Here is a 144,179-nt window from a genome sequence, read left to right on the forward strand (position 1 = left end):
CCCTGACTCTGGAGTCTGATGGAGGCTTCCCACCGGCTGGATGCCAAGAATTCCAACCCAGTTAAATGACACTTGTTGTGAACATTCTATGCATAGAGATAATATTTTCTTATATAGACTGTTAAAATAAAAAAAAAGAATGTTAAAATAGTAACGATCCATGCTTGAGTTCTGAGCAAATATGGTCTTTCTTCTTTCCTGGCTGTAGACTTGTAATTTCTGGGACTCCCATGAGAAAAAGCTCCATTTCCAGTATGTTCCATTAAAGTATGTCCTGATCCCTTGTGCAGCCCTTGTGGCTCCTGGCTTTATGTTATCAGTTTGTAATCCTATCCGAAGCATCCTGATGCAACTCTGTGATGTCATTTACCGAACAAGAGGGGAAAATATTCCCTAACAACACAATCTCAGGTATGTCTTCATCTTTCCCTGAGCACCGTTTTTCTAACCTTTATGCTTAAATCCATTGAACTAACATTCTAATAAATTGTGATTTTTTTTTCCTGCAGAGCTATCAAGGATCCCACTCTATCCGGGTGGAAGTCCCTAGAGGATATGGGTCTCCTCAGACTGTGGGCAGCTGTTTTGAGCAGTGTCTCTTGTTGACTTCCACTGATAAGCTGAAATTTGCTGTGTAGCCGAGGTTTAACAAAATTTGTCTAGCAACCCTACTTTAGATGGAACTCTGGGACAGTTGTGGGGCTGACTTCAATTTTCTGTCCAGAATAAAAATCTTGAGTGTGCTGTGGCCATACTGTTGCAACAGTACTATCTTGCATGCTAAATTTCCTAGCATTTTTACAATGGGAGGGGAATAGCACATGATCACTCGTTGGTTAAAAATAGAAGTCCATAGTGCATCCGAAAGCAGCTGGGTGTGGCGGCACATACCTACAATTTTAACACTCAGAAGGGAGAAGTAGGATTGGCTGTTCTTGGCTGGCTTTGGCTACATAGCAAGACCTCTTCCCAAAACCAAACAAGTAGTACTGACCCTTCTAGAATTCTCTAAAGGAATTTAACACAAGTAGATGAGGCTGGGTGTGGTAGCTCTAATTTCTGCACTTTAGGGGCAGAGGCAGGAGGATTACTTCAAGTTCAAGGCTCGTTTGGTTTGCATATCTAGATTCTATCAGTGTATCCCATCAAGTGAGTAAATTAGTGTGTGTCTTCTCATGCTGACTTTGAGGTGTCTGTGAGAATGAGCTAAGTTATTATTCAGAGACTCTGACTGACAGTCGGTGTTAATATAAAAATAAATAATAAGAATGTCTTCAAGACAGCTTCTATATGTAGTCCAGGGTATCTTCAAATTTGTACTTCTGTCTGTGTTCTTGTTTGCCAATATAAGAATAATTTTTCCCATGCTTTTTGGTTGCCATAGGATCTCACTTGTCATCAGTTTCAGCTGGTCTGAAGAATGCCTTCCTTCTGTCCCTCCCCCATCTCCTTCCTTCCTATCTTTCCTTCCCCTCCTTTATTTTCTTCCTCTTCTACTCTTTCTTTATTTCCTTCCTTCCTTCCTTCCTTCCTTTCTTTTTTTTTCAAGACAGGGTTTCTCTGTGTAACATCCCTAAGTGTCCTGGAACTAGCTCTGTAGACCAGGGTGGTCTTGAACTCACAGAGATGAACCTGTCTCTGCCTCCCTACTTTGCTGTGGGACAATGGTCTTTTATCTTGTCTTTGCATTTTTTTTTTAGTTATAAATGTATTGGCCTAGTGGCTCAGACTTCTTATTAACTCTTATAACTTATATTAGCCTATTATTCTTGTCTATGTTAGCCATGTGACTCGGTACCTTTTTTGGCAAGGCAGTCACATCTTGCTTCCTCTGAGGCTGGGTCATGTCTGCAGACTGCTTTCGTCTTCCCAGAATTCTCCTGTTCTCATCACCCTGCCTCTACTTTCTTCCCACCTATATTTCCTGTCTGGATACTGGCCAATCAGCATGTTATTAAACATGTACAAGAAGCAAATGTTTACAAGGTAAAACCATTGTCCCACGCAATCCCCCCCCCCCTTTTTTTTTAAAGAACAAGAACTCTGAATCTAATATCCTTTGTTTAGCCTTTTCCCTGACCATTATCCATAATAACTTGCAACCAACCTTCTAAACAAAGAAAAATATCCATAGTCTGTTTTTTGGGAATGTGGTTGTAGTTTTTCTGGCTACTTCCTGCTGAACTGGGGTGCTGATAATCTTACGGGGACCTAAAGAAAATTTCGAATTATGATCAAGTCGTGACTGGAGTATCCTATGAGGCTTGATCATCTCAGCCAGTAGCACTTTTCCACTTTTCTTATTTTTAATAAAATGCTGATTGGCCAGTAGCCAGGCAGGAATAATAGGAGAGGCGTGGCAATGAGAACTCTGAGAAGAGGAAAGATGCAGTCTGTCGTTGTGACCCCGCTGCTGAGGAAGCAAGATAGCAAGATGTGATTGCCTCACCGAAAAAGGTATCAAGCCACGTGGCTAACACAAAGAAGTATTATGGGCTAATATAAGTAATAAAAGTTAATAAGAAGCCTGAGATAATAGGTCAATCAGTTTATGATTAATGTTGACCTCTTTGTGATATGGGAGTGATTTCTTATTAATAAAGAAACTGCCTAGACCCATTTGATAGGCCAACCCTTAGGTAGGTGGAGAAAACAGAACAGAAGGCTGGGAGAAAGAAGCTGAATCAGGAGTTGCCATGATTCTCCCACTCCAGGCAGACGCAGGTTAAGATCATTCCTGGTAAGCCAGCTCGTGGGCTACAGCAGATTATTAGAAATGGGCTAGTCCAGGTGCGAGAGCTAGCCGAGAAAAGGCTAGATATAATGGGCCAAGCGGTGATTAAAAGAATACAGTGTCCATGTAATTATTTCGGGTAAAGCTAGCCTGGTGGTGGGACACAGACCGCCGCCGTATTTCAACATCTTTGTATTTCTTTGGGACTGAATGACTGCAGGACTGAGTGGGACAGAAACCTCAGTCAATACTTTTTCTTTATTCTTTGGGAAGATTCCATTAAAAAAAAAAATCAGGCTCTATTCACAATGGAAAGGAAATGGAGCCAGCCTAGATGCTCATCAGCAGATGAACGGATAATGAAAGTGTGGCACCTATACACAATGGACATTTCCCAGAGGTAAAGAAAAATGCAATTATGAAATTTGCAGGAAAATAAACGTAGCTTGAAAGTCTCACGCGGAGCTAGGGAAAAGACACCAAACAGAAAGACAACCACCATCTGCTTGTGTTTTTCTTTCTTTCTTTCTTCTTTCATATGCGGTCCTCAAGTGTATGTGAATAGGTATAAATAAGGATCAACAAGTAAAAAAGGAGCCAAGAAAAGATAAAAAGGAGGTGTCAAGGAAGTGGGAGAGGCAAAAGGACACATGGGAACTGAAAGGATAGAAGAGACAGCAGGGCGTGGGCAATAGGAAGATGAGAGGGGAGAACCAACTATGTCTTAGGGTTTCTATTGCTGTGACAAAACACCATGATCAAACAGCGATTTGGGGAGGTGTCAAGACACAGACAGCCGTGAGCCTGATTCACCTTGTCTGAAAGTCAGAGAGTTCGATCTTATTTTTGTTCTTTCACAGTTGTTGACAAGTGTGGCTACAAAACAAGATATCCTGACCTAGGATGTGGTTGGTTACTTGGTGTTTTGGACATTAAGATAGTGGATCGAGGTGGATCCACTCCACCCTGACCAAAGGTCAGAGAATTCAAACATACTCCTGTGTGACTTCATTTAAAATAGGTTTGACATCGGGAGTGGCTGCCTACAGGATACTTGGTCTAGGGTGTGTTTCGCTGCATATTCTGCCCCAAACATGAAATAGTTTACTCAGGAAATAATGGTTTGATGTCTCAAGTATTGAAGCAAATAACTGTTCTGGTTGTCCTTTGTGTTATGTTAAAACAGTCTTTTGCCTTCTTCTCCCCTTTTATATTGGGGTATAAAAGCATATGAAAATCAAACACGGGTGAATTCAGCATCCAATATTTGCTGAGTTGCCCTCCTGGTACCATTCTGTGTCTCTGTGTTTCTTTCTTATCTCTATTCTTCCCACCTAACATTTCTAATCCTCATGCCCCTACCATGCTGGAACGTACAAACCTGCTGTGGCTAGTAGGATCACAGCAGAAGTTACCCCTAGAGGTAGCTCCAACAAGGAGGAAAGGGTTTGTTGGGCATGCACTTCAGCACTGCTATTCATCACTGAAGGAAGTCAGATTAGGAAACCAAACAGGTCAGGATCCTGGAGGCAGGAGCTGACGCAGAGGTCATAAAGGGATGCTGCTTACTGACTTGCTTTCTATTTTTTAAATTTTATTTATTGTTTTTAATTGAGCTACACATTTTTCCCCACCGTGCTTCCAATTTTCTCAAGCGATTTTGTCTTTTTCTCCTTCCTTGGTGGATCCATGTATGTCTCTTTTAGGGTCTTCTATGTTGTCTAGATTCTCTGGGGTTGTTGACTGTAGGCTAGTTATTCTTTGCTTTTTATGTCTAAAAACCATTTATGAGTAAGTACATATTTTATTTGTCTTTCTAGGTCTGGGTTACCTCACTTAGGATGTTTTCCTAGTTCTATTCATTTGTGTGCAAATTTCGAGATGTCATTATTTTTTATTGCCGAGTAGGACTCCATTGTGTAAATGTAGCACATTTTCCTTATCCATTCTTCAGTTGAGGGATGTCTAGGTTGTTTCAGGTTCTGGCTATTACAAATAATGCTGCTATGAACATAGTTGAGTAAATGTTCTTGTGGTATGTTCTAGCATCCTTTGGGTATATGTTCAAGAGGGGTATTGTTAGGTCTTGAGGTAGATTGATTCCTAATTTTCTGAGAAATCACCATACTGATTTCAAAAGTGACTGTCTAAGTTTGCACTTCCACCAGCAATCGGGAGTGTTTTCCTTACTCTACACCCTTTCCAGCATAAGCTGTCAATCAGTGTTTTTGGTCCTGGCCATTCTGACAGGTGTGAGATGGTTTCTCAGTTGTTTGATTGGTATTTTTCTGATGGCTAAGGATGTTGAGCATTTCCTTAAGTTTCTTTTGGTTACTTGAGACTCCTCTGTTGAGAGATCATGCTGTTTAGGTCTGTACCCCATTTTTTTATTGCATTATTTGTTCTTTTGATGCCTAGTTTCATGCTACGAACTTTCCTCTTCTTTAAGTGTAGGCAGAGGAAAGTCTTTGGAGTTTGTTCCCCCAGGTGCCTACAGGCCCAAGGCTCTGAAGGTTGTTCTTCCTGGTGTTGCTGAGGCCGAGGCTCTGATTGTCAGATCATTTCTGGAGGCTACTGCTGGCGTTGCAGTCCACCGCGGCTGCTGTTCCTACTTCTCCTCCTGGTGGTCTGGGCTCAGCATGCTTTCTTATTGAACCCAGGACCAGTAGCCTAGGGATGGCACCACCCACCATGAGACGGTCCCTCCCCGACTGATCACTAAATGAGAAAATGTTTTACAGATGGATCTCATGGAGGCATTTCCTCAGCCGAGGCTCCATCCTCTGATGACTCAAGCTTGTGTCAAGTTGACACACAAAGCCAGCCAGAACAAAGTATAACTCTTTGTTTGAGAATACCATTAGGATACCTAACTAACTTTGTATGGTAATTTAAAAAGAGAGAGGTGGTAGGTATGGTGGGTCCTGTGACCTTTGCACTCAGGAGGGTGAGGTAGGAGGATCTAGAGTTTCTTGGTCAGCACTGGCTAGTGCGTTTGAGACACGCCTCTCCAAAAAGCGTGGTGGTGGTGGAGGAGGAGACGGAAGGCAAAGTGAGATACACTATTGTACACACTTAAAAGATGAGACTGGGAGGTTCAGAAACATTGTGTAAAGCTCATGGTGTCAGGACCAGAGTTACAAACCAGTCATTTCTTGCAGGAAGCCTCTCTCTTTCCATCCTACTGCTTTCTCGGGTCCTCCTACACAGACCAGAGTGTTCTGATGTGATACTTCCTTTAACACAGTGCCTTTCAAGATGTCCCACAGATAGAGCGTGAGACAAATATTTGGGAGCCAACAGCTTCTTTGAGAAGGTAAAGAGAAAGCTCTCTCTTTGCTCACCCTTGGGAAGGGCAGCAAGGTCTGGCCTGGACCTGGCAAAGGGAAGTCATCAGAGAAAGCAATGCAAAGTGCTGGTAGTTGGCAGGTGGGCTTGACTGGACACTGAAGTGGCAGAGGAGCGCTCCAGCGAGATGGCACTGTACTGGTGTGCCCAATGACAGGGCTGGCACAGTTGTCATCAATAGAACCTGAGGTCATTAGAGTGGATTCGCTTTAAATCGTCAAGAGCCCTTCACTCGTAGCATCTTGTAGGGCCATTTATAAAGGCAGTGTCAGAAAAACTGGTATACCTCTTAGGACACATGCACCTGATCTCTTCTATGAAGTTTGTTTTTTTTTTTTTTTTTTTTTTTTTTTTTTTGGTTTTTCGAGACAGGGTTTCTCTGTGGTTTTGGAGCTTGTCCTAGAACTAGCTCTTGTAGACCAGGCTGGTCTCGAACTCACAGAGATCCGCCTGCCTCTGCTTCCCGAGTGCTGGGATTAAAGGCGTGCGCCACCACCGCCCGGCTTCTTCTATGAAGTTTGTGAACATCTGTTAGGGCATATGCACCCGATCTCTTCCATGGAGTCTGTGAACACCTGTTAGAATATATGCATCTGATCTCGTCCATGGAATCTGTGAACTTCAAAGTTTTCCTTTGTTTAGTCAAAGTTCCAGTCATCCTTATTCTGGAAACTCACGGATCTCATTGTGGTGGGACAAGCATGGGAGTGGGGACATTTAGATGTGGTTCTAGAGTATTCTGGGATCTCACTCTAAAAACCTCTTCTCCAGAAACATACAAGTTTGGGTAGCATCTTAGAACCCCACCAAGGATGCACTAGTGGAATCAGCAAATACAAACCTCTGAAACTATATATGGGTGGTTTAAGACAAACAATTAAATGCATTCATTAACAGGCATTTAAAAATTTATTAGTGAATGAAAAAAAAACCAAATAGACAGGAAAGGGCAAGACTGCTCTTGGGTGTGGTAGAGGAGAAAGTTTACTGTAGATAAAAGCGAGAGAGTAGCTAGAGACAGGGACACCAGGGAAAGTCCTGAGTCATGTGAGAGAGGGGGGGAGGGGAAGGGAGACAGAAAGAACAAGGTGCTACAGCCAAGGGGGCAAAAGGTAAAAGAGGGGTAGGAAGCCAAAATGGCTAGATTATATAGACAAGAGCAGCCCAGCTGCCTGGGCTGGAGAGTTCAGAGTAGGGGCAGTGAATGCAATCCAGGAGAACCCTGTAACAGATAGGGACTGAGGGATGCTGGGAGAACCTGGCAACCAGGTCCTCTTTGATATGTTAACTAGGCATTTCAGCCATTTGTCCCAGGGTTTGAGATTCAACAAACAGTCAGGAGTACACATACATGTGGGGAAGTTTCATGTGTCCCTGTGGTAGTTTGAAGGTAACTGGCCTCCAATATTCCATAATCCCATAACCTCACAGGGAGTGGCACTATTTGGAGTAGGTATGGTCTTGTTGGAGGAAGTGTGTCACTGTGGGGGCAGGCTTTGAGGTCTCTTTTCCTCAAGCTTCCCTCAGTGTGACAGTGAGTTGACTCCCTGTGGCCTGCAAGAGGTAGGACTCTCAGCTCCAGTGCCACGTCTGCAGGCACGCTACCATGCTCCCCTTCATGATCATAATGGACTGTAAGCGAGCCACCCTCAGTTAAATGCTTTCCTTTATAAGAGGTGTCGTGGTTATGGTGTCTCCTCACAGCAATAGTAAGCCCTCACTAGGAAAGCACCTGTGAGCGCAGGTTCCTGAGTTATCTAGAAGAGCTGGTGAACCACCCGATGAGGGAGCTGAGAACCGAACCTGGGTCTCTGTAAGAGCAGTAAGTGTTCTTAACCACTAAGCTATCTCTCTGGCTCACATACATTTTTCATCACATTATATAGCAAGGGGAATGTGTTCTGGGTGATGTGATTTAATCAGTGTTCCTTCCTCCTTCTCCAAGATCAGGGGAAATGTGCCCATTCCTATGCAGCTGCCTGAGCCAAGTCCCGAGCAAGATCCTGGGGTCAGAGTAGAGGATTTGGTGCTTCTCAGCCTGTGTTTCAGGGCAGCTGAGTGAACAGTATCTCTCTGAGAACGGCTTTCGGAGCTCCTCCCTCAGGAGCAGAACTGCTCATTTTAAAAACTGCCTTCTGTCAGCCTGGCAGTGGCGGAAGGTCTTTAATCTCAGGTGGTGGATCTCTGGCTCTGCGGAGTGTGAGGCCAGCCTGATCTACAGAGTGAGTTCCAGGACTGCCGAAGATATGCAGAGAAACCCTGTCTCAAAAAATCAAGAAAAGAAAGAAGAAAAACTAAAACCAAACCAACCAAACAAACAAACAAAAACCCCCAAATAAAACTTCCCTCACATTAAACCCTCGATCTGGGTTAAGGCAAAGCAGGCACCTCACTATCAGCACAGCAGAATGAGAAGCTGGGACTGACAGAAGCCAAGAATCTGAGCTGGGGAGGAGCACATTTGAAGGGGGAAGACGATGTAATCCTATTTCAATTAAAGCAAAATAAAAGCATGTCATCAAGTCCAGCTAGAGATGCTTGTTCATTGTATTTCTGTGCCATTTTAATGAAAATCTAATATTAGAGTAAATAAATTATTTACATTTACATTTTCCTTACAACATATTAAACCTTTATTTGCACGCTAATAGTTAAGTCTTTAACACCCAAACCCTCTCAAATAAAATTTGAATCGTTATGCGGGTAGAGAAGCACGGAGGTAGACTAGACAGGAATTTTTCTTAAGGAAGAATGAGCATGATGATTTGCTACTGCAGAGGAACTCTCCTGAAACCAGGGATTTTCATTCCATGTTCCAGGCTGTCTTGCCTCTAGCCTCTCTAATTTAACAAGCAAAGCTACGAAGACAAAGGCAGCATGTTTGGGGACAATAGATACAGGTGGAGACAAAGAGTCACCACAGAAGGGCAGGATTGGACAGGACAAAAGGTACCTTTGCTCTCATCTGCTCGATCCTCCAGCCTTGGCATTGTCTTAGTGAAACACCATTGTATGGTTGCTTTAGGCTGTGTCATATCAGGTATGCGATGGTAATGTCTACGATGTATATGGGATTTCCCTCTGTATGCTGTGATTACCATTGATAAATAAAGGAACTGCTTCGGGCTAGGTGGGAAAAATTAAGCTGAATGCTGGGAGAAAAAAGGGCAGTCAGAGAAGCCATGACGTCCTACTGGAGCCGGAAGGAACTTTATCGGGTAAGCCACAGCCATGTGGCATAGAAATGGGTTAAATTCAGATGTAAGAGTTAGCCAATAAGAAGCTAGAGCTAATGGGCCAAGCAGTGATTTAATTAATACAGTTTCTGAGTGATTATTTCAGGGCTAAGTGGCCAGGAACCAACAAGCGGCTTCCTCCCTACTACACACACACACACACACACACACACACACACACACACACACAGCCGAAAGCATCACCAGGACAGCTTCTTGATGGCTAGTACTGACTGTGGACTTGAGGGAGTGTGGAAGAGGGCCTCTGGGTAATTTTCTTGATGCCATCAATGGAAGTGAGGATGGAATGTTCAGGAAGAGAGAGGGCTGGAACTAGCAAGCAAACATTTCTCATTGATCACTGCTCCAACCTTGACTTGCCCACTATGGTAGATTGTCCTCTTAATTGCAAACTGAAAGAAACCCTTTCTCCTTTAAGTTGCTCTTGCTGGGGTATTTTATCACGATAGGAAAAGACTCTAAGACAGATTTCAGTTAGACTTCCAGGAACTCAGTGCCTTTTCTGTAATTCCAACGGTAAACCAGCACATTCTGAAGAAATCACTACAATTATTTGTGGCCTTATTCTCTTTACTCCACATTTAAATACACATCGCCGGGCACTTTGCAGAGAATTTCCTAGAATGAGCAGACTTGAGAGGGATGCCTCTGACTCTCATCACCTCTTGGAATGAGGACTTGAGCAACTCACTTCTGGGAGACACTGGTAAGGAAGACAAACAGGGAACAGCTTAGCAACCTGGGACTCTACTCGACTTGGGCTGACCCCTTATTTTAATTAAAACACAATTACTTCATTTCCTCTCTTCTCTTGCACTTGGCAGCCTGATCCCTTTACCTGCATGTACTGTGCACACCCTTCTCTGAATAATGCACCTAGCAACTTTGGACTCCCACTGAACACAAGCACACACACCCCTCTCCGGCTTCTTTTATCTTGACAACCACCAAATTTAGATTCTATTCTAGTCTATGTTCCTTCTATCTGGGTAGAATGGAAAGGCTGACAGCCCTGAACTGGCTTTGGATGCTTGATTAATAAGACAAAAATGTGGCAAATTAAATTTTAGGGACAATATTGCAACCTACCGTCTTACACCTTGGCCTAATTGGGTATGCATCATGGGAAGGGACATGCACTCTAAATGACTGTGACCTAATCTATCAAAATAGATAATGACACAAATTAAACCCCAGTAATCAACCAAATTCCTTCATCTCTTTAACCACATGTAAGGGACCCCGGAGCAGCAATTGGATCCCTCCTCGACGTTCTCATCTGGCCTGCTGCTTGCTATCTTGCAATGTATTTTCTGACCTTGATGTTTGCTTTAGTTTGTTTGTGACCTGTGTAATTTGAGTGGGCTTTTACTTTAGTTCTTTGAATAAGAGACCAGGGACCCAGAAGCTCCGGGTCCTAAGCCAAGCTCTGGTCACACTGGGAAGGATGGGAAAGACTGGTGCAGCCGCCACAACCTTTGCTCTCAAGTCCATTTAGGTTCTTTTTGCCATTAAGCTCTGCTAATTCTCTTTGATACTCTGGCTTCTCCGGATGTACATCAGCAGTACAGATGTGGCCTCAACATGGATACAAACAGTGCCAAGAGACTGATTTCTGGTCAGCCCCCATCAATGCAGCATTTTAACCACTTAAGTTTCATTACAGTTTGAATCTGAAATGTCCCCCGTCTGATGTTGCTGTTTGAGGGGAGGCAAGCCTGGCTGGGAGAGGATGGTCACTATGGGTGGGCCATGGAAAGTCTAGCCAGCTCCTTGGTTCCAGAGTGGCTCTGTCCCTGCCGTGCTGACATGTTCACAGCTGCCACCCCAACCTCTCTCCACTACGAGTCACCACCCAGGATGGACTGAGACATTCTCAAAAGAGACCCTCTCTGAAGCTGTTTTCCTCAGGCATTTTGTCATAGCCTCACCAAAGTAACTAATACAAGTTCCAATTTTATTCTATCACCCCAACCCCGCCTTTATTTGTGGGAGACAACTTTTCACTTCATAGCCCCACCTGACCTGGAACTGTGTAGAACAGGCTGGCCTCAAACTCACAGAGATTTGCTTGTCTCTGTCTCCAGGGTGTCAGGATCAAAGGCATATGGATACATATTCATGCTTAAATTATTCAGATTTTTTTTGTTTTGTTTTTTGAGATAGGTTTCCCTGTGTGGCCCTGGAACTCACTCTGTAGACCATGCTGGCCTTGAACTCAGACCCACCTGTCTCTGCCTCTCAGGTGCTGGGATTAAAGGTGTGCACCATTGCCTGGCCTGATTTTTTTTTGAGTTAGGGTCACTCTCTGTAACCCAGACTGCTGTTGGACTCAGTATCCTGCTGCCATAATACCTCAAGGGCTAGGATTGCAGATGTGCACATCTACATCTAATTTTCAAGGAGACAACATCTGGAATCAACTAAAACCTAAGCAGTTGCATACACTTTTTCTTGATTGTTCAAGATGGGAAAACACACCAAACCTGGGCCACACTTTCTGGTAGCAGCCTATATAAAGGACATGGAAAAGGAAGTTTCTGCTTTTTGCCTGTTTTCCCTCACCTCTTACCCACCCTACATGCAGACAGTTTCTCTGAGTAGTCCTGACCGTCCTGTAACTTGCTTTGTAGACCACGATAGCTTTGAACTCAGAGATTCTCCTGCGTCTGCCTCCCAAGTGCTGAGACTAAAGGCATGCGCCACCACTGAATGGCCTTACTTCTTACTCTTGCTGGTGGGTTCATCTGTTTCAGACTTTGGACAGTTTGGAGACAGTTGTTAGATTAGCCAGACCACAGCCTGTAAGCCACTCTAATAAATTCCCTTTATTTATATACGTATCAGGAGTGTCCCTCTACAGGACCCCAATTCACACTGCAGTAGTGGGGTAGGTCTTCTGACTTCAAACACCCAATCAAGGAAATAGGTGTGCCCAGCTGCTTGGGTTTTGGTTGATTTGAGATGTAGTCGAGGTGACACCAAGAACTGCCACTACACAAGGTGTCACTGTACAGCTTACGATGATCCTTCTGCCTCAGAGCTCCAGGAACCCAGGTGTGAGCCACATGTCCAGCTTCCTTTCTGACAATGTCGTATTCAGAGTTTCCTATCAGCAGCAAATGCATACTTACGTGAATTTTCTCTGGGTTCTACTTCTGGTCACATCTATTAGACTTAAGATATATTATTACACTGTTTTCCCAGCCTGCTTCTTTTTGGTATTAACGAACTCATTCTTTTTTTTTTTAAATATTTATTTATTTATTATGTATACAACATTCTGTCTGTGTGTATGCCTGCAGGCCAGAAGAGGACACCAGACCTCATTACAGATGGTTGTGAGCCACCATGTGGTTGCTGGGAATTGAACTCAGGACCTTTGGAAGAGCAGGCAGTGCTCTTAACCTCTGAGCCATCTCTCCAGCCCACGAACTCATTCTTTTATGCTCAAAGTTAAATTCTTTTCCGTATATATATATTTTATTTTTGCAACTGCTCAACTTTTTGTCTTTGAGCTACAAGCAGTTTAAACCCGTCAGTCACTGGCTATTAAATTGTGTCAAACTAAATGGTGACATAGTACACCATACATTCCCCCAGAGTTTCCCAAATCTCTGTGTGCTAAGTCACTTACATATTTCTGGCAAACTTGGACAAAACATGTTGCTGTTTTCTCAAAAATTCATGGTTTTTATTTTTTATTTTCTGAATCAAGGTCTTGCTACGTACCTAGCCTTGTCTTACACTTATAACTGGGCACATGAGGCTGAACTCAGGACCCTGAGTTTGCTAAGTGCACATCCTATGATTGGCACACTGCTAGTACTAGACATAACTTAATGAATGCAGTTACCTGGTTTTCTAAACTACGAGAGCTGGACTATCACTGTGAAAGGACACCATGCAATCACAAGCCTGCCAAGCCAAGCAGCCTGGCTTCCACTACCGGAAGGGCACATGGAATCCACACAGGGTGGAGAGATGGGCCACTGGTCAAGAGCTGCCCTTCCAGAGTTCAGTTCCTGGCACCCAGACTGAGCAGCTCACAACCCCTTTAATTCAAGCCCCAGGGAATCTGATGTCCTTTCTGGCCTCCATGGGCACTTGCACACATGTGCACATACACATAAAAATACAGTAACTTAAGATATTTTGCTAAGGAAATAAAGGAAAATGCTCACTCATATAAAGCTCTTACCCCAACACAGTCATATCTGACTCCCCCCCCCCCCCATTGCATTTATCCCTTCTAGGAAAATCCCACTGCATTTGATGCTACTTCACACTTAGGCTTCTTTTCCTTCACTCCCTGTGATACTGGGTATTCAGGAATTTTAATTATCACACTTTTCTTGTGGAGCTGGACACCCAACCCCGGGCCACATTTAGCCAGCACAAACTTTACCACTTTGTGTCGACTCCAGTTTCTCAGGTTTGTTGTGATGGGGTTGCTTAGGATGCTCTACTGCAGATTGTCTCGTCCACTCAGACTTAGTGATAGCTCTTGGGAGTGCATATAGACTCAGCCATTGTTTCTATGTTCTCACGGTGGAGCCAGAAGGTTTAGAGGCCTGACTCTGACACTCAGAAGGGCTTGAAATACAGTCTAATGGCTTCTGATTTTACAAAAGAAACAATGTACATAAACACAAATGTTTTCCCTGACTAAATTTTGTAATATAGAATGCTAACTACAAATTTTGATCTCTAGTTTATGTATCCACTTTGTATGAAAGGAATAGTTCATCAAATATTTTTTGTTTTGTTCTTTTTGCTCTTGTTCTTATTGCTCTGTAGCCCAGCTGGCTTGGGACTCCTGCAATCCTGTCATTTAAGCCTCCTCAGAGGCTGGGATTACAGTGAGCTACCATGCCAAACTGATACAGATTGCCCTAGGCCCACAAATCTGCCTGCTAGCCTCCCCACACCAATCCAAAACCAACTTAAGGAGCTACTTGGGACTATATTAAATTTTAATTTGTGTGGTGCTAGGGATCGAATGAAGGACGTGTGCATGCATGGCAAGTAGTCTTCCAGGGAGCTTTCAGCTCACCAGTTATTTTCGGGAAAAAGTCGAACTCTGGAGTAAGCTTACAAAATAGCATTTCCCCCATTTTTTCCAGTGTAAAAATTTGCTGTTTTCTGCGACAGGGTCTATTCAGCTCCATCTGGCCTTGAACTTCAGTTTCTACTGCCTTTACCTCCCACGGGCTCAAATTACAGGTGGGTGCCTCACTTCCCGGCTGGGTTTTATTAAGTCATATTTATTAAAGCGTTTTTCCTGTCAGTGTTCTCATTGTATCATGCATGTTTAGTCATGGTGGCCAAGAGAAAACACAAAGAGTCCAAGTCCATCTGGATTCACACAAGCCAATCAAACAGCTGAACAACATTTGTAGACTCTACTCTTCCTGTTTTTAAAGCTCCAATGTCAAGCAGGTCACTTCCAGGCTAGTGGTGCTTCCTTCCTCAGCATTACTCATCCCCTGTTTAGTCAGAGGCAGCGTCTATTCAGAAACAGGATAAATGCTGCCTCTCAGTTCTGCAAACTATACCTCAGTCTAATTTCTAGTGTAAGAATAAACTGTTTTCAGTGTCATAATTTGTCATAGTAAATGTGATAGTCTTATTTATTCATGTGGCCATGCTTATTAGACATCTAAAAAGCTGTTGTTTCACCCAGTAAACAAATAAGTTAGCAGTAATTAGATACACACATCACTGAGAAATAGGAAAGGACCTGACTGATACTGAATGAAGAACCAGCTGATAATGAAGAACCAGTTATCTAAAATACAGAATTAAACATTGAAGAGCAAAGAAATTTATGCTAATATACTCAAGAGGGTCACTGGAACAATCCCAGCACTGAGGAGACCGAGGCAAGAGGACTTCAGGGTCAAGCCAGCCTTGGTTGTACAGCTAGAACCCAAAAGATCAGTTATATTACTTAGAAGATACTGGGATCTAGGAGTTTTATCACAACAGTGCTGACGAACTTAGCCCCAGCAAATACCTCCCTCATCTGGGTTTGTTTCTGCATTTCTACAATGCAGGGTCAGGCTGCACGATCACTAAGCTCCTTAAGATCTGAAGGTTTATCTGGCTTTCTATAATGTTAATACTTGTTCATGGAAAGTTGCTTTTCAGCTAAGGTTTGGTCATGCAGAATACATAAATGTGCCAAGAATATGTCAATTGCTGTCAGTTGCAATTTCAAAATTTTATATTCATTTACTTATTTAGAAACTTACTTCTTTTTAAAATTTTATGTGCATTGGTGTTTTTCTTGCATGTCTGTGTGAGGGTCTTGGATCTACTAAAACTGGACTTACGGACAGTTGTGTGTAGAACGAGTAATAAAAACCCAGAGACAGATATTGGGGTTCAAGGTGATCAGAAAAGCCAAGCAGCCAGGCCACTAGAGAGTTCTTTTTTTTTTAAATTTTTTTAAAAATATTTTTATGGTTTATTTAACTTTTATTTTATGTGCATTGGTGTGAATGTGTCAGATCCCTGCAACTGGATCTTCAGACAGTTGTGAGCTGCCATGTGGGTGCTGGGAATCGAACCTGGGTCCTCTGGAGGACAGTCAGTGCTCCCAACCACTGAGCCATATCTCCAGCCCCACTAGAGAGTTCTTATCTCTACCAAGGTTCAGAAAAACAAAGGGGCGATCTTCAGCATTACTGCAGACTGCAATGCTCTCCACCATATCTGTCTCTGGGTTTTTATTATTCATGCTACAGTTGTGAGCTGCCATGTGGGTGTTGGCAGTTGAATCCAAGTTCTCTGGAAGAGCAGCCAGTGCTCTTATTCACTGAGTCATCTTTCCAGCCTTCATTTTCATTTATTAAGCTCTTAAACTGAACACCTATGCATATAAGTCATTCAGAAAAAAAAAACTGACTACAATATATATGTACACACACTTACATAGGACAGAGAACTGGTAAAATCACCAAAGGTCCAGATTCAGAAAAGCCTAACACTGATAAATCACTTTGTTATAAATTTCAGATCTACCAAGAGGCAAGTTTATATAGTGAGTGTACATAAAAAACAACCAACCAAACCACAAAGATTTCAAATATACAACTTAACATTATCTCTTAAACCACAAACCAAATAAGAATTAGCAGGAAACAAGTAACAATTGAGATAAATGAAATAAGAGACCAAAGGAAAAACTAGAAACTATCAATGAAACAGTTGGCTATTTAAATTTGTTTGAGACAAGGTCTCATTATGTAGCCCAAGCTGACCTCAAACTCAGGACCATGTACTTAAGCCTCATGAGTACTAGGATTATAGGTATCGGTTGCCATACCTGGCCAGTTAGCTTTTTGAAAAGACCGACAAATCTTTACCTGGACCAACCAGGAAAAGAGGTGTGTATGTGACACAAATAAAAGAAGTGAAAAGAGAGACACAATAATCAACATTATACAAGGGCTCATTAGAGACGATTCTGAAGAATTATATGCTAATTGGAAAATCTTCTAGAACAAATTTCTCACCTGCAACCTACTGAAATAGATTCATAAGAACACAAAACCACCTGAACAGACCAATTAATAGGCACTGAATCCGTAGCTAAATCTCCCAACCAAAGTCCTTCATGGATGAATTGTTAAAATTAAGAGAATTAACATCAATTTCTTTCAAGCCATTCTAAAGGAATAAAGGGGAGGGAATATCTATTACAATTTAAATGGGACCCCTCTCCCCATATATGTGAACACTTGGCATGTAGCCAACATGCTGTTTTTGGAGATTGTGGGAGAGAGTGTGATTGAGCTGGAGAAGTGGGTCAAAAGCAATGAGCTTTCTGGGTTACCACCCAATCTGAGTCTGGGCTGGACTCACTGTGCTTGAGTGATGTGAGCAAGCAGCCACATTCTCCTGGTGCCACCAACTGTACCCTCAAATGGCAAGACAAAACAAATCTCCCTCCTTTAGGCTGCTTCTTGTCAGGTATTTTGGTCCAGTGACACACTTTCTAAACCCATTCTAAGCAGCTGGCACCATATAAAGACAAAATACAAAAAGAAAACATCTATTTCTCAGGAACACAAATGAAAAGTTTTGCACAAAAAGCTAGTAAGACGATCAGTGATGTACACAAACAGATATAGGATGGTGAGGGCTATGAAGGGATACATGGGTATATCTGCAAGTCAATCAGAGGCCTCATAACACAAATTAATCAATACCCTGCCTTGGACATCTGGTTTCCAAAAGTAAGAGATTATACAAGTTTGTTGTCAAAAACCAAAATGTTAGCAAGTTGAATTCAACATTACCCTTTTTATTTTTAACACCATTTCCAAGCTGGTTTAATCTTAGCATGCTTCAACTTATTCAAATCATTTGATTAGAATGAAAAATTAACGATCATATGATCATCTCAACAAGCAAAAAAAGGACTTGGTAAAGCTCAACAATGCATTGTGATAAAAACCCTAAACCAATTAAGTTCAGAAAAACCACCTTAACCTAACAAAGTACATATGGCAAACTCTTAGTCAGTGTCACAGTGAATAGTGAAAAGCTGAAAGTAGTATCAATAGCAACAAAAGGCATCCATGGACACTGTTCTTACTCAATACAGCACTAAAAGATTCAGTTAGAAAAATTATACAAGAGAACAATAAAAAAGCATACAAATAGGAAGGGACTCGAATTATTACTGTGTGTAGATGATGATTGTATATATGGGAAAGCCTAACATTCTACAAAAAGGCTGGAACTGATAAACAAATTCAATAAAGTAGGATACAAAATTAATAGCTTTTTCTATATACCAGTAAGAAATCCGCTAAAACAGCAGGCAGTGATGGAGCACATCTTTAATCTCAGTACTTGGGAGGCAAAGGCAGGTGGAGCTCTTAATTCTGGGTTATCCTGGTCTACAGAATGTGTTCCAGGACATCCAGGGCTATACAGAAAAACAGTCCTGAAAGACAAAAAACAGAAACAACAACAAGAGAAACTGTGCAAAAACTATGAAAGCAATTTCATTCACAACAGCTACAACAAAACAAAATGATATACAACTTAAATAAACTCAACCAAAGAAGTGAAAGTGTTCTATAACGATAACTACAAAACACTGACAGAAAAATCAAAGACACAAGCAAAATGCAAATGGTTGAAGAATCAATAAATATTAAAAAAATGTTTCAATATTTCAATGTAATCCTCATAATACCATCATTATTATCTGCGGAACTAAGATCTAGAAATAACAATTCTGAAATTCCTATGAAAGCACAAAGTCTCTGAATAGCAATCTTGGGCAAACGCACAAAGCAAGGGGCATCACGATATTCTGTAAGAGATACTAATGAGTCACAACAACAAAACCAACATGCTATTACCCTAAAAAAAGACCCCCATCAATGGAGACAGAGATCCTAGAATAAACATACACCTCACAGCTAGCATATTTGCAACAAAGGTACCAAACATGTACTGGAAAAGGGGCAGCCTCTACAGTGAACACTAGCAGGAAGCTGGATGGCAAAAGGCTCCTTTCTTCTACCCTATGCAAAAGCAACTCATGGTGGATTAACGATCTAAAACAAAGAGCCAGCACTCCCAAATTACTAGAGAAAACAGAAATGAACTATTTCAGAAATTGGTACAGCAATGGTTATCTGGATAGGACCCCAAAACATAGGAAACAACAGTAAGAATCCCATGTGTGACCACACTGAATAAATCTCCTACTGTTCACCTTTAATCTGGCTCTTTTAATGGGTTCATTGAGAATGTGTGCAAGCCTGACATGCTATGGCTACCAGGGAACAGGCTCTGATCTTAATTCTGCTAACAGTTTTAGAGAGCCAGGAAGGAGACTGGAGCTGAGACAGTGATGGGCTGGACAACTTAGCTGGCACTACTTACCTACTATGAATACTGCTAGCCTTCTTCAAATTTAAACCTAATGGCAGGACTTGAATAGTGGGCTTACTGGATCTCTTGCCTCTCCTCAGTGTGGCCACCCACATTGGTTACACCCCAGACTTACCTTTTACTACTGTTTAATTGGCTTATTTAAGACCTGGCTTATCGGGAGTGTCAGGGCGCAGGCTCTGACTCATTAAATAATACCTACAGTATCAAGCAGATTAGTGAACAAGTAAAATGTGTCACACACCCACAACAGTGTATTACTTAACCATAAGGAATGAAATCCTGCCTTATGTAGTAAAAAGGATGGAATTAAAGAACATGTTAAATAAATAGCCAGATATAGAATGATAAGTACAGGATTTTCCTTTCCTTTTTTTTTTTTTTTTTTTTTTTTTTTTCGAGACAGGGTTTCTCTGTGGTTTTGGAGCCTGTCCTGGAACTAGCTCTTGTAGACCAGGCTGGTCTTGAACTCACAGAGATCCGCCTGCCTCTGCCTCCCAAGTGCTGGGATTAAAGGCGTGCGCCACCACCGCCCGGCAGGATTTTCCTTTTCTATATGGATGCTAAAAAAAAAAAAAAGTGGTGGCGCATGCTTTTAATCCCAGCACTCGGGAGGCAGAGGCAGGCGGATCTCTGTGAGTTTGAGAACAGCCTAGCCTACAAGAGCTAGTTCCAGGACTGGCTCCAAAGCTGCAGAGAAACCCTGTCTCGAAAAACAAAACAAAACAACAACAAAAAAAAACTGACCCAAAAGTAGAATGCTGGAGCTAAGTGTGATAGTGAACACTTTTAGTCCCAGCACTTGGGAGAGGTGCAGAGGCAGGGGCATCTCTGTGAGTTTGAGGCCAACCTGGTCTACATAATGAATTCCAGGATAGTCAGAGTTACATATTGAATTCTCAAAAACCCAAAAATAAATAGATAATTAAATAAAAAAAGTATTGTGAGAGACCAGGAAGGTGGTGGAAAACAGAAGCCTGCACTTGATCAGTCCAGCAACTCAATTTGTGGGACTATCAAATTAACTGTCTTAAATGTGCAATCAGTATGTTACTACAATTTTTAAAAATATAGAAAACTTTAGAAATGTTCTATAAAGATGTTTGATTATTACTCTCTTAATGTGGGGATAAGGAGTTCAGAAGAAGGCAAACAAGCACAGCCGAGTGATACATTTGCTGTTTTACTGTTAATTTGACATATCGGAACCAAAGCATTCACAATACTTGATATACTTTGAAGAATCATATACTATAGTCTTAGACATAACCACAGAACAAGCAGAACAATTAAAACTACATAAGGCCTTAAAAACATATCCACAGTGTGTATTATTTCAATTCTCATTCATGACAAATTAGACTACATACCATTAGTTTAATTTTTATTTTACTTTCATTTATTCAGGCAAGATTCATTCAAGGAAAGGCAACTTAGTTTTTGTGTGTGAGCTTTATTTATTTATTTTTTACTCTACTTGTTAATATAAAATGTAAGACATGTTTTCTTATCCACTGTATTCAGGAGTGAACCCATGACATTCTCAAATAGTAACCCAAAAGAAAAGGCCCTACTCTTAAAAACAGTGAAGGTGGAAAGGGACCAAACAGCCAGTCTGTCTGTAGTCTTGAAGAATAACTAATGAAGTTTCAAGTATTCATATAAGGAAGACTACTACAATTCTAATTAGTCAAAATTTAAAACAACATTGCATACAAAATCATTCTTGAAGCCCTAAATGTCTTTTAAATAACTGAACGAAAATCTTAAGTAGTTGTCTCACAGTACCAAACATAAATCAAAACTAGCTAAAATTCAGCGCCATCAGGACTTCTCATTTACATGATGAACAGCTGGTAAGTTAACAGATGGCATAAAAATTAAGACTTCATTTTTTTTTAAAGGATCATGTACTATAATAGGAGACTACAGAAAAGTCAATGTATTTTTACAGTAAAATAACCACTTAAGCCTCTATCTCTGTACAACAGAGTATAGGTCAGGTCAACTCTAGTTAACTTGGGTGTTTTCATACAGTTTTAATTTTTACAATTTATTCTGAGTACTTGAATTACTTTAGATATACAGCTTTTTGAAAGAATATTACATTTGTATACCAGGATATTTAGTACATTTGAGATGTTTAAAAATATTTATAAACTTGCTTTTGATATGCAAAAGCATTTGGCAATACTTTTACAGCATTTGATTTTAAAGAATTAAAATTTCATACAGTACTCATCCTGATGTTTAAAAAAAATTCACAGAAAAAAATATAAATTACACAGCCTGACTGCATGATACTGCTATTTCCAGTTTCTAGTTCTGGTAATTAAAACCTTCATTAAGTCTGTTAACAAATCATTACCTGTACAGTTATGAAGGCAACATACATGATTTGTAAACAAAACCTTCAGGTTTTAAGTTATTTACCAAGGAGTGCAGTTCAGCAAGAAAAGAAAACCCAGTATGCAAATTTACAGAGTAGTTTACAAATTTACCAGTTCCTGTGACACAAACTGTTTTAACCTCTCAAGGTATTGTCCATAAAGCTCCACGTCATTGTGTCCTGCCCCTTCAACCCACAGAGGCTCCACAGGTCTTTGGCAACGCTCAAATAATGCGAGGCCATGCGAAAAGTCAATGACTTCATCTTCAGTCCCATGAATTATTAATACTGGAGAGGTTATCTTAGAGATTTTGTCAATACTGGAGAGAAAAAGAGAAAGGAAGTAAAAAAATCAATAAACTATATAAAAAGGAAAGCAAGTATCTTGTGTTTGAACATTACAAGCATACAGATCAGCATTAGGAATGGAAGCCACTTAGGGCTGAGTAGGACCCAGCCACCCACCCTTTCTATGCACTCCCAGGGGTGGAAGAGTCATCTCTGCACACCTTTTCTGCTTGAGTCACTCAGGGCCACCCTTACCCGGAAACACCTTCCTACAGTGCTGACTTTTCCCTAGCTTTCAAGAAACAAACCAAGGATGACACCTGACTGCTCTAATTTCATTCCCTGTTATCAGTTACTAAAATTCAAGCACAATGTTTTTGGTTTTGTTCTGGTTTAAGCTTAAAACTAACAAAAAACAGGAAGACTATTAATGTAAAAAGGCTTGAAGCTAGAAAGCAGATGAATGTGTAAAACAACTGATTAAAACGGCAGGCAAAACCACAATGTAAAGTAAACAGGAGGCAAAGTGAAGAAGCACGTTACAATGGAAATACCCCAGAGGGCCAAGGCATTGCCATGGAGATGGGGGGAGGGACTGAAACATGAAGGAATCCTTCAATGTCTGTTTAAAATACAATAAGGTCCCTCTTTCCCAGACTTCTTAGAAAAGCTGAGGAACTTTCTTCCTTCAACTTTGAAAGGTCTGTAGATGCAGTACTCCAGCTTAGGGGAGAGGTACCACAGTCACACAACACATAAAAGGCTGGCTCTGTGGAGCTTGTTTGGCTTCTGAGGATGCTGGCTGGCAGGCTTCCTCATCCAAGGCAGAGTTCCACAGTTTTCTTTGCACAAGTGTACCAGAGTAGCTCTTTGGTTCTCCTCTCTTACATAAGAGCACATAGCCAAGAATGATCAGATACTGAAGAGAACACTTCAAATGTATGACAGAGACCAAAGCAAACAGAATTTTAGAAAGGCAACTTGAGAGGAGAAACTATGCAGGGGAAATCTTACAAACATGTTTTCTGCAACCCTTCCCCCTCCAATCTGGACAACAGAGAAAAACAATTTAACTATCAAGTAAGATGGAATCTTATTACTCAGTGAAACTGCCAAGCAATCTCTGTACTCTCAAGGCTCCATTTCCCAATAAAACAATGCAGAAATGTCCACCATAGAGGAATTAACAGTGTATTTTCTTTTTCAACTAGCTTATTTCTGGTAAGTATCTAGGTATGCCAATCATGAAACAGACAGAAAAAGTGGGGTATGTGTCACCGACCAACTCTGTAATTCCCATCACTCAGCTAAACAGACTATGTTCAGTGGCCCAGGAGCCCCAGGAATTTCTATTCCGACCCTCACCAGCTCTGACACTAGCTCATTTACTTGCGAGCACCAGTTTCTTTTTGTTTGTGTTTTTAATTAAACATGGAATTTAGGGAAAGAACTCAGGTCCTCATGTTTGTAACATCTCTCTAGTCCAACACTGAATAAATACTGTTTTTTGAAATAACTTTTGCTCTTCTGCTAAAGAACCAAGTGATGACTTGGCTTCTGGCTTCCCATTCACAAAAATATCCTTTGTATTCCTGCCAACAGAGGAAAGAAGACCCAATGAAAAGTGCCAGCTTTCCAAATTCTTGCCTTCTCCCTGTCCTTGAGAAAAACAGGCCATTAACTTTTTTCCATAGATGAAGGCAGGTGGCAACCACTCTTTGCCTTGGAAAGCAGTCCTTTTTTCAAATCTATTCGATACTATGTAGTACAGCAGTACTTACTAAAGCCTGGGGCTTAGTCAAGTTGTTCTTTGTAGAATCTTACCTGCTGCTGACTGTTAATTTACATTTGGAAATTCGTTCTCTTTCCAGCATTCATGCTGCTGCTTAAGATCTAAGGCCACCATTTCATTCTCAAACATTTAACCTTTTTTTATAGGTCATGTGTTAATACTCTCTTCAAGCTAGCTTCCCATAATTTCTATGCAATCAATACATGAAGCAGAAGCTCAGTGATATACCTTATTATAAGGTGCTTGGAATGGAATGCTTGTGAATATTGAACTTACTTTGGGAACGCATCAAAACAGTAGGTCTTCTTGGTATCAGGGAAAGCAACTCGCATTCCTGAGGTCAAAGGAGAATGAAGAATAACAGCAGCACTCTCATACCGAGCAGCAAGATCCACAGATGGTACCGTTCCTATGCTCTGGCCATAAATAATCACATTTTCAGGGCGGATGCCATATCTAAGAAATTCGCAAGTTTGAAAGATATAGTTAGAAATATTCCATTATTCTAAAGATTTGCTACAGAAAGTCTCATAATGAGACAATGCCAATTTATATTTAAAAATTTAAATTTCTTAGCCATCATTTTCAATGTTATAACAAGCTCTATACTCTGGATCAATTCATGCTCAATTCTAATCTTTAGGGAAAGTAACTTCTAAGGTTTTTTAAAACTTCAATTTAATGAAAGAAAATTAAGTCATTTTTTGTATTTTAGTAATTTAAGGTTTGGAATATATTGTACCACTCATATTTCAATGGTCTAATGGTTAATATTTAGTGTTATTTAGTGTGAGATATTATTTTCTATCTAATAAACAGATGTTTTTGGTTTCTCTGTCCATCAAGAGCAGGTTGTGTGATTTTTCTAAACTGGCCATACTAATGAGATGCTGCATAAAGTTATAGTATGGAAAGAATACAGAACTTAAGACTTTTTTGTCAAGATCAACTTAGAGTATTTCTTGAAATCTCCCTATGGTTATTCACAGAGATAGACCAGAACGTACAAACATAATCTATTCCTAACTAAACAATGCCATAGAGTTCCAAATGGCATTGTTTAGTTAGGAATAGAATATGTGCGAAAACTCTTAAGAAAGTCAGTTTATTCCATTTGACAGCACTATAGATTTAAGTATGTGAACTCAATGACTCCATAAAAATTGGCTGGCTATCTAAGATGCTCCAGGAAGTGAGGTGTTACTTGTTTATAATGTAGTTGTTTCAACCATAAACTACTTCAGGTGTAGATGAGGTGCCACGGGAGCTGATGAATGGTAGGGCGAAAGGTTACAGAGACTTTTTCTATGCTGTTCCACTTAGAAGGCAGAGTGGTCATTTCTGGCAACTAGGAGTGATTTGGACAGCAGTGTCTAATCCTTTGGAGAGGTCAGGGGGATTTTTGAGAATCTGACCATTCACCAGGAGCTCTTCCTATGTCCTTTACTATTCAGGCAATGAGATACCTCTCCACAGCTTCTTCAATCTGTCCTCCACAGGTACAAAGGGTACCACCAGAGGTGGACCTACCTATTCCTGACTTGACATGCTACTTAAACCCAGAAAAGCTCCCAGTAGCCAAGAAGCTGGGAGGATGAGCATCTGCAACATCAGCACATCTTGAGACCATACCATAACTATTGTCATCAGCTGCCTAACAACACTGCACATAGCAATTGTAGGTCTGGGGTTAAAGTCAGCAATATCAAAACTCAAGACGAGCAAGAATCAAGAGCTTCTAGTTAGGCAGTAACAATTTGAGAATAACGAGTTAAAAAGAACTTTAGAGATCACTCAATCTACTTAAGCTGCTTAATGATCAGATAGTCAAAACCACAGTAAATTGATAGTAAACCTGTACTTAGCGCAGATATAATGACTTCCATTAGTCTTTCCATGAAATCACAGAGACTGAAGCTTGTGGGAGAAGATTGTATAGACGACCACAACCATTTTTGACCCTGCTGACCCACCCACCAGAAAGTCAGAATCTACTATTAGAGATTCTCAATTTTCTTAAAAAGATCATATTGTATTAAAAAGTTCATACTGTATTTCCATTTTCTTGGTTACTTAAATTATACTATATAAGAACAGAATAAAAAGTATTTTAACATACATGTATTGAACTACTTTAAGGATATACAAAAGATATGTTAAACTTGCAAAATGACAGAAGAAATACAAGGCAGGCCTATTCTAATTTGAGCGTCAATTTCTAGAACTGGACAGGATCTTGGGTGCCATTCACCACAACCTCTTCATTAAATAGACAAAGAAACAGGCTTAGAAGCCTGTCAATTTCCCAAGACTACTTACACTACTAGCAATTCCACTGTATTTTCAGTTTGTGGTGCTTTGAAAAGGTATGGTCCCCAAAGACTCATGTATTTGAATGCTTGGCCCATAGGGAGTGCCACTATTAGGAGGTATAGCCTTGTTAGAGAAAGTGTGTCACTATGGAGGCAGGTTTTGAGGTCTCATATATGCTCAAGCCATGCCCACTGGTACAGTTCACTTGCTCTTGCCTATAGATCAATATGTAGACCTCTCAGCTCCTTCTCCAGCACCATGCTTCTCTGCATGCTGCCTTCCATGATGATAATGGACTAAACCTCTGAAACTGTAAGCAGGCCCCAATTAAATGTTGCTGTGGTCATGGTGTTTACAGCAATAGAAACCCAACTAAGATACAGTTCAACATGACAGATAATACAAAAACTCTTTTAATACTTTTTAGTATGTGGAATTATTTAAGGGTTTAATTCAGTTCCTGTTCTTCACTAATACTGGAAATTAGATTTATTAAAAAGATTAAGCCAGACAGAGTAGTGCCTTCCTTTAATCCCAGCACTAAGGAGGCAGAGGAAGGCGATCTCTGTGAGTTTGAGTCCAATCTGATCTACACAGTGAGTTCCAGGACAGCCAGGGCTACACGGAGAAACCCTATCTTGAAAAACAAAAACAACAAAAAAACCCACAAACAAAAACAGCATACATTCACATAGGCACTGACATCCACATATAAATCAGCTATTTTAAAGACTGCTTTGGCTATTATACAAAATTTCAAACTGTTAGTTTAATACTTTATATGTATAGTTAGTTTGTATATTTAGTGTGTATATATATATTAGTTTATATAGGTATGTATAGTTAGTCTATATATACTGCAAATAGCCTCATATTGTAGTTCAAAGCACATATGTTAAAAATGCTTTCCATTCTGCTTAACTTAACCACTGTCGGGGTACAGTGATCCCCATAACGATTACCTTGTCCGAAGAGCCAGCCAGGCAGCTTCAACATCTGCATATAGGTTCTTCTCTGTTGGTTTTCCAGAACTAGCACCGTATCCAGAATAATCGTATGAGAATATATTACAGTTAATCCGGGACCCCAGACCTATGTAAAAGCTGCTCATCTGACCAAGATCAACAGCATTTCCATGTGAGAAGAGTAAGGTATATTTAGCACTGGGTGAACAACGCACAAACATACAAGCGATTCTATTGCCTTTACTGGTTCTCGTCATGAAACACTCAATAGCATCTTTTTCTCTGGAAGAGTATTGCCAGTCCGCTCTTTCTGACAGGTGTAAAGTCCAGCGGCTTCCACTTTCATCACACATCAGAGTGTATGTTGGGTCAGGTGGCAAAAATGCTAACTTTGAAGCAATTTTTCCTGGGCAAGGTGGACAACAGAAGAGGCAACATAGCTCGCTAAATGAAAGATTATTCATCTTCTGAAAAAGAAAAAGACAAGAAATATTTTAATAACTCAATGTGGACTCTGCACATGAGTAAGTATTATTGGTAGTCAATGTCTGTTAACTGTAATCAAGAACCCTCCCAAATATATTTGCTGACATTGTTCTAGAAATACTTTAAATTCTGGAGTGAGGCAAAACATTGCTGGAAATAGACAGACTTAAATACTGTACATTTCTAAAAGAGGTGATTATCTTACTTAACAAAAACATTTAAGTATTTCTCCAAACAAGATAGAAGGTGTGGTTAGGTTAGCTGGTAATTTCTAGTAACTTGACAAAAACTCTCAGAATCCCACTGGAAGGTCAATAAATAAAAGAGTATTTGGAGACACTATTGTTGGCAGTTTGTGTGACATGTGTATGTATTTATGTTTATATCTTCATACTCAAAAAAGAACCTTGTTGGTGTGGGAAGTCCTTCTGTCAATGTCTTGCTTTTATTGGTTAATGAATAAAGAATTTGCACTGGCCTGCACAGGGCAGAATAGAAGTAAAACTAAACTGAATGCTGGGAGAACGAAGGCGGCGTCAGGAGAAGCCACGGAGCTGCCAGAGGAGAAAGACACAAGCTGTCACCTGGAACCTTGCCAGTAAGCCACACCTTGTATATCAGTTTGAGAAAGGAGATGTGTACAAGTGAGCCAGGGTAAGACATTAGGCCCTGTTATATTCACTCAGAAACAGGGTTTTGAGTCCTTGAAGTAGCTCAACTAAGTGGTACAATCCTTTCACATCACAAACCTATTATTTCAGTTTATAATTTATGGTTCACATAAAATTCAAGGGAATTCAAATTACAATGACAAACACAGAGAAAAAAAGAAAACTTTAATGCAGATATTATTAAAATGGAGAATGAAAGAGAAACAGCTATACATTAAAAATTTCATCGTTAGCTATCAGGGAAGTGAAAATTAAAATTACTCTGAGATTACACTTCAACCTAGTCAGAATGGATATCATCAAGAAAACAAGCGACAGCAGATGTTGGTTAGAAGGTAGGGAAAGGGAAATGCGTATACACAAAATGTAAGTTGGTCTAGCCCCTATGGACATACTTGCGAAGGTTTTCCAGAAAGTTAAATACAAATATAATCAATTTATTCCTCTCCTGGACATCTACCTAATGGATTCAAATCCTCTTTGCACATCCATGCTCACTGCCACTCTATTTACAATAACTAGGGAAGGAAACTATTCTTTACGTCTGTAGGTTCATGAATGGGTAATGAAAATGTGGTACATACACACAATGGAATTCTAATCATCTCTAAAGAAAAATGAAATTATAAAATTTTCAGGAATTGGGATACAACTGGAGGACATCATATTAAGCGAAACAAATGAGGTTTGGCAAGACAAATGTCACACATTTCCTCTCATATAGCTCAAAGCTTTGAGGTTTTTATTTGTATGCTTAATATGGATTATCTGTAGAGGTCAAGAAGCTAGAAAGGGCCTATTGTGGGTAAGACGAAGCCTTAATGGGCAAGGGGACAGAATGCATATATTATGCATGTATGTGTGTGTGTTGATATTAGGGGCTAAAAGTTTAAGCAGAAGTAGTAGTGAAGGGACAGGGTGGAGGAAAGGTTACCCAAAACTAAAGATGCATGAAATTGTTCTCTGGAAATGCATTACCTTACTTGTAAGCTAATTTAAAAAATACAATTAAAATGAGTTTGAACAAAGGAACCCTGCATGTTGGACAATACTCCCTGCAGAAAGCATGGTTGTTATTAAATGAAAATCTCAGTGCCAGGCATGGGATAACTTCATATGAGCTATTGGTTGTTGTAGGACACAAAGAAATCAAGTATAACTGGCCTGAAAACTTCCTTCTTGCTACTGCTCATAAATTAGTGCTGTTCTGGATTTTGGCCAGATTCATAATGGCCAAAGTGCTAATACATGACTGTTGAGTGTTAGGTGAACAAAAAATAAGGAACTAAGAAGCGCTTATGCCATTAAAATAAACTTATATATGTCTGTGCTTAAGATACAATTTAAAAAGAGAGAAAATGAGCAAACCATAAAGTGCATGCAAGCCAGGAAGGAGTACTCCTCCATCAGTTCCTGCTTCTAGGCTCTTGCCCTGACTTCCCTGGGTGATGGACTAAAAGCTGTAAAATCAAATAAATCTTGCAAATTGCTTATGGTCGTGGTGTTTATACAGCAAGAGAAACCTTAACTAAGACAATCTAACATTGAGGTGACTTTGTCTTTTCAAGACACTTCCAATTTCCTCCTCCCTGGCAGACTGTCCTGTTTTCTATACCATCCTTATTTCCCTTTCTAGAGGCACACACTCTGATGAACACATCCTTAGATATCTTAAAATAGACCTGAGTTCAAGGCTAGCCTAGTCTATAGACAGTGAGACCCCAACTCAAATAAAATATAGTCTAACAATGCAGCCCAGGTTAGCCTACCTTAACCCATGCTATGCCTGCCTACCATTAGTTTTGATGCTTAATATTCTATTCGGATGCATAGGGAGTAAGCGCTCTACCAGCAAGCTAAACCAGAACACATGGACATTTTGGTTATAAAAATTAATGCCTGAGCTGGGGAGTTGGCTCAGTAAAGCACTTGCCATGACCTTAATTCCTTCTAGAGCTAGAAGTCAACTAAAAATGTGGGTGTGATGGTGTGGCATGCCCTTGTAATCCCAGTGCTGGGGAGGAGAGGAGGATTTTTGGGGTTTGCTGACCAGACCTGCCAGTGCCAAATCTGCACCCAGATGAGCATGCACCTCGTGTCATACCCACAAAAATACTAAAGTTTCATGACAGGAATGGGCAGATGAAGACACCAGAAAAAAGTGTTTGTGAATCCACATACTCCAGTACTGGACAAACGGAATGGATGTTTGTTAACAAGAGGTGAACAATATCTGAAATTTAAACTAAGCTGCCGCAGTAAGGAGTGTTAACTGAAGTTCTATCACCCAAATGATCTGTTTCTACAAAAGCTTGGAAACTGCTTGTACATGTTTAGCAGAGCTTGGGGAGAAGTGACAGTGGCACAGAAACCAACTTTGAAGCTGATCCAGCTTCCAGCCCTTGAGCCCATCTCACGGCCTTATCTCAGGACTCTACATTTTACTTTCTTTTGAACCTTCTTGCTCTAGTTTAACATTCCTGGATTCTGCTCAGCTGCTTTCCATCTGTCCTGCTGTCTTTCTCCAAGACATTACCTTTAGTTTTGGGGCCTGAAATTTTAAATAAATCTCAGATCCATGCTCAAAGTATACAAAAACTACTCTGTCCTGATTTTACACATAGGCAAGAGAGTAAGTAACAGAAGGCACTAGACCCAGAGCCAGACACACTGGTTGTCTGGTTACGTACACTAACTAGTTAGGTGAAAGGCTGGTCATCAGGGTAAAATCTCTGGATCCATTAGTACTGGTGTGCTTTGTAACTGAAAAAGGTATTTTCTTTTTTAATGATTAATGTTACAATTTCTACCTGGAAAAGAACTTCTGAACACTGTAGGCCATGGGCAGCTTATTCCCGAGCACCGGGGAGTTTTACAGAGTCAGTGCTGACGCAAGGGTGAGAGTGAGACATGGCCGTCCAAAAGCTACCATTAGTGAGAGCAAGTAGATACCACATACATGCTACACAGGAAATCTAGCCTGGAGGCGTGGGAGAGGCTTGAGCAGCATGTATTTATGTTCCTCCCTTTACTGTCTTTTGGTGAGTGCAGGGCTCTCTGTGTAGACATCAGTCCCATGATTACATCCTACTGCTTACAAGTTTGAACCTTTATCTACCCACAACTTCAACAGTATACTTAGGGGTTTCACAGGCTGCCATCAGGGAGGTATTCTTAGATCTGGACTTCAAGAAGTTATAACTTCAGTATAACTCACATGCCTAAGGCTCATGTCCCATCCAAATGAGTAAATGTATTATTGTACATCTCTCAGAAGTGAGCTATCATTCATTGAATCTTACTCTCAAAAGTCTGCGTTTTTATAAAAACAAGTATGGAGAACCTCCATCCACTGATCTTTCTTTTCTTTCCCTTTTTTGGTCAACAGCCATGTCATACCCGGGAGATAAGTGTTTCATAACACTCCCTAGCTGTGGAAGAAGATTGTATCGATGTTCCACTTAAGGTTGAGCATTCAACAGTCACTTATTTTCATCACTTTGACCAGTATGAGTATGTGCAGGGACTGCTGATCATTGCAAAAAGAAAAATGTCATGCCAGGCTTAGTTAGTGGGATACACCTTTAAACCCAGGACTTAGGAGGCAGATATCTGCGAGTCTGAGGTCAGGACAGCCAGTCCTACATAGTGAGACCCTGTTTTTGAAAACAAAAAAGCATCTCTGACAAAAGCTGTCACTCCACTAACTAATCTATAGGCACAAAATAAATGTTTGGAGGACATTTAAATAGATACAAAAATGTTCAATTACAAGAAAGAGAAGTAGTAGCTTGCCCCATAGGGCCACCTATGACCTCTCCAGCCATGAGCTTTACAGTACTAGATAGAATTTTAAGGTGAAACATACCTCAAATCAAATAGAAAGGATTTGGCTACCCCACCACAGACTTGTCAGCATTGCACTAGTAGGCACATTTTGCATAGCCAGAATTGGTTCTATATTTAAATATGGCATTACTTCAAGATTTAAGTAGAGCAACAACATGTAGACTCATGTAATGTTAATGTAATGTTAAATGTTACTGTAAATAACTTCACAACAAAATTTTAAGACTTAAATTTAAGACTTTGATTTATAGTCCCCCTTTAAAATAAGGCAAATAAGAACAAGCAGTGATAACACAGCAAATATACTGTTTTTATTTTTCTTTTTTTAAGAAATGACTACTAGTAAAGTTCTAAAAATTATTTAAGCTAGAGCTGACAGAGGCCAACAAAGTGTTCTAAACTGTTGGCCAAGTATGGCAACAAGGGTGGGGTGATTTGAATGAGATGTCCACCTTATCTTGAGGATTTAAATGCTTGGTTCTCATTGATGGCACGATTTGGGGAGGTCTGGGGAGGTGTGATATGATCAGAAGAAGTGTGCCACCGCAGGTAGGCATTGAGAGCTTAAAGACTTGACCCATTCTGAGTTTGCTCTTTCTGCTTTGTGCTTGTGATTCAAGATGTGAGCCCTAAGCATCCTGCTGCTATGCCCCCACTCCACCATCATGGGCTCTAACCCACTGGTACCTGTCAGCTCAAATAAATCTTGTTAAGTTGCATTAGTTATGTGTTTTATCACAGCAATGAACAAGTAACTAATACAGAAGTCGGTACCAGGGAGTGGGGTTACTGCTGTGACACTCTGGACAAGAAAAGTGGCCAAATGCTGTAAGAAGAGCCTAATGAGTCACCATAGTAGAAGCTCAGAAGACAGTAGTGCTAGGAGTTACCCAGACTGTGGAGGCCCAGCTTTTGCTGGCAATTGGACTAAAGACATTCTGTGATAGTTTAGTAAAATACGTTGTTACTTTCTGCCCATGTCTTAAGAATTGCCCAGGGTTATAGACTAATATTTCAGGGAAATTTCTAGACAGCTTAATATTGACTAGCTGCATGGTTATTTTGAAGAAGAAACAAATACTGCCAATCTTAATGTCATAGCCAAGGCATGTGCTGGAAAAGAGGCTGTAATTGTTAAGGAGAATACAGCCATTAAGGAAAGATCTGATTTGCACTGGTATTATCTTTTCTACTCTTCTGTAGTTTCTGGTTTTGACAAAAAGATTAAAAGATAAAAGAAGTAACAACTAAAAATATACGTAATAAATGAAAACCTTTTAGACAGTAAATGTGAATTTCTTCTCATAAGTCCTCTAAATCTGAACCTATACTTTCTTTTTTAGACAGCTTAAAAGTAATGAACTCTGCTTTAAAAACACTTTGAGTGGGGCCTTTAGAATCTTTGAGTTCATGGCCAGTCTGGTCTACAGAATAGCTAGTACCACACAAAGAAACCTTGTCTTGAAAAAAAAAAAAAACCCAACTTGATAGCTTCCCTCTATACTCCTAATAAAGCCGAACTCTGTACAGGTTCTCAAAGGTGTTCTATAAATTGGGCTTAGATCACCTCTTAACCCAACCTGACACTTTCAATTACTGTTGTAGTTTACAGGGTTCACATATGTTCTTATAGCTAAACACTGTGATTCCTGACATATATTTATCCATGGGCTTCACTAATATCTGTATATCTATAATTTGTTTGTCATTTTTAATTATGTGTTTGTGTATGAGCATATATATACAGAGGCCAGAGGCATCAAAATTCCCTGGACCTGAACTTAAAGACAGGTGTGAGACACCTGACACTGGTGCTCAGAACTAAACTCTGGTCTTCTGCAAGGACATTACGTACTCTTAATGGCTGAGCCATCTCTCCAGTCCAGTGTCTAGGCCTTTTAGATTGTGTTTATTCCATGAAGTCAGTTACCATATTACAAAGACTACACATAGTATAAGTTGGGATAATGCCAAGTAGGTTTTCAGGAAGGAGGTTATTTTGTTGTTTTGAATTAGAGTTCTGTTATATACATAAAATAGAATATATATATTATATACATATTTGTGGCTAAAATTTTTTATGAAAACTGGTACCACTGGATTTTGTTCTTATCTACATTGTACTCTATGTATTTCTGAATGTTTAAAATCAGGGAGGCAACCAAGTGAACAGACCACTGAGGTGAGAATTACTATTAGGATAATGTGTTTATTGCTAAATAGACATATATTACCTGATTAAATCCATTAACTACAGCATATAAATACCAATTCTATATCAATTCATCAATTATAGTCCTAACACTACTAACTATATATTTTATCCCTCAAACTGTGCCATATGTTTCTGCATAAGGTTGCAAAGTCCTTAAAAAGTTTCATTTGAGGTGCTGGAGAGATGGCTTAATAGTTATAGAGCTTGTACTGTTCTTGCAGAAAACCTGAGTTGAGTTCCCAGCACTTAGGTCAGGTGGCTTCCAGCTGCTTTTGACTCTAGTTTCATGGCATTCAATGTCTTTGACTTCCATGGGCACCTGCATTCACATGTATACACTCACAGATACTAACACATAAAAACACAACTTAAAATACAATAAAACTTATCAAGAGAGTGTCATGTGGATGAGGGACTGGAGAGATGGCTCAATGGTTTAACGGCACATAAGGCACTTAAAAGAGGACCTGAGTTCTAGTCCCAGAATTCTCATTGGATGGTTCACAATTGCCTGTAACTCCAGCTCCAGGGAGAACTGACATGTCTGGCTGGCCTACATGGGCACCTGACACTCACATGCACATATTCCCTTCACATTTACAGAGAACTTATAAAGATAATAAAAAAAATAAATCTTTAAATAAACAATGTGCTATTTATGGGGAGAAGACAATAAGATGGCTAAGTGGGTAAAGGGTTTGCTGTACAAGCTTGATGATCACAGTTCAATGCCTGCAACTCATATAAAGGTGGAAGGAAGAGAATCATCTCCACAAAGATGTCACCTGATCTCAATAAGCATGCTATGGTACCCCTCTCCTCAACATCAAACATATACACCTAAAAATAATAATGAAAATGTCATTTGGATGGTGGGGAAAAGTCAAGATTAAGGGTTCTAAGTGTGCCTGTAACTCAGCACTTGGAAAACAGAAACATGTGGATCTTGAGTTTCAGGTCATCTTGGGATATATATATATATATATATATTTCCAGACAAATCCTTTTCCTTCCAAGACAGGACATGCTTCCAGCTAATCAGGCGTGTGTGTGTGTGTGTGTGTGTGTGTGTGTGTGTGTTGCCATTTTGGTCAGCTTGGTCCTTGAAAAGATAATTTAAAGCTTCGAGTTGGCAAAAATTACACATTCCTCTATGTTTAAGAGTTTTTGAGATGATGTAATAACTTTGAAATGTGTGTTAACAGGCAAGATTGATCTCGCTGAAGTATTCATTTTTAAATAGCTGGGGGCACTTGAAAAAAACCGAGCAATTTGTTCATGCAACCCTAGGGATAGCACACGTCCCTTAGTTGATGCATTATTAGCTGATGCCCCGAATATCATGACAGCTGTAAATTTAACTTTAGAAGTGTCTTTCCTTGTCATTTACTCGTTGGTCAGTTTTAGCTACTAGAAACCTCAACCAGAGTAGCATAACTAAAAAAATGACTGTTGCCAAGAATCCAAGTTCTCCTCAAAGATGGAATGAGAAGGAACAGTTAAGAGTTGTTATTTTTTTTTCCTGCAGTTTAAGAAAGAACACAATTAACAGAAGAGTCAGGTGTGGTGGCATACACCTTTAGTCCCATTTAATCCCAGCACTCGGGAGGCAGAGGTAGGCATAACTCTGAGTCCAGGCTACCCTATACACAGTGAGTTCCAGAACAGCCTCCTCCCCTCAATCAAAAAATAGAATCAGAGCAATAGAACAGTTTTTATGAACACAATAAAATCTTCAGCCTTAATGTTTTTTTAAAAAAGATTATTTATCATATAGCGTTCTGCTTGCATGCCAGAAGAGGGGATGATCTCATTATAGATGGTTGTGAGCCACCATATGGTTACTGGGAATTGAACCCAGGTCCTCTGGAAGAGCACTCAGTGCTCTTAATCTCTAAGCCATCTCTCTAGCCCTGTATTTTATTTAGAAACAGTAATGTACTATGCTTTTGCATACAGAATTGCTATTTCATGATAGCATTTCCTATTTCTGGGCAGTGGTGGTTTGAAGATAGTGCTAGTTTGTGGTAAAGCTTTCACCATTCTTTGGCAAAACAGAAACAGTTACAGATAAATTAGATATGTCACATAAATTTAATATGAATATAAATTATTTACTTATTTCATCACAGGCAGAGTCTTGCTAATGTAGCCCAGGCTGACCTCAAGCTCAGGATCTTCGACCTAAGCCTTTTCAGTGCTGGGATTATGGGCACAGTTACCAATATTAGCTATTTTTTTTAAAGGCAGTCAGGTTTAGAAATGGGGAGTGTATATCAATTTTAAGGCAAATACATTTTTATTTAATTGGATGCTTTCTATTCTGAAGTTGCTTCTCCTACTTTTATAATGTTAAATTTTGAGAAAATCAAAACATTTTATAAAAAATTAAACAATGCTAATAGGTGCTGTTTTTATTTCTTTGAAGTGATTTTACTAGACAAAACGTAAACAGCCTCATCTTTTTTTCAATTAAAATTATTTTAAATTACACTCATTTATGTGTTCACATAGTTGTGTATTTATGTGAATATGCATGTGCCCCAGTATCCATATCGAGATTGGGACATGTGAGTTTTCAGAATGCAGCTCCCGTGATCAGGTTTGACACTTTTAGCAAAGAAACTGGTCTTAAAAGATAGTGATGGTGCATACCTTTAGTCCCAGCACTCAGGAGGGAGAGGCAGGTGGATTTTTGAGTTCGAGGCCAGCCTGGTCTATAAATCAGGTTCTAGGACAGCCAAAGCAACAAAACAAAACAAACAAAACAAAAAAAAAGAAAAAAGATGGTCCTAATACATCAGGTTTTAACCTGGGGCCTGGCCTCTGGAACTAGACACATACACATTCAAGTCATACCTTAGTGACTGTGTGTGTGTGTGTGTGTGTGTGTGTGTGAGAGAGAGAGAGAGAGAGAGAGAGAGAGAGAGAGAGAGAGAGAGAGGGGCAGACAGACTTCAGGCAATCAACTTCTTAGTGCCTCAAGTTTTCTCAACTGTGAACTGCAACTTTGCTGGGAAGATAAAAATCTAAATATCAGAAATTAATCAAACCATGACTGTCTTTTTTTCTCCTCAGGAAGTTTCACTCATAATGATCAGAGATCCCCACTAACCAGTCATAGAATCTGTACATCAATTTCTGCTGTCTTTCTTCTCCTGGTGTTTATTTCTTCTGTTTATAAACAAAGACTTTTTACACACAAAAATACAGGTGTGCCTAAAAAATATGATTTAATATTTCTTTTATTAACCTCTTACAGTACCAAAATACAGTGAGTTTTTACTTAACTTTAACATATCATTTTGGAGTATGTAACTATTGTTCTTTCCTTCCTTCTTAAAGCTAATCTTCAGCCTCAATTTCTGAAGTCATTGCAAGTTTTTATTTTTCAGACAGATTGGTCTTTTGTCTTCTATCTTTACATTTCATTCAGACTCTCGATTCCCTTCCCCACAAAAGCTATACCCAACCTGGCTAGCCTCAAACAATTCTGCTAGGGTTACAGGAATAAGTTCCATGCTTGGCTAAACTCAGGGCTCTCCTATCTAATCTTAAGATTTTTCTAATATTTCCATTAAACGCTGCACTCTAAATTTCAGTCTGTATTTGGCTCCTTGTACTTTCTGCCACATTAGGCCAACCCTTCTTTCCCTTGTATCCTCCATCAATCCTCAGCCATGTCTTAACTATTTTCCAGCAGGCATTATAAAAATACTGTGCAATTTCTACCACATATCTATCTAATCAATACTCTGCATTCTCACCAGGTGATGTCACTTTCCTATTTACATTTTTCAATAGGCCTGTAGGCCCTCATGAATAAGCCTAAATACTTTAGGATGCCCATAGGTCCCCCGCTACATTCTGGCCTCTACTCTTTTATTTTTCTACTCATTTATTCTCCCAATCATGCTGATCTTGGGAAACAGACATGCTTTTGCTTCTACGCATTTGCATATACTGTGCATAATCTACTGATAAAATCTTCCCTATCATTTCCCTCCAAATAAGAACTTTACTCCCCCCCACATCAAAGCTTATGTAAGGTTTATTTCTTTCTCAAGGGAAAATAAAAATCTCCCCCGAACTGTGCTATGCCCATGCTATGTGGTTTAGATCTTCTCTTCAGTTATAGCTTCACTTTGATTTTTGTATTTCCATTTTGTGAAACAAATATTTTTATGGTGCTTAATAGATAAAATGATGATGCTAATATCCTAGTGGTTTATTTTGAAATGCCCTTTAAGAACAAGAAGTTCTCACTAATACTACCTTCTTGCTCTAAACATTTAAGTAATAATAGACGTACTGAAGTCTCTTAAAAAGCTCTAAACAAAATGTAACTTTACTGTAAAATGGGTGAACAAAATGTAACCAGCTATTTGGGTATCTGAGAGAGGAAGAGTTAAGGCAAGCTTGAGATAGCCAGAGGTCCCCCCCACCTCCCTAAAGGTACACTGTATTATTTCAGATACAAACTATCAACTTTTTTTAAATACCTATGTGCACACACACAGTTATCTGTACACTGTATAAGTCATTAATCAGAAACAAAATCTAGGTCACGATCTGGGGACAGAATACTTTGGAGGTTATTACACAAACTGTGTCAAATTATCTCAGTTTTCAAAGCATACTGAAGGACACTCTAAACTCAGATGCCAAGTTTATTACAACTGACTGATAAACAGCCTTCCATTTTTTTTTTCGTTGTTCCTGGAGGCATATATTTTGTTTTGTCCTATAGCGACTGACTAGAACAAAAAAATGAGGCTGTCTCAATCCTTTAATTCTTTATCCTGAACTACAGTAAATGTGTGTCATACTCATTTCCCCCCTAGTACTGGGAATTGTATCTAGGGCCCCGTCATAACCAGTCAAGACCTTTCTTTTTCTTCTTTTTTTCTTTTGTGTTTCCATATAGCTATTTATTTTTTTAAATTTATTTATTTATTAAAGATTTCTGCCTCCTCCCGCCACCGCCTCCCATTTCCCTCCCCCTCCCCCATCAAGTCCCCCTCCCTCATCAGCCCAAAGAGCAATCAGGGTTCCATGCCCTATGGGAAGTCGAAGGACCACCCACCTCCATCCAGGTCTAGTAAGGTGAGCATCCAAACTGCCTAGGCTCCCACAAAGCCAGTACGTGCAGTAGGATCAAAAACCCATTGCCATTGATCTTGAGTTCTCAGTAGTCCTCATTGTCCTCTATGTTCAGCAAGTCCGGTTTTATCCCAGGCTTTTTCAGACCCAGGCCAGCTGGCCTTGGAGAGTTCCCAATAGAACATCCCCATTGTCTCAGTGTGTGGGTGCACTCCTCACGGTCCTGAGTTCCTTGCTTGTGCTCTCTCTCCTTCTGCTCCTGATTTAGACCTCGAGATTTCAGTCCGGTGCTCCAATGTAGGTCTCTGTCTCCTTTCCTCGCCTGATGAAGGTTAATATTCAGGAGGATGCCTATATGTTTTTCTTTGGGTTCACCTTCTTATTTAGCTTCTCTAGGATCGCGAATTATAGGCTCAATGTCCTTTATTTATGGCTAGAAACCAAATATGAGTGAGTACATCCCATGTTCCTCTTCTGGGGTCTGGCTTACCTCACTCAGAATAGTGTTTTCTATTTCCATCCATTTGTATGCAAACTTCAAGAAGTCATTGTTTTTTACTGCTGAGTAGTACTCTAATATGTATATATTCCATACTTTCTTCATCCATTCTTCCATTGAAGGGCATCTAGGTTGTTCCCAGGTTCTGGCTATTACAAACAATGCTGCTATAAACATAGTAGAGCATATACTTTTGTAAGGCCTCTCTTGGGTATATTCCCAAGAGTGGTATTGCTGGGTCCAGGAGTAGGTTGATCCCAAATTTCCTGAGAAACCGCCACACTGATTTCCAGAGTGGTTGCACAAGTTTGCATTCCCACCAGCAATGGATGAGTGTACCCCTTTCTCCACAACCTCTCCAGCAAAGGCTATCATTGATGTTTTTTATTTTAGCCATTCTGACAGGTGTAAGATGGTATCTTAAAGTTGTCTTGATTTGCATTTCCCTGATGGCTAAGGAAGTTGAGCATGACCTTAAGTGTGAAGACCTCTTTCAATGAGATACATCCCCATCTCTGTATTTTCTAATTCCTATCATTTCATGTGACTGTATATCCTCAAAATAAATCTGAAACTCCCCAACAAAGCCATACTAAAAAGAATTCTTTAGCCCTACATACAATATATTGCTACTCTATGATTATTTCTAATACTTCTCAAATATTTTGAGGAGCTCTATGAAAGAGAAATTGAAAATGAAATCATAACTAGAACATTAACTTCATGTTTTGATATTATTTCCAAAGGCTAAATCTAATGATTTATAGCTTATATAATTTTGCTTTTCTGTGAATTTTAGCAATATTGTAGAAAGCGGGGGGTGGGGGAAGGGGCTAGAAAAATGTCCCAATGTGATCCAAATTTGCTTTGCTTTTATGTCACTATGTGATTCAGCAGTATCTGAAGTTTTAAAGCGCAGGATGAAACAAGCCTACTGCTTTCATCACAGATGTGATGATTAGTGAGCTAGTGCCTGCAACTCAGTCTGAAGCTCTTATTCAAAAGACCGTATAAACACAAAACACTCTCAACAAATCTGTAAGAGGTAACTTCCAAATTCGCAAAAAGTTCTACAGGTTGTCTGTGATTATAAGTAGATGGAATAGTCAGTACTGCACAGACTGGTTCTTCCCATCAATATTTCAGAAGGGTGAGATAAACTTTATCAAACCATGATGCAGATAATTACAAGCTGTGACATATACTATGAAAACAAAGTACAGTTCTCCACATGAGAATAAAGTGAGGGGTGGGTCCTTTTACTTATCTCTTAATCTTAATAATACTTTTCTTATATTGCCATACTTTTATAGACGAGGAAAACGAGACTGTTTTTAAGTTAATTAATTTTTCTAGGCTCACACAATTTCAAAGTGGGAGAGCCAGGCACACAGGCCTATTACCAAGACTCTTCTGCCCACTCTTACTGGATTTGCTAATAACCTGCGTAGCTGATTCCTTCGCTGATGGCATGACTTGTCTCATTCTCCCCTGTTCAATGAAACCTAGCACGACCACCCTATTTATTAGGCCAAATTGCTTCCTATACTCTCCCCAACTGTCTTCTACTTGTTCTGCAATGTCTATCACCTTCGAACATTATGAGACATTTTATTTGTTATACATATTAACAATGATCCTCTCCAAGATATGCTAAGTTCTAGGAAAAAGTTAGGTAGCTTTATTTATTTTGCTCACGAGCCTCCCTCCACCACCAAAATCAATCCTACAACAGTGAACAGTGCAGTGGACACACTCTCACTTTTCCTTTTATGCTGCCCAGAAGAATTTGTTTAAACTTTTTTTTATAGTTCAAGGAAACAAAATAGGCCCCATATCTGAGCCAACTTACATTTAAATATTTTAATTTACTGTGACATTTTATTCTACTAGAGACTAGAATTGTTTTATTTAAAAAAAAAAAAACAAAAAAGCCCTAACCAAAATTTTAAAAAAAGATGAAAAAAATGTAAAGCTGATTGTGAAATGAGAAGGATCTGGATACTGATCAGTGACAAAAGTCCCTGCCATGTTCAATGCATCTAGAAGCTGAATGTCAGCCCAGATGGAACATAAGATTCCACGTAGCTTGAGCATACCATGTGAAGTGAGGAAGACAGAAACATATTTGAAATATTTTTCTTAGATTTTTACTAGCTGAGCATTCCTAACTTGAAAGTCAGACACCCTAAAATGCTCCAAAAATCTGAAATTTTTGACCATTATGCCAATACTCAAGAAAGTTGGGCATTTCAGAGTTTAAATTTTCACATTAGGGATGTTCAACCTGTACTCTAAAGGAATGGTTGCAGATTCCAAGAATTTCTCCCTCTTAAAAAAATTCTGCAATGACAACAGTCATCTAATTTTATTATTCTTTAAAGTTTTATTATCCTTGTGTTGATGTGTACATGTTTGTGTCCACGCACATACGGTGCCTGTGGAAACCAGAAAAAGGTGTCAGATTCCCTGGAGCTGGAGTTACAGGTAGTTGTTAGCCACACAATGTAGGTGCTTGGACCCAAACTCATGTCGTATCTCCTGTCTAAGAGTTGCCAAATTTTAATTTTCGATATAGGGATACTAACTAAATACAATGATCATCACTATAATGTCAACAGAGAACATTAACATTAAAATAGTCAATTCATTAAAAAGGCAGATTCTTTCAATGAATACATTTAATTCATAAGGAGAATTCAGAAATTTACAGAAAAAAAAAATTCACGTGACTTCCAGATCTTTTTTGTGATAAAAGTAATGTTGACAAAAGCAACTAAAGGGAGAAAGTGAATTCTGGCTCACAGTTCAGTGTACAGTTCATCCATCCATTTATCATGGTGGGGAGTCAAAATGTCAAGAGCTTAAAGCAGCTGGTTACACTGCATTCATTCATGAGCAGAAAGCAGAGGTAAACACACAGGTGCTTAGTTCCCTCGCTGTGACCCAAGGCCCTGCCCAGAGAATGGTCTCACTTGTGAGTGGGATGGGTGCTCCAGTATCAATTAACACAACCAAAACGCTCCCCACAGGCATGGCCGGAGTCTAGATTCTGATAAGCTGACAACACCAACCACCACAAGATCTAAGTGTGAAAACACGAAAGTATGATAAATTTGACATTAAAATAAATTCTCAATCAGACATGGAGCCAATCCCACCACTTGGTAGGCTAAATCAAAAGACTGCTACTGCTACTGATCTGAGGCCAGCCCAGGATTCAGAGTAAGACGCTGCTTCAAAACATTAAATAAATGAAATTATTAAATTAAAAATTATTAGTAAAATAATATTCAAAATGAAAACCACTATAAAGATGGAAGAAGGTACCTTTAAAACCCTTTAAAACCCCAATCTGTTATGCAGAAAATAAAGTAAAATTGAGCAAACAGAAAAAGAATACATAAGGCCAACAAATAAATCAAACTATTGCCAAAAATACAAATAACTGGAGATGCGAATGAAACTGAAATCAAAGTACCATTTCATCCTCCAAAAACTAGTAAATCTAAAGTATTAATTAAGATGGAAAAACCCATCACATCCATTACTGGCACAAGCAACCACTATCCTGTGGTTTAGCAATCTATTACTAAGATTTATGCACGAGGGTAATCTTTCTTACTGATGGCCTTCAAGTATAATGAATGAGGCACCATTTACCCAAGAGCCAGGGAGAACCCAGGTACTTTTCCTGTATGAAGATAATACTGTAGCGCTAGATTTTGTGAGAGGATCAGTAGTTCAAGGCTAGCAGAGGATACACAATGAGTCCCTGACTCTACATCTCTCCAATGAAACCAAATCCAAACAAACCAGAAAAAGATAATGCTGCTCCAAGTCCTGTGAGTTAATGGCTCTACTTCCAAGGTACTACCTGTATTTCTAAAAGTGTACTTACTGTCTAGTTATATTGTTTTAATACAGATGATGAAATTAAATAATTTATCTTGTGTAGAAAGGGAAGACTTTATTTGGTTTTCCTCAAACTTTAAGGTGAGTATGGTGGTTTGAAAGTAAATGGCCCTCACAAGCTCAGCAGTAGTGGCACTACTGAGTGGTGGGCTTTGGAGTAGATATGGCCTTGTTGGAGGAAGTGTGTTATTGTGGAGGCGGGCTTTGAGGTCTCATATATGCTTCAGCCATGCCCAGTATCTCCGTTCACTTTCCATTGTCTGTGTATCAAGATATAAATCTCTCAACTCTTTTTCCAGCACCATGTCTGCCTGCATGCCACCATGGCCCACCATGATGATAATGGTCTGAACCTCTGAACTGCAAGCACCCAATTAAATGTTTTCTTTTATAAGAGTCGCCATGGTCATGGTGTCTCTTCACAGCAACTGAAACCCTTGGGGCAGAGAGTTAAGTTTGTTATTTTATAAAAGTCACTTGTCTGCAACAGTGCTGCTTGTGGTATCTGAAGGCAACTCAGCAGAACAATCAGAATGGGCAGTGGAAGCAACTGTGCTGACAGCGATGCTACCAACTACTGGGGCAGAGTCCCTCAATCTAACAGTACTTCCTAGGCTTTAATGTGGACACTGCAATCCCATTAATCTTCTGCATCTGAGCCAGTGGAATAGGGCCTGAGGCACTGCAGACATAACAAACTCCTGGGGGGTTCTGATGCTGTCCATATGAGCAAAACCTGAGTGTAGCTGTTCTAGTATTGACCCATGAAATACGTTTCTTAAATTATTTTGGTATCTTACTAAGATCAGTTCTAAAAAACTTCAAGGAATTTTTTTAATAAAAGAGGGTACAGGGTCAAGAACTAACAGCTGGAGATGTCTTGGATACACACTTGAATACATATATAGGAAGATAAGCTGGTAGTGGTGGTACTAGCCTCCAGTCCCAGCACTGGGGAGACTGAGGATCTCAACTTGAAGGCCAACTTAAGGTCTCCCTGTCTTGGCTTTTTAAGGACAGGGAGACTGTTTCAGAAAACAGTGCTGAGCTATTTCCTTGTGCAAATGCCAGAGTATACATAAAGACACAAAGGACATCACTAAACAAAATAATTTTGAAACTGCTGTTGTACACATAGTTGGCCATAGAACATTTATATGATAAAGCAGTGAAAACAAAGCAGAAATACTTGGAAAAATATGGATGAATTTTGGTCAAATCAAGAAAACAAGCTACAGGAAGATATAAACATCATGCTTAAAGAAACTTAAGATCATCAAAATTATGTGTACACACACACGTTCAGAGATCTAGATGCTGTTTATATGAACACTGACAGCAAGGAGACATGACAATTTAAGGTGAATGGTTGAAGTGGGAGAAGGATAATAGGACTTGGGAAAATTTATAAGATATAGGGAAAGGATCCTTTTGATTTGCTGTTATGTTTCTTCAACTAGATGAACGGCACATGGATTTTCAGATTTTATGCCACCACCTGATACTGCTATATCGTCACTTTACAGAGTCTAAAGAAAAACTGCTGAGTACAGACATAGTATGGAAGACTGCTTCAACACACCAAGGATTGAGGAAAAGTCAAAAGATTGGAGTTCAAGTCTCAGTTCCTACTGTCTTACTTTAGGCAATTTAAGTAATTAATTTCTCTAGTCTTTACTAAATCTGTAAAAGCCAAAAAGCCATTTTCCCAACTCACAAGTCTGAGACAGACAAGGTAATGTAAATGAGAGATCCCTAACAGGGTAGGAAAAGGATATGTTATTTTGAGAATTACAAGAAAAATCAAAGTTAGTGTAGAAGTGAAATCTACTGGTAAATATACCAACGAAGTTCATAAACCCTAATTCCCTTGTTAACACTTGTTAGAATACCAATACAAACACAAAAGTCTATCAATTAGTAACTCTTCTCTTCTAAACTGAGCAGGTGGATCATTTTTAAATTAAAAAGAAATTTAGATTTTTTTTTTACGTGCATGGATGTTTTGTCTGCTTATATATGCACCAGGTCTGGTGTTCATGGAGATCAGGAGAGGGTGACACATTTCCTGAACCTGGAGTTAGCAATGGTTATGAGCCACCATGTGGGTCCTGGGAAGGGAACACAGGTCCTCTGCAGGAGCAACAAGTGCTCCACCTAAGCAGGTGGCACATTTTATTAGTTTTATATTACTAATGTAGACACTGATTCAGACTAGAACAGCATGCTTGGAGTTATAGACCAATCTGGTGACAGAACACGACACCAATGGCTTCATTCTACTGCATTTATTAAACTACTAAAATCATCATCATTTTGTCCTAGAACTTTGTGATGATTGTTATGTGTTGGGGATGGGGGAGACCATGCTTTTTCAGTGGCCATTTCACTCACATACAAAACAGGTGATGGTGCTTAAAAAATCAAGCCACATATCAACCAGGGTATTGTACACCAAGGGACAAATTTAAAGCTGCCTAGCTTGCTGAAAATCTATCTAATCCTATCTTTCCCATTAACCGTATTAATACTTGAGTAGAAGAAAAGAAAGGTCAAAGTATATGAGTGAGGGTGCTAGCTACTTCCTCCCAGGTCTGAAACAGTAATGAAGGCGCACAGAGATTTTATTCATTTTCAACTTAAACACGATGGCCTTCACCATTTTCCTTTCGTAATGCCCCTTCTCCCAAAACAAATTTCGGTAGCACACATGGACACCAACAATAATGGTGATGTCAAAATACTGCATTGGCTCCGTGTAAGTATATCACCCAACTGAATTCATGCGCCAATCTTACGGATATAAATTCTCTACAAAATAAATGTTCGTTTACCGAAAAATCCCCTCTAATATAAGCAAATGAATATCATCACAAAGAGCACCTGCTTCTACTCAAGACTTAATAGGTAGTTACAAATGCTGGTCCAAGATGTCCAAAATTCTTTTTATATACTGAAGGCTTGAAAAAATGTCAATGAATTATCTTAGGGATCAAACACTACATACCGCACAAAGAATACCTTTCATAAGCTCCTAGGTAAAATTTAAAGGTCACCCTTTCCGTGCCCCGTTATTCTAATCTTTTCTTACCAAATCTGCTTCATTTTGCCTTAAAGCAGAGCATCAATGACAGAACTAAATGTTCTGCTTTTGACAGCAATCTCACCTCGATTCAAACTCTGAACGTTTTCGGGTTTTTTTTTTGTTTTGTTTTAAACAAGAAGCCGGGGTTAAATCCTCCGAACGTCCTCCACACACTACAATCTAATTGAACACAACTTTTTTCCCCCCCGCGGCTCAATATTAAACAGAATTTCAAACAGGACTCCCTAACTTTCAATTCAAATCCAACCCCCGAGAGCTCTCAATCACGGATGATCGAAGTTCAAGCCACGAAAGCAGCGCCCGCGACAGCCGGAGCGGGCTTCCCCGCTCAAGCTCCCGGAGGACTCCATCTAAAATCGAGACCGGCCGGACCCGGACACCGAGCCGAGAGCGAGGGCCCACGAGCGGCCCAGATCCAGGGCAGGGGAGCGGCGCCCGACCCCATCCTGCGGTCCTCCCGGAGGGAGAGGAGGCCCGGGACGCGCCGGTCTCCGCTCGGCAGTCCCGCTCCCCCGGAGCCTCCCGGCCTGTTCCTCCCTCCCCGCCCCGCGCAGAAAGGCGACCCCCCGCCCCCGAGCCCCGGTGGCCCAGCAGCCCGGCCCCACGCACCTGCAGCTGGGCGGCCGCGGCCGCCGACGCGCTGTCCTCCGCGGGGCGCCGCCCGCCGCCGACTCTGCGCGCGGCCCGGCCCGGCCCGGCTCGGCGAGGACGCGAACGAGCGCTGCGGTGGCCGGGCGCGCTTCGTGTGAGCCCCCCTTCCACGCGCGTTCGCGTTCTGCTGACTAACGGCCCCGGCGCGAGGGGCGGCCGCCGCCGGGGCTCTCCGGCCTGAGGTGTCGCGCGGCCGTGGTCGCCGTCCGCACCGCAGGGCCGGCCTTGGCTTGTCCGCAGCCCGCCTTCCTCGGCGCTTCCGAAGCCCGCCAGGCGGCGGAGCGCGCAGCCGCGGCGGGAGCGGGAGGGACGCGGGGGGCGAGCGGCGCGCGGCCCGGCTGCAGCTGGTCACTGACTGGAGGAGGAGGGCGCCGAAGCTGACCCGGGCTCCGGGCTGCAGGCGGGCAGGCTCCCCGGCCTCGCCCACCCTCCACCAATCACAAACCGCGCAGCCGAGTCGCTACGCTCCCGAGCCGCGGACAGGCTGGGAGCGTTCGGTAGGAGGCGGGGACTGCGGAAAAGGAGAGCCAATAGGAACGGAGGGTGCCCGCCCCTCCGCCCTGATGGACAGCCGCGTGCGGGCCAATTGGGGGAGTCTAGATTCGAAGAAAAGCCGGACTTGCTCCACGGGTCTGGGGAAGGTTTTCCGCGAAAGGGGTGGGGGTGGTCGAAGATGCGTGACCGCCGTGATGAGTCACGTGAGCCGAGCCGAGGGATGGGACGGAAAGAGTAGAAGAACTTCTTCCGGGTCACTGTCGGTAGTCTCATACCGGGGCGGGAACTTCTTTCCTCTTCGGTGTAACTCAACGCTGCACCGGCTGAAGGTGCTTGGGATTTGGTGATGAGTTCCCAGAAAGGCAACGTGGCTCGCTCCAGGCCACAGAAGCACCAGAACACGTTCACCTTCAAAAATGACAAGTTTGATAAGAGTGTTCAGACCAAGGTAGGCTCCTGCCTGGCGTACTGACTGCGATTCCAGGAAAAAGTCCTTGGAAGGGGAGAGAGGAAATGAGAAGAGTTGGCGAGGGCGAGCGTGGATTGCAGCCCAGTTAGTCTTGGCTGCAGTGCAATCCTGTCTAAAATCCTCTTCCCACGCCCTCTCTTTGACTTGGCTGAGGTCCGTAAATACGTCCTGTGGTCAGCACATTTCACTAGTGGCACCAAGATTGGACCTAGGTACCGATGGGGCGGTTGAGCCCTTGGATGCTCCCATGGGGTTCACGCCCCTGCCGCAGGAAACTGAAGATTCCCACGCGAGTGTCTCTTTGCACTCCTCTATGCCTGTGCAGCGACTGGTTTTTCGAAAACTTCAAGCCCGTAGGTTTGTAGGGAGTACGGTCCTCACCAACAACGTGTTATTTCAGTTTTTGTTGAGCTTGTAAGAGCAAACTGTTCGGCTTGTGTAAAAATGATTGCTTGCTGTTTAGATAGTACCCTAATTTAGCAGGACTCGTGTAAACGGGGAGAAAATTCAGACTTGAGGTATGGAAACTAGTGATTTTCTATGGATGTGTACCCCCGTGCCCATAACTGATAGGTAATCGGCTTTCGTCATCCTGGAGGCCAGCTTTTTATGAGATAACTTAACATTTACATGAGTAAGAGTTCAAATGTCCTAAGTTTGTTTCTGGAGTAATTGAGTAATTTCTCTTGAGTCCCAAATGAGAAATCTGGTGGGATTATTTCGAAGCTAACAAAATAAAGACGTAGGTAGTCTGGGACATAGCAGGTGGTCAGCAGGTGATTAATTTTAAAATATTAAGAAAGCAATCTATTTATAGCAGCGTGTGCTCTCTTTTTCTTCTTTGATTCTCAAATGTTTAGTGAGCATCTCTCATGTATAGGGCTCTATACCCATGGGGCGGGGGTGGGGGGATGGGGGGGTGGGTGGAGGGTGGGGGGGGAGAGTGGGAGCCGGACAGTGCTCAGAAACACTGATGCTGTCTTTGTGGAGCTTGTAGTTCTCTGAGTGATCTGGACAGTAATTGAGCAGATTGATCCGTAATTACAAATTTTAATGTAAGTGGTTAAAGGGAAAGGGAGTTCAGTGAAGAAGAGTAAAGAAGGATATTTTCAGTTAGGCCCTCAGAGCACGTTGGGCCAGCAGGCACTGGGTCCCTCCATAAACCTACCACCTACTTGCCCCGTATTTTAGAAGAAATTATGGAGTAGACATCGGCAAAGAAAAATAAATTAATCCACAGTTTGGCCCACACAGCTGTGGGGTAGTGGAGCGTAATTTCCTCCCACTGACCCTGTAGCCAGCGTACAATCCATAGAGAGCCTTGAAAGGAAGACCAGACTGGACTAGAATAGAATTGCGTGATAAGCTAATCGGTCCTTTCCTGAGAGGAAGGAATCTGGGAGCCCAGGTTGTCTCAGCCCTCTATTATAGAGTTAGTTTTTTTATTTTATTTATTTATTTATTTTTTTTTTTTTTGGATTTTTGAGACAGGGTTTCTCCATAGCTTTTTGGTTCCTATCCTGGAACTAGCTCTTGTAGACCAGGCTGGCCTCGAACTCACAGAGATCCACCTGCCTCTGCCTCCCGAGTGCTGGGATTAAAGGTGTGCGCCACCATCGCCCGGCTATAGAGTTAGTTTTTAAATTCAAGACAGGCCAGCAGAAAATGGAGTGTTAGGAACCTTCCCTCTACTCCCATACCGCCTCTACTTGTTTTTAATCTTCTGAGACAGAGTCTCACTCTGTAGACCAGGCAAGCAGGACTTGAACTTGCAGTGACTCTCCTGCCTCCGTCTCCTGAGGTGTGTGCCACCATGCCTAGCTATGCTAGATGCTTATTGGGATGTTGATCTAGGCAAATATCTGCTTTCCTATTTGAATATGTTCTAGAAGAGACTAGAAGCTTGCTATAGTCTTCCTATGGCAAAGAGATCAGCATCCCGAGGACCCTTCAGTTCCATGTGAGGATTTTCTAACAGTAAAGCGGTGCGTACCAGGCTTGGTAACCTCCCATTTTCTGAGCTGATTTAAGAGGCTCGTTTTTATGGTCACTGATCGGCAATGCCACCAGGCTACTCACAGGCTTGGAAAAGGTGGAGATCAAAAGAGGTTTAAGTCTCACTAAATTGACTGCATCATTGATTGTGTCTAGATATCTTTGTTTCCTTTTCTGGAAGGAGATGGTGTGCAATGAAAATAACACTGGTGTTGTGGAACGTTGTCTTCCGGGAGTGACATGGCGAGTGACCTCTTGAACCCCAGGCACCTATGATTACCTGTGAGACACCTGCACGGGATTGGGCCCATTAATTGTCTGTCGTGGAGTGGGGAGGGACTTAGGAGGCATCGCCTCTCCCTGAGTGTATGTAAGCTGTCCATGGTTGGTTAATGGATGCTGAGGGACAGTTTCTTTGTGGGGTGGCCACACACCAGTTGTCCTTGTTCTTGTAAATAGCCTGTTTTTGTGAGACCGTACTTAAAATTAAACTCATTGGTTCACTAAGCTCAGTCCGGGGAAGAACTGTTTCTTTGGCCTGCTGTTGGTGCCCTGTTTCTTTATCTCCACAGATGAAGGCAGGTTTAGCAGAGAGACCTCACACTGGTTCTGCCATTTTTTACTCTATTATACTAGGTTAGTACTATGTCTGCTCTTAACTGTCCAGGTGTTGGTGCGGATCACTAAAGAAAAATGGTTTTAAGAAATAGAGATACAAAAGGCAGGCATGATGGCTTTTCTAGAGGGCACTGAGATACATGAGAAGGCGCGAGGAAATGGTTGAATGGAGAGTTCCAGAGATTTGGGGACTGTTAGATTTTCTTTTAACTAAAAGAATGGAAAGAATATGGATCAGTGAATAAATGGAACTTTTGAGCAGAACTGTGCAAATCAGACACCACGTCTTTCTGTCTTTCTAAGATGATAGTAGGAAGTGGGTGTGAAGAATTGCTAATGCCACTAGGCGTGGTGGCACACACCTTTAATCCCAGTACTCATGTGTGGCAAAGGCAGGTAGATCTCTGAGTTTGAGGCCAAACTGATCTATATACTGAGTTCCAGGACAGCCAGGGATATGTAGAGAGACCCTGCCTCAAAAAGAAAAGAAAAGAAAAAAAGACAAGAGAGAAGAGGCTAGAGAGAGAGAGAGAGAGAGAGAGAGAATGAGCTAAGCATAATTGTATGATAATCTATGCGGATTTGAAGTTGCTCAAAGCCTAATAAAAGAAGTGTATGCTTTTGAAAAGCATGGTAACAAGTTTATAGAGCATAAAGATTACTTTTCTCGGGTCAAGTGTGGCCACTGTCAACAGTTATATGTATGTTGTAGATATCTATGTGTGATATAGCATGCATGTAATAAAGTACAACTTACTTTTTAAAAATATGTTCTTTCAGGGCAATCTGTATGCTAGCCTAGAACCACTGGGTAATCTAGACTGTCTTGCTTCAACTTCTCAATTACTGGAATCACAGGCCTGGGTCACTACACTCAGCTAAGTTTATGTTTTTTAATTATTATAAAACATCGTCTAATACAAATGTAGAGTAACTTACTTAACCAGTTTCCTGTGAATAAACACTGAGTTCTTCACAGTTATTTAATGTGTATAAAAAATAAAAAACAAACAAACAAAAAGCTAAAACTATGAGTGGTGGTCCATACCTGTTACCCCAGCACTCTGTAGACTAGGGCAAGAAGATTGTGACTTTAACGCCAGCCTGAACTACATAACGAGACCACACTTAGTGCCACCAAACATTGTGCTGGATGCTGAGGGTTTGGGGTAAGAAGGGGCAATATATTACATTACAATATATTACATTACCTTAGATGCTGGGAGAAGTGACTGAAATTAATCAAAAGCCTTTTAAATTTGTCAGCACCTGTGCCTCTAAGGTTATTAAAGAGAAGTCTACAAAGGTCCAGAGTCTTTGCTGAAAGAAGGCTCCATAAAGATCTGATGGGTGGGTGGGAAGCTGACTGAATGCCATTCTCTAAAAACTGCTGTTTGTTTTATATGGATAATCAGCGTCGTTCTTGTTAGCATTTCCCAAAGTGTATATTTTTAGGTCTCCAGTGCCATTTTATGGTCAAGTTGCTTTGGAAGTGCTATGCACTGGATCTGACTTCGCGGTGGGGGCAAAGTGTAAATTTATCTCTCACTGAGATGAGCACTTCTGACCTCAATGAGGCAGGAGGATCGCCATGACTTCTAGGCTGTGCTGGACTATGTTGTGAGTGCTATATCATCCAGAGGTGTACGATAATATGATGTGAAACAAACAAAACCCAAAAAGCACTGGGATATTTTGCAACTTGAACAGGTAATTGCTTGATCAAAACTTCCTTGGAAATGTTTGGTTTATAAAATCTTCAGTGAGCTGATTGGTTATGGAAAACACTTGTAGAACCCGATTGTCATCTTGATATGGAGATGAAAAATGGAAGTCTGTAGCATTGCTGTCTGGGTAATTTTGGATATATATGTGTACTAATAATGGCTGGCTAGTTATATACTTTAATGTGTTATATGTTATGCCTTCTTGCTACACACTATCTAATCTTCAGAATGACTCTGGGATAAATGCTATAATTATTACATTTTACATACTGGGAAATTAGAGCTTAGGAGAGTGAATGGTGTCCCCAGAGTTGCATAATTAGCATATGGCTGTCCATCAATTAGAGAGCTGTGTGGTGAGACTCAGGCAAGGCATTGCTAAGCTCCTTTTCGGATGTGGAGCGTCCCCTCAGTGCTGGGGATTCTTATCTCCTCAGCTTGTTTTCTGAAATTTTGAGACAGAGTTTCCCAGATATATCCAAGTGATATAGAAGCGTGAACTTTGGGTCCTTCTGCCTCAGCCTGCTATGTAACCTGGATTACAGACCTGTGCCACCAGGACCAGCTTTTCTTTGGTGTTTTTGTTTGTACTAGAAGCAATGTGACCCCAAGATTGCCCAGAGCAGAGGTGCGGGAGCCCTTTTGTCATGGCCTGTGGCAGGCTAAGGTGTGCTTTGTCTCCCAGAGGTTCACAGGCAGCGAGGGTGAGAGATGGTGGGGATTTGAAAAGATGGGGCCACCAGGCCAGTGCTGTGCTTAGGAGAAAGAAGTCAGTGTTGGTTTCTCAGTGAGTTCTCTGTCTGCTTCTTACCTTTGACCTCTGCTGTAATCAGAAGGCCCTGAGCTTGTGTGTGATTTCTTTCCGCTGGCTCCGCCTTCATCACTGGGAAATCATCACATTTGGGTTGATTTGGTACACATCCAAAAGGCATGTGGTCCTCCAACCTTACAGTGCCCTCCCGTAGGCCTTCCCCTTTCCTTCTGGTATCAGTTAGTAGAGGTGGTGCTGAAATAAGCATTTCTTAAATTTCTTTCCTTGCCGACCTTCAGGGAGCACGGACCTCTCAAGTGAAGACATTTTTGGCCCGCATCTTCACCTCTCTCCCATTTGCCTCTTTAGTCAGTTCCTCCTCAGTCAAAAGTCCAGCTTTAGAAAAATACATTCAGTTGGACTTGCGTCCCTCCAGGGGCACCAACCTCCTACTTCCAGCTCTTCACCAGTGCCTGGCTTACACTCATCATACTTAGTAATCACTTGGTCACTGGGTCTCCCGGGTAATCTTCCAGCATCTGAGCCCACCCTTAGCAGTCTGCTCTCAGGGTCAGACTAGCCTTTACCATGCCTGCTAACTGCTCTACTCAGAAACTTTTTTTTTTTTTTTTTTTTGAGGCAGGGACTTTGTCCTGGAATTCATTAGGTAGCCCTAGGTTTCAGAGATCCACCTGCCTTTGTCTCCCAAGTGCTGGGATTAAAGGCGTGCCCTAACATGCCTGGCTTACTTAGAAACGTTAAGGAAAAAAAGGTGACTGCCACTTACTAACATGCTTCCTTTTCCCTCAAACACAGATTATTGTTGTTGTCTGTCTCAGTGGCTGTGTTCTAATCTCGTAATCCTTCACTTGTGACTGTACTTCACGTCCTCACATCTCTCCTTGCCAGTCTGTGAGTCAGGCTATAACTCTGCTCCCTTGTCCTTCTTCTCCCTGTGGCTCCTCCTTGACAGACTCCTAAACCCTTCTCCAGTCCAGCTTCCTTTTTCCACCACTACAGTTACCAAACTGATGGAGGTGGGTCTTGTATCTTATCTGTTGCTTTCATTGGTTAACTAATAAAAAAAAACTGCTTGGCCTGATAGGATAGAAAATTAGGTAGGCGGAGTAGACAGAACAGAATGCTGGGAGGAAAAAGCCGATTTAGGCAGTCACCATGATTCTCCCACTCCAGACAGACGCAGGTTAAGATCTTTCCTGGTAAGCCAGTTCGTGGTGCTACACAGAATATTAGAAATGGGTTAAATTAATATGTAAGAGCTAGCCAATAAGAGATTAAAACTAATGGGCCAAGCAATGTTTACAAGAATACAGTTTCTGTGTAATTATTTCGGATATAAAGCTAACCAGGTGGCAGAACCCAGCCCGCCGTTCATCAACAGAGTGGCCCCTGGCCGGGAGCTGAGCGGTGGAAAGTGGCCCGCAGCTCCCTCAACACCAAACTCCCTGTGTCCATCCCTGTGTAGTGTACTTCCTTATTACAAAGAATAAATGTCCGTCTCTCCTGGTTCTACTTTGATTTCTGTTGCTGTGATAAAGCAGTTTGGGGGTAGGGCAGTGACGGTGCACATCTTTAATCCCAGCACTCAGGAGGTAGAGGCAGGCGGATCTCTGTGAGTTTGAGGTTAGACTGGTCAATAGAGTGGATTCCAGGGCAGCCAGGCTACACAGATAAGCCCTGTCTCAACAACAACAAAAAGCAATTTAGGGACTGAAGGATTTATTTGGCTTCCAGGTCAGAGTTCATCATTGGAAGAAGTCAGGGCATGCACTGAACTAGGAACTTGAACCCGAAACCATGGAGGAATGCTGCTTTCCTGCTTGCTCACACGCGCAATGCTTAGCTAATAGCTTTCTTCTACAACACAGGACTACTTGCCCAAGGACTGGTACCAGTCACAGCGGATGAGGCTCGCCTACATCTATTAACAATCAAGTCAGCCCCTAACAGACATGTTCACAGACCAGTCTGTGCTTGGTAATCATAATTCCTCATATGAGACTACCTCCTCAGGTGACCTAAGCTATGCCAAGTAACAGTTTAAATTAATCAGGACATTCCCTAAGGCCACTCCCCTCCTTTTGTACCTCTCTTGCCTGTCTAGCAGTTTGAAGGCAGAAGACTCCTTAATTACCCATTCATCGTTACTAGTTTCACCCAATAATAGTTTCTCTGTTACCGATGGATTTTTATAGATTCTTTAAAGATCTCCCTGAGAGAGGCTGGAGATATGGCAGTTTGTAGAGTGCTTGCCAAGCACAAAGTCCTAGGTTTGGTCTCCAGCACCACATGAATAGTGTCTTGCATATATCAGTCATTCCAGCACTTGGGAGGCACAGGCAGAAGGATCTGCAGTTTAGGCTTATCCTTGACTGTATAGACTAGCTGGCAAAAACTACACTTGGCTGGGTCATTGGTCTTTGTGAAATTGTTGGTAAAAATAGTCATTTGGGTACTAGTGAAATGGTTCAGTGGGTGTTTGCTGTACAAATCCCATGACCTGAATTCAGTTCCTGGAATGCGTGGTGGAAGGAAAGAAGCAGCTCTCTAGAGTTGTTTTCTGACCTCTACATGTGCTTCTCGGAATGAGAGAGACACTATCACACACACACACAACGGCAATAAATGCCAAGCAAGCCTGTGTACTCCTCATATGTCAGCATAGGTTCATCAGTGGTAAAGAAATGCCAGTCTGAGGATGTTGGTAATGGAATGGGCGTGCATTGTGGGGTAGTGGGTGAGAGGGCTCTGTGCTCTCAGTTTTGCTCTGAACCCAAGACTGTCCAATATAAGAAGCCTCTTTACAAAAAGTAGCAGTATCCCGTCCTCAGGTTTATCACCCAGCAATAACTACTTCCTAAACAGTCTCCAAACCATTCTTAAAATGCATCTTCGTGTGTGTAACTCCGGGGCCTCAGCCTCCTGCTCAGCCTTTCTGCTGGACTGCAGGTTTAAGGGTTTAGTGACCTGCTTGTTCTTGAGTGAAGTGGTGGTAGCAAAGAAAGGACTGCTTTTGTCCCCTCTAGTGCTTCTGCCCAGCAACGTTCTCTAGGCGCATTAATGCCTCCACCATTATGCAGTTTCTAAAACCAGAACTAGAAGAATTATCTTTAACTCAGGCTTGTTCTAATGTCCTATGTTTGAGTTGACAACAACACTGAACTCTTTAATTTTCATAATTTCCAACTTAATACTTTTTTATTTATAGCTTACCTTAGGTAGGATACAATAGACACAAAAACAAGGGTGGGTGTGTTTTCTTGTGCATTGGTATGTTGCGAGTGCATATGTATAGAGTATTTTCATCTGTCATTATTTACAAACATTATTTTTTTTAATTTATTTACTTATTTTTACTTTATGAGCATTAGTGTTTTGCCTGCATGCATGTCTGTTCTGTGTAAGGGTGTCAGATCTTGGAGTTACAGCTGTGAGCTGCCATGTGGATGCTGGGAATTAAACCTGAGTCCTTTGGAAGAGCAGCCAGTGCTCTTAACCGCTGAGCCATCTCTTCAGTTCCCATATATTTTTAAAACAGTGTTTCTTACGAAGCCTAAAGCTCACATTTTGTTTAGACTTGTTGCCCGGCCTAGGAGTCCCCAGTGCTGGTTAACAGGCACACTCTGCCTCACCTGGATTTCACATGGGTGCAAGGATCAGAACTCAGTTTCTAAATGTTTTGTGACTGAGCCATCTTCCAGATCAGAAATTTTTTTTTGTCCTCAATACTGAAGCAATGAACATGTCCACAGATGGTATTCAGTAAATATCATATGTTTGACTGTGTTAAGTGCCTTAACAAAAAAGGCACCATTATAATTTAAAAATAAAATGGGAAAAAAGGAATAACTGATAAATTATAATCCTGAAAGATATTGGGGATTCAAGGGTTAAGAAATCGAGTAGAGCCAGGTGGAAGAATCTGTACTGTGTTAGTTACTTTTGCATTGTTGTGACAAAATTACCTGACAGAAACCTTTGACAGGATGAAGGACTTGCTTGGACTCTGCTTCACTGGAATGTCATTACACTGTAGCAGGGAAGTAATGACCGGAGCAGCTTGGTTCATGACAGCTGGAGTGTGTGGTGAGGCTCCTTGTGTAAGGGTAGACCAGGAGCAGAGAGAGTAGCCAGGAATAGGAATGGCCTCCATAGACTCATTCATGAGTTTGAATGCTTGGTCATAGGGAGTGGCACCATTAGGAGGTGTGGCCTTATTGGAGTAGGTGTAGCCTTGTTAAAGGAAGTTTGTCACTGGGGGTGGGCTTTGAGGTCTCAAATGCTCGAGCTAGTTCTAGTGTGACTATCTCTTCTCACTACTTGTAGATCAAGATGTAGAACTCTCAGCTACCTCTCCAGAATGTTGTCTGCCTGCATGTTACCATTGATTATAATGGATTAAACCTCTCAAACCGTAAGCCATCCCCAATTACATGTTTTCCTTTATAAGAATTGTGGTAGTCATGGTTTCTTTTCACAGCAATAGAAACCTTAACTAAGATACCAGGGAAGACTTTACCTTTGAAGCTCTTACTGCTAATGACTGCTTCACCATAGTCAGATTTTATGCCTATCTCCACAGCCTTCAAAACAGTGCCACAAGCTTGAGACCAAACATACAACATTAGTCTGTGGGGACATTTCAGATTCAAACCGTAAATGGCGAGGATGAGTTCTAGGTCAAGGAATGGAATGAGTTTCAGGTATGTCCAGACCACAAGGTCATATGTGGACAAGGAGATCTGTGAATGAATGTGGCCCAACACAAAATTGCAAACTTACTTGAAACATAATTCATTTTTTGTCTGATTTTTGTGTGTGTGACTCAATTGTATGGTTCCAGAGCATGAAGTTTGTAGATGACATCATGTTAAGGTTTCGACACTTCTTTTAGATTAATCTGAAAATGAAGCCAAATTAAAAGGATCAGTTAATATTATTACTCCATGCAGTCTTTTGAATACAGGACTATTATCTTTGAGGAAGAATTCCTGACTCAAAAATGCTCAAGTAAATGACTAAAGGTCAAAGAGTACACAATAGAGTTTATTCCTAGTCCAAAGCAAGAATACCAGCAGATATCTATGCTTATTGCCAGAGTGAAGACAGTCCATGGACTCTCATGGTCTTGGTGGACTCATCTGTACTGTAAGTGCTTGGTAGGGTTGTACAAATGCCCATCTCAAGCCTGACCTGGTCTTAAGCTTTTGTAAATGGTATTCCAGGCCTTCATCTTACTAAGATGTTTGCCATGGCCACTTGCTACTCACTCAGCTGTGCTTTTCCTGGCTCATCCTGCTTGCAATAGTTCTCCTTCCCTGTCACATGCATTGCCCTCACCATGCATATGATGCATGTCTTATTCGTTACTAGTGTGCATATCTTCTTCCTTTTTCTCACACGTATGCACAAATGCTATCTATTGCCCATGATGGAGGGTCCAGCGTTTAGAAAAAGCAGCTCAGGGCTGGAGAGGTGGCTCAGTGGTTAAGAGCACTGCCTGCTCTTCCAAAGGTCCTGAGTTCAACTCCCGGCAACTACATGGTGGCTCACAACCATCTGTAATAAGGTCTGGTGCCCTCTTCTGGCCTGCAGACATACAGACAGAATATTGTGTACATAATGAATAAATAAATAAATAAATAAATAAATATTTAAAAAAAAAAGAAAGAAAGAAAAAGCAGCTCATTGTATATAATATATACTGGTCTATGTGAATCCACTTTTGTGTTGAGCCTCTATTGTGTGCTAAACACTGATAATGAGTAAAATATGTATTCTCCATTCTAATCTCAGTCTAGTAACTAACATTGAAAGTAGAAAAATTACATGTGCAATGTTTTTTACTTAATAAACTTCTATTGAAGTATAACTTATATATAGAAAAGTATATACATCATAAAGCAGTTTAGTGAATTTTTACCGATGATGTCATGTAACTTTCTAGAATCCATTTCTCCTGTTCAACATCAATCCCCTTTCTCGAATGTATCTCTTAAGGAAGTATGACCTATTTTTTCAATGAACTTTGAGTCAGCTTGGAGCATACCATACACAAACAGTGTTTAGGGATGTGCAACAGCATCCTGATGGATCTTCACTGTTCATGTGTACATTAAAACTTCAAGTAATTCTCCTTTGGCCAAAAGGAATGCACGTGACTTGATTTTTCCAGCAGAGGCCAATTTATCCTTTTTAAAACCTGGACTTTCCCATAGCTTTGGAGATAATACATAACAAAATCCTAACTCGTGATTTACCTGTATCTTCAGGATGTAAAAGGGTAATTCAAAACCCTATAGTAGATCGTTCTTTAATATCTTATCAAGTTTCTTTAGTTGGAACAGTTAGGTTCACACTGTAAATTTAATGTAACTATTCAGCTTTTTGGGGGAACAAAGTTGTATGATATATTTTTTGTTTGTTTTATTTGGATAGAGTCATATGCTACTAACAGGAAGAACTCTTGTAGATGATGAAGCTGTTTGTGTATTTTAAATTATGGTTCATCACTGGAATTCTATTATACGTTTATATAACTCACACCCAATTTTGAAGGTCATTTGATATTGTAGGTCATTTACAACATCTTGGGTCTGAAATTCCAAGCTAAGCTAGGGATTACTTTAAATGTTTTGTTGTTCTGTGAAGATTTATATGTTATTAAATACTCAGCCCTTCTCTACCAGGTGGCTGATTTGTTTGTCTTGAGATTACTCATGTCACTGAAGTCATCAATTTGAGTAATTCAATTGGCATCAGGGTATATACTTGAGTAGTGAATGTTCAGTATGCCATCAGGCACCTCTGTCACAGGGTCTGTAGTAATATGATCTCAAGTTTCTTATAAACTGGATGACATGATGGCACTGTTTTTTTTTTTTACAAAGTTTTAAGAGCCATATGGGGTAAGTTATCAGTTATCTGTATAAAAGAGAACATTGTGGTTGTTTTTATGTATGGAATGTATGGGCAGTTATTTGATCCTCATATGGTCAGCTGTTCCCTGGGATGTTTAAACAAAGTCGTGGCTTACTGTGGTTTCTAACTCTAATTTAAGGTTTCCCTAGGGATGTGTTTATTAAGGCTTGCTTTTTGCTGTCCAGAAAAAAAATTATTGATGTTTCTAATTAAAAATGGTTGACTGAAAACACCCCTCTCCACCAACTCAAATTTCAGTGGAAACTGTGACCTTTGACAATTGAAAAAGATGCTTCTATCAGAGAGCATTATGGAGAGTGCGACAAGGACAGAGGCTGTTGTCCTCTGACTGGGGAGAAGTAAGGAGGAAACAGGATGCTGGAAAGCTGAACATATGCTTGACTGAGACTCCTCACAGAGGTGGAGGTTTTTGACAAAGGTTACATCATTTATAAAAAGTGAACAAGTGTTTTTTTATAGTTTAAATGTGGAGACCTTTATAATACATATCCTTAGCAGATAAGCAAAAATAAAATCTTGTCTTTATAATAAGAAATCGAGAAAACTTATAAGGCATAAAGCAGAGAGACAACTCCTAAATTTACAACTTTGTGATGTAATATGGTTGGAAGTCAAGATTTTTCTTATTAGATTTCAGAATAATGTAAAGACAAAGTCAGAAGAGCTTTCTAATGTGGGAGAATGCCACGGAAGAGAGATGCGGGTACGTGGAAGCAGCATGAATCCCGTACACAGTAAAACTAAACTCTGACCTCTCGATCAAAGGCAGGGCTTATAACATGTGAATTCTCTTCCAGGGCAGTTGTGATTCTCAGGTCTGTTCATCTGTGCGGCACTGCCCAGCAGACCTGTCCGTGGTGCAGCCGGGCGTCCTTGCCAGCACTATCCAGTGTGCTCACCATGTGTACCTTCTGAGGATTGAACTTTAACGTCACTTCATTTAACGTAACTGCCTGCAGTTGGTGGCTGCTGTATAGCATAGTGCAGATCTAGGCTTGCATACATAGGTTGGGCAGATTACTCGTCAGCTCTAAGCATTTTAGGAAAACTCCAGCCGCGAGTTGCACAACTGAGGACTTTATCTCTTGTGCCCAGGTAAAGGATCTAGGCAGGACTCTACAAGAGAGGGTGTGTTTCATATTGTCAGTGACTAAAAACTTCATAAAGTCCCCTAAACAGAGACAGACGTCTAGAAGTCAAACACCCGCATGCTGGTTGCAGTTTAACCTCCTAGTAGGATAGCTGTGTGACAGCCATGGACAGGCCTGAAAAATGACTGTGTTTGTGATTTGGGGATTACACTGATAGATTGTTTAAAACGTCCAAAGTAATGAAAGTGAGATGGAACCCGAGGTGTGAAGGACCTCGCTGAGCAGCCGGTGTGTGCAAAGAACTCACCCAGAAGGCAGAGACAGTGAGAACGAAGATTTCCTCCAGGACCGACAAAGGCCTCAAAAGACTTTAGATGGAAGAATCTGTCAAGTGCTTTACAAGAATATTGTGGCGAAGAGATATCATTGGAGTGAGGTGTTGAGCTTACAGGGATAGGGGTGAAGACTCCTAAAAGACACATAGAATCTGCTAGATTTCAAGGCTTTAGGTTTCTTAACATGGCCAGTGGATCAGTGTCTACAGAACTTTATATAAAGGGAGTCTTTTTTTTTTAAGATTTATTTATTTATTATGTATACAACATTCTGCCTCGATGTATGCCTGCACGCCAGAGCAGGGCGCCAGATCTCAGCACAGATGGTTGTGAGCCACCATGTGGTTGCTGGGAATTGAACTCACGACCTCTGGAAGAGCAGTCAGTGCTCTTAACCACTGAGCCATCTCTCCAGCCCCCCTAAAGGGAGTCTTTTTAATTTTGAATTCTTTGTAGTGCTGAGCTGTGACTTAGATGTCAGAGTTAAAGAAACACCCAGAAGCAAGGCATAATGATGTGTGTCTGAAATGCCAGAGGTTGAGGCAAGGGGATTGTGAGTTCGAGGCCAGTTTGCCAAAAATATACAAGACCTTGTATCAAAACGTGAAGTATAGGCCAGGTGGTGGTGGCACATGCCTTTAATCCCAGCACTTGGGAGGCAGAGACAGGCAGATCTCTGTGAGTTTGAGGCCAACTTGGTCTACAAAAGCTAGTTCCAGGACAGGCTCGAAAGCTACAGAGAAACCCTGTCTCGAAAAACCAAAAAAACAAAAAACAAAACAAAAAAACCCCCAAAAAACCATGAAGTATAGTATTGGTGTTGTATTATGTCATACAAGAGAGCCAGAACTGGAAGTAAAATATCTAGTTCCAGATTTCAGCTCACCCTAAAAGCTAAATAAATGGCGGCTGAATATTAGATCTGTTTTAGGGAAGTAGAAGTGCCACAAAGAGGAAGCATCAATATTGCTAAGGCACTCTTTAGGGCTTACTGTCAGCTGTCTGTGCTAACAGGTCGGGAGGAAGACAAGAACGGATTGACTGGCTGGACGATAAGGACGCCGTATAAGAAAAAAGAATGAACAATTAAACTGGAACTCTCTTTTTATTATTTATTATTTATCTCTGTGTGTATTTTATTTGTGTGCACATGTATGAATATCAGAGGATGTTACTTGGGAGTCGATTATCTCCTTCCACGGTGCATGTTTTTGAGCTCACGCTCAGACTTGGTAGCAGTTACCTTTATCAGCTGAGCCTTCTTCTGGCCCGAGAGTAGCAGTTTTTTCTTTTTTAAAATATTATTTTAGTTTTAACTTATGCGTTTGTGTGGGGGGGGGGAGAGGGGGGTGCGCGCATACACGTATATGAGTACAAGTGCCTTTTGAGGCCAGAAGAAAGTTTTAGGTTCCCCAGAATTCGAGTTATAGATGGTTGTGAGCTATATGAAATTGGTGCTAGGAACCAAACTTGGGTCCTCAAGAGCAGTATGCACTCTTAACATCTCTCCAGCTCTCCGAAGACTTCTCATAGTAAAAGTTTCTGGGATATTTTGTTGTTTTGGTGGTCGTGTTTTTTTCTTTCTTTTTTTTTTTTATTTTTCCATTCAAAAATTTACACTTCCTCCCCTCCTCCCATTCCCCTCCTGCTCCCCCACCCACTCTCCTCCCTTCCCCTCCCTCCTTAAGAGAGGGCAGGGAACCCTACCTTGTGGGAAGTCCAAGGCCCTCCCCCCTACATCCAGGCCTAGGAAGCTTTGCATCCAAATAAACTAGGGTCCCAAAAAGCCAGTACATACAGTAGAACAAGTCCCAGTGCCTTTATCAATGGCTTCTCAGTCAGCCCCCATTGTCAGCCACATTCAGAGAGTTCGGTTTGATCGCATGCTCATTCAGTCCCGGTCCAGCTGGATTTGATGAGCTCCCATTAGAACAGGCACACTGTCTCAGTGGGTGGACCAATCCCTCGCAGTCCAGACTTCCTTGCTCATCTTCTCCCTCCTGCTGCTCTTCAACTGGACCTTGAGGGTGTTGTTGTTGTTTTTAAATTAAGTTGCTGAACTGAGGATTAGAAGTAAATTTCAGTTGAGTTAGGACAGAGTTAAAGTGCTGGGCTGGGGTTTTATCTCAGTAAGAGGGTGCTCACCTGGTATGCTTGAGATCCTGGGTGTGAACTATAGTGTAATATTGTTCCTATATTCTAGCATTTGTTTCTATTACTTCTTAGTTACATGCATGTGCTTGTTTCTCTCTGTGGGTATGTGCACGTGTGTGATGGTGCCTGCTGAATCCAGAGGGGTCAGATACCTCGGAGCTGGAGTTACAGGTGCTTGAGAGCAATCCAGCGAGAGTGCTGGAAACCAAGGTCAGGCTCTCTGCACAAACAGTATGCTCTTAATCATCAATCACCACTCCAGCCCCAGTCTTAGTATTTAAATCAGGAATTTATCCTCTCTTGTAGACAAATCACCCCATTTGTCTTTATCAAGTCACACGCCTTTCGGGAAAGGCAGAAACATCATGGCTTCCAGGTTATCTTTCCTGGTTCTGTTTGTGTTCGAGTATTATTTCTCGTTTTACTCTCCGTAGCGCTATAAGGAGTACTAGAAAGGAGCTGGTGTTGTAAACGACGTCTGTGCATCTCTGTAGACGTCCATCTGAAACCTATTGAAGACTTCAGCTGAACAGTGGTCACAGCATCAAATGCCTTTTCCATCCTATAATGCATTACAGATTTGTCGCAACAGCAGAGACACTTTATTCCCCGAGAGCTGAGTGCCATATGAGATGGTAGATTTTTCAGTCCTGAAGGTTGTGAATTAGCCTGGATTTGTTGTCTAAACCCTCCCGAAAACACCAGCCAGTCAACCTCTTGTTTTAAATGCCATATTAACTCTTCAGACACTGCTTGCTCTTCACATTGACTTCATATGCTTTGCTTTAGTTTCTCCAGTGGGATTTTTAAGCGCCGTTAGAGAAGAACTGAACATGATAAATCTTTGGAGTCTTTGAGGTACCATGTGCAGTGCCAGATACTATTAGTTTTTACTTTTTTGAACTGTCTCCATGAACAGAGATGGGCATGGTACATGCTCTCTCTAATGCTAACCCATGACACATTTATAGGTTGTTATGTTGGAAAGAGCCCTAAATTTAGAGCCACAAAATAAATAAATAAACCTAGCAGTCTGCTGGCGTGACTACTGAATCACTCCATACAGCCCTACATGAGTTACATCAACTCTGGAAGTTAGAATACAGTAAATAACAACACTGCTTTCTTTACTCCATTCACGGATGATTTGAAAAGACAAGGAAAAGGATTGGAAATATAGAAAAACTCCAGGAATAAAATGTTGCATTGCTGTAGTTATTTTAGATAATCTACATTCTTCATTAAATCTACTTTTACTCCTTGGCTTTATTCATTTTCTCAAAAATATCTTTGTACTGTTTTTCTTTCAACAAGAAAATGTTCTCAACTGAACATTAATTAGGGAAGTCATGTGAAAACAGCATTAAACCAAATGAATCACAGAATAAACCTAGTTTTTCCCTCTCGGGTGACTTAACTCTTCAACCCATTACCAATGATATAAATGTGACCAGAATACGGCAATTATTTTTGAAGATGTTGCTGGCTTCCAGGTAGTAATTGCTCATTTATTATTGCCCCCAGGTGTGTGACTTAATGCATAGATTTATATTTAAAGATAAGTCATTGGGTTTGTGGCTTGCTTGTGTGTTACTTACGTGAAAGAGTTAAATTCACACATTCTTAATATCTGCCATTAAAACGGAAGGGCTATTCTAGTCTGTTTAAAAGCTGTCCAACAGTAGTCACGAGTTTGTCTCTTTAAAGATCACTAACTTGGGGCATACCTTACTGGTTGGACAAGATCTCAGATTGTGACTAAGTTCTAATGAGTGGTTATAAAAACATGTGTGTTGCCTTGTGACACTTCCATGTTGCTGTTTGAGTTGGGCTCATTGCATTCTAGTTGAGTTGTACACAGGCTAGTCCATGTTGCTCACTGTTACTGACCATTGTTTAACTGTTCTGAGGGATTGATCTGTGAGCAACATGGTAAACGGGTGTAAACATCCTCCTCTTTTAGAATATTGCTTACTGAAGGTAATATTTTATTCTCTGAGTTAACTTTTCTAACTTTAGAATTTTGTTTTGGTTCTTTAAACAAATAATTTATACTGCTAAGGTTACCGTAGGTTTGACCCTGTTAGCAAAGCAGCTAGCATAGCAGTATACCAGTTTTAATATCAAGTTATAATATCTTACAAGTGGCAGTGTGTATGTGTCACATGAATTCTAGTTGGTCTTAAATAATAATAAAAACCCAAAGTCAGGGGCTGGAGAGATGGCTCAGTGGTTAAGAGCATTGCCTGCTCTTCCAAAGGTCCTGAGTTCAATTCCCAGCAACCACATGGTGGCTCACAACCATCTCTAATGAGATCTGGTGCCCTCTTCTGGCCTGCAGACACACACACAGACAGAATATTGTATACATAAAAAATAAATATTAAAAAAAAAAACCAAAGTCAGATATAGGGGTTAATGCTGAAGATCAGAGAAGCAGTGTGACCCGCCACTAGAGAGACCTTTTACCTCCACCAATGCTCAGAACGAAGGGGCAATCTTGTCCTCAGACTTCATCCCCACACTCAGACTCAGGGACGATTCTCAAACTGCGACTGTCTCCACCAAACCGCAGACTGCCTGAGTACCTGGTCCCTTCCACCTTATATTCTTGTTTCCTAGCCTTATCGCTCCTGTCTCACCTACCTAGTGCTGGGATTAAAGGCATGAGATCCCAAGTCCTGGGATCACCTTTGTGTGAGCTGTTTCTCTTTTAGACAGATTCAGTCTTGTCTAAAAGACCAGGGTGGCTTTGAACTAACAGAGATCCCTCTGCCTCTGTCTCCTGAGTCCTGGAATTAAAGGTGTGTGCCACAACTCCATGGCCTCTAGTGGCTTAGCTCTGTACTCTGACCTTCAGGCAAGCTTTATTTGTCAAAACATAAACAATATGACTACATGTATGCTCTGCAAAATTGGGTGCAGTGTTTCTTATTATTTCATTCCTAATACATGGAAAACCTTGAACGCTATGGGGGACACTTTCTGTGTTTAACTTAATTCCATGTTCTAAGACTAAACTTATCTTTTTATGAGTTTATTCTCTGATGTTCCTGATTAATTTTGTGACCTCGAGTAAATCTCTTAATCTTCTGAGCATCAGGTTTCTCATCTGCTAAATGAGGATAATTAATGCCACTCCAACCACAGGAATGTCGTAAAAGTAGCAAGGAGAATTTTTATAAAGGATTAGGCATGTGGTTTATGAATTTATGGTAGCAGTCTTTTGTATTCAACTTATTATTCTAGTGTTCTTTTAATAAAAATTAACAATGCTGGTTTCCTAGTTGCTGTGGTTTGAATGTGAAGTGTCCATGATAGGCTTGTGTGTTTTAACGCTTGGCCCCAGGTTTTGCTATTAGAACCTTGTGGAACCTTTAGGAAATAGAGCCTCATTGAGCTCATCACTAGGGACGGGCCTCGAGGATTTCTGTATAACTCTACTACCACTTGTCCATCCTCTGCTTCTTGTCTGCCAAGTTGTGAGTTGAGACCTAGCTGCACATTCCTGCAGTCCTGGATGGCCGAGAAATGAGCAAGCATCCTTTGACAACACATATTGTTTATGATAGCTAAAACACAGGCGAGCCACAAAAGCCTACAGACGTATGACTGGATAAGCATGGTATATTAGCATATATGTAGTGGAGCATTGTTAGCATTTTTAAGGACGAGAAGTTGGGGCATTCTGCATCTGTAACCCTTGAGGATACTGCTAAGTGAAATAAACCAGTTACAAATGACAAAAGCTTATATTTCCATTTATATAAAAATATAAAGTAATTAAAGAAAGTTTGTGGGGTTGAGGGGAAGAAAGATTGAGTCACTGTTTAATAACTTGCAGGATGTAAAGAGTTCTGCAGATATATGGTATTATCAAAACAGGAATTTAGCAAACTCTCTTGAGCTGGGCGGTGGTGGCGCACGCCTTTAATCCTAGCACTTGGGAGGCAGAGACAGGCAGATCTCTTTGAGTTTGAGGCCAGCCTGAACAGGCTCGAAAAGCTAGAGAGAAACCCTGTCTTGAAAAACCAAAAAAACAAAACAACAAAACAAAACAAAAACCAAACTCTCTCTATATATACATACATATGTGTGTGTATATATATTCCTCTGGTGCTGGGAATCTAAGGGAGCACCTTGCGCACTCAGCAACCCTCCCTCTACCACTGAGCTGATGATCCCCAGCTCTGCTCACTCACTGGTAAGGAAAACAAAGATGGGATGCGTAATGTAACAAACAAATACTTCCACAGGATGCCGACAACTAGCCATTTCACCTTTTTTCAAATTGTTTTCTACTTCTATTTGTGTGTGTACGTGTGTGTGTGTCGGTCTGTCTGTCTGTTGGTCGGTCTGTCTGTCTGTCTATGAGTAGTGTGTCAGTGCCCTGGGAGATTCCCTGGAGCTGGAGTGACAGGCAGTTGTGAGTCATGCAACATGGATGCTTAGAACCACACTTGAGGCCCAGAAAGAACAGCAAGAACGCTGAACCAACCACACAGACACCTCTCCAGCCGTATATAAATGACAGCTATTTAACAGAGAGAAACAGATAACTCTTAGTAATTGAGTTTTCTTTTTTCCAAGTTCTTTGCCTCCTGTGTTTTGCTATTCACTTGCTTTGCTTTGTTTTGTTGGGAGGGATGCAGATCAGCTTTAGAACCTTGTATTGTTAGGGGTCATGACCATGCTGTGTCAGAAACACAGGCAGACATGCTTTGCACTTCTAGGAGATCAGAATTTATTGGATAGCAATAAATTCACAGGGTCTAGGAGATCAGAATTTATTGGATAGCAATAAATTCACAGGGTATAGCAGGCATTTGGCAGATATTTTTGTTTTCCTTTAGTATCCATGACCAAGGTCATGAAGGAGTAAAAAGTGAGCTGGAATTTGTTTACTGGAACCGCAGAGGAGCCTTTTAAAAGATGGCGTTTGGGACAGAGAAAGAACAGATTTGATTGCTAAGATAGTGACTGCCTTTGAATCTGTGAATTGAAGGCATCAAGGGTTTCTGCAGGAGAACTGCTGCATTCTGTGCAGTTGGCCACATCTGATTCTATCCCATTAGTTAGAATGGAGTCTCATTGCTAATGCTGAAGCTGAGCCTTCAGGTGACCTTGAATAAACACCCTCAGAAAAAAGGGTGACTGCACTGGCACCTGCCTGAGAAGAACCCGGAAGTCTCAGCCAGGGTTCCTGAATGGACTGATGGGTTGAAGATCTCTGAGGCCCTTCCTTATAAGATAAACCTTACTTTCAGGAAAGACCGAGCATCCCCAAGTGGAACTATGGACACTGTCGACGTTTACAGTGAAATCTGATAGAGAAAAGATTTGTGACTCGGAAACCAGAACTACAGATGTTTGTTTCTATTCAGAGTGGTTTTTCTTGGATTATTTTCTTGCTGAAAATGTCCCGGAGTCAGTTGTGAAGTTAGCTTGGAAACATTGAAAACACGAAGTAAACCTGTTGTAGCCATTTTAAGGCAGATTTCCCTATTTTGGGTAGTAACAGTTTGTGTTCTTGTGTTTAGTGTCTCATTGTTCCTTCTTTATTAAAAAAGTATTTTCTGGCTGGGGATGTAGAGTGTTTGCCTAACATTCTCAAGGCCTTAGGTTTGATCTCTGCCAGTGAGAGAGAGGGTATTTTCTTCTATTTGTTGCATGCTTTCCTAAATTGGATCCGAATGGAAAGAATCCAAATCGCCAGAGTTTCCTTATTCAGGCTCTTGCTAGTCCTTTTCAAGCCCCACTATTTTAATTCTTGAGAATGGAAAGGTGTTGGAGAGACTGCTAGTTTGTTTCCCGACCAGCCTGATTCGAAATAATCACTCAGAAACTATTATTTGCAATACTGTTTGGCCAATAGCTAAGCATATTTTTAGCTAGCTCTTTTATCTTTAAGCAGCCCTTCTTCTCCATTAATTTGTGTATTGCCATGTGGCTGTGGCTTACCCAGTAAAGTTCCAACTAGTGTCTGGCATCTGTCTCCGATGGGGGCTACATGGCTTTTCCCTGACTCCACCTACTTTCTCTATAAATCTCTTTCAGCCTGGCTTTACTCTGCTAAGCCATTGGCTGAAAGCAGCTTCTTTACTAATAAAACATATTCACAGCATACATCACCTCCCACATCAGAGAGGTGTCTGTGTGGTTAAGCGTTCTTGCTGTTCTTTCCGGGCCTCAAGTTTGGTTCTAAGCATCCATGTTGCATGACTCACAACTGCCTGTCACTCCAGCTCCAGGGAATCTCCCAGGGCACCAACATACATGTGGCATATACTCACAGACAGACAGACCGACACACACACACGTACACACACGTACACACACAAATAGAAGTAGAAAACAATTTGAAAAAAGGTGAAATGGCTAGTTGTCGGCATCCTGTGGAAGTATTTGTTACATTACGCATCCCATCTTTGTTTTCCTTACCAGTGAGTGAGCAGAGCTGGGGATCATCAGCTCAGTGGTAGAGGGAGGGTTGCTGAGTGTGCAAGGTGCTCCCTTAGATTCCCAGCACCAGAGGAATAAAATATGAGTTAAATGAAGTGGCTACAGTGGGTTTCCTCTACTACAGCAGGGATATACCAGCACATTTTGCTACCTACAGGCCAGTGGTTTGCTTTTTAAGTGAGTGTCTATATGAAGTTCCTCAGTGAAAACCCAAGTTGTGTGCTTGACTGCCAAAATAAGCCAGTTTCTGCACAGGCCCTCCCTGTTTAATTGGAACTGATGATAGATCTGCCAACTTAGTGAGACAATTGTCCATTGTTTGGAATGACCCAAACTCATTTTATATTCAGTTTCCTGGTGAAAATGGGAGTATTATTGCAGATGATGTTGAGTAAACAAGGAAAGTAGGAAAAGAATCAACATTCTTTCTTGGCTTCGAAGAAAGGGACTTAGGTCATAGGCTCACTGAGCAAGAGGAACCTTCTGAGAACTATGTACATTTTGCTTCTTTCCTATTTGTGTTTGAGACTTGTGATAAATTTGGAGTAAATGAAAGAAAGATGGACTTTGGGGGGGGGATGCTATTCTGTCCCATAATAGAGATGTGCCTCACTTTATGCTTTAGGTATCTTTAACTAAGATGATACATGTTAAAACCAAACATTTATGTATTTGGTACATACATGCAAATTATATGTTTGGGAAGCCGAGGGACCTCGAATAGCTGGTACAGTCTACTTTTAAAGGGGCTACAGAAGCAAGGGGGTTATTCTTTGACTATTCTGATTGGCTTATTCGAAAGGGCTATTACCAATAATTGACTGGAGAGCTGTTGCCAGATTAGATGAGGTAAGACTTTGGGAGCTCACTACAATGCTCCGATATGGGTCTCTGCCTCTGTTTCCATCAGTTGCTGGATGAAGGTTCTATGGTGTTATTTACGATAATCATCAGTCTGATTACAGGGCAAGTCAAGATCGGGGGGCCCCCTCTCCTGTATTGCTTAGGGTCTTAGGCGGGGTCATCCTTATGGATTCCTGGGAATTTCTCTAGAGCCTGGTTTCTGCTAATCCTATCATGGCTCCCTTAATCAAGATATCTCTTTTCTTTCTCTCATCTCTGTACTTCCTCCATCTTGATTATCTCATTCCTTCAAGTTCTCCTCAACCCTCCCCTTCTCCCCTCCTCTTCCCCTTTTACCCACCCTTCTCCTCCTACCCCTATACTCCCAATTTTGTCAGGCAATCTTGTCTGTTTCCAATTTCTAGGTGTTTTTCTTTGGGTTCACCTTATTACTTAGCTTCTCTAGGATAATGGACTACAGGCACAATGTCCTTTGTTTATAACTAGTATCCACTTATAAGTGAGTACATACCATATTCATGTTTTGGGTCTGGTTACCTCACTCAGGATAGTGTTTTGTAATTCCATTCATTTGCATGCAAAATTCAGGATGTCTATTTATTTATTTATTTTGTTTTTCGAGATAGGGTTTCTCTGTGGTTTTGGAGCCTGTCCTGGAACTAGCTCTTGTAGACCAGGCTGGCCTCGAACTCACAGAGATCCGCCTGCCTCTGCCCCCAGGAGTGCTGGGATTAAAGGCATGCGCCACCACTGCCCGGCTTGTCATTGTTTTTTTTTTAGCACTGAGTAGTACCCTAACGTGTAAATGTGACACATATTTTTTTATCCATTTTTTTGGTTGAGGGGCATCTAGGTTGTTTCCAGGTTCTGGCTATTATAAATAATGCTGCTATGATTAAAGGCGTGCACCACCACCGCCCGGCCAGCAATAAATATTTTTAAGTATTATTTTTAATAAAAACAGCCTAGGGGCTGGAGAAACGGCTCAGTGGTTAAGAGCATTGCCTGTTCTTCCAAAGGTCATGAGTTCAATTCCCGGCAACCACATGGTGGCTCACAACTATCTGTAACGGGGTCTGCTGCCCGCTTCTGGTCTGCAGACACACACAGACAGAATATTGTATACATAATAAGTAAATATTTTTAAAAAATAAAAATAAAAAAACAGCCTAGTCTCCTTGAGCAATATACACTCTAGTATTCTAAAACATGCTGCTATGAACATAATTGGACAAATACTTTTGTAGTATGATTAAGCATCTTTTGGGTATATGCCCAAGAGTGGTATTGCTGGATCCTGAGGTAAGTTGATTCCCAATTTTCTGAGAAACTGCCATAATGATTTCCAAAGTGGTTATACACATTTGCATTCCCACCAGAAATGGATGAGTGTTCCCCTTACTCCACATCCTCTCCAGCATAAGCTATCATTGGTGTTTTTGATCTTAGCCATTCTGACAGGTGTAAGATGGTAGGTATCACAGAGTTATTTTGATTTGCATTTCTCTGATAGCTAAGGATGTTGAACATTTCCTTAGTATCTTTTGGCCATTTGACATTCTTCTGTTGAGAATTCTCTGTTTAGTTCAGTACTCCATTTTTTAATTGAGTTATTTAGAATTTTAATGTCTAATTTCTTGAGTTCTTTATATATTTTGGAGATCAGTCCTTTGTCTGATGTAGGGTTGGTGAAGATCTTTTCCCATTCAGTAGGCTGCCTTTTTGTTTTATTGACTGTCCTTTGCTTTACAGAAGCTTCTCAATTTCAGGAGGTCCCGTTTATTTATTGTTGTTCTCAGTGACTGTGCTATTGGGATTATATTTATGGGCCTGAGGCCACGCCTATGTGAATAACACAGTCAGGATGTCACTCCCATATGCCAGAGCAAGCACACAAACTTACCCTCTTTCCCTCCCTCCTGCTCTCCCTCCTTCTCTCTCTGTCACTGTCACTTTCTCTCTCTCTCACACACACAGGGCACTTTAAATATAATTAACATAAAAGGTTCCTGTTTCCAGAGTAGCAGTAATGTAGCTATCTAAGAGTGATCCCTGTTGGCAGCAGTTGGAATAGACATTTTCCTTTAATAATTTTATTTTTCAATTAGGAGAAATGAAGTATGCCATCTAGAGTTGTTTTGGTTTCAGAGTGTTGGAAAAATTATCTCATACCAAAAACATCCTAAAAAAATTACTAGTTGTTTTAAATTCCTTTATTCTTCCAAATGGTATCTTCTTTCTGTTAAGTGATACTTTGTAGCTCATCTGTGTGACACATTGTAGTTTGTTTGCTCTTGCTACCTTCCAAGATTAAATTCTCATCCAGTTCCTGTTTTTGGTTGTGGCATCCCATTATGGAAGATTTGTTGTATGGCAATAGGATCTTCATAACTGGGATATTACACTGTAACACGCTGGTATGGATTGATAAACAAAGGCATTTTTAAGACATTCTCTTAATGTTCCATTAGGAGTATCTTTTGATGTGTAAAATTTATTTTGACTTTTAAGAAGTATTCATTTCATCTTTCTGTAACTGATTTCTAAGTATGTGCAGTTTTCATTTAAAAATCTGGAAGTTGTGTACCCTGGGGTATACCTGTGACTCCTACACTTAGGACATTGAGGCAGGAGGATTACCATGAGTTTAAGGCCAACCTGGGCTGCACACCAGCTTCCAGACTAGCCAAGATTACTACACAGCAAGACTTTGTCACACAACAGCAAAACAAACAAAAGATCTGGAAATCAGCCTGATGAATGAATGGATTGATCTTTTTTATCAGGCTTTTATTTATTTGTTTATTCACTTACTTAGGTTTCTCAAGGTAGGGTTTCTCTTTGTAGCCCTGGGTGTCCTGGAACTCATGTGTAGACCAGGCCAGCCTTGAACTCTGTAGATTGGCCTGCCTTTGCCCCCTGCATGCTGGGGTTAAAGGCATGCCTTACCACTACCCAGCATAAGCCAAGTTTTAATTTATATTTGCACAATAGCCTGTTAACTGTCTACCTTGAGGGGCATACTAAAACAAATTGCCGAAGGAAAATTAGACAGAAATAGGAGTGTGGAAGGTAAAATTGCCGTCTCCTTTGCCCAACATGGAACAATTCCTGGAAGTAGAATCTAGCTGTCTTTGCTCACCTCTGGAATTGCCCCCTTTTTGTATGTATGCATTTTTAAGTGAACATAGTCTTTGTTGTCATCTCATTCATTTCTTAATACATAAAATCCAAGTTAATTTTGTAGTAGTTCCAGCTGGTCACGTGAACCCTGTGCAAGATTTCCATTTATGCTGCCTCACCGATCACTCAGAACAAGTTCCCACAAAGACCTGTTTTGTTCTGCAGTTGGTCCACCCCAAGGAAACCAGTTTCCAAATTACGCAGGGCTTTATAAATCAAGATGAACTGGTCAGAAATTGTATAGAGAAACAAACAAGAAGCTAGCTAATGCTTCCTGGTTGGCAAGCAGTGTATGTTAATGTACTACAATTGCAGGTAATGAAATTTCCTATAATCTATGAATACTTACTCTAGTTAGAAAGCTTGCTTCACTTTGTAACTTTGATTCGAAGCCATTAACGAATTCTTAATAATTGTTAAATGACACAAATACAAGTTTTAAGATATTTCAGGCAACAGATGATATAAGACAGTTGACAGATCATGAATTTGAAGTCTGTATATGTCAACTTGAGTGCCAGGGTACAGAGGAAGAGGGGTTTGGTGTGCTGGCATGGAGCTCCTCTATGGAATAGCATAGTTACAGGGAACATAGATAGAGACATGTTGAGCTTGCTTTGCCTGGGATTGTCCGTTGCTATGTTATTAATAAAGGAATAAACCCACACATAATTCATAAGTGACGGTGTACTCTTTGAGAGTTCAGCTGAGACATAGATACTTAAAGTATACTTTATGGACATTGAAAATGCTCTTGAAATATATTCTCTTAGAATAAAAGTTTTGTCAGATTATTTGACCCTTGTCAGTTTTTACGGCTAGCAAGGCCTTTCCAGTTGTTTGCTTCAGCTGATCTAGTCCAAATACTGTGTTTTAACTCATTATCGAATAGCCATCCAAAGAATCTGCATCTTGTGTAATGAGCTTTTTTTCCCCTTGGAGAAATTTTGCAAAGGAACCAAAACGGGAAAAAGAAAAAAAGAAATAAATAAAAATGCCCTTTACCATGGCAAATATCCTTTCCAGCAGTGGACCAAGACCAACCCTCCTCATTCGTCAAATAAATGGGAGGACTCTCAGAACCTAAATCCTGCAGCGTGTGAGCGTGCCATACATAAGATAGGAAACTATTACAGGGACCAAGCGTACATTTAAACTCTTGCCTGTTTATATTTTGAGAATGAAATTGTAAACAATTTCTTTCCTTATAAAGTCCTTTTTTCGCTAGCTGTCCATGTTTACATTCATGTTGTATTCTCATAAAACCAAGAGAGCTGGAGAAGTTTTGTTTGTTTAAGGCTGGGCCTCCAAGGAACCTTTGTAAAGCATTTTCCTTACATAGGAGACAAAAAAAAAAAAAAAAAAAAAAAAAGCCATTTGAGTTCCTGCCTGCTGCTCGCTGGCACAGCTTACTGTTCAGTTACTGCTATCCCAAATAAACTAATAATTCTGATTTTTCAGTTTAATTCAGAGTTGTTGGTAGAATTTGAATTGTTGAAATAGTAATCTTCTGCTTCTCTTACTAGATTTTAATATAGGTTTACTTTGCAAACAGTAAAATCCATGTGTCTTATTTATCCAATGCTCGTGTTGATCTTATACATCAGGGCCAGTGAGGAAGGCTTTCTCAGAGTCACGCTGGAAACTCTTCAACATGTTGGCAGGTTAGGAGCTATTGCCTGTTAAAGAACCAAACTGCTATGTCATGGAATTTTACATAGACAAAAGTTTAACTTTCTGGGGCTTGCCTTATTGGCTTAAAGATGAGATTCTTCTAATTTATGTGTTTTTATTTGATTTTAGAAAATTAATGCAAAACTTCATGATGGAGTATGTCAGCGCTGCAAAGAAGTTCTCGAGTGGCGTGTAAAATACAGCAAATACAAACCTCTGTCAAAGCCTAAGAAGTGGTGAGTTGAGTTTCTTAAATTCCTTCCCGGTGATATATGTGACATGGTGTCTTAGTCCATTTTCTAACTCTCAAGATTGTGTTTAGATAAACTGGAAAGCAAATTTAAAAATCCTTGCCTCTAGTGTAGAATTTCATCTTGAATGCCGAGTCTTAGTTTATGAAGGCAGACAGATGAAAAAGATCAATTCTCTAACTCATGATTTTGTACAATTTTTATAGAACCTTTTTCTAATAGGTGAGTTGAGGAAGAGTAGAAAAAACCTGGTTATTGTAAAATCTTATTTTCCACTGATTAAGTAGTAGTATTTACTATAGATTATGTTTATATAGATTATTTTTATAATTTTTTTGAGACGGTGTGTCCCTGTATGACCTAGACCATCCTCCAACTAATGGCCCTCCCACCTCAGCCTCCAGGATGCTGGGATTTATTGGCATGTGCCAACATATACAGCTGTTATGCCAATTCTTAAAATGTGTCTTTCCTCTTAATTCAAACCATGAAGATAATGAAAAGTCAACCCAGGTTGACTCTCATGTGTGAATTGCTGGTTTGTAATTTACAGTTTCATTCATTTGTAGGCTTGAGTCAAGATGAAAAGATACCCAGCATAGTTTTTTACCTATCTGTCCCTACCCTTTCTATATTTCTGGGTCACTTTTGTATCATCCTTGTGCAACCTTATTTTAGCTGAATAAGGACAATCTGATAATAGCTCTATCAAAGAAAAGAATTGCATTTATTACAAATATTAGTGTATTCTTTTTATATTATTTATTTTGGTGTTCCATGTAGTAGGTATTTAGAACATAGTTGGTCATACTTTGTTTTTTCATTTGGTATCTGTGTATCCATTTATTTGTCTATCTATCTAATCTATCTATTTATTAAACCATTTAAGTTAATATGCATACTAACAGATCTTGTTATGGTATTTGCACATATTTGTGTTTTTATACATTATTTTAATACATCTCCAAATACTTCCTACTTCCCGCTTTCACAAATGTTCCATTACCTTCACTTTTCTCTTTTCCACCTTATTCCTTAAGATTTTTGGCTTCTTCTTTTATGGTTCCCTTTCTGATTGCATGGCATACATACACCTAGATAGAAGATAGGCAATATTGTTGTTTGTAAAAATTCCCAGTTCTATCCATTTCGTTCAAATATCATTTCATTTTTCTGTACGACTAACCTTTCATCATGTATATGTACCATTTTTTTTAACCCATTCATCCACTGAAGGTCGTGTAGTACACTTTCTAGCTTGTATGAATAGAGCAGCAACTAATATGCATGTGCGAGTATCTCTATGGTATGTTAACTTAGTCCTTCAGGAGCATGCTCAGGATTGGTATAGTTAGGCCCCCACTTGTGGCCCCTGCTTGTGAGGTTTGTATGTTTGTTTGAGTTTTGAGGAACCTCCAAACTGATTTCCATAGCTACTGTACAAGTTTACATTCTTCTTTTTTTTAAGTTTTTTGGTTTTACTATCATTTTTTAAATTTTTTTTTTTAAATTTATAATGTATACAATATTCTGTCTGCATGTATGCCTGCAGGCCAGAAGAGCAGAAGAGGGCACCAGACCTTATTACAGATGGTTGTGAGCCACCATGTGGTTGCTGGGAATTGAACTCAGGACCATTGGAAGAGCAGGTGATACTCTTAACCACTGAGCCATCTCTCCAGCCCACAAGTTTCCATTCTCATCAGGAGTTCGTAAGAGTGTATTCCCAGCCCTCATGCTTTTTCTTGATGATAGCCATTTTGACCTAGGTAAGGTAGGTCCCTATTTCTACCTCCCTAGCACTGGGGTTACAGGCAGACACTGCCATAAACAGCCTATGTAGGTGCTGGGGATCCGAGCTCAGATCTCCGTGCTTCTGAGCTGGCACTTTCCTGACTGAGCCATCTCCTGAGGCCATGACTATTGTTTTATATTGCTGACTTTCCTTCCTAGGTCCTGGGTTGAATTAGTCTGGTGTTTGAATCCATTTTATAGTTGTTCATTTCTTTGTTTGTTTGTTTAAGACAGGGTCTCACTGTGTAGCTCTAGCTATCCTGGAACTCACTGTGTCGAGTAGGCAGGCTTTAGACTCATAGAAATTCACCTGCCTCTACCACCTGAGTGGTACAAGGGTGGGAGCCAGCTTGATTGTGAACTCTAGCTTTCCTGTGGTTCATGCTGGTGTTGAGCCTCTGTGGCACAAATGTTCAGTGTCCTCTAGAGGTGTCTTCATTTAGTAGTTGCAGTGCTTTAAGACCATGGCCCCAAAGTAGTGACGCTTAAGTTAGAAAGTGTGCCCTTGTTGAAGAGGTATGGCCTTTTTGGAGGAAGTGTGTTACTATGGGGATGGGCTTTGAGGTCTCTTTTGTTCAAGCTTTCTTCATTGTGACATTGAGTCCACTTCCTGTTGCCTGCAATGTATAGGACTCTCAGTTACTTCTCCAGTACCATGTCTACCTGCACGCTGCCCTGTCCTACCTTGATGCTAATGGACTGAACCTCTGAGTTGTAGTCATGGTGTCTCTTCACAGCAGTAGAAACTTTAAGACAGTCATGTACTTTGATCAGGAGCTCATGTTAACACATTGCACCCTGCAGTCTGTGAGCCAGTTAGGTTCTCTTGCTCTCTTGAGACTTCATCAGTCCTGTCCAAGGTGGCTTATGATTTATCTAGGGAGTTTCTCACAAGGGCATAAGGAGAGGGGAAGCAAGCACAGCCCTGAACTCTGTACGCGAAGTCTTCTTCTTTGAAAGCATTGTCACCCTGCAGGTGTGTGTCACATTGTGTCACGTTCTGCCCGGGCTCCTGGCTCCAGCTGTGAAGCAGGGATGACAGCTGAGTTGCTCGACTATCGGTTTCCAGGGAAACTTTCAGTTGATATAATCTGGTCCAGGACTCGAGAGAAGGGATGCTTTTCTCTGTGCCCTTTCATTCCTGGGCCGGGCTTCCTTGCCCCCCACAACCAACCCATAGGACTGTTTCTGTCGATAGAACTATGACAGGTTAATTTAGCCTCTCCTTTCTCAGACACCCACAGTTGCCCAATTTTAAACAAATACTTTCCTCTTAAGGTGGAGCTTGGCCAGTGCTCTCTCAGTGATGTAGAGTGACAAAATGGGATTCCTCTGCACCCCTGACCCAATTGTTGGAGACTGGGTTTGAGACTTGTGAGGGTTATTGGCTGTTCCTGAGAGGCCAGGTAACGCCAGCAGTTTCTGGCCCACCATCTTGCTTGGACATGCCTTCTTTCTTAGTGGGAGGACATCTTAGGAGTTTGTGGTAGCCATCTAACTACAATAGAGGTTATCGCATGGTGTTAATTTCCAGTGAAAGCTATTTTAGCCTTCTTACAAACCTAAAACTCCAGGTTTGGAGTATTTATTTACTTAACAATATTTAATAGTGGTGGGCATGGTAGTATATGCCTTTAATTCCAGTACTCACAGGGAAAGCTAAGGCAAGTGGATCTCTGTGACTTGCAAGTTCCCAGACAGCCAGGCTACACTGTCTCAAAAAAAAAAAAGAAAAAAAAAAGAAGGATTTTTAATAACTGGATGTTTTAATTTTGGCTATTTATTTTATGTACCTAGGTGTTTTTTTCATTGTCAGTATTGCCGAATCTTCTTTCAGGTAGTGTTATAGGTGTCTTGATTATTTTTTCAGTGTTTTCTTCCTAGTCTCTAGCATTTTTCCTAAAGAAAAATTCTTTCAGTGGCTAAGGGTGTAGCACCGAGTGGCAGAATGTGTACTTGATATGCTGACATCCTGAATTCAATCCTCAGAACTATAAAACCAGCAAACCATTGCTTATAAACAAGCCTGCTGAATCTCATGTTAAGTCACCCAGATTGGCAGCAGGGAAGTTAAGCTGTAAGAAAGGTAGAGCATCTGACCTTAGCTTTCCATGAATGAATAATTGCTTCCTAGGTAGCAATTAAGACTAACTATGCAGTAAGTCATATACTTGTAGTTAATAAGCCAACACAAGCTCTGTGGTTTCAGAGCATTTTCTATAAGACGCTCTTCCTCTAAAGTGTGTCCAGTTTCACCACTGCTCCATTTTCCCCAGCAGCTTTTTTTCCCAAAGCAATTTGACATTACACAATAGACATTTACAGAGTGTTACATTTAGCAAACCTTGTTAGAAGTGAAGTAACGTAACTGTATTTCTTCCACATCCAGTCCTTGTATTCTTATCTCGGTAGTCTGTGCTTGTCCTGTATGCTTATCTTTGTTATGAGTATGCCACTCTGTGAAAGATTACTAGCAGACTTCTCTAGAAGTGGTTATTCCTCATCTGTCTCATGTGAGCCACTGTTCTATTAAGGGAAATGAGAGATAAAGGGGACTCAAGGCCTACTGTCTATCACACTGATATAAGGAAATAAGGTATTATATAAATACAAAATACGGCTAAGTCATTGTGGTAGTTTGAATGTAATTGGCCCCCATAAACTCATAGGGAGAGGCACTGTTAGAGTTGTGGCTTTGTTGGAGTAGGTATGGCATTATTGGCGGAAGTGTGTCACTGTGGAAGTGGGTTTTAAGGTCTTATATATGCTCAAGCCATGCCCAGTGGGACAGTTCACTTCCTGTTGCCTGCAGATCAAGATGTAGACCTCACGGCTCCTTCTCCAGAGCCATGTCTGCTTACATGCCTCCATGTTCTACCATGATGATAATGAACTCATGTTGTGGGAACTCCTTCAGCCAATAGCCTTTAAGATACCCATCCACTTTGGGCTTGATCTCATGTACTCTAAGTGCAGATGAAAAGCATGCATGGTCCTCTTTTTCTGCTGGATTTGGTTCCAGTTCCCAGCACATGCAGTGGACTGTGGATCACTACCCTTACTGTGAGTTTATTCACACATAATTAAACCTTTGTTATACTCCTTTCCAGGCTATTGTGGAACTCTTTGGTACTACTAGAAATTGGTGCCCAACGTAGGGCTCAAACCCAATTAAATGTTTTCCTTTATAAGAGTTGCTGTGATCATGGTGTCTCTTCACAGTAATAGAAACCCTAAGACAGTATTAAGGGAAATCACCAAGAATAAGGAAGTCCAAGTAAATGCAAAGAGAAGAATATCTCACAGGAGCCTGAGAAATAAATACTAGTCAAAGCAGAGCTCCAGGCAGAGAAGGGAGGAAAAGCCTTTTTCATCTGCCCTTCTGGTTCATAGCTGGGATTCAGTATCTAAAAGTGGGAACCCAAACCTGCAAATGTAATTGATGCACATTTTATATAGCATGAGGACTCTCATAAGGAAAGGAAGACCTGAAAAAATGGTTAAGTCCAAACTAGGCCTGCTCTTAGGAAGCTAAGGCAGGAGGACCACAAGTTCAAGAACCTAAAATATATAGGGAATTCTAGGCCAGCTTGTGAAGTATGTGATACATAGTTTAGTCCCCTCTCAAGAAACCAAGAAGGGGAAGGGAGAGGATGAGGTTTTTATTCCAAATATACAGACGTTTCTCACCTTAGAACAGTTTACATCCTAATTAATGCATCCTATAAATGAAAGTACCTCAGCTTGATACACTGAGTATATCATCATATCATATTTTCATTTTGTGAACCTTAAAATGCTCTGCATCCCCAGCCTATAGTAGGGTGAAATCACCTAGCACAAACTGAATCATAATCACGTATTGAATATCTTAAGTGATTAGTTGAATATGTCCAGTTCTCCCAGTCAGGCCCCAGTCTGTGGTTGGTTGCTTGTTCTTTGTCAGCATCTTTTGTGGTACTAGGCAGAGTCAGACATGGGCTGATGCACTATTACTGGCCATTTTGTTTAATGGATGAAAAGAGAAAGAGAAGTAGCCTAGAGATTCTAATATTAATGCGAATATTTGCTTTATAATGTATCCAAACTGATGGCAGGAAAAGGTTGCTTGGTGGGTGATGAGACACCTCAGGCCTCCATCTGGATGCTATGACATGCTTGTGAGTGTGGACACAGATGTTTTCCCTCAATAAATAAGTTAATAAATATTTAAATATTTTTAAGTTTTTTTTTTCTTTGAAAGACTATTGCTTGGTTACACGAAACAACAGGCATTTCAGAACCTAAAAGTAAAGCCTGTTTGTCTTTCTGTATTTAAGAAGAAATACACAGGGTGGTTCTAAGCGGAGTGTGTTAAACTGGAAGTACCTACGGTGCACAGTTCAGTAAACAAGATTGGTGACATTTGTAAGATTTAATGAAGCACCAAGCTTTTGTTGAGTGGAAGGAAAGGGCCTCTGGGATGATCAGTCCTGGACTATGAGAGCACAGGAAAACAGGGCTTTGGGATTAGTTGAATTTGTGGTTGGATCTAAACTTTGTCTTGACTTAAACATATAATCCCCCTTACCCAGGCATTTAAACGAACAGTTCATTTCATTTCTAGCCTTCTTGCACCTTTTAAGAAAAGGGCAAAATCTTTTAACCATTAATTTAAATTTAAAGTATCAAAATTTCTTGACACCTTTTAGACCAATTATTTTATAAGATCCCTTGCCCTTCATACTTAATTGCATTGAATAAATTTTACTATTCCTTTAAAGTCATTGTTGAACCTCGTCTCACCTGTTGTCAGACATCTCTCTTCATCCAGAGATAAATAAGCCTGTGGTCTAACAAATAAAGAGGGGCTGGAGAGATGGCTCCATGGTTAAGAGCCCTTCCTGCTCTTGCTGAAGACCTGGGTTCCATTCCCAGCACCCACATCGTAGCTCATGCGCCTGTAGCGGACAGCAGTTCATCGTGCCGACTCACACACTGTACACATGAATGCAAAGTGAAAAGGAAAAGAATAAAGGTTAATCCTCTTCATTGTTGTAAGGAGTTCAGTAGGGAAAGCTGGGTTGTTTGAACCATCTGCTACAGTGCGGGAGCAGGAGATGGAGGAGACATCTGTAAGTCAGGAGAAGCCCACAAGTCATATCTGTAAGACATTGAGACGGTGAGACTTGCTGCCAAGAGCCTCATGCCACCATATGTTGTGTCTCTATTTGTGGTGCCTGTGCCTTCCCTTTTTCTTTGAGTCTTTTGAGACAGGCTTGCCTGGAGCCCCTGATCCTCCCCTCTCCCGCAGGTGTTGGGGTCACAGGAGCTCTTCCTTCCTAATCAGACTCTCTGAGTAGGACCTCGCTGTACTCTTTATAGACAAATCCCTTTGTTTCTTCTCACTATGCAGCTCAGGCTAGCGTGGAATCCATTATCTATCCCAGACTGGTCTTAAATACACGTTCCTTCTCCCACAGCCTCAGTCCATCATCATGCTTATAAAAGGATATCAGAACACAGCTCTTACTCCAACAGGAATAAGAGATAGTCTTTTTCTGAGCTAAATATGAGTACCCATGGCCAAGGACATAGACTTGAGTTACCCTGAATGGCATGCTCCTGCATGGAAGTGTTTACATTAACTTCTATAGTCACAGAACAAAAGAAAGAAATCAAGACCCTTCCAGATACACTGCTGAGGACAGTGGGTAGCCAGCTGCCTTGAAACGGGTTCCTTCTGCAGGACTCAAGCTAGCTGAGCACACTTCTAGCCTTCGGGGTGGTGAAAACTAGTCGTCTGTTTAGTTTATACATCTCAAAGGTTTTACCTGACACTCAAAGGATATCCAGTCAGATATAGAGGTGGTGGCTGCTGACTCTGTGGTTAATCCTCCAGCTCCATAGTCGCAGAAGTTCTAATTAGTTGTCATTCTGGTCTGTAGTATTTTTAATGTAGGTGTGGCTTTTTCAGGAAAATAGAGTTCATACAGAAGTTCTGTATCCCTGAATTTCTTAATACCCCAATACTGAATGTGGGGCCTGAGCCTGGCCTCCCAGGGAAGACTGATGCAGGAAGATAGCATGAGTCCAGGAGTTCAGGAACAGCTTGGTCTAAAACCACAAAAGAAACAAACAGGAAGGAGTACCACTGCCTTCATTTTTCAGAGGAAACAAGTCAGTGGTTCACAGAGAATGCGGTAATTAGTGCCAGTACCTTGCTTGTCTGGCTCTGATACTGCATTCAGTACCAGTCCATTGGCATTCACTAATTATCTGCGTTGGCTAAGCAGACACTACTGCAATACCAGTCATTCTGACGTAACTCTGTATAGATAGGTAACTTCCATGACACCCAAGGTGTTGTCCCTTCTATTCTTAGAGACAGATGACTGCTGTGTGCCATTGACCAGTGCGAGCTGTCCCTCATCCTCCATATAATTGTAAAGTTCATAATTCAAGTGGTAAAAATTGGGTGTGTATGTGTTTATGACCTGATGACTGGCTTTCTATGGATTAGTTTGTTTCTATGGATTAGTAAATGTAGCACTGGGGTTATTTGTCCAGTTCGTAATTTCTATTTTTATATAGGGTTTTAGACCAAGTGGGAAAGACAATATATTCATTACCTTTCACAAAATTTATTGACTTAGAAAAATATTGGCATGTTTAAGTATTGCATTATAGTTCACTAAATTTAGCAGTGTGAACCTTAAGTGATGTTCTGAATTTCACTGAAATAAATACATTAACAAAAACAAACCTGTGTTTTAGCATATTCCTACTAGACAGAGAAATTTTCATTACTTACCACGTGCATAATTACGAGGAGGAATCACTCTGAAATACAGTAGGAGAAAGGGCATTAATAATTAAACCTTCATTGATGGGATATTTAATAATTGAGCTTTCATTGAGGCATCTTAATTATGTGCAGGTGTGTATGTCAACAGGTCTCCACAGAGGCCAGAGGTGTTGGATTCCCTGGAACTGGAGTTACAGGCAGTTGAGAGCCTCCTAATGTGGATGCTGGAAACCGGGCTCAAATCCTCTGGAACAGAAGCAAGTGCTCTTAAACACTGAGCCATCTTTTTAGCTCCCTAAGTGTTGGGGTCTGGTGCTAGCCCGGATCATAAATTAATTCTCTACCAGGCCCCAACATAAACTATCTCTCTCTGGACTGGCGTGGAGGTGTGGAAATAAAGACACGACTCACATGGTTTCATCAGGAGGGAGATTATCAGAGATCCCTCATGATATCCTGAGTTCACATCCTGAAAAATTTCTCCTTTTTTTTTCTCCAAAAAGTCTTTATACCAAAACTTAACTTAGGGGAAATGCATTAGCACCTAAGGGATATTTAATAATTAATCCTTCATTTGTGCCTCTTCTCTCTGTATAAGAAGTTCTCAGTCTGTGGGTCATAATATCCTGCATATCATATATTTACATTACTATCTATAACAGTAGCAAATTTACAGTTATAAAGTAACAATGGAATAATTTTACGGTTGGGAATAACCGCAGCATGAGGAACTGTATTAACAGCGGGGGGGAGGGGGTCTCAGCATTTTGAAGGTTGAGAACCGCTGCTCTTAGTTTATTTGAAAATCCAGGTCAGTTTGTGATGACAGAGGTTAATGAATAAAGATTGTTGAGCAGGGTATGGCATCTGGCAGAATCCAGAGATAAAGATAGTAATGGCCTGAGCTGTAGCTGCTGTTTTCCACCTCCTTCCCTGCTGTTCCCTCGTGCTCTGTAAGCATGGTAAAGATACTGTAAACAGTGAGTTCATCCCTGCAGTTGGACTCTAGCTTCCCATGATGCAGTGTGACTTAATGAACAAGGATTAGGGTTGACATTGCAGATCAATAAAGAACTTTCAGGAAGGATTCATCCTCTGGGATCGTAAGCTGACTTGTTATTATAGAACACTTTCCATTTCTCGTATTTTAAAAATGCTTTTACTATTTAGGCTTGGAAAATGATGTGTCCTCTGAAATTAGAAGTGGTTTTTTGTTGTTGGGTAACCATAAGAATTATTTCCATAGTTCTTTATAGAGAGAATTGTCAGGAAACTGACACAGTTTTGGGAAAGAGAGAAAAGAAATGAAAAGATGTCAATTATTTAGGGCTGACCTACAAAAGAGGTTGTCTTAGTCAGTGACTAGCTATTGCTGTGATCAAAGCAACTTGAGGAAGGGTTTATTCAGCTTATGCTTCCACATCACAGTTCATCATCAAAGGACGTCAACACAGGAACTCAAGCAGGGCAAGAACCTGGAGGAAGGATCTGATGCAGAGGCATGGAAGAGTGCTACTTATTGGCTTGCTCATCATGGCTTGCTCAGCCTGGTTTCTTATAGACCCCAGGGCCACCAGCCCAGGGATAGCGCCACCCACAATAGACTAGGCCCCCCTTTTTTATCACTGATTAAGAAAATACATAGGCTTGCCTACAGCCTGATCTTATGGAAGCATGTTTTTAATTGAAGTTACCTCCTCATAGATGATATTAACTTGTATCAAGTTGACATAAAACTATCCAGTACAGAGGTCACTAATGTCCTTATATTAAACTTAATATCCTTTCAAAACTCTGCGGAGCCTGGTGGCACACACTTGTAATCCCAACACTTTATAGATAAAGATGGGAGAATCAGGAGTTTAAGGTCATTTGAGGCCAGCCTAGGCTACATGAGAGCTTGTCTGAGAGCAAAACAAAAAATCAAAACTATCACATCATTGCATTTTAATACCCGCCCCTTAAAGACACCTGCCAGAAAATTGTCTTATGTGAACAAGTTTTCTTTAGCTATAAGAACCAAGAAATTGAGCTGAATTTAGAGACAGTTTACTATAATTGTTTTATTAGGAACAATAAATATTTCTTGGACAAGTCCAAGCTAATAGAGATATTATCCTAGACATAGCTCTTTAGTTTCTTATTTTAAAAAATACAGAGATGCCCGGTACGAAATATGGTTCATTTCACAATTATTTTAAATAGCATCTTCAATCCACAAGACACTGTACTTTATATGATAAAAAGTATGAAGTATCACTATCAGCAAGGAACATGTAATCTCTCTGGAGGCTTGCAGGCATACACACAGACAGAATATTGTATATAATAAATAAATAAATATATAAAAAAAGAATTATCAAGCCTTTAATTTCAGCACTCTGAGGTAGAGGCAGGCAGATGTCTCTGAGTTCAAGCCTAGCCTGATCTGCAGAGTGAGTTCCAGAGCATTCAGGGTTATGTGGAGACCCTGTCTCAAAATGGTGGTGGTGATAAATGATCCTACTCCAGGCAATTACTGCAGAAAGGGAGGTAGTATCACCTGTCTGTGTAGTCTGGAGTGTATAATCTGGAGACCCCAGGAAATGAATTCTAACTACTACATAGTTTTTTGGAATGGGGATGGGGGTAAGTGTTCTTCTTAAAAAGCACTTAAAAATCTAGTGGAAGCTAATCTTATAGTTTAGTTTTAGACTCTCTTTCTTGTAAATAACATAGGTTGCCTATGCCTATTGGAGGAAGTACCTTGTGGATCTGCCAATATTGAATTTCTCTCATTTGCATATCAGAGGGTGAGGTGCTGACAGTCACTGTTTACCAACGTGTCCAGTCATCCTGTGTGCACATACCACAGGGGACTAATGATGGCTGCAGTCAGAACATAGTAACCAGGAAGCTAAGGCAGATAGCTTCCAACAGAGGGAAATTTGTTTCTGTCAACTGCTAATGTGTTTGCTGTTTATCCCAGTGGATCCCCTTGTAGATCTTTTTGCTATCAAAACAACATAAGTCCTGCGGTTTATGTTTAACTGGGTTTGCTAGGGCAGTGAATACAATGTAATTCAGATGTCGTAGAACCCAGTACCAGTGATTTGATTCGTTATGCTCAAGTGTCAACAGTGAGGGTACCCATTATGAAGAGTGATACTCAAAGGAAGTGAGAGTGACTTTCAAAGATGGTGTGACAGGGACTTGTCAAAACTGGGCTAGTCTTCCATTCCAAATCATGTTCTTTTCTACCATTTTATTTTCAAAATATTTTCTAGAACTTGCTATGATACATTGAAAACTCCCAGTCTGTTCCTGATTGTGAGTGGTCAGCACTTATTTTTTCCTTTTGTGTTTTACATTGTGCAGACTGTGCCATTTTAGAGATGTTAGGTATTGAGTCCTTGTCAGTAAATATGGTCTATAAGAGCAAATTGTGTTTTAATTTAGCCACATTAAACTGATTAATTGTAATATATACATAACCAAAACAGTTTGAGTGATTGTTTCTGATAGTTCTCTCTCTCTCTCTCTCTCTCTCTCTCTCTCTCTCACACACACACACACACACACACACACACACAGAGATACACATACGAAGAGAAATAGAAAGAGAGAGAGAAAATATGAAAAGGAGAAAAAAATTAAGATTAACACCGTGATGTTTCTTTAATAAAATGTAATAAATGCAGCAATTTTTCAAGGAAAATTAAGAAAAATAAATATTTGGGCAATTTAAAGTTATTCCATATCACAAATTTTATAAGGAAGAGTACTCGGGAGTGATTAGAGATTTATAGCTAGTTTTAAAGATGCTTTAAAATACTTTATGAGTTTTATGCAACTTGGGATGGATGACTATTAAAGTGCTATGTAAACTGTGCTCACACTTAATAATCAAGGTCCTTTGTGTTGAGTTTTTAAAACCTGCAGACCTCTGTAGCTGGGGAACTCTGCTGTGCTCACTGCATGTGCACAAAGCCTGGGCTATGTGTTTTGAAAGGAAGGGCACACTAGCATTGCTCTTGGGAGACAGAAGAGGGAGACTGTAAAGAATGTTGTCATTCATGTTGCCAAAGCCGTACCTCACCTCTATAGAAAGTGAAATGCCGTCTAAGTGAGTCTCTTTCCTACTTTTATGCAGGGATACTATCCTAACAAAACTTGGTTTCAGAAGTAATTTAACTTTGGAAAGATTGTAATTGCTTTCAGATTTCCTTCTGTTCTCAGAATTGGTCATTGTAAACTCCACCAAGGGCTCAGAAACTCTTACTTAGGAATGAAGGTCTTTTTATTATGATAGACGTCAAGAGTTCTCAAATGTTTGTGGGCATAAGAATTTCCTAACGAGTGTAGCAGATTCGTGGGACTCATTCCCAAGATTTTGGTTCTGTAAACAATGCATTTAACAACTGGTGTTTAACATGCTGATGTGGGGTTGATTTCTAAGAGTCACCTTTGTTAGGCTGGCTAGCTAAAGGATCAGGACTCTTTTGACTGCAGACTGCCAAACAAGGGAGCCATTTTAAAGATTTACATGTCAATCTTAACTCTGAGAGTTCCCAGGAGTACAATTTTAACTCTGCATTAGCAACTTAAATACTTAAAGAATTGGTGTTTCTTGAGGTCTCTAGCATGAGACAAATATTTATCAAAAACAAAACAAGCTATCATTTCCTTGAATTATCAGATGACCCAAACCGAGAGAGACTTAACATTGTTTCAGGACTAAGAAATTAAAGCTAAAAGTGCTATGGAAAGTTTCATAATCCGTTGGAATGATTGGGATGTTTTCATTGTGTTCCTAATGGTGTGATCTTTAAGTCTATTTTTAATACAGAATAATGTAGTAAAGCTTTTTGAAATGCCAGAATCCAAGTATACTAAAACAATTTACCACAGAAATTTTAATAACTGTTTTTATTTAGCTCCTATGTCTAAGGTCTTTATTATCCTAGTGTGTGATTTGTGCACTCTAAAGTTCACCCTGTGCCGTGTAAGGTTGAAGTTTTAACCTATGCATTTGTGCCATGGGCATCACGTGGAAGATAAGGAACTGTAATTACCCACGACTTTCTTATTGTCACTTTAGAGTCAGTCCTACCCTTTGCCAACTGCTGGCGAGCACTGATCTGTTTTCCTTCTCTGCATTTTGCCGTTCCTGAATGCCAGATGTGAGGAACCTTACAGTGCAGATGTGAGTGCTACTTCTCTTTGAAGGTTATCCATAGTGTATGCCCGGCCTCTTGCTGAGTAGGAGTCCATCGAAAGGGGTGCAGTAGAGTTTTACATACTGGCCAGCTGAGACGCATTTAGGATGTGCTGCATTTTACCTCTTTAAAGTTAAACCATTAATATAAGACAGTGTTTTGTATGAACAATAGTTTTCATTTTTATCAAATAAGGATACCATAGTGAGATATTGGGTTGTTAAGCGCGCGTGCGCACGTGTGTGTGGGGGGGGGGGGAGAGGGAGAAGGAGAGAGAGAATAGAGAGAATATGTGAGCTGCAGAGGCTGGGGAAATGACTCTGGAGAAGGTCACTTGGTGTGCAAGCATAGGCTCTGATGCTAACTCTCAATTGGGCAAGATGAGTGTTGGCCCCACAGGTGCCTTTAACTCCAGTTGTGTGGGGAGAAGAGACAGGACAATCACTGAGGTTGGCTAGATGCCCACCTAGCTCCAGGTTCAGTGAGAGACCTTGTCACGAAGGAGGAAGGGAAAGAGGGAGGAAGGGAGAAAGAGAAGAGAAGAGAAGAGAAGAGAAGAGAAGAGAGAGGTCATTCTTCTCTGGTCTCAGGGAGTGTGGACACAGGCCTGTGCATCTAAATTCACATGGACATATAATATAACATGCAGAGAGATAGAAGAGATTGCAAGTTGCTTTCCAAATCTGCCATACCTTTCTGTGCTTGCCCACAGTATATAGGTGTCCTATGTTATCATTACCACTGAATATTATTGTTGTTGGTTTTGTTTTATTTTTTTATTTTATTTATTTATTTATTAAAGATTTCTGCCTCCTCCCTGCCACCGCCTCCCATTTCCCTCCCCCTCCCCCAACCAAGTTCCCCTCCCTCGTCAGCCCAAAGAGCCATCAGGGTTCCCTGCCCTGTGGGAAGTCCAATGACCACACACCTCCATCCAGGTCTAGTAAGGTGATCATCCAAACTGCCTAGGCTCCCACAAAGCCAGTACGTGCAGTAGGATCAAAAACCCATTGCCATTGATCTTGAGTTCTCAGTAGTCCTCATTGTCTGCTATGTTCGGCTAGTCTGGTTTTATCCCATGCTTTTTCAGACCCAGGCCAGCTGGCCTTGGTGAGTTCCCGATAGAACATCCCCATTGTCATAGTGTGTGGGTGCACCCCTCACGGTCCTGAGTTCCTTGCTCGTGCTCTCTCTCCTTCTGCTCCTGATTTGGACCTTGAGATTTCTGTCCGGTGCTCCAATGTGGGTCTCTGTCTCTGTCTCCTTTCCTCTCCTGATGAAGGTTAATATTCAGGAGGATGCCTATATGTTTTTCTTTGGGTTCTCCTTATTCAGCTTTTCTAGGATCGCTAATTATAGGCTCAATGTCCTTTATTTATGGCTAGAAACCAAATATGAGTGAGTACATCCCATGTTCCTCTTTTTGGGTCTGGCTTACCTCACTCAGGATAGTGTTTTCTATTTCTGTCCATTTGCAAGCAAAATTCAAGAAGTCATTGTTTTTTACCACTGAGTAGTACTCTAATATGTATATATTCCATACTTTCTTCATCCATTCTTCCATTGAAGGGCATCTAGGTTGTTTCCAGGTTCTGGCTATTACAAACAATGCTGCTATGAACATAGTAGAGCATATACTTTTGTTGTATGATAGGGCATCTCTTGAATATATTCCCAAGAGTGGTATTGCTGGGTCCAGGGGTAGGTTGATCCCAAATTTCCTGAGAAACCGCCATACTGCATTCCAAAGTGGTTGCACAAGTTTGCATTCCCACCAGCAATGGATGAGTGTACCCCTTTCTCCACAACCTCTCCAGCAAAGGCTATCATTGGTGTTTTTGATTTTAGCCATTCTGACAGGTGTAAGATGGTATCTTAAAGTTGTCTTGATTTGCATTTCCCTGATCGCTAAGGAAGTTGAGAATGACCTTAAGTGTCTTTTGGCCATTTGAACTTCTTCTGTTGAGAATTCTCTGTTCAGCTCAGTGCCCCATTTTATAATTGGGTTGATTAGCCTTTTACGATCTAGTTTCTTGAGTTCTTTATATATTTTGGAGATTAGACCTTTGTCAGTTGCGGGGTTGGTGAAGATCTTCTCCCAGTCAGTGGGTTGCCTTTTTGTTTTAGTGACAGTGTCCTTTGCTTTACAGAAGCTTCTCAGTCTCAGGAGGTTCCATTTATTTAATGAGGCCCTTAATGTTTGTGCTGCTGGGGTTATACGTAGGAAGTGGTCTCCTGTGCCCATGTGTTGTAGAGTACTTCCCACTTTCTCTTCTATCAGGTTCAGTGTGTTCGGACTGATATTGAGGTCTTTAATCCATTTGGACTTGAGTTTTGTGCATGGTGATAGATATGGATCTATTTTCATTCTTCTACAGATTGACATCCAGTTTTGCCAGCACCATTTGTTGAAGATGCTCTCTTTTTTCCATTGTATACTTTTAGCTCCATTATCGAATATCAGGTGTTCATAGGTTTGTGGGTTAAAGTCAGGGTCTTCTATTCGATTCCATTGGTCGACTTCTCTGTTTTTATGCCAATACCAAGCTGTTTTCAATACTGTAATAGAGTTTGAAGTCAGGGATGGTAATGCCTCCAGACGATCCTTTATTGTATAAGGTTGTTTTGGCTATCCTGGGTTTTTTGTTTTTCCATATAAAGTTGATTATTGTCTTCTCGAGATCTGTGAAGACTTTTGATGGGATTTTGATGGGGATTGCATTGAATCTATAGATTGCTTTTGGTAGAATTGCCATTTTTACTATGTTGATCCTCCCAATCCAAGAGTAAGGGAGATCCTTCCATTTTCTGGTGTCCTCTTCAATTTCTTTCTTCAAAGACTTAAAGTTTTTGTCAAATAGATCTTTCACTTCCTTGGTCAGAGTTACCCCAAGATATTTTATGCTATTTGTGGCTATCGTGAAAGGTGATGCTTTCCTTCTCTGTTTCCTTATCCTTAGTGTATAGGAAGGCAACTGATTTTTTGAAGTTGATCTTGTTTCCTGCCGCATTACTAAAGGTGTTTATCAGCTGTAGGAGTTCTTTGGTAGAGATTTTGGGGTCGCTTATGTATACTATCATATCATCTGCAAATAACGAAAGCTTAACTTCTTCCTTTCCAATATGAATCCCCTTGATCCCCTTATGTTGTCTTATTGCTATTGCTAGAACTTAAAGCACTATATTGAAGAGGTATGGAGAGATTGGACATCCTTGTCGTGTTCCTGATTTTAGGGGGATGGCTTTGAGTTTTTCTCCGTTTAATTTAATGTTAGCTTTTGGCTTGCTGTAAATAGCTTTTATTATATTTAGGTATAACCCTTGTATCCCTAATCTCTCCAAGACCTTTATCATAAAGGGGTGTTGAATTTTGTCGAATGCTGTCTCTTTATTTTCATTAAATTCTAGGAAGACTTTAATTTCTTTCTGAATTTCTTCCTTGACCCAGGTGTGGCTCAGTAGTTGACTGTTCAGTTTCCATGAGTTTGTCGGCTTTCTGGGGGTAGCATTGTTGTTGCCTTTTAACTTTAATCCGTGGTGATCTGATAAGATACAGGTGGACACTGATATTTTTTTTGTATCTGTGGAGGTTTCCTTTGTTTCCGAGTATGTACTCAATTTTCGAGAAGGTTCCATGAGCTGCAGAGAAGAAGGTATATTCTTTCCTATTTGGGTGGATGTTCTATAGATGTCTGTTAAATCCATTTGCTTCATTACCTCCAATAATTCTCTTAATTCTCTATTAGGTTTCTGTCTGGTTGACCTGTCCATTGGAGAGAGTGGTGTGTTGAAGTCTCCTACTACTAGTGTGTGTGGTTTGATGTCTGCCTTGAGTTCTAGCAATATTTCTTTTACATAAGTGGGTGCTTTTATATTAGTAGATATTCAGGATTGAGACGTCATCCTGATGAATTGTTCCTGTTATGAGTATAAAGTGTCCATCTCGATCTCTTCTGATTGATTTTAGTTTGAAGTCAGTTTTATTAGAAATTAGTATGGCCACACCTGCTTTTTTCTTAGGATCATTTGCTTGAAACACCTTTTCCCAACCCTTTACTCTGAGTAGATGCCTGTCTTTGTGGTTGAGATGTGTTTCTTGCAAACAGCAGAATATTGGATCCTGTTTTCATATCCAATCTCTTAGCCTGTGCCTTTTTATAGGTGAATTGAGACCATTAATATTAAGTGATATTAATGACCAGTGGTTGTTTACTCCGGTTTTTCTTATTGTTTCTGGTAGTAGAGATTGTGTGTCTCCATTCTTTGAGATGTGCTGGTGAAGGGTCGCTAGATGCCTGAGTTATTGTAGGCAGTGTTGGGGATGTTGGATTCCTTGGGTTGTGATTTTCCTTCTATTACTTTCTGCAGTGCTGGATTTGTGGCTATGTATTGTTTAAATTTGTTCTTATCCTGGAAATCTTGTTTTCTCCATTGATAGTGAACAATAGCTTGGCTGGGTATAGTAGTTTGGGTTTGCATCCATGGTCTCTTAGTTTCTGCAGTACTTCTATCCAGGACCTTCTGGCTTTTATGGTTTTCATCGAGAAGTCAGGTCTAAGTCTGATCGGTTTACCTTTATAAGTTACTTGGCCTTTTTCCTTTGCAGCTCTTAATATTCTTTCTTTAACCTGTATATTTTGTGTTTTGATTATTATATGGCGAGGGATGTTTTTCTTTGATCCAGTCTGTTTGGTGTTCTGTATGCTTCTTGAATATTCAAAGGAATATCTTTCTTTATGTTGGGAAAGTTTTCTTCCATAATTTTGTTAAAAATATTTTCTGGGCCTTTGAGCTGTGACTCTTCTCCTTCTTCTATTCCTATTATTCTTAGGTTTGGTCATTTTATTGGGTCCCATATTTCCTGAATGTTTTGTGATGAGAATTTGTTGGCTTTGCTGTTTTCTTTGATCAGTGCGTTTATTTTCTCTATGGTGTCCTCAGAATCTGAGATTCTTTCCTTCTATTTCTTGTATTCTATTGATTATGCTTGTTTCTGTAGACTCTGCTCGTTGACCTAGATTTTCCATATCCAGCTGGTCCTCAGTTTGTGTTTTCTTCCTTGCTTTCATTTCAGTTTTCAATTCTTGAACTGTTTCCATTACCTGTTTTATCGTTTTTTCTTGGTTTCCCAGGGTATCATGTACATATTTACTCATTTCTTCAAACTTTTTGTTATACTTCCCATTCATTTCTATAAGGGCGTTTTTTACATGTTGTTTAAGGGACTCTATTGCTTTCATAAAGTCAGTTTTTTTTCCACTTCTTCTATATTAGGGTGTTCCAGTCTTTCTGTTGTAAGATCATTGGGTTCTGGTGTTTTCATGTTGTTTTTCAGATTATTGGCTGAATTCTTGCCTTGGCGCCTGCCCTTCTCCTCCTATTGATGCTATCTAATGGGTCTTTTAAAACTGGATCAGGTTTCCCTGCTGGCCAGGGGCTCCTCTTACAAAATGCCCTCGCTCTGTTTCCTGGCTCCTGCGAGGGCCAGGATCCCTCTCACCCCTCAGAAGGGTCTTCAGGAACAGGACCAGGCTCCCCGTTTGCCAGGGACCTCTCCAACAAAAGGCCTACCTCTTTGATTTAATTGTAGTGGGGCAATCTGCTCTTGGTGTTGCGCGCTGGTCCCCGCCGCTTGCGTCTGCCGCTGAGCCTCTCCCTGCCGCCTGCATCTGCCGCTACGCAGGTCCGCGCCGGTCCCCCTTGAGTTCATTTTATGTTGGCCAAGTACCCTGTGCATGGAAGCTGCCCTGGATGTGGTTGATGCAGCCAGTGTAGGTGTTTGGTTTAGTTCTGTGCATTGGGTTTATAGCATTTTTGTTAATTACTTTATATTCTTTTTGTGGATTGTATATTATATATTGTTTTTTGCATGTAGATATTATTTTAATAAGTTTTTAATGACACTTAAAAACCTTAAGGAGGTGGACAACCAGCAGGTGTGAGTTGTGGTCCAGAAATACTGTTACTTGAAGTGGTGTAAGTGTCTGTGCTTGACATTAGGGACCAGGGAGACATACCATCAGCGAAGTGCTTCTGTGTCAGTGTGAGTACCTGAGTTGAGTCACCAGAGCCCATATGAAAAGCCAGGTGCCAAGCCGTGCTGTGAGCTTATGATCCCCAGTGTTGGGAAATGGAGACAGGCAGGTCTACATGGTAAACTCCGAGGCAGTTAGACTCTGTCTCAAAGAACAAGGTGATGATATCTGAGAGATGATACCTCAGGTTGCCCTCTGGCCTCTACACACATGTGCACGCAAGCGCACACGCTCACACAGAAGATAAACACCTGAGCTTTAAGTCGACCTTTCAACTTTTGGACTTTTAACCATACATAGCCACAGCTTCTTACCACATCAAGAGCCTAAGTAGTAAAAATCTGTATTAATTTTCCCTTTCTCTTTCAGTGTTAAATGTTTACAGAAGACAGTAAAGGACTCTTACCACATAATATGTAGACCATGTGCCTGTGAGCTTGAAGTTTGCGCAAAATGTGGAAAGAAAGAAGACATTGTTATTCCGTGAGTGTTTCCTTTTACATTGGGGTTTGTTTTTAGTCATCATCCACGAGCTTTCTCTAGGCAACACTAACTCAGTTTAAAGTTATATGTCTGCCATTAATAGAAACACTTTTCTTCATAGCAGGAAAAGGGTCACAGTTTTATCAAACTTTTCTATTAGAGTATAAGGTGACATTTGTATGTTTAAGAACATCAACTCTTCAGCCTTGCGCTTCATAGTCATCTGAAGAATGACTTTTTCAGAGCAGTCCTCCCTGGTGACCTCTTCACTCACCCGGAGCCCACTCTTCTCACAGCAGCCTTGGAAGTGCTGACTCAAGCTAAGCTCGTCTTTAGAAGAGGCTCTTCTCTGCTTTTCTGTAGGCCCCTGATAGGAAGAAACAAGGAGAGGCTTTTTTAACCCCCACCATTAAATAATGAAAGCCTGGGTAATAATTATAAACTTTTCTTCTTTTTCTTCTATTTAGGTTTAATAAAGAACCAGAAAATTCAGCAAATACTGAAAACCAAGGTTCTAACTGTAGACGAAGCTGCAGAGGGGAGGAAGACAGTGACGAGGATTTTGACGCTGATGCTGACTCGGATGGGGAGGATGGGGACTCTTAGGTGGCCTGACAGCACCGAGGTGACTGCAGAGGGCTCGGCAGACACAGAGACATCCGGTGTGGGGGTCCTAAAAGGCTATCCAAAACAGGCAGAGCTGATGCATGAGCAGTATAAATTATTTATACATTTGAATAACAGAAACTTTCAGGTTTTCACAATAAAACTTGAGCTGCATATACAGAATATGTATGGAAACTTCCTGTGGCCTGTTGTACAATCTATGGGAATTGTTTAGAAAAGCATATTATCTAATGTCAGATTATCCAGTGTGGAGAACTGCTGGTTGTATAGAACTATCTCTTGGAAGATTAAGATGATTAACTCCTAGTGAGTACATTTTTGTAATCTGACCTCACGTGTGTAACTTTCTTAGCAAAAGCCCCCTCGTATCTTACAAAGCAAAACCATTTATTTTTATACACAAACACACATAAAATCAGGTGTAGTGATTTTCCTTCAAAAATATTTTTATATATGCCATTCCATTGTTTTTACCTTTTCCAGTTTGGAAATAAATACTCAGAAAAAATTGTGTGGAGTATATAGTTAATAACTGGAAAGGAAACTAGCCTTCATACTCGATGGAGATACTCGCAGTGCCAGACGCTCCGGTGATGCTCTTCCATGGAAGCTATTACATTGCTCTGAGTTCTCACTTTGCTGCCAGCGGTTCTACTTGTGGGCAGTGTAGGTTAGCTTTGTGTGATTGCTGAAGTGTGAGTCCTAAAGCTATAGAAAGGTGGTGAGGCAATATAATGAACTTTTTCATACTCTCTTCATCGATTCTCAATTTTAATGTTTTATTATGTTTTCTTTGTGTCTTAATCTCCACATATGTGTATATGACATGTATGTATGTGTATATATGTGCATATATATTTTCTGAACCATTGAAATAAATGTGAAACCCTGGCTTTAGACTTGTGTGTATGGCTTTTTTATTGTTCTAAAATTTGGAAATTGATCCATGTTCTTATAGAAGCTATGATTTGCTCATCTTACATTATTGTACATTGCTTTGATGTTGAGTTTTGTGGGTTTGACTGGTTTTCCTGATGCACACAATACCCATATAAAATGAAGCAGGATTAGAAATTATTGAAGATATTTTAATTTAGGCTTAAACTCAAAGCTCAAGAGATACTTTAAGAGTATCATACTCAAGAGTATGAGTGTGGGCTTCTTAAAAAAAAAAAAAGAGGCACAGAAAGCAGGGTGTAACCAAGTGTGAATATGGGCTCGAGGAAAAGTGGGCAGTTACCCGTCTTGGAATTAGCCATATGTGCTCATGGGTTACATCTCAATTATTAGTTACTTTAAGTTGCTGTGATAAAATACCATGGCCTGAACAACTTATAGAAGAGTTTATTTGGATGTCTAGGTCCAAGGAGATAGAGTTCATTGTAGTGGGGAGACATGGTAGCACGCAGGCATGGCAGCCACCACTGGAAATGGAGCCAGCTTTTCAGTTCTCATAGCCTGTTTCCAGTGACACACTCCTCCAGCAAAATCATGCCTCCAACTGGGGACCAAGGGTTCAAATATCCAAGTCTCTGTTCTCATTCAAACCACTACAGTGTTAAAAAAAAAATCCTCTCTCTTGGTGAGATGACTCTGCCATGAATGGAATCATAACCTGATCGTGTAAAAGCTGAAGCCGCTGCATAGGATAAAGGACTTAGTGCATGCCCGTCCTATATAGTTTTTGGTGAAACTCCTAGAAAATGACAGATTTGTGGCTGGGAAGGACAAAGGCCTGGGACAGTTGTTGTTTTGGAATCCTTGCTCTGCTGCTAGCGAAGGCTTCAGCTAGATTCCAAGGCAAGGGGTTTTTCTCTGTCTCCTCAGTCTCCAAATCCTCCCTGTCTTTTTATCTTTCCTTAGTAGCCGATTTTAATGTGTATAGCAATATCCTATTCCCCTTTTGTTTATCGACTGTGAGTTTTGGTAGTAGATGGTATTAAGTTGTTTTTTGTTTTTTTGTAAATTGATAGGGTTGTTTTAAAGATACATTGAAATGCATGTGTAATACGAATTTACTTTCAGATGCTGAGATTAAAGGCACGTTCCACTGCTGTTTCTGCTTCTTTACCTGGAGAGAAATGGGTAAGGAAGAGCGTCACGTGGAGGCACATACCACAGCTGCATTTATCTCTTTAGGACTAAGAATAGTTGTTTTGCTTGCTTTGGGAAGTGGACCTTGAAAGCTTTAGTTCCTTTGTGTTTCTTTAAGAACTATCCTTTCTTTCTTTTTTTTTTTTATTGAGAAAAGGAAAAAAAAAAACAAGTTTCTGCCTCCTCCCAGCCTCCCATTTCCAAAAAAAAGAAAAAAAAAAAAAAGTTTTGAAATCAATCCCTAGAGGACACCGGTGTCAAATAGATATTACTTTAAACTACTTTGAGATTCTCAGTGTACTGAAATGGTCTTATTGCTGTTCTAATTTATAATGTTTGAAATGATATAAAAAGAGGTAGTTCATTAAGAAAGAATAAAAAATATTCAATCTCTGCAAAAAAAAAAAAAAAGAACTATCCTTTCTAAAGCCAGGTGTGGTGACTAGCACACACCTTTAATAGTTGCAGTCGGGAAGCAGAGGCAGGTGGATATCGAGTTCAAGGCCAACCTGTTCTACCTAGTGAGTTAGTTCCAGGATCGCCATGGCTATCCTGGGAAACCATGTCAGAATTATCCTTTCTAACCGGAAACTTTTTTTTTTGTTGTAATTCAGCATGTGGAAATTATGAAACAACCACGTTTCATTTTATTGTAATAAATCGGTGCCTAATGAAAGTTCCCCTGCCTTGATATTCAGATAATCCGAGTCATCGCGTCCAGACATACCTGGGTTCTTCACTGAAGTTCCAGCTCTAGTCACACACTCCATAGACTCTTAAGGAATTCCTTCCCCCTATGATTTATTCCTCCTGGGTTTTTTTTCTCTCCAGGTCCCAAGCTGATTCCAATTGTCAGCTACAGAAAATAGTTTCATGTAGTAAAAAGCCATTTTCATGCGTACCAGACACAGGACGTGCTTGCCGAATTGACTTCTTCACAGACTCTTACAGCTAGAAGTCGATAGCCATATAGGGGGATTCTGGAAAGAATTACCAAGAAAAAGAAAATAGCTTGGCTCTTCCTGCCTAAATGTGCCGTGAGAATACATGAGAACTTGTAGCCTTTTGCCTCAAAGCCGCTGACTTGGATGGCGGGGGTCATGTCAGAGGAGCTACAATCAGCAATAGAGCTTATGCTCATTGGTTAGCACAGCTTCAAAGTCCTGGAGGAGGGAGGGCTCCAGGATGCCTCTTGCTTCTGCTGGCTCTCCTGCTTGCTGACAGTATGTTCTTACCATATTTGGCATGGTGTGATTGTTGAGTGGACTCCCACTGGACCTAGTATAGTGTGATTGTCTCATGGGAAAAATCCCACCCCTCATGAGGCAATTTACTTGCAGATCATAATGAAGATGGTTTTTATAGAGAAATGACACTTAGAGATGTGAGATTTGCTAAGGATGGAAAGTGAAAACAAGGAAGTTTAATGCATTCTAGGTACCTGAACTCCGCCTGTGGAAGAACAGGCTGACCATCAAAGAAAACAATTATGTCCGTGCACCCAAGGTAAGGTCCAAGCTCCTCGATCATGTAGCTTTATAGAAGTAATTGCAGGTTTGGGATGCACCTTACAAAAATAAAATTGTGAAAGGATTAAATGACCCTATTGTGTGTAAAGAAAAAAAGAAAAATAGATAATTAGCTCGAGCACCCGAGTAAGACCTTGCTGAGCAGAAATAGGATAGGATTCTGCTACACGGAAACTGCAAACAGCTGGCTGAAATATATTTGGCTTGCTTCAAATTTTGCTAATCAACTATGAAAGAATCATTGCTTTGGGGTGAAATTGTTGAAGTAGGTAACTTAATTCAAAGGAAAATGCTTAACTACATGTGGACTTCTAAGAAAAACGTAACTTATGATCATGTGATTTCTTCTTATGTAAAGATTTTAATTTGATTTTGGAAAGTATGTAATTTGTGGTTTTGACGTGATTTCCTTCTTGCATAGGGATTTTGTCTTAGGTGGTATAAAAGAGTTAAGAGAAAAAAAATAAAGAGGAATTAAGTTTTGCTCCCTCAGGTAAATTTGTGTGTTTAGCTGCTGACGTCCATACCTCTCCAGTGGCTCTGACCTGCTGGACTCCAGCCCTTGGGAATCTTGGGCCCACAACCTCCCAGTTCTTGTAACGTAATTAAATGTTGTTGTACAAACTCCTGCCAATCAGAAATCCAGTTACTTGTAGCCAGAAGCATTCCAGCGGATACAGCAGTAGCTTTGTAGCGCCCAGTCTATAGCACTTACCAGCTGTGGCAGCAAAACATAGATTGATGTATTAAATATGATTGATTGGCTGTGAAGGCTTGTCAACTTGACCTCTTGCCTTGATTCTTTTTTTTTTAAATATTTATTTTATTTATTTATTATGTATACAATATTCTGTCTGTGTGTATGCCTGCAGGCCAGAAGAGGGCACCAGACCTCTTTACAGATGGTTATGAGCCACCATGTGGTTGCCGGGAATTGAACTCAAGACCTTTGGAATAGCAGGCAATGCTCTTAACCTCTGAGCCATCTCTCCAGCCCCTCTTGCCTTGATTCTACAAAAGGATTATCATAGATTAAATAGCTACTGATCATATGATAGCAGTTGTGGTACTCAGATTCCAAGCATTTGTATGCAGTTACACAGTTAATTAGAATTGCTCTTGGAGTGATGAGCTGTTGATGAATAGAGATGATGAGCAATGCTCTGTGAGACAAAATGAAGCATGGGGTGAGTACTGATCAGGAGTCAGAGCCAGGTGGGCTAGAGGTGGGGTGCTCAAGTAAGTGAGGAGTAAGAAATGATTTTTAAAGTGACTCATTGAAAACAGGACTAAGAGACATGAGAAAAGTGTTTGTGGTGGTTTGAAAGAAAATGGCCCCCAAAGGGAGTGGCACTGTTAGGAAGTTTGACTTTTTTGGAGTAGGTACAGCCTTGTTGGAAGAAGTATCACTGTGGAGGCAGGCTTGGAGGTCTCATATGTGTTATAGCCACTTCCTGTTGCCTGTGTCAAGATGTAGAACTCTCAGCTCCTTCTCCAGCACCACGTCTGCCTGTATGCCACCATGTTTAGCATGTTGATAATGGACTACACCTCTGAAACTGTAATCCACCCCCAATTAAATGTTTTTCTTTTGTGAGAGTCGTCGTGGTCCTGGTGTCTCTTCACAGCAATAGAAACCCAAATTAAGACAATGTTCCAGGCAGAAAAATCACATTGGGAAGCGTCAAAAGGAAAACTTGTTGGTCTGTTCCAGGAGCTGCGAGGTGGAGCTGTTTACCTTAGAGCCCTTAAAGGTCGATCCCAGAGAGGTGACAGAAGGGTCAGAGCCTGCCGAGCGTGGTCAGCCTCTGCTGCACGGTGAGTTTGAGGCCAGCCTAGGCCACGTGAGACTCTCACGAAACAAAGCCCTTCTTTTCCTTCTACTATTTTGTTTCAGCCCTTTGACTGATTTCACTGACGTGAATGTATTTGTTGTTCTATGTGAAATTTTCTGAACCCCTGAAATCTGTTGATACGTTTATCATCAGACTCAGAAAACCGTCTTCCGTCATTTCTGCAAATAGCATCTACTCCGTTTCTGAAAGTAGTGCTGCCCACGAGTAGATGCTCTGGGCGGTGTGACTCCCCTGCCTGTTTTTATTCGCCTCTTCCTCTGTGCCTCAGCAGCCGCTTCCTGTTTGCCACTCTGCATTCACGAGTTTTCTAGTAGATTAATGCGCTCGAGGTGCTTTTAAACCTTTGACAAGTCATTAATCTCAAAACAGTGAATTTATAGTTCTAAAACATCTGATTTTTACGTAGATTATAACTCTTGGAATTTCCATCATGCCTGTTTTGTGTAGGTTTTTCCCTTTTCTGTGATGTAATAGTAATAGATTACTGTCTGATGTATTAAGATATGGCGTGAGCATCCTGGATGGTATGCTGGAAGCATCGGCCCTTGGCTTTTGGGCTTGAAGTGGCAGAGACTCTTAAGAAGAGGGGCTCAGTGTAAGCTAATTAGGTCATGAAGGAACCACCTTTGCAAGGAACTGAGTGAGTTCTTGCCAGAAGGGACTCAGAGGCCAAAAGCCTTTGTCGTGGTTCTTTGACCCTTTCATTGCCAGAATTGTGAGCCAGATCAATGCTATTATTTTATAAAGTACTTGAGTGCTTTGTTACAGCGGCACAAAATACACCAACAGTCTTTCACTGTTCGCCAGCTGCTTCATCCTTTGAGTCCCAGTCACTTTGAAAGCTCTGCATATTGAGTGATTTTAATTTTGTCTTAGAAATCATGAGTGAGGTATTATTTCTTTTTAAGGTTGTTTTTTCCCCTCCAGGGACTGTGTCATGGCAATGAGGAAGAATAATTAACATATAATTGGAAAAGTGAGTCTAAGTAATTTTACATACAAACAATAAACTTTCGGTTCAGAGTTGTGCCTGCATGGTCTTCTGACCCCAGAACCATGCAAGTGCATTACTAAGGTGAGAGGATGTGAGATACCATACATTGCTGATTAGACAAATCTGTTGTTCCTCTCACTAGCACCCCAGAGGTCTCGGAAGAGCTTCTGTGCCCTTCTCCCCACTTCCCTCATTTTGGACAATTGTAACTTTTTTCTAAGGAGTCCCCTATTGGAAAGTACGTGGTTGCTTATCTGTAAGTGATGATTTGAATTCTCGTCACTTTTTAATATTTCCCTGTGCATATCAACGCACATGTATGAAACATCTGTAATCGTTCTGATTAGATGACGCCACTTTATTGTGAGATCTGTTGGCGTAATAAAAGAACACGGGTGTTTGTGTCAACACTGGGTATGTGGTATGGCTTACAGACTGAGAAGGTTGTTCACGGTGACCACTTAGCACAGTGATGACTCTCAGAAGGGAATGATAGTTTTTACAGGCCTGTGCATGAGTGCAGGAATGGGCGTGTACATGTATGTGTGCATGTATGCAGGAGTTTATTCCTGTGCACATGTGTGTGAGTACGTGCATAGTTGACCCCTATATTACCATTTTAAAATAATATAAGATAAATAAATGGCAGTTTCTGATGAGTGTCCTGTTTCCATGCTGCCGGCAAAGTAGTCAAAGTCAAAAAATAAGACACCAGAGATACCCATGAGGTCCGTCTGTCTCTAAAGCCTGTGTTATATCAGCCACGCTTAGGAGAAGTTGTAATATCGCACTCTCCTAAACTTCCGTTCTCTTAATTTAATGCATCTGTGACATTAGCACAGCTCTCTCTCTCTCTCCGTTCTTCTCTGTGACTGTCCTTGTTTCTTCCTCACACTGTTTCTGTCTTGGATGACAATCCTGTTCAAAAGTCACTTACGTAAAACGTAGCTACCCTCCTCTCATCTTGCCCTAGAATTTCCATCGCTCGTTTTGTTAGTTGTCAATAGTCCTGAAGGCCACAGGACCATTTCCCACGAATTCTTATTGGCCAGGCTCATGCTAGTGAGTCCCACAATTCTGTCAACCATCACACATACAGGAAAATGTTCACCTCCCCAAATCTCACACATACAACTTTTAAAGAAACCGAGTACTAGAGTTACACGGCCACTTGCATCTTTTACTTCCCTGCGCTACAGTTTGGATGGAGGTTGTTCCTACCAAAGCTCACATTGAAATGTGGCTGGTGATACAGTTGTGTCGGGGTATAGGATTTTTAAGGGAGGTTGGACTGTTTCTCCTGAAGGCACATCAGTCCTCATGGAGTGTACCGTCCTGTGTCTGGGCCTCTGCTGTCCCTTCTTGCCTTCCTGTATCTGCTCAGAGCTACATCATCAGCAGCAGCACATTTGCTGCCATTGGGCCCTTGTCCGAAACCAAGTAGTCATCACTCTCTTCTGAGCATGCCCAACTGCTTCAAACCTCTTGATAGGAGTTCCCTGCCGTGATGTAAGGTATCCTGGAACTATGTGCTGAATAAACCCTTCCTCCCTTGAGCTGCTTTTGTATTTTATCACAGCTACAAGAAAAAACAAGCCAAACCAACTAAGACAGATGACTTCTGGCTTTAGTCTACAAAAGTGGAAGTGGAATGACTAAACCAAAGCCAGGCTGACCAGCATAGAGCATGCCTGTCTCAAAAAAATAAAAATACTTAGCTTTGCAAGACATCAGCCAGGTGACATCAGTAGTTCATCCAATCCTAGTTACAAGACCCAGTATCAATTTTAAGTTATAAATTAAAGTTTTAATATTAAATGTGTGCAATAATTTAAATGCTATTTTAAAATCTACTTTTTCCATTTAAAATATTTTTGAATATCCTTGGAATTAGCATTAAGTTAAATTAACATTTTAAAAATTATATTTTGTTCATTGGTCTCTTCCACAGACTCAGTGGGTGAAAGAATCCAGACCCAAGAGCTGAATCTTGACTTAGGTGTTTGCACAGGTACAGAAATTCAAAGTTCTACCCTTGTGATTTGACTTTATTGTATGTAAATTTTGCTTAAATTGAAAGTAATATTACAAAATAAAAGTACACTTCTGGGGGCTGGAGAGATGGCTCAGCGGTTAAGAGCATTGCCTGCTCTTCCAAAGGTCCTGAGTTCAATTCCCAGCAACCACATGGTGGCTCACAACCATCTGTAATGAGGTCTGTGCCCTCTTCTGGCCTTCAGGCATACATGGAGAAAGAATATTGTATACACACTAAATAAATAAATAAATAAATAAAAAAAAGTACACTTCTGTCAAATCCAGGCCTTGATCAGATGATATAGCCCTTGACTTAAGGAAGAACATACAGTAAAGCGATTCTGAGGGAGAAAGAACACCTGCCTCTGAGCAGTGTGTCCCTGGGACCCTGTCCACTAGGACAGTCCCTTCCCATGCCGTTGTCTAGCAAGGATGTGATGGCCACTGTGAGCCTACAGTGGATGCAAACACAGAGAATGCCTGAGATCCTACAGCGTCTCTACTCAGGAAGTTTACCTTGTGGCTGGTATTATGTTTGTAGCTGTTTCAATCTCTTAACTTTACATAAAATTTGTTTCTAAATTAACTAAAAAATGTAAATATTTATGGGTACTGTGTGATGATAAATGTATGTTTTGTGTAATGTGTGAATCAGGTTAAATGTCTCAAACATTTTTTTTTATGATGCAAACATTGAAAATCTAGCTTCTTGAAATACACAGTAATTATCATTTCCATAGGTACCCTACACAGTCCACCTTCCTCCTCCTATGTAGCTATAACTTAGAACCCACTGGTCCACCTTTCCTTGTGCCTCTTATCTTATTCTTCCCAGCATCTGGAGTCCTTGGCTTCTGTAAGATCAGCTTTAAAAATATATTTCTTTATTTTTAGCTTGTGCATGTCTTACACAAGGCTTCCATTGCTGTGGTCAAACACCATGACCAAAGCAGTTTGGGGAGGAAAGGGTTTATCTGGCTTACACTTCCACAGCACTGCTCATCCACACAGGAAGTGAGGACAGGAACTCACACAGGGCAGGAACCTGGAGGCAGAAGCTGATGCAGAGGCCCTGGAGGACTGCAGCTTACTGGCTTGCTCCCCATGGTTTCCTGTTTTCTATCACCAGCTCACGGATGTCACCATCCACAATGGGCCGGACCCTTCCCCGTCACTCATTAAGAACATGCCCTACAGGTTTGTGTAGCCTATGGCTTCACATTTTCTTCACTGAGGGTCCCTTCTCTCAGATGAGTCTCGCTTGTTTAAGCTGATATCACAGTAGTCAGCGCAATGCATGTCTCTGTGTGTTCACGCACGCCACAGAGCACGATTGGAGGACAACCCAAAGGAATCGGTTCTCGCCTTCTCTCACGTGGGTTCGGGGACTCAAACTCGGGTCACCTCGGGTTTGGTGGCAAGTGCCTTCACCCACTGAGCTAAGCACAGCTTTTTATATTCCGCAAAGAAATGCTCTTTTGTCATTTTTTTACTTAGACATTTTATTTCAATTTCTCGTAAGAGGTTTGTGGGTTTGCAAAGCAGGTCAACTAAAATTCTTGGATAAAAGGAAAGCAAGCAAGCTTGGTACGAATCCCCCTCTGCTAAAGGAGGAAGCGGATGCAACCAATGAAAACACTTAAACCAGAAGAGGTAGCTTGCTTTAGGCTGTTTTTACTACTTGTGAGATGTGGACCCTTCAATAATACGATTTGCAAATTTAGTGCAAGCAGCAAGCTCTAGAAAGTATGTTTCTGGCAGTAATAATGTTACAGTTTGCTTTGGTTTCTTTGTCAAACTGGGGCCTATTTCTAACACTGTTATCACATACACATACACAAAAGGCTCAGTAAATCGATTGATCGGGGGTTTATTTTTAAAATAACCGCTAACTGAGGACGGGAAGTGAATTTGAAAACGGCATACTCCTTTACAATGGACTCTCATTTAAAACGTAAGTTTGCCTATTGAAGTAGCAGATGTTTGCACATCGAGGGTGATCTTATCCAATCCACATTTTGTTTTTACTTGACTAATCATAAATATATTTGTAGAATATATTTTAATCGGTTGTTTTTTCATTTGTTTTATAAATACCAGGAAAAATCATGGTAACATGGGACAGTGATTATGATACAGGAAATGAATCAGCCCTTTGGATACTGCCAGGACCACTTGAGGTTAGACACTCTGAAGGACAGTCCTGACGTCCCTCAGCTTAGGATGTTCCACTGACTGCCAAGTCAGGAAACAAAGTAGAGTGATTTATTTTTATTTTATTTTTTATGTGTATATGAGTGTTCTCCTGAATGTTTGTCTGTGTACCACACACATGCCTGGAGACCAAGGAAAGCAGAAGAGGGCATTAGCTCCCCTAGGACTAGAGTTACAGGCTGCTGAAACTTGAACCCCGGTCCTCTAGAAGAGCAGCTAGTGCTCTTAACTGCCGAACCATCTCTCCGGTCCCCATGAAATGAGTTGTAAACTGTGGTTTACATTCAGTCTGTTTTTGGCTGATCTGCTCTGAACCAATAGGCCTAGTTACTCCTCTGGAAGGAAAAATTGAGTATTCTGTGCTGTGCTCAGAAAGCCTGGAAACTGCGAGAATAGTGAATTTATTTTATTTCACCCACGAACATACTGGGCACAGTGCATGGAAGTGTAAGAGCAGTTACAGGGCTAAAAATAAGATTCACCCATTTCTTCCCGTCCTAGTACTGTGGCTGCCAGCTGCCCCAAGACAGGTGCAGTGTGAACAGCTGCCAGTGGACAGAGACAGCAGCTTGCTGAAACTGGCAAGTGTCTCCGGTACACAATTTAGGGAAGGGTTTGGAATGCATTTCTTGGCACTAGACAAGGACATTTCAGGTCCTGTCAAGCAATTGATTTATATGTGGGAAGACCTCAGTTAGGAGTACATTCCTGATGCCATGTTCCTGCCAGGAAGTCAGGGAGGAAACCCTACAAAAATAAAAGCCCTCTGGCAAGGAAGCCTTCTTATGTTTGGGGGATCGTGACCATATCATGAAAAGTCCGCTTTGTCAAACTGTAGTGACATAACCACATACCATAACCACTGCAGTGGGTCCTTGAGGAGTAGATAGAGAGCAAAAATAAACCCATAAACAGGTTTATAATGTGTTCAGATAGGCATCCTCCTGGTCAACCTTGAAGTGTTTGTCCAGGCATGAAATTTCCCTTGTTCTGTGATTGTCTTCTCAAGTACAGTTTGCCCATACACTGGACACCCTGAAGGCCACAAAGGGAGCAACCTTCTCCACTTGAGCTGCAGTGAAGACTGAACACATCATGGAATTGAACTGAGTCCTTCTGCCCTCCCTGTTCAATATTGTATCGTGGAGGTGATTCATCTTGGGGAAGTTTCAACTTAGAGACACAGAGCTGGTGACCTCGTGTGCAATCACATGGTCAGTAGTCTGACAAAGTGTGTCTCAGATGTCTAGTGTATGTATATGTGATAGTTGTAACTAATTAGGTGCAAATTCAATTAACATTATTTTACTGACTTTGCCTTAAGTTACATATTTTTCTTAAATTATAGGTAAGGTCTAATTCAGCTCTTGAAAGCTATAACTGCTTGCCTTTTTAAAGGGAATTTGGGAGCCTTGGAATAGCTGGGAACTACAGATAAAAATAACATTCTTCATTATTCTGTAAACTGCTGTAAAAAGCTTTTCCATAATGGAGTGATAATTCTGTCTATATTTTAAAGTTTTTTGAGGTACAATTTATACAACTTTTTGTATAAATTTTGTATACATACTTTTTAAAAAAGTTTGTGATCTATTGCTATGGCAAATTTACAATGTTACATAATTATCACCACAATCCGTCAGGAGGTAGGAAATGCTAAAGCAGTTCTGATGCTGTAACCCTTTTTCATAGTTCCTCATGTTGTGGTGACCCCCCCAACCATATAAATATTTTTTGTTGCCACTTCATAACTAATTTTGCTACTGTTACGAGTCGTAATGTACTATCTGTGTTTTCTAATCGTCTTAGATGACCTCCATAGAAGGGTCATTTGAACTTTCATATGGGTCATGACCCACAGATTGACAACATTTGTACTAGAGTGTATAGCAGGTGGAAGTTTATTTGGGCAGATGGGAGATATGGAAAGATTCCACCTATGAAGGCATGAGAATGTATTAATTCAGTAAGATGAGACCTTTAGGTGATTCAACTATCTGGGTGTCATCGTGTTCCTGCAAGTACCTGACTATAAGTAGTCCTGTAAGTTAACCCAATCAGTTCATCGACTCACCAAGCTAGAGTTGGGTGGACTCTGTATTCTATCTGCTGTAAATAGGTTTGTTTAGAACTCCTCAGGAAAAATTCAGCAGAGTCGCTCATAAAGAGGTTCCACGTCCTCACCCTCAGTTGTAACTGCTGATGCATTTTTAATATTGTCATTCTGCTGGCTTTGTGAAATATCCCTGGCTTTGTATATTTCTAATGACTTATTGATGACTCGGCACATTTCCAAGTGATTAAAAAGTCAATTGTGTATCTTCTTTGGTATAATATGTATTCAGATTTGTTGTTCACTTACAAAATTTGGTTGTTATTGTTATTATTATTATTGATTGTTTACATAAATCCTAGATAACATGTAGATCCTTATCAGATGTGACTTGGAAATTGTTTCAGTTAGTTAGTGACTTGTTATATCCTAGCTAAGAAATCCTTTACTGGAGAGATAACCATGCAGTCAGTGATAGAGTTTGAGCCCAGAAGCATGAGGACTACCCACTACCCATCCTTGTAATATACTTAATGGCTTGTTAAAATATTAAAGCAACCAGTATATGTACAGTCTTGATTGTTTAAAGCCTTTAGAATTGGAAAACAGAAAAACCTGTAATTGAGCACATGATCTCCAAAAATGTGTTTGTGTGAGCTGTTATGCTTTTGTTTTCCTCTGTGGTCAATACACTGTGGCTAGGTCATCATGACTGGCAAAGGAAGGGAATGACTCCCTGTGATAAGGTGGAGAAATGACTTTAACCATCTGTCAGCTAAGGTTGACAGGAAGTTGTTGAAGGGATTTATACACCTCTGTGTGGATATAGGTAAATAAAATGCCATGAAGGAGTGGCTCACCTAGAGACAATGAAACAAAACAGCAATTGGACCTACTTCCAAATATGGAAACTATAGACCACAGTCAAGACAAAATTTGAATTCTGACAGGATCCTAAGATAATGGCTGTGTGACCAGCATAGTGGCGGGGCTTGTTTGGGTTCACTTCAGACCCCTTCTGTGTTTGTTCCCATACATTGCTGTTGTCGTCAGTGAACTTGATTTCATTTTATTCCATAATCAGGAGTTCATAAGTGTTAGTTTGTGTCAGTCAAAGCTGCAGGTTTTAATTTTGTTTCTATAGAAATATATTTTAAGATCTATGTGAATGCCCACACCTGCTCTGGCTGTACGGTTTCATTTCTCATCTTTTCTCTATTTTTGTATGATAGAATCAGTTCCTGCTTCAAACTTAAGCTGAAAATATTTTCCGTACTGCTCAAAAGTATAGACATTATAAAAATTATGTCATTAAGCAAGACCCTCTAAAAGAAAAACCCAAAACACTTTGCAACTTCATGGATAAAGAGTACTCATTAAATGCCCAATATGGGCAGAGGCTTTCACACCTGGATATATATGAGACTCATCTATGGCGTGACTATAAATCGCCAGCCTCCCCAGTCCCCTAAAAACTACACCACCGTGGAAAACATGCCAGTGCAGTTCCAGGAGCCATAAAAACAGGCTTCCCTGGCTCTGAAAGTCAAACCCACTGCTGCTAGTGCACTGTGTCCCATGACACAGCTGGGAAGATGGCTTACACCCAACCCAACAGCGTCACACCACAGACACTTAGTCACAGTGCTGTCTAAATGTCAGAGGTGACCATAGGGCACCTGCGTTTCATGAACTCCTACCTTAAGGAGCAAATGTAAGTGAGATAGAGAGGCCAAAGGAAACCACAGCGTAAATCTTAAGGTATAAGAGTGCTTCGGAATAGCTACAGTTACCCAGTGTATTTCCTCTTCTGGTGGTCGTGTCTCTATGGGTTAGGCAGGTTACAGAAACTCAGTCTTTGAAAGGTGGTTGATGGAGACAAAGAGGTCCAAAAAGTCAGATGTGCCCCTCCCTGAGCATGGATTAGAATTTAGGCTGCCCAAATGATATGGATTCACCTCAGTATGCTATGAATATGTTTTATTATCATTGGTTAATAAAGAAGGTACTTTGGTCTATGGTAGGGCAGAATATAGCCAGCCTGGAAGAGATATATAGAGAGAGTAGGCAGAGTCAGAGAGACTCCATGTAGCTGCCGAAGGAGACAGACACAGACCCTTACCAGTAAGCCCAGCCTCGTGCCAATACACAGATGAATAAAAATGGGCTTATTTAAGATGTAAGAGTTAGTTAATAAGAAACCCAAGTTTATGGGCCAAGCAGTGTTGTATTTAATATATTTTCTGTGTGATTATTTGGGTCTGGGCAGCTGGGAAACGAGCAAACAGTCTCCCTTCACACCCAAGAACACACAGTCTCCATTCCCACCCTTCTAGCCCTCCCCCAATCTTGGTTCTAAGGCGATGTCAGCTTCTCCATTCTCTGGATGCTTACTTTTTTTTGCAAGTAGGTTTATGGGAAAGAGTTATTCTACACATCCTTCAAACCTTTTAGTTTTGTTTTGGGAATGTAGTGTTTTATCATTGCTCCAGATGGCCTAACTTCCATCATATCTGTGACACCATCAGGTGAGATAGAGGTTGTGAGGCCTCTGGTGGAGTGCTATTTTGTCAGTAACCTCCTCTGTGGCTCGGGTGAATTCCTCATGCTGTCAGAGCTGAAGTTCTTCCCTGTATAACGTTTCTAGAGATGGTTGTCTCCACGTCTCTTCTGCTGTGATTACTGTAGCAACATCAGCCTGACTGGAAATTTGTTAAGCAAACGGATTCTTGAATTCTACCTCCAGCCTACTGACGCCCACTCTAGGGGTGGGGACCAGTGACCTGCAGTTGAAGGCCATCTTGCTGCTAGGTCTAAAGGTTAAGAATGCCAGCTTCGGTTAGTAGTTCTTAGCTTTGGTTGGACATTAAAATCGTTGGACCTCTCTTCTAACTATTAATCTTAGATCCTTCCTCCAAAGTCTCTGATTATAGTCTTTGCTATATTGAAGGTTTTCAAAGCTAGAAGTCAGTCTGTGGCAGCTCATACCTGTATCCACTAGGTGTTGCTCTAATAGAGACGAAAAGGCTTTTCAAGGAGATACACGGAGAGGAGGAATATATATCATTGATAAGAGGATATTCTGTGGTTTATATCTAAGGGCAATTTGAAAAGTGTTCACTTTCAGTTTGTTGCATTTTGTTTAAGTAAATTTGAATGATAACCTAAATAAGTGTTGACATGAATACATTAACCTACCTTCATAGGAAGAAATAAACTACAGCCATATACAATGACATGGCTGTGTCTCACAATAGACTGATTAACTGTAAATCTGACCACGGGCTGCTGGTATCCGTGGTTGAATATTTGCTTAGCACACTTTGACTCCTAGACTCACAGGAGAAAAAAAAAATAAAAGAAATAAAAAGTGCACATATATGATGTAGTTACTTTCAAAAGACAAAAAACCAGGTAAAGCTATCCTGTGGTATTGATGGCAACAGACAGCTATTAACTAGAAGATAGCACTAGGGAACCCCTTAAAATATTCACTTTTTTTCCTGGTGATAGTTATATACAAATATGCATTGGCATATATACAAAGGCACACACTAATTTATTCTCTTCCATTTGAATACCTTGGGGCTGGAGAGATGGCTCAGTGGTCAAGAGCACACGTTACTCTTCCATAGGACCCAGGTTGAGTTCCAACACCCACATTGTGGCTCACAACCTTCTGGAACTCCAGTTCTAAAGAATCTGATAGCCTCTTCTGGCTTCTGAAGACATTAGACACGCATGTGGTACACAAACATACATGCAGGTAAATAATCAGACACATGTAAAAAGTCAATCCTTAAAAAACTGACCAAATTTTTGAATACTTTACTATTTATGTTACTCTCCCTTAATAACTGTCGTAGTCCACATAGGGTGACATCTGTTGTGAGTCACACGTTGAGTGACGTCTGTCATTGTCCAGCCATGATAGGTTCATACTTTCCACCGCAGGGGTGTGTGGATTAGAAATGTTAGAATAGACAGAGATAGAAAAGAAATCCAGGATAGTCATAGGGATAGTACCATGAGGGCAGCTCAGTGGATACTGCATACTGAATCTGCCTGCTTTTCTCCCCCATATGTTTATATACCTCAATGGGGGGGGGGGGATGGGGAGGGGGAAACTGCTTTATCATGACATAAAAGAAATCCAGAACAGTACTTGCTTCAATACTTGAGACATCAAGCCATTATTTCCTGAGTTAAGCATTCTGATGTTTTGGGTAGGAAACGCAATGAATACACCCTAGACCAAGTGTCCGATAGGCAGCCCCTCCCTGTGAGAAACCTCCTATTTTAAATGAAGGATCAGAATCCTTGAATTTTCTGACCTTTGGTCAGAGTGGAGTGGATCTGCATTTACGGGCGCGTCTTATTGTCCAAAACACCAAATAACCACACCCTAGGTCAGAATATCTTTGTAGCTACACCTGTTGTCAACAACTTTGAAAGAGTAAAACTAAGATCAAGCTCTCTGACCTTTAGTCAAGGTGGGGTGGACTCACGTCTGTGGGTGCCCCACAGATAACTACAGAAGTTGAAATGTAGCCCTCAGGGCAATGATTGTCACACCAGCCTCTCCTAGTTGGTTAGCGATTATCTTAAGTAACACCTATGGCCACTAAGAAATGAACACAGCACTTTAATTTCATATTAAGTTAAAGCATATGTGTTAATGCCCTGGGTCCCTGATTTCTGCAGCAATACATTCAAGAGACTGAATTAATATAGCAACCTTCTGTTATCTCTTCCTTACTCCTCAGATCTTATAATAAATCTAAGAAATGAAGCTGTCTGCTCTATATTATCTGCAGGAAAAGACCTCGCCCTTCCGCTGTCAGTGACAGGAGGTCAAATGCATCCCAGCACATTGAGTGAGATAAGAGGAATTTGTGTGTACAGCAGAGAAATCCTGAAAATGCGCCAAGCTACTCACCATCAAAATAAGGCAGACCTGAAGGCCATTTAAGAAGGAAAAAATGTGTTGAGAACAGGGAAACCAGAACCACTTAGCAGAATACCGAAAAATCTGTTGGAAAGAAGCCTGATCAGAAAAGATAGGCAAAGGCTCAGCTATGGCCTCCAAGCCACAGGCTGGGGATTGGTTTTAGGGAATGCACTTTACAAACATCAAAAGCGGGGGAGGGGGGTAGTTGTCTGAGGCAGACCTAGAAAAGCACTTGAAGACAGCCAAAATCTTTGATCAACACAAAGTATATGAAATGCTGTCAGAATGTCACCCTATCCAGTCCCTTTGTGCCATTGTGCCCCAATCACTTTGATGCCACCCTGTAGGAACTGAATAGTATATATAGGACAGTGGTGGTTTACTTCAGATACTTTTAAATTATACTTTGTAGCTATCTCTATGGACACGTAATGAAGTAACTTCAGCCCTCACAGCAAACTGCCCCTCCTGCTGTAGGAGATCCTGTAGGAACACACTGCAGGAAGCAAACTCTCTGAGGGGGTAGGATGGGAGTCCTAGTAAAGTTGTTAGTGTCGTGTGTCAAGCCTCAGGTTTAAATCTTCGTTATTGAAAACACGAGCTCTGTATGCTACCATGAAGCTACTCTTCTAGATCTTTTCACAGATGAAAACTACACACTCATCTTCTATTTGTTTCTCTGCATCAGCATTACCTGCCATGTACCCAGGAGGCTGTCCTAAATGTTTAAAGCAATGGACGCCCCTGCCCTTTTCACTTTTTTTTGGATACGGACAATGGGATTCCTGGAAGCAGGATCCCTTCCCTCAGTTCTTGAGTGGCGTACTGGCTGGTTTTGTGTGGTAACTTGACACAAGCTAGAGTCATCAGAGAGGAAGGGGCCTCAGTTGAGGAAATGCCTCCATAAGAACCAGCTGTAAGGCCTTTTCTCAATTAGTGATCAATGGGGGAGGGCCCAGCCCGTGATAGATGGTGCCATCCTTGGGCTGGTGGCCCTGGGTTCTATAAGAAAGCAGGCTTAGCAACTCACATGAAGCAAGTCAGTAAGCAGCACCCCTCCATGGCCTCTGCATTATCTCCTGCCTCCAGGATCCTGCCCTGCTTGAGTTCCTGTCCTGACTTCCTTCAGTGATGGACTACACTTGGTAAGCCAAGTAAACTCCCCAGCTTGCCTTTTGGCCATGGTGTTTGGTCGCAGCAGTGGGAACCCTAACTAAGACAGTTGTTTCGTGGCCCTCTACATACAGACTTCTCTGTCTTCCAGCTCAAGGAAAGCATTTGCTTGCTATTGCTCCCTTGGACCTTGTGGTGGGAAGTTGTTACTGCACCCTGCTCAGATGGACCCTGAGTGGTGGATTTCCTGTACCATACCTTGTAGACACTGCCTTTATTCTCTTTAAACTGCTCAGTTGAAGTGTGTCATCTCTTTCTTTCTGGATCCTCACTGACATAGAAATTGCTTCTATAAATGGCTTTATGAGAAATGTTCAGCATTGAACGCTGGGTTTGGATAGCCATGTGTTTGAAGAATACAGAACATAGAGGTAAGTCACACATAATGCCCGAAATGTGGCACCATCATGACTTAAAAGTTTCCATGGGCATGATATGGCGGGTAGATGCCAGCTTGGCATCAAAAGTCAAAAGTGTGGGCATTGTCACTGTGGTGATCGTGACAGTTGTATGGTTCATGGCACTACCTGGTTTCTTAGACAGTCTTAGTTAATGGAGAAAAAAAGGAGGAGTGGACTCTCGGTTTCTAGTTGGGATTGCAGGTAGACAATCAGAAAAGCTGACTGAAGGGTGGGGGCTCTTCCTGCGGTCACAGGGAGATGACAGTAGGAGGGGAAAATGGATCTCATGAGGCTGCAAATGAAACAGCCACTCTGAGAGACCACTTGGCCAGGGTTTGAAAGAAATAAGCGCACTTGTCACATGACCGACAGGCTTACTGCTAGGCTCTTTTCCAGAAAATGAAATTTTATGCCTACCTGAAAACCTAAATATAGATATACATAGAAATTTTGTTTATAGTAGCCTCAAACTGTAAGTGAGCCCCGCTCCCCTGGCTGTGGTAACAGATAAAATACAACTCACTAATTAAAAGTTCTAAGCTGGAGAGGGTTGATACCTCCAGCAACCTAGATAACATAAGGGCGTTGCACTGAGCGAAGGGGTGGGGAAGCAGCCACAGAAGGCTACACATTGTGTATTGTGTAATTCCATTGATTTAACATTTTCCAAGTGATAAAATCAGAGAGGTAGGAAATAAATGGGTACTAGCTGAGGATGATGGTGATAGGATGGGCGTGACTGCACAAGGGGCTGCACAAAGGAGCTGTTTTTTTAGGTACGGCTTATTCTCATTGTATTGTGATCTGGGGCTATTGTAGAGTGGCCACAGGGACACACACACCACACACACACACACACACACACCACACACACACACACCACACACACACACCACACACACACCACACACCACACACACACATATACCACACATACATCATACACACACACCACACGCACACACCACACACACACACACACACATACCACACACACCACACACACACACCACACACCACACACACACACACACCACACACACACACACCACACACACACATATACCACACATACATCATACACACACACCACACGCACACACCACACACACATCACACATATACCACACACACACACACATATACCACACATACATCACACACACACACCACACGCACACACCACACACACACACACACACACACACACACACCACACATATACCACACATACATCACACACACACCACACGCATACGCCACACACACACACCACACGCACACACCACACACACACACACCACACGCACACACCACACACACACACACCACACGCACACACCACACACACACCACACATATACCACACATACATCACACACACACACCACACGCACACACCACACACACACACACCACACGCACACACCACACACACACACACCACACGCACACACCACACACACACCACACATATACCACACATACATCACACACACACACCACACACACACATACACAAGAGAGAGACAGAGACAAAAGACCTGTGTCGATTTCCTTGTCTTGATAACGCACTCCATGCAGTTACCTAAAAAGTGTTCGTCATACAAGACTGGTAGAAGGCTACAGGATCCCAGTCTGTTTGTTTTTTAATTATATGTTTTCCAACTTCCTGTGACTCTGATCCTTTCAGAATAATAATGGATACATGGGTTAAATATTTTGGATATGTAATAGAGTCACAAGACTTAGAAACTGAAATGTATAAAACTGTATACTTTGAAAACAATCGCAAGTTGTTTCCAGACAAATCTAGCAGCTTAACATGTGTTTGGTCAGAGAGCACCCCAAAGAGAGCAGATGGTAAGCTCCCGTGGAGGGCGGAGGGAAAGTGTCACGGGGACTATTGGTTACAAGGTCTGTATGGCCGGGATGGGGTGGGGACTCCCAAAGGACAGCTGCGCAGGCTAGAGCCAGCAAGAGCAGGACTGTGGGAAACGCACAGTTCCTAGGGAGGGGCAAAGGGAAGAAGCAGGTGTTGAAGCTGAGAAGTTGTGGGAGCACTTGGCTGTTAAGGAGAAACATGGCTGCTGCCGACCTGCCGAGAGAAAAGAAGGGCTGCAAAATAAATACTTGACATTCCTGTGCTCTCCACCTCCCAGTTGTCCCAATCAGAGAAAAAGCAGAAGACACCACCACACAGTGACCTTCCACCGCAATGGAGTGCAGTGTGTTCTCCAAAGAGCTGGCCCTCGGTCTAACAGTCCCGTCCCTGGAATACAAGGAAGCACAATTCTCATTCTTTTTGTTTGTTTGCCTGTTTTTTGAAACAGGGTTTCCCTACGTAACTCAGGGTGGTTTCAAGCTGGCTTCTCACACCTCAGGCTTCCAGTACTCAGATTACAGGAGTTTGCCCCACATTACCTCAGGGTTCTTATTCTTTACGTTGTTTTCCTATATGTGTATGTTCGTGCTCGCGTGGATTTAAGTGCCTGGTGCTCCTGGTGTATGCCTGGTGCTCCTGGAGATTAGGAGAGATCACTGGGTCCCTGGAACTGGAGTAACCAATGGCCGTGAGTGCTGGGAAGGGATCTTGTGGGTGTCGGGAATGGAACTAGGGTCCCCTACTTGAGTATTAAACCCATCTCTCTATCGCCTCATTCTTTAGGTTGTTATCTTCAAGCCCTTCTTCCATTTTTCTTTGTTGCTGTTCAGCTTTTCTTGAAGTCTGAGTGCTAATCACTTCACTGTTTCATGTGTTGCAAACAAGGTAATGAGTTATTTAGTAGATTGCTATATACTTTGGAGCAAACAGAGCAAAGCATAGCAAGAGGAGAAACAGACTCTGGAATTTGTGATCTTACTAGGACGGCAATCTCCCTGGGGATTTTGTAGCCAAGATGCTACAAGCTATGAAGCTTGTAAAAGGGTCCCAGCATCTTAACTTTGTCTCACAGCTCAGCCTGGCTGGCCCAGGTGGATGATTGCTAGCGACTAGGAAAACTCATCTGCTCACCCCGCTTCTTTGAATTTTTATTGTGCTTGGTCTAGAATGCAGACCCTTCACCAATGCACTCTGGCCCACATGACCTGTGGCTCCCTTCCCGCCTTGTCTGAGGAGCCCCTTCTTTCACTGGTAGTTGTATACACTCCAGCCTTCCTCTCAAACACTGACCTCACTCCTGCTTTAGGATGCTCTGGGCAAGGCTGGTCCTCAGATCTTTGCTTACCCTGAAGCAGCTGCTTCTTCTCCATTTCACCCTTCACTGCTGAAGAAAATGCAACATTTATTAGTGCTGATGTTAGATAGACCAAACAGAGAGAATGTGCATACTCTTGTTTGTTTAACAAAATAAAGCCATTTATGTATCAGACTTGCTATTGTAATAAAAGAAAAGTGTGTTTATTCATCATGAGCACAAATGATAAAGTGGCTGGGAAATAAAGATTGCATGCAAGCCTACTGATTATTAGGTAATGGCACAGCTATGGAAATTTAGAGAAATTTGTATGTTTCCTCTTATCACTGCACAACACCCAGAATTCCTACAGGCTTCCTGTTTGTGGATGAACTTTTACTAGAGTCCTTACTGTAGAGAGGGTGATGGTCAGGACCAGCAAAACAAGCATCACTGGGACATCCCCACACCAGGAATATCTGCATTTTCTAAACAAACTGGCAACTGAATTGTGAAACATGTTTCATGAATATGAGTAAAACTGCCAAAAATGAACAACTGCAGGAAAGCTGTTGGATAAGCAGCATCTAAAATAATTTCATCTCTATTGACAGAGATGACTTCAGCTCACTGTTACCTGAGCAGTATTATTTATGAGATGCTCTACAGAGGCCTGTAGGCATCACACTCTGTAATAGACCACAATTCCAGGCTAATTCAGACTTAGACAAAGTATGCTATCTCTCACTTGTGATTCCTAGATTTTATTTAGGTGCCTAAGATCATGCATATATTTTTGACATGAAGGTAAAGATGTCTACCTTGTGGGGGGGCAAAGGGAATTTGGGAGGGGAGGCTGAAAGGGAAAGATAGGAACATGGGTAGGAACGTGTTTAACATGTACACTTTTGTGAAACCTTATGGAACACAATAGCTTGTACAATGCATATATACAAAGGCACAGCAGAGCCCTCTGATCCTATAAAAAATTCAGTGGTGGGAGCTTAGAGAAAGATGTGACTAGGTTTAAGATTTTTTTTTAATTAAAGATTTATTTTTATGTGTGTGGTGGGTGTTTTGCCTACATATGTAGCTGAAGAGATGGTATAGTGGGTGATGCTCTAACTGTGAAAGCATGAGGACCAGAGTTCAGATCGCCAGTGCTCATGTAAATGCCAGCCTGACATGGTGGACTTCCTAGAATGCTGGAGTATGAGAAGTATCCCCACAGCAAGCTGGATAGCTAGACTGGGCAAACCATGAGCTTCAGGTTCAAGTAAGACATACCTGCCACTATATACAAGGTGGAGAGCAGTGGAGGGAGGCACCTTGCTGCAGCTTTGGGCATACACGTGTATGGTGGGGGACTATTCTTATTCTGTCAATTATGTTTAAAATAAACGCTGATTGGCCAGTAGCCAGGCAGGAAGTATAGGAGGGACAACCAGACAGGAAGTAGAAGCTGGGCAAAGAGAACAGGAGAATTCTGGGAAGAAGGAAGCTCTTCCTGCAGTCTTGTCCAGACACAGCAGAAGGAAGATGTGACCTACCTAGCCAAAAAAGGTACCAAGCCATGTGACTAACATAGATAAGAATAATGGCTTAATATAAGTTATAAGAGCTAATACAAAGCCTGAGCTATGGTCCAATCAGTTTTATAATTTATGGAGACCTCTGTGTGATTTTCTTTGGGACCTAATGATTGCAGGAACTGGGCGGGACAGAAATGCCAACAAGCAGGACCTCATGTTACATGTATACACACACATGCATGTGCAAGCATGCATGCATGTGTGCACACATACACATGAATACCTATACACATTAGCATGCATATCATATACACATGCTAAAAAAGATAAAAAAGAATCATTTATTCTGCTTCCTGCATTTTAGCTCCTTCTTCTGTGTTCCCTGGTGTGTACATGTGTGCATGCACACACACATGCTCCACTTGAAGCTTTCCACACTATCTGGCTATCATTGATTTTTAACAAACACAACTTTCTAGGAAGGGAAAATAACAGGAAGTGAGAATAAAAAAAATGTCTGGACATGTTTTTGAACTAAGCATTTAGTTAAATTTATGAGTGCTCTTTTCCTCTCAAATTCACATATTGTCTTTGTAGAAAAAAATTTAAGTACCCTTAATCTTTTTATAATAACAATTTGTTTTCCATAAGGGAATGTAAATTTGGCACAAGTAGCAGTAGAAACTCTATTTCTGTCTTTGGTTTTCCAAAGGCCTTCTGCAAGAGCTAGACTCTTCTTACCGTGCAATCACAGATATGACCCTAACCCTCCCTGTCTGATCTTCAGCTTCCCTGTGTCAATCAAACCAATTCTCTCTGTAAATGAAGAACTAATGAGATTTTTTTTTTCGCCCATCAACTGTCAGTTTGATACTTCTTAAGTTCTTTCATTTCACATCTGCCAGACACTGACTCCTTAGCATATGTTTAACATTAATTTTCATTTTATTTTATGTGTATGGGTGTTCTGTTTGCATGGATGTCTGGGTGTCACGTGTGTGCCTGTGCCAACATAGGCTAGAAGACATCATCAGATCCTTTGTAATATTGGTTGTGAGCTGCCATGTGGGTACTGGGACTCAAACAAGGGTCCTCTGGATGAGCAGCCAGTGCTCTTAAAAGCCGAGCCATCTCTCCATCCCTTAGCATATAAATCTATAGGAAGAATGGCCTTTGGTGCTTGCAATAACATCTGCATCTTCATCCCTGACTTGCTGGTTTTCATCTCTACCCCTGTCTGAGGCAAGTGGTCACTTGCAATGTTTGCTTTCTGGATGAGAATCCTGGAGCCGTGTCCTATCAAATTCAGCCTCCTAAACACAAATGTGACTTCATACATTTTTAATCAAGGAAAATGACTTTAGGGCCAGTAAGATGGCTCGCTGTGTAAAGGGGACTGCTACTAACCCAGATGACATCCTGAATCCAGTATGAAGGAAGGAGAGAACCTGCTCATGCAGATTGTCCTCTGTCTCCTCATGCATACTGTGCACATGTAAACACACACATGCACACACACACACACACACACACACGCATGCACACACACACTCAGATGAAAAAAATATATAATGGGGAAAAAAAGACTGTGTGGGAAGAGCAGTCTTTCCCAGGGAAGAGTATACCAGTTGGTTTTCCCAGACCAAAAGGTCAGTCCTGAAAACATTATGTAAATAACATTATACAGACCGAGCAGGTCGTATTTAAGTATTTAAGAATATGTATGTGTATACATATATGCATATATGTTGTGTCAAAAATGAGGTCATGAATTTGAAAAAGTACAAGGAGGAGCAAATGGCAAGATATGGAGGGAGGAAAGGGAAGGGGGATATGAGGCAATTATATTATACTCTAAAAAAATGAAAAAAAAAAGGCTTAAAAATAAAAATGACTGGGGCTGGAGAGATGGCTCAGAGGTTAAGAGCGTTGCCTGTTCTTCCAAAGGTCCTGAGTTCAATTCCCAGCAACCACATGGTGGCTCACAACCATCTGTAATGAGATCTGGTGCCCTCTTCTGGCCTGCAAGCATACACACAGACAGAATATTATATACATAATAAATAAATATTTAAAAAAATAAAAATAAAAAAAAATAGATATGACTTCAGTTACCTGGGGAGCATAAAATCTGTGGCCCCTGTTCCTAGAAAGGAGAGGTGAAGGCAACAGTAATTTATCTGCTTCAGAACTAGTCCAAGCAGTTTATTTGGGGCTCAGGTGGTGAGAGCCAGTTCAAAGAGGTTCAAGCATGAGGAACTTATGGGAGTGCTTGGGGGAGTGTGTGTCTGTGTATGTGTTTGTGTGTGTGTACACACAGGCATAGACTGGCGACAAGAACCATGCATGGGGAAGAGTTTCTCTCCCTTCTATTTCCACCCCCCCTCCCCCCCATCTATCCTGTTTACTCCAATTCTTACACTCTCTAGAACTGTTTCACTTCCTCTCAGGCCAGTTTAGCTCCTGTTTCTTTCTCACACCTCCTTATTAGTTGAAAGGCTTTTGCCTGAGATGTAGCAGTGCAGACCCCAGCTGCATGGCTGGAACTTGCCTGGATCTCTCTTTCTCCTCTTGCATCCCTCTATCCTCCATGTTCTATGTATGGGAATCTACATTGAAGTTCACAGAGGAACTTCATGTGGGCCTGGGCACAGTCATCATCTCCCCTACTATCCTCACCTCCTACTGTCTTTACGGTCATCTTTGTCCTGAGGTCCCGTGGGTGTTTGGGATTATGAAGGAGCTTTTCTGGGTTTCTATCCTCAAGGGCAGATAACAAGGGATTATCTTTCTTTAAGGGAGACACTTTATGCATATTTTTCCTTCAAGAATGACCAACACAGCCGGGCGGTGGTGGCGCACGCCTTTAATACCAGCACAGGCAGAGGCAGGCGGATCTCTGTGAGTTCGAGACCAGCCTGGTCTACAGAGCTAGTTCCAGGACAGGCTCCAAAGCCACAGAGAAACCCTGACTCGAAAAACCAAAAAAAAAAAAAAAAAAAAAAGAATGACCAACACACACACCAAGCCCTGGCACTGTTTTAAACACCAGTCTGGCCATTAAGCACCAGTTTCTAAGAACAGTCTCACCATCTTTGGCAAGACGCTGCACCCAAGGAAGACACAGTGCAGAGATAAGGAAGAAGACATCTGTATTTATTAGGCTGGATGCTATCAGGAAGCTGCAGTTATGTTAAAAATAACATGTGATTCAAAGTTCAAGGATAAATATAGCTATCTGGGAACAAATGAGAAACGTCGGTACTGTGGGCTGTGCTCCCAGTCAGGGGATGCTGAGTGCTGAAATTAATTTTTTGCTTTTGACATTCCTTAGGCATTCGCAAGGCACGAAGCAAAGCCCCACTCTTGGGACTGGAGGCAGCTACAACATAAATAAGAGCCTGTTAAGGAAATAAAAATATCCCTCTGTTTTAGCACTACGTTGCTTGTTTGGATCGTGCCATTTTGTATTCTGCGTTATGTTTCCATTGGCTCTTTCCGGCTATGGTGTAAAAACCTTATCATCAGAGCAGGTAGGTAGCTACCTTGAAGAAGGGACCTGGGGAGAGGACGGCGAGCACTCACTGCCACAACGTGTGAGCTGCATTGTGGCTTGGCCCTAGCTGTGTTGCCTTTGCTTGATTTGGTGTAGGAATTGAGCCCCAGGCGTCTCCTGTTCCAAGCATGCACTGTCCAGGGAACTGCCTCTTCCAGGGAACTGCACCTCAGTTCCCAACCATATGTACATGTATACACACACACACACACACACACACACACTGTATTGTACATTAAATATATATATATACACACACACATACACGCACACACACATGCACACACACACATGCACACACACATATACATGCACAGCACACACTGTATTGTATATTAAATATATATACACACATATAAACACATATACTTTTGTGTGTGTGTGTGTGTGTTTTTTTTTTTTATAAAGGGCACCCTTTAAAATTTCTAACCGTCTTACCTGGGTTCAAGAAGGTCTTAGATCCTTGCAGGTCAGCCGAGCCGACACACTCTGGGGACACATCACTAATGCACATTCTTTGACCCACCCTCCCGACCTATTGTACCAGGAACTGTGGGAATGGGACCCAGTGACACTAAGTTCTGATGTTGGGTTGAGAACCACAGTCCACCAGGACAGCGAAAGGAAATAGCGCCCCCTGGAGACCACATGGCTTCAGCCACCAGAAGTAGGTCCATGGACCCAGGGAGGCCAGAGGCGAGGGTCCAGGCTAGCAAGTCCTACTGCCCATCTCCATACAGACTATTGCCGGCAACTTCAGAGGCGCCAGCTTGATTTACTAAGGGATGCCGCCATTTTGAAGCTGGGTGAGCCTGGTTAGAAAATGGGCTGTTTCTCTCTTTCATTTCTGGTCTTTTGTTTTACTCCCATATTCAAAACCTTTCAAGGGCTCTCCATTGAGCAGTCCCGCAGTCTTGTCTCAAACCTCTGCAGCAGGCTCCTGGTCACATTTTCAGCTCTTGCTGGCCTCCCCCAGGGAGAAATGCTGCTTGCTTTTTTCTTTGTTTATGTCGCTCAGGCAACATGAGGAGCCGGTACAAGCCTCCTACAACTGTGCCCTTTGCTAGGAGGAGCTTTTGGAGGGCTGGGGCCACAGTTGATTCCCTTTGATCCCTGCTAAGGCGCCGTGTCCTCGGTGAGAGGCGATGTGGAATTACTTTCAGATGAATACATGGATTAATACGGCCCGTAGTTAGCATGCATTCGTCATTCCTGGGCCGCCCCAACTGTCTTTCTTTGTGCAGGTCTCCGTGTGAAATGCCCATGTCCATCTCTAGGTTTTCTAAATCTCACCTGTTCTCATCCAGAGTGAACTGCAGAGTATGAAAAGTGACAACGCCAGTATTTAAGTCCGGGTTTTATCTACTCTTAAGGTCAATGCCTTAAGTTAAGCCTAGGTAGATGAAAGAAAAAGTACATATAGTCTGTAGGCCCACATTTCACAGGAGATATTTGCAGCCAGATTCTCTGGCCAGGATTAGTTTCCAAGGGCTGCTGCTAGCCTGCCAGACCACCTGTGGCTACCTAACAAAAGCCTCAGGACCGACTGCTCCTTCTCTTTGTTATTGTGTAGATCACCTGGAAAGAGGTGTGGATTCCAAGCTGGTGTCTGAGTTGCAGGTGTTACGGTACCCTCCCCCAAGAGAATATTAATGAATTTCCACATTGGTTTACCTAGGGGAATAAAAGGTGTTTGAAGTATAAAAGCGGGTGATCTTCAGGAATGGATGAAGCCTGAAACTCCCTTCCGATATTGCTGTGTGAACTGTCTCATTATTTCCCGCGCCTCCATATCGGTCCAGTTAGGGAAAGGTAGTTTTTATGTTGGGGCTTCTGACCCTGACAATAGTCAAGATATTCAGAATCGAGAATTTTGAATATATATAAACCACTAGAAGTCTGGACTTATTTTTGTTCTTTTCTTTTCTTTCTTTCTTTCTCTTTCTTTCTTTCTTTCTTTCTATTAGGAGGGGTGGCTTTGCTGGAGTGGGTATGGCCTTGTTGAAGGAAGGGTGTCACTGTGGGGGCAGACTTTGAGGTTTCCTATGCTGAGAATACTGCCCAATGTCTCAGCTGACTTCCCATTGCCTTCTAATCAAGATGTAACCAGCACCATGTTTTCCTGCATGTTGTCATGTGCCCCGCCATGATGATAATGGACTGAACCTCCGAAACTGTGAGCCACCCCAAATAAATGTTCTTATGAGAGCTACAGTGGTCATGGTGTCTCTTCACAGAAATAAAAACTGTAACTAAGATACCTTCACTGCTACTTCCTCTTGAACATCCTTGGGAAAGAAGACTCTGGATTTGTGGAGCTTTTCAGCTCTCTTGGCCACAGCAAGTCACTTTTTTCTGTTTTCCAGGGTACCGCTGAAGAGCTCTAGCAGGCCAGAGCATGGCAAACATGGCTCTGGCAGGCCTTGCCTTCCCTTATGCCCTCTTCCTTGCTGAAAAGGAAGATTACATTCCTAAAGCTAGTCACTATTATTTATTCTGTTATTTAGCTACCTCTCCCTGAGGCTGACTGCCAAGGTCCAGCTATCAAAGTATTGAATTCCAGCAATTAACCCCCCCCCCCTTTGGCTATCCTAAGATGGAATTTCCCTTGTACCTTTATAAACTGCCATTTGTCTATGTGACACATCTGTCTCCTCTCTGTCCAGAAGCAGTCCTTTGTTCCTCTGGGACAAATATCTCTTCCCCTCTCCCTTGTTCCATTCCCTCTCTCCCTCGTCCTCTGCCTCCTATTTCTGTTTTTTTTTTTCCCTCTGCCCTTTGTCACTCTGGGCAGATAAATATCCTCTGTGCTGAGAACTTGGTCTTGGGGTATTTTGTGCCAATACTGGCCCATTCAACTGCCTTTTTTATTTAAGCATCTTTGCTGCAAAAATAGCACATTGATACGAATGTTTAGTGACTACTTCTCCTAGTCCGCCCACCATCATCAACATATTTGGGCAGGAGAAGAATGAACCAGACAGGCAGTATCTCTAAACCCAGAGAAAATTGTTAAGAGAAATAATTTTAGATAGTAATAAATATAGCGAGAGAAATAAGACAGTATAAAGTGATAGAGAACGACTAGAGACGATGACACCACTGAAGAAGGCATGTGACCTGTGACAGAAGGCCTTTGAAGATGGAGTCTTAACCAGAGACTTCAAGTGCCCAAGACAAATTAACCAGCCAATAAATGAGTAGCCAACAAAATAACCAACAATTCAATCAACCCTAACCAACCAGTCACCAACCAACCAGCAGGCTAGGCAGTCAGCCACCAACCAGCCCGCCAGCCACCAACCTATCAACAGGCTAAGCAGTCAACCCGCTAGTCCCAAAGTCACCAATCTGAAAGCATTACATGCGTGGAACCACAAAGGCAGAGTTCCTGAGCTAACTTGGTGTCTTGATAAATGAAGAGGCCAGTGGGAACCGCACGCCAGAGTGTACAAACACCCAGCAACTGCAGCTTCCCCCTCCTGGGTGTTTGCAGAGACCATCTGAGACTAGCCACACCCTCCTCTGTGTACTGTACATAGCTTCGACTCTGAGATGCCTGGTTGTTGCCGAAGTTGGTGCAGTTCTATCAGAGTATGAACAACCCCAGCTTTTCTGTGTAGATATATGTATGTGTCTGCCCTGTTAAAGTCTGTGTGTCTGTCCCCACGTTTTTTTATTCCTTCTCTGTCCATCTGTGTCTCTGTCCCTAGTCAGGGTTCTATGACCAAGCCAAGCAGGACATGGCTGTAGTGGGGTGTGGTCTCCTAGAAAAAGCCATAATGAGGAGTTTAGTTTAGTTCTACGGACAAGAGAGAACCATTGAACAAGTCAGTGAGCCAATATGACTTACACGAATGCAGGTTATATTAACTTGCTTAGTTCTTTGACAAATAATGGGGGGATTTGTGTTTTAAAAAGATACTGAAAAGTGGCTCGATGGATCCAAAGTTCTCCCAAAAAGGCTCTGAGCAGAGACACAAGCTTGAGTTTTCTAATTGTCAACTCTAGAGAAATAATGATTAAAGGAAAGGTGAGAGATGAAAGCTACACGTGATCTGTGAATAGTTGACATTTTAAGGGACACAATAAACAAGCCCCTGTGCTCCCGTGTGTTTGTATTCTGGACAGATACAATTTGTGGAGGCCCAGCAGAGCTATCAGATCTTCAGTTATCAGCATCATTGTCTTCTGCTCTCTGTTGCGATAACACAGTTCCCAAGAGTGGGTAAGGTAGAGAGAAAGAAGGCGTTTATTTGGTACATATTCTTGGCCCAAGACCAAAGGCTACATCTAGTGTTAGGCTTCTTGCTAGCAGAGTTCCAAGTTGGCACAGCCCATCACATGGAGTTTCAGAGATCAGCTTCGACAAATATGCCACTTACCAGGGTGAGGATGTGGGGATTAGAAGAATAAGTAAAGAGAATGAAGACCTGGGTGAAAATAATAAAACAGAAACATAGTATAGTATGGGGAGGGAGGTCCAGTGAATACTGAAATCACTCACGTTTAACTTCCATTTGCGTAAAATTCCCGCCCAACCCCAAAAGGTAAGAGTAAGATAAAAAAAAAAAAACAAACTACATAACATGATACAGATACAACTGGTTGAAGGTTGTGGGCTACTTTCCTAGTTAAATATTCTGTTGCTAGAACAAGACAAGTAATGCTGACATCCTAGATCAAAACATTCTGTAGGTAAACCACTCCCTGGGTGGAATCCATTGCTATTTCTCTAAGGGAGTAGAAACTTAGCTGGATCCTTAGACTTTTGTTTGAGGTAGAAACAGGTCTACTTCTCATTACCTGAAATTCAAGGTCTGATATTAGCCACACCTGTTGACAGTAACCTTGAGAGAGCAGAACTCTCTGATCTAAATCTAGGTGGGACCTTTGTTTGAGGTAGAAACAGACAGTAATTTGAAGGGATAGAAGTAAGTTCCAACTCTCTGACCTTTGGTCAGGGTGGAATGGCAGCAACTTTGAGCAAGCTGAAACTCTCTGAACTTCAGACAAGGCAGAAATAGGCTCACATTTTTGGGTCTCCACAATAGAGAGACAAGAAGTGTGTGAGAAACTCATCCCAACTGTCACTAGAGCAGGCCTCCTCAAGACGGCACATCAACTGATGACTAACTCATAATTTATTGTGTGAGTGGATTACTCACGAGGCAGCACTTCAATCACCTCTTAAGCCTTCTACCTGTCTCCATCTTTTACTGGCTTCTTGAGGGGAGCCCTCTGTAAACTATACTTTAAGCAAACCATTCTCAAGCATAGCAAAAGTTAAGGGATAATCACGATCACGTGGCAGCTCACTCTTCCAGCGCACTTACTGTGTGTGGCAAGCAATGATGGAAATGCCCACAAAGCAGCTAGCTGACGACAAAGCTGTCTCTAAAAGAGCCTCAAAAGCTCCCAGAAGGACATTGTTCCTGAAATGGGAATAAGGTTGGAGTGTTTGATTTATGGAAAGCGATCAATGTGTTTAGAACAGGACGGTATTGTCATTTGTCAAGTTCACAGACAAGGAAATGGAAACTTCTGGAGGGTTCCAAACGTCCCCCAATCAGAAGTCAAACATCTACACTTTCAACCCCATAACATTCTGCTGCGATTTGTGCAGACAGCATGCGAGGGAGATCTGTGCAGAGTGTTTCCAGTCAGTCCTGGTAGATGTTCTTACATGGCAACTAGAAAAGTATACTTTAGTCAGTATTACTTGGGAAGCTAGAACCAAACTGAGCAAGCCAGGAGGGGTAAGCCAGTGAGCAGCACCCTCCTCAGCTTCTGCAAGCATGGCTCCTGATTCCAGGTTCCTGCCTGGCTCTGAGTTCCTACCCTGACTTCCTTCAGTGATGCACTGTGATGGGAAACTGTAAGGTAAAGTGAACCCTCTTCTCCCCACCTTGCTTTTGGTTACGGTGTTTTATCATAGCAATAGAAACCCTAACTGAGACAGAACGTGACTGTGGCCTGTTTTCATTCTCAGGCTTACAAAATTTAGGTGACTTCTCCAAAAATAAAATGTCCTAAACCCCAACCGTCCCTCAGATCCGTATGTATCTCTAAGCCTACTGCATTGCTAGCATTTCTAGGTCCTTAGACGCACGGTGTGGCATCTAGTCACTGATTCTGTAGTGTCAACTGAAGCTAATATCTGAGCACCTGCAGCCTATGAGACACCAGGGTGGGTGTTTTTTATTTTTCTTTCTGATTGTTTTGTTTGTTTGAGACATGTAGTCTAGGATTTTCTCAAACATACTGTGTAACTCAGGCTGTCCTGAAACCCGCAATCCTCCTGCCTCAGCCTTCCATGCTGTGGCTACTGGCATGCACTACCCTTTACAAACTGAGATGGATGAATGTACATCATTAAATATTTAAAATTTTTAGAGCAACAACATAGGCTACATATAATGATGGCAAGAAGAGCAGTTACATTCCTTGCCGCAGCCGGTCAGTTGTGTGTTTAGGACAGACAACAGCTGTGGGCTGCAACCGTGCCTGAAGAACTCCAAGCTGTTTTATGAACGTCAGGGCTACACAGTGTCCTGTGCCAGGTGAATTCACTAGGGCCCCTAGAACATTTCTCTTTTTCCTCCACCCTTAAGTTTTGTCGGGCTTAAAGGCTTTTGCACAGGCACTATTACAGCCTCTGATTCATGGGCACATGAATCATGCCACAAAGACAACGTGGCATATGCTTTAATAAAGGACTATGGGATCTACAAAGAAATCTGTTACAGTACCCCAAGTTAGATGGGGCATGCAGTTACCACTATTGACCACCAGGTGGCAGAGCCAGCCAGCTCAGTCAGCGAGGAGGCAAAGCTTAAGCAAAGGCCTGGTTACAGACAAGGTTTGAAATTACAGGCCTGAAAGCAGAGGCGCAAGATTTGTTGACAGTTTTTCTCAGCAGGGAGGACCAAAGGTTCAGGTAGATGCACAATTAGAAAAGGATGCCACAGTTGCTAGTTCTGAACATTCTAGTATAGATAGACCTTTTGGAGTATGGGACTATCCTCCTAGCCAAACTTCCACTGTCCTCAGGAGTTCCTCTGGGTCTCTTGATGGTTGACTTTCCTTGGCAGGAGGAGGGGGAGAAGGACATGGCACCCTCACCTGAGTATCCAGTCGCTGCTCCCAACCGGTCCTTTGCAGTTTTCCCCTGACTGCTGGCGGTCCTGGGAGAGCGGTTGGGGATGAAGGAGGGCTGAGTGTCTGTTATCCGGCTCTGGAAGGAAGCCGTCATTCCTGCTGGATGCAGATTTCCACTGTGGCCGCCTTATGGTAATCTGTGTGCCTCCCCATAACCCCTCACCCATTGCTCAGGAAGGCAGCAATCTGGCTTTCCCTGGGTAAACTTTGGTGGAGTTGCACCACAAATTATCACGGAGGTCTTACGAGGAGGGGTGGGCATTGGGAAGGAATTTTAGCAACATTTTTTAAAAGTTTATATTTAATTTTAAGTGTAGTGTCTCTTAGTGTGAATGTGTGTGTGTGTGGGGGGGGGGGGAGGTATTTGCATGACTGTAGGTGCCTGTAGAGGCCAGAAGAGGGCATCTGGTCTCTGGAGCTGGATTTGCCAGTGTTTGTGAGTTCTGCCGTGTGGGTACTGGGACCTGAACTCATGTCTTCTACAACAGTGTGATGCACTCTTAACTGCTGAGCTGGCTCTCCAGCCCCAGTGTACAGCACGTGTATATTCTGCTATTGCAGAACTATTAACTCTAGGTGTGGGGTGTGAAGATGATAAAGGATGCTCAAGCAGGATGCTCAGAGTAGAAAACAGCCCTGCATCTGCACCACAGACAGGGATCAACCCACAACATCTGGCTCCGTGATTGCTTTGCTTCTAATCGCCAACCTCAGTTCTTTTTCCTTGCGAGTGTCTTTCCTTCCTTCCTTCCTTCCTTCCTTCCTTCCTTCCTTCCTTCCTTCCGCGAAGCCCGAGTGATGTTTCTAAGTCTTCCAGGGTAGACTAAGGAGTGTGCGCACACCCCAGAGGCTCAGCTTCTACCCACAGGATCCCTAGGAATGGACACGTGAGGATCACAAAGCCCGGCACCAGCAGTTTCCGCTCCACCACTGGTCCACACAGGGGCTTTTACTGATGAGTACCATAGAGGAGCTCAGCTCCGGCTCACTCCGTGATTAAAAAGCATGCTCTCAGGAATTTTAGAAAACCTCTTACAGCCAAACCCTGGGAGGTGAAATGTCTATCCCTTGTTTGCTGACAGAATGTCTCTGGTACAGGCCTGCCACATTCTCTGGAGGCCTCCAGTTGATCAACCATTGAGACCTGCCTTTAAAAAAATTGCTTCTGGGGGCTGGAGAGATGGCTCAGAGGTTAAGAGCATTGCCTGCTCTTACAAAGGTCTTGAGTTCAATTCACAGCAACCACATGGTGGCTCACGACCATCTGTAATGAGGTCTGGTGCCCTCTTCTGGCCTGCAGGCATACACACAGACAGAATATTGTATACATAATAAATAAATAAATAAATAGCTTCTGTTTGTGTGTGCACACAGGTTTGTGAATATGGAGGCCAGAGGTGGACGTCAGATATCTTTACTGGTTATCTACCTTAGTTTTTGAGGTAAGTTCTCTCACGCACCACAGATTCAGCTAGACTGGCTAGCCAGCAAGGCCCGTGGAGCCTTCTTCCTCCACCCTTCGAGTTCTGGGGCCATAGGCATGTGCCCTTGCTTTCAACTATTTCTGTGGATGCTGGGGATCTAAACTCAATCCTTCATGGTGGCAAGCACCTTCCTGGGCCTAAGCTCCAGCCCCAAGACTTTCCATTTAAAGCAATAAGAAACTTTAGCCACTAAGATTTCAGTGGCAGAGGGACTGCATTAGACAAGGAGGCCAACCTGGTGTTCAGAGGCTCTAGGGAGACCCTTGATCCATTAGTCAGTCCCCAGGCTGATGTTTTACAGGTGACCTGCAGGCTAATTTGGTATCGCTGTCTCTTTAAGTGTGAAGGGCGTGAAAAGAGTCAGCTGAAGAATTCCTGAATGGATGAAGTGTAGTAATTGGAGCGGTGGGCTGCGTCCCCCGCACCCGGCTGCCCCCACGGCTAGCTTTACTCGAAATAATTACACGGAAACTGTATTCTTTAAAAACACTGCTTGGCCCATTTCTATCTAGCCTCTTCTAGGCTAGCTCTCGCACCTGGACTAGCCCATTTCTAATAATCTGCTGTAGCCCACGAGCTGGCTTACCAGGAATGATCTTAACCTGCGTCTGTCTGGAGTGGGAGAATCATGGCGACTCCTTGACTCAGCTTCCTTCTCCCAGCATTCTGCTCTGTTTACTCCTCCCACCTATGTTTTAACCTATCAGGGCCAAAGCAGTTTCTTTATTGCTTAACCAATGAAATCAACAGATTGATATATGACACTCCCACATCAATGAAGGCTTGAGTGGGAGGTGTCAGCTGCGAGGATGTAACTCAGGTCTGCAGTCTCTCTGCGTGTTTCAGGGGAAACCATAACTGAGAAGACGCACAGAAAGGTGAGAGACCTGACATGGCCCTGCCATGCTAGGCCTCAGATCCCCTGGTGTCACCTAAATGCCAAAGCTGTCCACGGTGGGAGAGAAAATGTCTTATCGTTCTCCATATGTCCAAGGGTACGTATTTCCCATGGCTATAAATAATGAATGGCCATAATAAAAACAGAAGGCATGGCTGGGGAAAGGGCTCAGAGAGAAAAGTTCTTGCCGCACAAGCCTGGCAACCCGAGGCCAGTCCTCAGAACCCAAGAGGAAGACTGGATGCATGGCAAAATGCTCTAATCCCAGGGCCCGTGTGTTGACATGAGAGGGGAGCTCGCAGCCCAGGTGTCCCAGAGCACAGCGTGGCAGAAGCAATCAGCTAGCAAGAACCCACTTTTCCAACATTGTTGACTGACCTGTAGACACAGGCTGAGGCTCACGCATGCACACTAACAAAAACCAGCAAATTTAGTCTCTCACAGATCCAGAGGGAAGAAATTTAGACAGTGTCCTTCAGACTGTGTTCTGCTGGAAGGAAGGAGAAGATGTGTTCTGTCTTAGCTGAACTTTTTTCCTTGGCTTTGGACCCCCTTAAGCCAGCAATGAAGCATCCACCCACCTGTGACCTCAGCCTTCCTCATCACGTCTCCCCTCACTCTGACCCTCCTGCCTCTCTTACACTTTTAGGATCCCATTCAGTAGTCGTCTTAACGGCCCCTCATCTCAGCACACCTGCACAAAGCCGTTTTGTCAAGGAAACAACATTCAGGAGTTACAGGAAGTAGAACGTGGATATCATTAGGGGGTCACATTCCGCCTACACGCCAGTGTTTGAATGGGTTACTGCTGTTGCCATGGTGACTTTGGGGGTGGTATTGTTGCACCAGTCAACCACATCAATGCCATTTGCTTTTCTCACGGCTTACATTTCGCTGCCCAGTTTCCTGGGTTTTGCAGGTCTGGGGGAACATTGATTGTCAGACCTGGGCCCACCCTGGGGATTGTGGTCAGCACACTGCCATTTGTACCTAAGAAAGCCAAGAGTTACAATGTCAGGACTCTTTGTTCATTTACCTCGGCACGAGGGTGTCTCAGACTGTGTGAACCCCTCCTCTTCGTCTTATGTATGAAGGGAATGAGGTGCACAGGGGCTAACACGGAGGAGGGAAGAGAGGAAGGCCTGTGGGCAGGAAAGACCTGCATGGGAAGACTTCTGTGTGGAGGAGGAGTTCACACAGTCAGTCAGGGGCCCCTGGCTAACTAAGCAAGCTGGGCATTTGTCCCCATCTCATTGGGCTCATGAAGGGACATTTCTTAAAAGCACAGGAAAAATCAAAAGGTTTCCCTAGTTTGCTCATCTGAGGTAACAGCTGTTTACTGATACATTTTTAAGAATGACAGAATGGGGTGATTGGATATAAATATGAGGATGAAGACATTGTTCTCTTAGTTTCAGAAACATGTTCTAAAGAATATAGCTGAAGGGTGGGGAATGTCTGTCCCAGGCTTTAGTTTCATTTTTGTTTTGTTTCGAGACAAGGTCTTGCTGCATGGCCTGATTTCGGATTCTCCTGCCTCTGGCTCCTGTGTGTTGGAGTCACAAGCATTTACCATCAGGCTTGGCTGCTGTTGCATTTGAATTTTTTTTTTTTTTTTTTGCTTCAAAGTTTATAGGAAAGTAGATTTCAAGACACTAGGTATCTTAAGCCCTTAGAAAATGGCAAGAAGATTTTGATATTTTTCAAACCCTAAAACTGCAGAGAAATCCAAGTTTAGTTGTAAAGAGCTCAGGCTGCAGAAGGGGGTCACAGAACAGGCATAACAGAAACCCAGCATGTCAAGCTGGCCCCTTGGTTTCCCCGAGGGGGGCCACCTGGCCTTGCTTGTCTAGGATGGCTTGACTGACAAGCACCTGGGCATGGGTTAGCTATGGAAACCCAGCACCCGGGCCTATCCTGATGCAGAAGGAAGAACTGAGTGGTGGCATTCCTGCTTGTCTCAGGCCTTTGTTTTGGGGTTCCCTGTTCCTGCGGGCCTGGTTTGCTGATTTGTGGCTTATTATTTTTTATGGGATCTGCTAGTTTCTCCCATAAACCACATCAGAATGCATATCGCTTTGAGTCTTGTCATGTAATTCACTTGTCAGGAGATTTTTTTTTTTAGTCTGGAAATATTTAGGGAGGAAAACTAATGAGAGATTATGTTTCTGGCTTGACTTGGAAAACAGTGGACATTTTGCTTCTCTGTAGCCTTGCTATGGAGGGGGGGGGTAAATTATTTTGGGGTCGGGGTCAGCTTGACACAAGCTGAAGTCATTTGGGAAGAGAGAGCCTCAGTTACGGAAACATCTCCATCGGATTGGCCCGAGGGCAGGTCTACGGGGGCATTTTCCTGACTGAAGATCAATGTGGGCGGTCCCAGCCCACTTTGGGTGGTACCATCCCTGGTGCACCTGGGATATATAAGAAAGCAACATGAGGAACAAGCCAGTAAGCCTTGCTCTTCCATGGCCTGTGCTTCAATTCCTGCCTCCAGGTTTTGGCCTTGAGTTCCTGCCCTGATTTTCCTCAGTGGTAGACCGAGACTCGGACGTGTAAGTCGAATAAACCCTTTCCTTTCCAAAATGCTTTTCATCATATTTTATCATAGCAAGAGAAGCAAAGCGCCCATGACACAGAGCTCGTGTGAGATACTCTGGAGACCATGGAGGGTTGGGGGACACAGACATAGTGACACCAGAGTCAATGTCTGACCATGGCCCTAAGCACCTTCAAGACAGAAGCTGCCATCGTGTGGAGACCAGGATGGGCTTCAGTCAAGTCACGAGGAGATGAGGATATGGCAGCTCCCTCAGAAGTTGCACAGGGGACCGTGGCAGCAGTGAGTAGAGCGGATTTCGTAATTCTTCACCGTTCTCTTGAAGCACTCCGATTTGTCCTCCGTGCAGCCTTTCACTGAATACCACTGGACCCCACCTGAAGGAAGGAACGATGCTGAGACGGGTGGGTGCTGCCTACCTGGCCTGGTGGGCATTACACAGTAAACACGTAACAATAGAAGACGAAGTGCAATCTCCAGCTTCACCCAGACACGAATCTAGACTTCCTACCATGAGGAGTGGCGTCCTCACCTGCTGAAGAACTCCCGGGTAAACTATCTGAACTGGAGACTTTGTAGTACACATGCTTCAGAACTATAGAACAACCACAGCTTTCTGCTTGCAACTGCTATCGTCTAGGCATTTTTCACTGTGATAGCTGTGGGCGAGCTTGCATATAACCATTCCTCAGCATCACTAAGGTCTGTCACCCAATTGAAAGGCCACATCTGCACAAGGGTACTCTAGCAAGTGCTTCCTAGAGATGGAATCTTATCATACAGAACGTCACTATTTTTCTGGGTTTTGTTTGTTTTGTTTTGGGGCTGGGCCTAGCTATGTAAAGTAGGCTGGCCTTCAGTTCTTAATCTTCCCACTTCAACCTTTCGGGTTCTAGGAGTCCTAAGTTTGTATCACCATACCCAGCTTTTCCTTCTTGGTTAAATCACTGTAGAACACAGACAAATGGACAATGTGAAAAGCAAGTTCCAGTAGGTCCACAGTCCTACTGCCACAAGCTTCAGATGTGCCCAGAGGACTAATGAGCATCCTCAGAGCAACAAAGACAAAAGTGCTTTCTCAGCACAGCTGTTTCTGCTTCCCCAAGCCCAGGATGTCAGCTGTCGCTCAGAGACTTCTGCTATTACAGTTGGATACAGCAGCAGGGGCCATCTGTTCTGGGCATCTAAGAAGAAAAAGGCTAGGGATGTTGCTGTCCATTCCATAATGGAGGATGTACCCGAGCTTCTCACTACCCTGGCGTGGGACAAGACACCTGGGTAAGTTGAAAAACCAAAAGTTTGTTTGGGCTCACAATTTCAAAAGTCTCAGCCCACGGTTTCTTGGCAATGCTGCTTTTTGGTCTGTGGTTAACAACCTTGTAGTGGGAAGAGCTTCGCCAAGAAAGCCACACACCTCATGGTGTCCAGGAAACAAAAAGGAGAAGGCTGGGAACTCAATGTTCCCTTCAGTAGCACGTGTCCTGGGACACAACTTCCTTCTCCTCGGCCCTGCCTCCTAAAGTTCCACTATTTCCCAATCACACTAAAAGTTCCAGCATTTCCTGGACGTGCTAAAGGCTCGTGATCAAGCCTATAAGACATGGGCCTTTAGAAGACATTCAAGATTCAAGCCTTAGCAATTGTCCCCACAAGGCATCAATCTTCCACAAGTGCCACTATTGGCAATGTTGAGAAGCTATTGATAAAGCCACATTAGAATGTAACTTTATGTAACTTTCAATTCTGTTTAATTTAGTTTAATTCAGTTCAGTGGGAAATGGTAAAAAAAATTCCAGGATACTGAACTTTGTTCACATAGCATGGCCATTCCAGGTCATTGATTCACCTTAGGAGGTGGTCGGTATTTTTCTAGGCAAGCTTTCAGGCTTTAGTCCATGCACAGAATCCCTTAATTCTTACGCTGATGTCAATATGAGTGCTCACAATTCAAGAGTAGAAGAGCAATGCCTGAGAACCAATGTCCTTGGCTCAGAGGGGCTTTGGGACCTTTCTCCATCAATAATAGACTTTGAATAGCAAAGTTCAAAGTTACAGGGCAGAGCCCAGAAGTTTCTTAATACCAACCAATCCTCTTGAGATGGGAAATGTGGCTCTTCCTCTCTCTTGCATAACTTCAATGACCTCTGATTTTTGTTCTTTCCTTCCAACTCCATGAAGTATTGCTTTGCTGATTTCTATTTATATGTAGACTACTATGTGTATCAATTTGTATTTGATTTCATCCCATTTGACAACAATTTAGATATTTACCCATATTAGCAAGTAAATGTGAAAGACGCTACATAGCAGACAGCATTACATGGTTTGGAGACAACACAGTCCAACTACTTTCTGTATGTAAGCTTGTAGGTCGTTTATTAAAAGAATATTTTGCCATTATTTACTTAGTGTGTGTATGTGTGTGTGCAATTATCCTTTATATAATAAGGCATATTCATTATCAGTCTTATGGGCTAAACATGTTATATTTTTCTATACTTTACATTGCCTTGATTTTTGCTAGCAAGGTTAAACGGCTCTTTTGTTTGTTTCCATGTTGGTGTTTTCTGTGCCAAGGACTGCATTCATGTTTTATTTTTTTCCTGATAGTTGGTCTTGTGTGTGTATATTTAGCATGCAGTATGTGTTCTTGTAGGGGTGTGTGTGTGTGCATGTGTATGCGCATGTGTGTGTGCATATGCGTGAGAGATTGATGTCAGGTTTCTTTCTTCAGTTGCTCTCTCTTAGTCTGGGATGCTGGATCTTTTTCTGGGTTGGAAGCTCACTGATTCAGCCAGGCTGACTGGCCAATGAGTTTCATGGATCTGCCTGACTTTGACCCTAGTGGGATACAGGCACACACTACCAGGCCTGTCTTTTTTTACTTGGATTCCTGGGATCTGAATTCATCTCTCCATGCATTTGGCTGAACCATCTACCCAGTCCCTAACTCATCTTCTAAAATAAATTTTTTTTGGAAGCTTCTTATTTTTCTGGACAGACATTAATGTTTTTCTGTAATCTATTTTTATTATTTCCAGCTAACTAGTTCTTTGGTCTTTTACATTTGCTTATCATTTAACATGGTCATTTATTTTACAAATCACAAAATATAGACACATTCAAATCAATTGTATTCTTTTTGACTTTTGGGTTTTGGATGTAAAGGGGCCTCCTCTCTTTCAAACTTAGAATGTGCTCACCAGCATTTTCTTCTGATCTTATCAGCATTTGGTTTTTGTGTTTAACATGGAATCTGGGCAGTTGCACAGGAGCCTGCATTTAGAAAACTCTGTAAATAATCTATTAATGCTTTCTGAGATGTGAATGCTGTGAATGAGGCTACATGTAGATTTATTAATATTTGGGGACTCAAGATATTAGTATTTGAATTTTGGCTACTATACTCACTTACTAGAAACTTTGTAAAAAATTATTTAGCCTTTATGTACCTCCAATTTTTCATTAAAAATAGAGATAATTGAGAGATAACCCAGAGGTCTTGCAGAAGACCCAATTAGGATTCCCAGTACTCACAGGGTGGCCCTGTAACTCCAGTTCCATAGGATCCAGTGCCCTCTTCTGGCCTTCAGAAGCTGCTGCAAACATGTAATGTGCATAAACCTATGCACACACACATATAAATGTATGAGTAATATGTAAATACTCCTTAAAAATGAGGATAATGAGATATGTACATAGCTCTGTTGGTGAGCACTTGCCATCTGTATAGCCTTGGCTTCAAGCTCTAGCACTCAAAAAATAAGAAAACTGAGTGAGGGGATTTGGGTAGGGGGATCAATGATGGGATCCATCCAGGTCATATCATTGCATGATTGAAGCAGTGGAGTCCTGGCCAAACCTCAGTATAACATCGGGCATATGGCTGGCGGTAACAAATGATAATGCCTCTGCACTTCTATATAGCAAGACTTACCTTTAGCAAGGCTCTCTTTTATACAAAACTGACCGGGCTTTGTTCTGCAGGTTCCAAGGTCTAACAGACATCCATGGAACGGGATGGAGAGATTGCACGACCTGCAAATCACACCTCCGACATCTCCAAAGACAGCCAAAAAAGGGACAATTGCGATGGAGACCAGAGCGAATGAACAGAGCAAAGAGAAAAGGAGAGAGGGACCGAAAGATATCAGTGATTTTTAACGTTAAAGAATAAGAAATGCTTAAAAATTTTATTATAAAAATCTACATAAATTAAGATTATTTCAGTTTGTATATTTAATGAGGGAGGTTTCAAAGCACATGCTACGTTAATGAATCAGAAGCCCTCTGAACTGACAGGAATTGGAAATGAGGACACTTTCTTGGTGCCTAACTAAAACATGGATTTCACCAGCCACATACCCACAGTTAGGTCATTTCCAAGCCCAGGTAGCATGTTATACACGTGAATATTCATTACTTGATTAATACATACCCATCTGTTATCTTCAGTACTCAAATTCAGTTGTTCAACCACATTGCTCAATTGATTACGTACAACTATCTCAGAGGTTTTTGGACTTAGGCAGCATCTAGATCATTAGTTCCCAGTTTCCGAGTGCATCAGATGAAGGTGAGTGGCTAAAATAGATTTCTGTGTGTCCAGAAGACTTGAACTACAAAGCATGGGAGGCTGAGTTCACGAATCTTCATTTCAGATGTGCAGTGCTAGTTGACGGGATAGAACTTGGACACGGATGTAGGGTCTGTCTATTCAGAAATCTTTGATGATGACTCCAGCAGGAAGCCTTGGTCACGACAGAATGCTTGTTACTGTTAATGACCCAGGCAGTTCAAAGACACAAATTGTCCTTATGGTCCTACTTTCCCTTTCTACTTTTTTTTTATGTTCTTCCTTCTTTCCTCCTTCCTTCCTTTCATTTTGTTTTATGTTTGTTTGCTTGTTTTTCTTTTCTTTTTAAAGATAAGGTCTCACTGTGTAGTCTTGGCAGGTCTGGAATGTGCTCTGTAGATCAGGATGGCCTTGAACTCACAGAGACCTTGTTGCCTCTGCCTGCTGACTGCTGGGATTAAAGGCGTGCACCACCACACCTGGCATTTCCTCCTCTTTCAACATATAATCCCCACAGCCAAGGTGCTTTTATTTACTAGTAATTCATATAAGAACTTACGAAACATATGGTGCAATTCATATTTTATCTTCCTTTGCTACAACTAAGGTGACTTTCAATAGAAGGTGGTCTGGGTAATGGGACCCTTTAGTCACATGAATTAACAAATATATTTTTGTGTGGCTGTGCATGCAATAACAACGGAAGCCATGAATTTGAAGGAGAATGGGAACAGGTGTACAGGAGAGCATGGAGGGAGAAAAGGGAGGGGAAATGTTGTATTTAAAATACAGCCTCAGAACTAAACAACCACCACCACAGCAAAAGAGTGACGTTTACACCTAGAAATCTGCTAAGCAATTTACACACAATGGCCCAGTTATTTTCAAAACAATGTTTGTTTCAGCCAGAAATTATATGTGCCAATATCTCCCTTGAAATAAATCTTAATAGCTTTCGTAAGTGGAAGAGATGGAGACAAAAAGCTTCTTTGAAACCTAAGCTTTTATCCTTGGCGGTCGCTCTGAGGCCCTGAAGCTGCCAGTCTTTCATGTGTCTCCATCCTTCCTTCATCTTCTTCTGCTAAAGAACTTGGTTCTTCTGGTCGAGGGTCAGGGGCTGGAAGGATTGCTGGGCCATCCGCTTTTCAGGGAATCCCTGAGGGAGTTCTCTTCTTGGGTTTGTCATCACCTAGTCTTACAGCCCGCTCATAGAGACCCACCTCATTCTTCAGCCCTTCTTTTAAAGCATAGGAGGACTAAGATGGGTGCCCTTATGACTACCAACAAGAACACTCCGTTTGATGGCAATTTTTATCCACTTGTCCTCACATCTTCCTCTGTGTATAGAAGAAGTAATGCAAGCCTCTGAATTATTTAAAAAATGAGGGTGTTTTATTGATATTTAATTAGCACACAAAGATATGGCTTTCTTTATATATGTCTATCAGTGTACCCTGTTCATATTCACCTCCTCATTACCTCGACTCCCATCCCTTCTAACTGGTCCTCTTCTTCTCAAATAGTCTATTTCTCTCTGTCTCTGCCTATCCCCCCCCACACACACACAGAGTGTAAAAATCTAGAATCTAAATATGAGGAATCCTATAAGCTATTTGTTGTGGGTCTGGTTTATTTTTCTTAACTCGATAATTTCCAGCACCATCTTAGTTTTCATGATATCCAAGTCACGGAAGATATTTTCTTGTGCCGTTTCACCTTTCTTACGTGCCTCTCCTTTCTGGAAGAGATGTCTAAGTAGAAGATGCAGCCCAGACCTGAGCTGCATCCTATATTTAATGAGAAGTGTAGGAAAAGAAGGTCTGTGCTGCATTTTCCACGTTGACAGCTCTTCTCGACTCTGTTTGCTAATGCAGGTTCTTCCTCTATAAAATGAGAATACAAACACCTGATATCTAGTGCAGAGTCAATCAATCCATACACATGAACCTTCAGGGCAGAGTCTGGTCACTCAATGTCCAGACAAAGGTCTTCTGTCCGCATCCAGAGTCTCACAGTGTCTCATACAGAGAGAAGTAAACTACCTAAGAGGAGGTTTTTTAGAGGAAGCAAGAGCAGGCAGCTTCTACAATCGTACTTCCCCAGCCACCTCCCTTATGTCCGCTCTCCACTCAAGCAGATTATAATTCTTCATTATCTTAACCGGCTGTCCCTCCATCTGACTCTTCCTTTATCATGACTTACCACTGAACAGGCAGGATAGGATAAAAACCCCAGCAATGGCACTCCTCATTCTTAGGTTCGCAGGCCAAAGAAAGGTAGAAGGAAAGACAAGTACAACCATCACCTCTTTCTGAGGAAGACAGACAAGCACATGGTAGCCATTTAAAGGGAAGATACTGGCTAAATCGCTTTTTTCCCCATTAAATTAAGGGCATCCTTCTTTATAAAAATAACTGTAAAGCCATTTCTAGTTCTGAAATTTAGATATTGCCGGGCGATGGTGGCGTAC

The 144,179-nt window shown here is 41.5% G+C and overlaps 2 protein-coding genes across 2 annotated transcripts; one reads left to right on the forward strand and one right to left on the reverse strand.

Moving 5' to 3' along the window:
* Positions 1-20,430: 20,430 nt before the first annotated feature.
* On the reverse strand, positions 20,431-47,882 carry Abhd17b (abhydrolase domain containing 17B, depalmitoylase). Its single transcript, XM_041661350.1, has 4 exons — positions 47,464-47,882; positions 27,008-27,477; positions 24,009-24,188; positions 20,431-21,972 (listed from the first exon to the last, which is right to left on the reverse strand). The coding sequence occupies exons 2-4, from the start codon at positions 27,472-27,474 to the stop codon at positions 21,753-21,755; spliced, it is 867 nt and encodes a 288-aa protein (XP_041517284.1). The 5' UTR covers positions 27,475-27,477; positions 47,464-47,882; the 3' UTR covers positions 20,431-21,752.
* Positions 47,883-48,224: 342 nt separating this feature from the next.
* Positions 48,225-98,358, forward strand: CUNH9orf85 (chromosome unknown C9orf85 homolog). Its single transcript, XM_041661351.1, has 4 exons — positions 48,225-48,448; positions 76,416-76,522; positions 96,721-96,834; positions 97,302-98,358. The coding sequence occupies exons 1-4, from the start codon at positions 48,347-48,349 to the stop codon at positions 97,438-97,440; spliced, it is 462 nt and encodes a 153-aa protein (XP_041517285.1). The 5' UTR covers positions 48,225-48,346; the 3' UTR covers positions 97,441-98,358.
* The last annotated feature ends 45,821 nt before the right edge of the window (positions 98,359-144,179 follow it).

This window comes from Microtus oregoni, unplaced genomic scaffold (assembly GCF_018167655.1).
Source record: "Microtus oregoni isolate MIOR12 unplaced genomic scaffold, Mior012 000012F_ref0000307, whole genome shotgun sequence".
NCBI lineage: Eukaryota > Metazoa > Chordata > Mammalia > Rodentia > Cricetidae > Microtus > Microtus oregoni.

Coding starts and splice junctions, on each gene's coding strand:
- Abhd17b (XM_041661350.1), bottom strand. CDS start 27,474: ATGAATAATCTTTCATTTAGCGAGCTATGTTGCCTCTTCTGTTGTCCA. Junction 24,189..27,007: donor TGGCTGGCTCTTCGGACAAG/GTAATCGTTATG, acceptor CGAATTTCTTAG/ATATGGCATCCGCCCTGAAA. Junction 21,973..24,008: donor TGTTTTGATGCGTTCCCAAA/GTAAGTTCAATA, acceptor TTTTCTCTCCAG/TATTGACAAAATCTCTAAGA.
- CUNH9orf85 (XM_041661351.1), top strand. CDS start 48,347: ATGAGTTCCCAGAAAGGCAACGTGGCTCGCTCCAGGCCACAGAAGCAC. Junction 48,449..76,415: donor ATAAGAGTGTTCAGACCAAG/GTAGGCTCCTGC, acceptor ATTTGATTTTAG/AAAATTAATGCAAAACTTCA. Junction 96,835..97,301: donor AAAGAAGACATTGTTATTCC/GTGAGTGTTTCC, acceptor TCTTCTATTTAG/GTTTAATAAAGAACCAGAAA.